This window comes from Vanellus vanellus, assembly GCF_965231255.1.
Source record: "Vanellus vanellus genome assembly, chromosome: 1".
NCBI classification, from domain to species: domain Eukaryota; kingdom Metazoa; phylum Chordata; class Aves; order Charadriiformes; family Charadriidae; genus Vanellus; species Vanellus vanellus.
Window position 1 is genome coordinate 207,584,397 of NC_138905.1, and position 144,179 is coordinate 207,728,575.

The following is a 144,179-nucleotide window of genomic DNA, read 5'->3' on the forward strand; positions in this document are numbered from 1 at the left end:
GTGGCGTGGGCTGGAGTACCTTTGTTAGTGCAATCTAACCAGCTCACATAACAAGACTTTGGCTAAACATGAGCAACTAAACGTCATTCTATGAATCCTTGAAAGTGTCCAGGATACAAGTACAGGCTGCTGTTTCCACTTCCTGTTATTCCTAAACAGGTTTAGATTAGTCTGCAAGTGAGCAATACAATTGCACCTATATTTTGCTGCATTGAGATAACCTTTACGTAAGTTATTCAGCGAGGCTGAATCATGGCACGGTGCTGTTCTGCATGGCTTCTTTTGCAGCTTTCATTGCCATGGTACCCAAGTGACTTCTAGTAGTGCATTAAGCAACATGCCTGTCACTCATCAGGTGAGTTCACTCCATCTCTCATCCTTTCCCCTGTACAGGGAATAGGAGCTTTCAGTTCCTGTTTTTCATCTTTCTGAGTGAAACATCTCAGTCACTATACTTGATTGAGTGAATGATGATGGAATAGTTTGTAACTTGCTGTGTGTAATAAAACCAATTAAGCCAGCTCTAAACTAACACTTCCATTTGACACTAAATACATCAGTTCTTTTTATCAGAGGAGACATGTATTTTCAGATCATCAAATAAAAAAGGTGCACATAAGGGAGATATTAAGCAGGGAAATATTGCAATTTTTGTATCATCAATCAGGGTTATAGATTTTTTATTTCAAAAGAACGAAAGGTTAATATGTGTACAAGTCAGATAAAAGCTCAGGAAAAAAATAGCTCTTTTGTCTACTTTTGTATTCACTCTGATTTAAAATATATATCTGGATGGGAAAGACTGCAGTGAAGATCTAGTAACTTTTTCCAGAACACGTACAGCAATTTCACTGTAATTCAATTTGCAATTTAAATGTCTAATGAAACACTGCATAAATATCGATAATGGGTAATTCATCAAAAAATAGCATATGTTGTTTATCTTTGCAACAGAAACACCTAGTCCTTAAAAAAGCCAGAATAAATATAAATTTCATTTTGGTATTGGAAGGACCTGTAAGAAGTGTAATGAATAGTTAAAGTCACACTCTCTGATAGGAATCTCTTTTTTTGTCTCTCACAGAAGGAAAGGACCACTCCTTGCTTCTTCATCCCAGCACCTTGCCATCCAAAGTAATTCTCTGTAACCTCACTAGCTTTCAGATAGTTACAGAATGGATCATCATCCCTAGACTAGGAAAAGGATGCAAGTTCACTCCTATATCCTGAACCATTCAGACACAAATTAATCCAAAGGACCATAACTGCAACAGGACACACTACCTTTGGACAGGATTTCCATCATCTTGTGACTGTTGGAACATCTGCTGACCTTAGAAGCTGTACACTTATCTAACCTCTAGTAGAAGTATGGCCACTTTCACAGTGCTGCGTGTTTTCACTCTGTAACCAGTCAGTGTAGACTAGAGAGTTGCTCCTGTACATTGAAAGAGACTCTTTTTTATTTAAATCAAGTTGTAAAGATTCAGAGTTTCAGCTCCACATCTTTTTCTCTTTCAAGGATGATGAACATTTTTTGTTTCTATGACTTGATCTGCCCAATGTTTCTGAAAATCACACAACTGTTTAACTTAGCAAGTCTTACCAGTCCTTGATGAAGTGAAACAAAACGGCACCATACTGAGGTGGTTCCTAGAGGTAATTTGTAATTGAAAAGCACTTAGGGACAGAAGAGCATAGATATTTTATTTATCACGGGAGTTAATACAAAAAGACAATATAAATACAAAGATTTTTTTGCTGTTTCCAAGATTATAGGTAATTTCTCCATTCTAGAGAAAATGTATTGTCCAGTGCCTATTCAGTTGTCTCCTGGTAAAAATTCCTTTTTATAGTTCATTTTGATAGCAGTGCTATGAAACACAAAGGGCCAAAACAACCAATCTGTATCACAGAAGTAATGACCACGACCATCACATGCTGTTAATCTGAAATCATCAAAAAGTTTGTATGGAGATGACCAAAACCTGGAAGACTTGACAATGCTACCATATTTCTGAGCTATCAAATATTCAGAAGCAGCTGTGCATTGTTAACTTTCAGTAAGCAGTCACTAAAAATACTGATGTAGGTTTCCCTGTTGAAGTCAGTTGATATTCTCATGTGATATCAGTTCTATAGCATGCACAAATAAAAACACCGTGTTGTTTTATCTCACTTTTCATTAGTGCCGCTGTTGCGATACAATCTGAAAGAAACCACAAGTCATCACTGCAACTTATGAGTGTGGCTTCAGAATTTGTGGAAGATTTGGGGTAGGTGAGAAAGAGTCCTTGGGGTGATACCAGAACTTATGAGGCTGAAATGAGAATGAAGACCAAGGAAGGCTTGGGATCTAGGAAGGGAAGCACCTGAGAAAATGAGAAATGTTACCTGGAAGCTGAAGTATCAGAAGTATCACGGGGAAGATGGGAATTAATCCTAGGGGCATTCAAACAGTAAGTAGAAGATTGAAGGAAGCAGCAGAAAAAAACAGAGACAGTGGCTGAGCAGGCTCTGAAATCAAAGGATCTGATAAGCCATCAGTAAAGTAGGACGGTATTAGTTTTAAAAAAGAAGTAAATACACTAGAGGGTGAGCAAGAAAGAACAGAGAAAAAAAATAAAGGGACCTAGAAGAGAGGATTTTGAGACACCAAGCTAGTATCAAACAGAGCAGCTGAAATAAAATGGAGAAATAAAAAATATCTGCAAATATTTTGGGAATACACTAAAAATACTAAGTGGAGAAGAACCACATCTTTATAACAGAGTAGGACAAGTGAAATTAAATGATTATGGACAAGAGCTGTAGAACACATTAAAATTCCCCCAACACAGAGTACTCTGTTATTGTCAAACAATTTTCTTACAATAAAAATGTGAGGTATTATCAGCAGCATATTTCTCAAATGCAAAACCTGCACATAACTTTATAATATCTGTTTTTACAGTAATATGAAATAAGAATTAGCATGAGAACTATAAAATACACATGGTAATGTTGCTACTAAGCCTCCTATTTAAAACAAAATATTCTTTAACAGAAAAAAATGTTTTGCAAAGAAAGGAAAATTTCTAAAACCCATTAGAGTCTAATTTTTAAGAGCCACAACTATGAGGACAAAAGAAATTTCAGAAGGTTTGAACAACTGTGGAATTACCTTTGACTGCAAGTATTTCTGAACCTCATCTAAAGACTAGGTAAATACCATCATAACTCCAATGGGCTGTGGATCTCTTTATATACCTCCTGCTCTTGCAGTTCAGTAGGTGAAATGAGTCTCTGTGGCTCAGGCACTCATTAAAACCACGGTGTGGCAAAGGCTGATGGAGAGCACCGGCAACGTCAGCCTGCCTGCACCCTGTGTAAAGGACTGTGATGGGGTTTGCCCAGTTAGTTTCTCAGCATATCACCAAATTAGGGGACGGTGTGCCTGCCTGAAGAGCAAAGGGCTGTGCACTATTCAAATACAAACACCGGCAATAGTTTCAATATGTGAACATGGCTGGGGATGAGGGAGAGATCTTATTTGGATGCACTCATTTTAACTGCACTTGTACAACATTTAGTTATAAATATTCCCTTATGAAATAGTATTCAACTATTATGTTGAATAATGTGAAAGATGCCTATAGGTCATATGGTATTTCTTCAGCACCTTACATTTTTTCCTGGAAAAGTTTGTTACTATTTTAGTATATTTAAGCTGTTACAGTCTACATAAGTAGAATATCATCAAAGTGCTATCCATGAAGCAGAACTGAGAAACACAAGTGGACTGACTTTTGGACTTTTGCTAAAGTGTTATTACTACAAAACTATTGGCTTTTTGGCTTTTTTTTTTTTTTTTTTTTTTTTTTTTTTGCTAAGAGGGGTGGTATTTTGCCCCGGTTCTTATCTGCAATTATCAGAGGGGCTACAGACAAGCCGTGCGGCGGCACGGACGAGCAGCGTTGGCGGCGGGCCACCAGCACAGCGCCCGCCGGGCTCCCCGGCCCGCACGGAGCGGGGAGCGCCGCTCCCGCCTCCCCACAGCGGCACAGCCCACCGCTGCCCCCGCCGTCCCGGGGGACACCTTTGCCCGAGTTTTTCCAGCCCACCGTGGGCTACGTTCTGTACGAAGCGGTTGAGGGTGCGCCCCGCCCCCGCCCGGGCTGCCTTTAGACCCTGACCTCTCTCTTTTTTTTTGGGGGGGAAGGGGGGGTTTGGAGCACACCGCTACTCGCGGGGCCGCCCCGCGGAAGCGCAGGTGCGGCGGTTGCCCCCGCAGCGGGCGAGTCACTGGGGCGGCCGCTGACCGCCGGTCCGGCGGCGGGGAGAGGATCGCCTCAGAACCGGCGGGACCGGGCGGGAGCCTTGAGGAAGAGGCGGCGGCGGGACGGCGAGGGCGGCGCGGAGGGGGCACTGCAGCCCCTCAGGGGAGGCGAGCGGAGCCCGCCGCCCTCCCACCTCCCGCCCCTTCCCGCCGGCCGGGGACAGCCGCGCCAGCTGACGCGCCGCAAACTTTACTGCCCCCGTTTCCAGCTTCGCCTGGCCTCCGGGGCGGCGGGCGGCGGCTCCCGGGGCGGCGGCACCGGTTGACATAGTAACCCCTCGGCGGGGCGCGGAGGGAGCCGTCCCTCCGCCGGGGCACACGGCGCCGTGAGGAGACAGAGCCGCAGTGCCGCGCTTCGGCGGGTTCCGCGCTGCTTCCGCGGCGCCCTGAAGGGAGCCGCTGCGCGTCCGGGCGCCTCAGCCGCGGGACAACATGAGCCAGGCGCAGCCCTACACCCCGCGGAAGAGTAGCTCCCCGGCGGCCGGCGCCCGGCGGAACGACAGCCAGGACTACCTGCTGCTCGACGCGGAGCCGTGTGAGGAGACTGCCCTGCCGCCCTACGCCTTCTACCCCGTGTGAGTCCCGCCGGCCGGGCCGGCCCAGGGGGGGTCCCTCACTGCGGGGCGCCGCGCTCTGCGCTGACTCCCTCTGGAGGGGGAGAGGCGGCGGCGGGACAGGTGCTGGCGGGCCGGGGTTGAAGGGGGGGGACCGGCGGCGAGGGGCCGGGCTCGCCGCCGCGGACGGCGGGAGGTGCCGGTGCCCGCCCGCTGCGCTGCGGCTGGGGCAGAGCCCGTGGCGGGAGCCGCTGGTGGGCGGCCGCGGTGGGGGGCTCGGTCGTCTTCCCTCGTCTTGCCCGGTGGAGGAGCGGGGTGGGTGTGTTGGGAGCGGCGCTGGCACCCCGCGCCCGCCTGGCGGAGGTCCCCGTGTCCCGTCCCCCCCTCCTCCCCCCGGGGCGCAGACGGTGATAGCGGCCCCGCTGTACGGGGAGGCGAAGGACGGAACCGCACAGCCTGCTGTGCAGAGGGGTGCGAGGGACGTCGCTTTCCTTAAACCCGGCGGGATCTCATGGGTTTAACGCAGTTACAGAAATTTTAACTCCTCCGATGAGTTGCTCCCGCGGAGAGAGCGCACGTTACAGGCCTGTGCGTAAACCCGTAGTCCTTTCATTTCTGCGTTTTGGCAAAGTCGTGTCACCGTGTGTAATTTAATTCTCCCAAGTTTTGCCGAGTAGTTAGCGTTTAAAGAAGTAGGGTGCAAGAACACACGCAATAAAAACTAAATGAAACGTAAATTATGAAGATTCCAGGCACCGCAGTTTTTTAACATCCAGGTCAATTGACATTCGGTGTTGACAGTGTCCCTCCGGTTATGTGTTGTCAGCATGACTTCTATAATTACCACTTGTTAATGCTTCTGAGGAGAAGCTATCCCACAGAGGGGGAAAATGGGTATTAAGCAATGCGAGATGAGTCCTAAAATCTCAGGTGATTATCAGATGTGCACTTTTTTTTGTACAAATTGTATTTTATTGCTTAACTGGTAAATTCCAGTTATCAGCCTCTCCTAATTTTTGCTGTTTTATCTATGCGGGGCTTAGGAAAAGAATAATAGTAAGGAAAGTGACAACACTCGCAGTGTTTGATTATTTATAAACTCAGTTAAGAACAACCAGAGTTTTCAGAATTCACTGCAGTATTGCTATTCCTGAGTGTCTTTGTAGAGTACTGATTCAATATGCTCATGTAGCTATAAGAGCATACGTTGTTGCACATTGGACTTAAACCCCAACTCAAAATATATGAATGCATCTGTCTAAAGAATGCCTTCCAAGGAAAAAACTCATGATGGTTAGTTCAGAGATTGGTTCTGACTAGCGGACTTCATCTGTGAGCTAATACGGCAATTCTGAAGTTCCTTTGCTGTGTGCTCATTCAGAATAGTTGTGCAGCTATGAGAGGATACATCTTGCATAAGGGATTCAAAGCATCTTTTAAAACAAAATCTGCAAGGTCTGTGGAGTGCTGATATTTTTACTTCAGCAGTATAAGCCTGTGCTAGTGGCTCTTGGTCCGGCACACAAGTGTGGAGATTGCCTCTCATCATCTCACAGTGGCAATAAGGAAAGCCTACAACTTAGTCAAGTTGCTTTGTAGAACTAGGGTAGCACTAAATGCAGGAATTTATGTCTAATTACGTCATGTCAAAACCTTAGATGACTGATTCTGTGGTACAGGTAGGTCCAGGACCCTGGAGTCCTTCCCTGATGGAGAGCGTTTCCATCAGTCTTTGGGAGAATAGACAGAAGCTACCTGATATGTGTGGTGGGTATAAATACGAGGAACGTGCCCTTCTCAAATTTATATAATCACTATTAAAAAGACTGCTTTAGCAGGCAGTGCTTGGTTTTTAGATGCATGTTAGGCGTGGGGAAGCTGTCATTTAGGGCTTCTCTCGTTGTGCAAAGGAGCCACTTTGCAGGCACCTGCAGACAATGTCTACGCGCAACTATTTCAAGGGCTTCTTTGTCTGGCGGGGATGAATGCAGAATATAGGCTCCTCCAGGGTATAGTGATTACTAAACACATGCTTTGAATTTTCCTGCCTAAATTCCACCTACATCATGTTTTAGGTACATTTTGCAGATCTGTCTTTTCAGCCCGAAGTCATGAGTTTTACTAGTAGCCTGCAAATGAACATAATCAGATGGCCTGTGTTTAGGATATACTGTTTCTAATCTTTGTCATCAACATGCAGTAAGAATACTTTTCTCTACTTTATTTAAAAATCCTCAAATGACCAGTATTTCCTGATGTTGTTATGGTAGAGAGTATTATATGAATCTTACACTGTATCTGTACAGTCATAAGGTCTCTGGAGATCCTGAGGATGTACTGATGAAAGGCGTGTATTACCCTGACAGATAAATTCTGTAAAATCAGTACTTAATGTGCTGTGAATCTGTTTGAACTCAGTGGGTGTGCCTTATCTGTCTGTCCATACATGATTTGTCAATGTTTATTCTTTAACTATTTCTCCAGGAATGTGGCAGCTCAGGGAGCTGGTCATGCTGCCATGTTTTTCTGTGAAAGTCCTTGTATGAATCTTTGGTGCCTGCTCGATTATGAGTCTGAAACATAGGGTCTGTGGGTCTGTCCATTGAGATACAGCTACACGTCCCTTGAGATCAAATGGTACATCTGCACTTAAATGCAAACACAAGAAAATAACCCTCCAGATTACATCAGTTGGTGTATTAAAATGTTTTAACTAAAGCTACTTATATTTCACTTAAAGAGTTTTTCTTGGTATATCCAATTGCTAGTCGTATTTTTTTCAAACTGACTGGAAAGTAATAGGTGTCATTTGCATGTGCAGAAATGCCCCAGGAACATCTTGTGTGATGGTGATTAATGCAGAACAGTAATGCGGTTTCCAGCTGATGTCCAAAAAAAGCTGAAGTGTACCTCCTTTTAAACATTACTGAGAGGGTGACACGCTTCCTGGTGTAATATAGCATGTGGCTGTTGCTTGAAAAGTAGTCTGATACCAAGGAACAGTTTTCCTCCAGTGGTGATTTAGTGCTAATGCTGACATCATGGCATGTGTTGTTTGTAGAACATGTTTTTCATGTGTTGTTTTGTAACTGCCTGTAAGTGCTGTAGTGGCTGGATTCTAAAACAACCATTTTAAGAGAACTATTTCTTGTATTTCTAGCTAAAGCCCTAATCCATCAAACTACTACTTTAGTTTAGCGGTGTTACTCCTAAGCCTTGATATACAGTCCCTTTATAACAGCAAATAATTGTCTGTTTAATAAAAGACACTGCCTTTTTTTTTTCCCCTGGATGATTTTTCAGGTGATTCATTAATTGTAAAACAGCATAGTTACATTAGAAATAATAATTGTCAGTGATCAAACCAGCTGGCTTGATGTTGTGTCAATGAATTCGGCAGCGCTGACTGGGTTATTCTGTTAAGGCTGAGGCAGTAAATTGGTTCTGGTTTACCTCAAACCAGGACAAGTATGCTTAAATGTTAAATTACCTGTAAATTGGAAAAATATTTGGAATACTGATCTGTCAGTGTTAACTGACTCTGTGAGTAGCAAGAGGCTTACTCATATATTTGAGGCTTCCTTTAAGCTTCAGTATTTGTGCTTAACAATAGCATCACATCAAATGAGTATGAATTCAGTACCACTCTTCCTGAAGAACAGCTTTACTGTGTCTGAAGTAGCTGCTACCTTTGCTGCAAACAAGACTTCAGCAAGACTTCACCTTGGGCTCAGCAGCCGTGCCAAGTAGGGTTGCACAGTCTTTTGGCAGTAAGTAGGTAGAAGACTCTCACTTTTATTTGTGGTATGGTGCAAAATGAAATTTTAATGGGATTTTGTGCTGAAAAATCTTGCTTTTCTGTTACATTCGAAACCTTTGGTAGGAAAAACATGCTTCAGGCTATTTGCAGAATTTGTAATTAAGTGGTTGCCAAAAGATGAGGACGCTTTTTAAGAATTTAATAATTGTATATTAGAAATAATATGCAAGTAAACACTTTCTTTCTAGTAGTCTCTTCCATCTAGTCATCAAGTCTCACCCCAAAGTATCAAAAAATACATTGCGACATTTGTGTTAGAAGATTGCCTCCTGAAATACAAAAATGTGGATACGTTTTTTGTTGCCTCTTGTGCAAGGATTTCATTGGCAAAGAGCCCAGTTTTGTAGTTTAAAACAGGATAGAAAGTGCATTCTAAGGTCTAACCCCAAATCTGAGTGCTGATGTGCAGTGGGATTCGAAAGTGATAGTACTTGTATATAAACTTTCCTGCTGAAAAAATGTTATTGAAGAACAGATTGTCAGCAAACTAAGCTAGAGAGAATACACTAATTCAGTCAGACAGCTGGTTATATTACTTATTTATACTTTGAAATATTTTGCACCGTGAAAAATAAATATATTTCCATATATATGTGAGTAAGGACAATTAGGCATTAAAATGTCAGTAGTAAAGTAAATGAGACAGACAAGTTATCAGCTGAAAACAGGGGAAAAAGTCTTCTGATGTGCATAACTGCCTTGAGGCGTAGATTATTCCTCAGCTTTTGTGGTTTTCAGATCAAGTGTTTCTCGGCACTATCAAACCCAATACATACTTTAAAACCCTTTCTTTGTTAAATAATATGTTTAATAATTTCCTTCCTGCCTACAATATAACAGTTTCTGCTATTGGCATAACATCATTTTTATCTCCAGCCTCAACTATCTTGCTTGAAATGACCTGTAAAATTATCTTCCAGACTCTTCATTAGACATAATCTCTTCAGGGAGTGCTGTGCAATGTGGCAGCTGTGTTTCAGATTGCTAGTCTCTTTGCTGAGATGCTATGTCCTCTGAAAATATGTTGCAATGGCTTTGTTGATAGGAAAAAGGTAGAAGAGTTAGTATGAAGGGGGATCATTTCCTTTTATAGCCTGGTGTATGGAACACTTTCCTATGAATTGGGACTAATGGATCTACTTCCTACTGGGTGCAGGAAAAAAAAGTCATGTCTAGATCTCTCATATTCTGGGTGACTGAATTTAATCCCCAAGTCTTGGGTAAAAGAACATCATCATTATTACCAAGCCCCAGAAAATCCAGCTTTTAGTTCCATTTGTATTTCCTACAGGTATTTAGAAGAGAATGCTTCACTTTGAACTAAAGATATGCTTAATGTTGAGTTCTGCTTTTTTTTTTGCTAAAAACATTTTTTTAATCTGAATGAAGAATAACAAAAAAATACTATTTTTTAAATCAAAAGGAAAGCTATTTATTTTGATATTTCAGCCTGACAGGTTAATTAGTAAAAAGATAATCAGTCACTGGTCTGATGTTTGATGTTTCCTGCCGCATCAGAAATGAGGAAGAAAACTCCTATAACCGTTTTTTTTTTGTTTGTTTGTTTTTTTTTGTTTTTTTTTTTTTTTGTAAGATATTCAATAAAGGTTTCTTTTAAAAGAGCGGCAAAGCAGACCGATGATATTTATTTCACCTTGGAGAGCTGAGGTTTGTTGCTAATGAGTACTGCTCTAGGTTATGGACTGAGCTGCACAGGTAAGGTGCGCGATAGTGGCTGGGTTTAGGGCCAGGTGGTCTCCAACATGCCCCATTCCGGCACATCCCTGGAGCAGACTCAGTATTCTGTAGATGGAGTTTTCTACCAGATCATTTTATGCCTTGAAGCTGTTTGAAAAAGCGGTCAGCTTATGCAGAAAATGGTACACAGCCTGAAAATTACCTCTCAAAGGTGAATCGAACTACATATATTCGTTTCTGGTGAAGATTTGTGGGATTTGTTGGGTTTAGTTGTTAGGGACTTCTGTATTCACTGCATATGCTCACTAATTTAACAGTGAACTTCCTTTGGTCAGCTGCATTACCTGAACAGTTTCCTATGCTAATACTTCATAACTGATTTTGCTTGACCCATTGCGGTATTTCTGGAGGGTTATTTATACCCATTCTTAAGAAAAGGGTGTATTTGTGGATCACTCTTACGCAGTTACCGAACAAATGAAAATCACCTCGCTGTGGGACATAATTTTATGAAACTTGAAGCTTTCCATGTAAATATAAGTCATTTGTTAAATTTGCATAAGGAAGGTGGAGTAGTGATTAAGAAATGTGTGGGATATATACAGCATGGTTTTCACTGCAAATGTTAATTATAAGCGTGCTCTTTGTCAAACATCTTCCCAGCAGTGTTTTCCACCACAGAAGCTGAAGGTTATAATAACTGGCTACTTGAAGAATTCCTGCCAAGTACCAGTATCCCCAAATAAAGGTGACTTGGCATGGTGGGTCTACCTCATCATGCTGCGTTTAAACTTTCCAGCTCTGCAAACATGCGCAAAAGAAAATTTTGGCAGTTAAGCTATATTCATCAAATTCTTTATAACTTGGTTTCATACCTCAAACTGTGATGCAGTGCAAGGCACTAACTTAGCAAATGACTTCAATCTTAAAGTGCATAAAATGAGCCTTACGTGCATATTTGCGCACACACTTGTGAGTGTAGGCACTTGCGCACAGAGCCTACTCAACAGGAGGCTTAAAGGATTTGCATTGATAAGCAGTATTTAAATGTAAGTTTTGATAATTAAATGTAGACAAAAAGCTTAGTGATAATTAAATTACATGCAGTTTTCTCTGGAATGGATTAACATTTTTATCTTGCAATAGAATGGTTATTATTTGTTTAGCAGTGACAACTTAAATACATAATCAGGTATAATATTTTTAGTGAAATAGAAGTTATGGAATATAGTGTGAAGATGACTAATTAAAGTCTAGATTTATTTTCTATATTCATTTCTACACAACTACACTTCTTCATACCATTACTACAATTGACAACACAGCCCTATTGTCCCCCTCAACCTAATATATGTAAATAAATGTTTGTCAATATTTAAAAAAAAAAAACAAATACAAGCTTTCGCACTAGGAATGAAATGTGAGATTAGGTACAAGAATCCCAAGTAAGTGGACTAGAAGAAGAACTGCATATCAAAATTTGTCATTTTAGGTGTGTTCTCAAAGCTATGTGGGAAGTTTGGATAGCTCATTTTCTGCAAGAGGTGAATGTAATTTCCTTTTGTTTAAAACAAGTTACTAATTTGAACAAAATGGTAAGTGCTGTGGATGTGGATTTGCTGTTTGAGAGCTTTGTTGTGGATGGGCCACTTTCTTTTAATGTGGAATAGTAGTGATGAAATAAAAATGATAGATAGTAATAATAGTAATCGTGAATCACCAAGAAGTAGATGTGACGCCCGCCTCTTCGCTCAAACATTCCTTCAGTAGTGCCCTTAGTCATACTGCTGATAATGTTCTCCCTTATACATCATTAATTAAAAACAAAACCAACCTTGCCCACTGCCAGCTCAGAACGTGACTGGAATTCTTTTTGTATACTGGTTTTGATATCAGTATTTACCTTAGTGAAGAGATTAAGTTACTGAGGGTTTTTAATTTTTTTTTTTTTTTAATTATTTGGTACCTGTGAGGCCTTCTCATCCTGATAGAAAGAAGGATCATGAACCAAAAGGTCATGGCTGATATAAATTGAATTAAAAAATACCCCAGAAAACAGAGTACAGATCACAAGGTCTGTATGGTGCAGTGCTAGCAATTTTACAGAATATTCCGACTGGAGAATTTCCGTGAACCTTTGCTGCTTTGTTACTAAATCTTGAATGAAACGGTGCGTCTCTTACAAATGGCACTTCATATTCTTTTGAGTTAAGTCCTGGTCTATTGAAGGTAGCAGGAGTTTTGCTGGAGAGCCCAAGTGGTTAGCAAGTTCATATTACAAATTCACCTTAGTTGTAAATGACCAGCAGCAGCAGCAGCCGCCCCTCCTGACCACATGCACTAATAGTTGTTCCAACAGACTTACGCTTGGCTTGGTTGAGGTGTGCTAATTGTTGTACATATGGCAGGTTATAATCCCTGAGCTGCACAGGAGACCTCATATATTTCTAATCAGGTGCTGGTGAATTGCTGCTAGTAAGGGGAAATTACTATGGAGTCAGTTACTTTGAAAAGAGAGGACCTTGGTTTCACCATGACATGTAGGGACCCACCATGTGCAAGCAGGCGGTGTCTGACTAGGAGCTGGACACCAACTAGCCTGAGACCGAGGAGGTGTTGAAAAGACTTGGCAGCCCAGCAGACTGACAGGGTGGATTACAGTGCTGGTCTGTTGCCTCCCATCGTCTTCTGTCAGCACTGATGTTAGTTCAAATGGTCCTGAGGGAACTGGCAGATGAAGTCGCTAAGCCACTAGCCATCATATATGAGAAGTCGTGGCTGTCTGGCGAGGTTCCTGCCGACTGGAAAGGGGAAAACATAACCCCTATTTTCAAAAAGGGAAATAAGGAAGACCCAGGGAACTACAGGCCAGTCAGTCTCATGTCTGTGCCTGGCAAGATCATGGAGCAGATCCTCCTGGAAACTCTGCTGAGGCACATAGAAAACAAGGAGGTGATTGGTGGCAGCCAGCATGGCTTCACCCAGGGCAAGTCATGCCTGACAAATTTGGTGGCCTTCTATGAAGGGGTTACAGCGGCAGTGGACAAGGGAAGATCAACTGATGTCATCTACCTGGACTTGTGCAAAGCATTTGACACTGTCCCACACAATATCCTGGTCTCTAAATTGAAGAGACGTGGATTTGACAAATGGACCACTTGGTGGATACAGAACTGGCTGGACAGTCGCACTCAAAGAGTTGCGGTCAATGGCTCGATGTCCAAGTGGAGAGCAGTGACGAGTGGCGTTCCTCAGGGTTCGATACTGGGACCTGTACTGTTCAACATCTTTGTCGGCGACATGGACAGTGGGGTCGAGTGCACCCTCAGCAATTTGCCGATGATACCAAGCTGTTTGGCGAGGTAGACACACTGGAGGGGAGGGATGCCGTCCAGAGGGACCTGGAGAGGCTGGAGAGGTGGGCCCAAGCCAACCTCATGCAGTTCAACAAGGCCAAGTGCAAGGTCCTACATCTGGGTCTGGGCAAGCCCAAGCACAAATACAGGCTCGGTGGGGAATGGCTGGAGAGCAGCCCTGAGGAGAAGGACCTGGGAGTGCTGACTGACGAGAAGCTCAAGATGAGCCACCAGTGTGTGATCGCAGCCCAGAAGGCCAACCGTATCCTGGGCTGCATCAAAAGAAGTGTGGCCAGCAGGTCAAAGGAGGTGATTCTGCCCCTCTACTCCACTCTCGTGAGACCCCACCTGGGGTACTGCATCCAGCTCTGGAGTCCCCAACATAAGAAGGACATGGACCTGCTGGAGCATGTCCAGAGGAGAGCCATGAGGCTGATCCGAGGGCTGGAGCACCTCTCCTATGAGGAGAGGCTGAAAAGAGTTGGGGCTGTTCAGCCTGGAGAAGAGAAGGCTCCAGGGAGATCTTATTGCGGCCTTCCAGTACCTAAAGGGGGCCTACAGGAGAGCTGGGGAAGGACTTTTTACTAGGGCATGTAGTGATAGGATGAGGGGGAATGGCTTTAAACTGGAAGAGGGCAGGTTTAGATTAAACATTAGGAAGAAGTTTTTCCCTTTGAGGGTGGTAAGGCACTGGAACAGGTTGTCCAGAGAGGTTGTTGAGGCCCCATCCCTGGAGGTGTTCAAGGCCAGGCTGGACATGGCCTTGGGCAACCTGGTCTAGTGGGAGGTGTCCCTTCCTTTGGCAGGAGGGTTGGAACTTGATGATCTTCAAGGTCCTTTCCAACCTAAACCATTCTATGATACTATTATCTGGTTGTGCTGATTTTCCTCCTGGCCCAGTCTGGGTTTCTCCTTTAGTGCATATTGACTGAATTTAGGAATGGTAACTGATTGCTTATAAGTCTTTCAAGAGGGAAGTTTCCCTCATTGTTGAGGAATGATTTATGTTTTCTTTCTCTTCTGTTGATTTTTGCTGGTGGTGTATGTGTTTCAGCTGTTTTAGACAGGATTTTTCTCCCCCGTTTTAGAACAGGTAGCCAGGGCAGACTGCTAAACTTTGTGAGTCCCATTCTGTGTACATGTCTGAAGCCTGCCAAGTGGTAATAATCCAATACTTGGCACTTTTTATAAGGCTCTTGAAGTGCATTGCAAACAGACACGTTGCACACAGTCCAGCTGTCAGCCTTCCAGCTGCTGGGCGCTTGGCAGCAGAAAGAGCAGTTCTTACAACAGTGGTGTTTTAAATCACGGATTGCGTCAATTAAACACCTCTACAGCAACCGGCACGTCACAGGAGAACGTAACAGTGGTACCACCAGCGTGAATCCTGGAAATACTTTTAACTGAGGTGCCGCTTGTGGGAGGTTGCTTTGGAAAGTGACATTGCAGAGCTTGGAAGGTCTGTGCCGTTGAGCATTGTGCCACAAATGCCACGATTACCGTTTCTCTGATAATCATGGTGTGGGAAAGTGCCCTCCCTTCCCCACGCACACGCTGAGTCACGTGGAGCAGAACCACACTTTTGAGTGGGGGCTTGTGATGGGGATTGTGTCTGATACGTCTGATCACTTAGCAGTGGGCTCCTGCATCCATCCCACACGAAACAGCTGAGCTTGAGAAAGCTGTGTATAGACTTCCAAACCGCACCACACAGAGAGCTTAGTACTGTGAAAGATCCAGATATTAGTTAAAATAATGGACTGTAGGGTTCTCTTTTTCTAAGCATTTGTGGTATGTGCCAATGTTTACGGTCACATTCTGTGAGTTTCTAACCATGTTTAGCGTTTTACGTAGGATCAGAACCATTATCAGAACCATTGTATTGATTTTTTTTTGTAACCTTTTCAGAAAACACAGTGTCTTTGAGAATTGTTCCTACCCAACTGTTTTTCATGATCGAAGACTATAATCCAATTTTCCTGTCTGTTTTGCAATGCAATAACTGTTTTTCTGTATTAGTTTAGTTCCACTCTGCTAATCTTTGTATCTTTGTTTTTATGTATTATTTCCTTAAGCTAATTTAAAATTACTTTCAATTTTCAAGTGTTTTTTTTTTTTTTTAATTTATTAATGAAATATCACATGTACTAGAAATTTCTAGTTTATTATCTGCACTTGCTAAGTTTGTTGGGTTATACATGAGTTGAAGATATATTTCTTTTTTTTTTTGCTGGATTTATTAAATTATAGTTAACTCCAGTAAACCTACTATGACCCAAATGTATTAAGTAGAGAAAGATTTTGACATGGTAATTTAAAGGTTACGGAAGTTTTATTTTGTGCTCTGAAATGAAGGACAAATGCATATGCTCATGGATCTGCGTGCACCATGCCCACTGCCTGGATTTTGCTTTCCTCTGTCCTGGACTAGGATGGTTGCTCAGAGGGTTCAGGCTCTGTATAGGATCAACATGCTCCACTGTACTAGGGAGATGAAATTAAATTAACTCCGGTGCAGTGGGATACTTGAGGATATTTGTAGTAGACATACAAGCATTTAAGTCCTGCTCTCTCTAAATGATCTGACAGATTAGATGCAAAGAGCAGGCTGCTGGATGGCAGCAATGACTCTTCCTCTCTGTAGCTCTTCTTTTCCTCTCCCTTAAAGATCTAGTTTCCTATTAATTTCTCAAGACAGTTTTTGACGACTACTGCTTTCATAGCTTTCTCAAGTGAGTCTTAGAATCTACTTCTCCCAGTACAATGTACTATTTTGTTTCTATCTCTCTCTGAAGTGTAGAAATCTGAACTGAAAAGTGCAGTGACCGTTAACAAAAATTGGATCAAAGTGTGGTAGTGCTAACAAAAGTTAGTTAATACAACTTCATTTTCAGGTAGTGGGGATGGGATGAATTTTCCAAGGATACTAGATATTTTGTATGGCCTCACATTAGCATTTCCACTTCAGGATCTTAAAAACTAAAACCACACGACATTGACATCACTGGAAAGTCTGGGGCACAGTGCGTGTTACTGTTCTGAGTCCCATGGATGTTGGTGGGGGAGAGCATCTGTGACAGCTTCTTGCTGGTCAAGAAAGGCTAAGGAGTTACAGCAATGTGGCAGATACTCTGGAGGAAGAATAGCTGTAGCTTGAACCAACAACTAAGCAAAAATTAGAGTGGGAGAGGAACATAAGATATGGTCTATTCTATTTGAACATTTTGTTGAGCACAGCTAACAGAAAAGTCAGCAATAGCAGTATCTCCAGAATGTCTGCAGAATGAACCACTGCCTACAGTATGAATTGGTAGAAGTTTTCTTTCTTCAGAAAAGAATTTTAGAGGATTAAGTCTGAAAGCTATTTAATCATTTAGCAACCTCTGATGTGAACACACTGGTAGGTAAACAGCAACTGATGTGATAGTGAAATTTCAGCACTGCTTTATATGATAAAATAATAATGATCTTACCTAACAAGTTAATATATAAAATATACTCTGGGATTTCTTACCCCACAGCCACTTCCAGCCTAAAATCAGCAACAGCATTTAATACATAACAGGAAGGGAAACTTAAAAAAGAATCTGGGCAGGGATTTACAGAGTCAGCAAGGCTAATGCCTCTGGTCTTACAAAGCTGTCTGAGGATCTTTAATGACCTGAGGTTTCTATGTTATTGATTGTTATATCAACTCTGAAAGACAGCAGAAATTTCCCTAGATATCAGGGAGAGCATTGATAACGCCTTAAAGGGTAAGACTAGCCTTTGTGGATTATCCGGCTTCAGTTCATGCAGGATTTGTGACATGTCTCTGTGAATCAATGAGGAAGGTGCTGGCACAGGGTAGCAGCACTGCTGGGTATCTGTGTGTCTTTTCTGACCTCTGTCTGTGACAAGTCTGACTTACTCCCAGCATGCAAATCGTGATACCTCCAGAGGGTCAGAAAAGGTGTGGAGGTACATAGCAAGGAGGAGGGCAAATGGTGGTCCTCACTGGGGGCAATGTGGTGCAGTTCCTGTCTGGATTTCCTTTTCATTGAAACTCAGGTAGGGGGTGGGAGAGGCTGGTGCATGTCCAGGTACCACCCCAAAGACAGCATACATTGCATGCAGGCAAGAAGGTGCAGGAACTTGGGAGGATTCCTAGTGTCGGTGATGTATGAAGAACTTCTGATTGCTTTGTGTTCTTGAGTTCATGAGTTCCTGATTTTGAGTCTTGAACTTCTAGGTCAGGTCCTAGGTATTGCATATTGTGGATCAAGCATAGTAGGATTGACAGAAACTCCACATCCATCCATGGTTTGTTTTCAAATCCTATATCACAGAATCACAGAATGGTCAGGGTTGGAAGGGACCTCTGGAAATCATCTAGTACAACTGCCCTGCCAGAGCAGGGTCACCTCCAGCAGGTTGCACACAGAATCGCAGAATGGACACAGAATCACAGAATGGTGATTCAGTAAAAATGTTAGGAACTTTACCTGACATTTCCTTTGCTTTTGATTTAGATGTGGGATTTGAGGTTTGACAGTGGAAATCATCCTGGTACCTGCTTTCATATCTGTGGTGGTCTTCAGGCTTTTCCCTTACTTGAACACTGCTGCTGGGGTGTCAGCAATGGCAAAAGATGTAGGAGAGGCTGAGGGGTTTGTCTGAAGTGAAGCATCCAGCCTGACCTCGTGGTCTGGGCTCCTTCTGTAGAGCGTGAAGGAGATAGAATCATAGAATCAGTGAGGTTGGAAGGGACCTTTAAGATGATCAAGTCCAACCATTAACCTACCCTGATAAAAACACCACCACTCCTAAACCATGTCCCTAAGCACCTCATCTACCCTTTTCTTAAACACCTCCATGGATGGTGAATCCACCACCTCTCTGGGCAGCTTATTCCAATGTTTAATAACCCTTTCAGTGAAAAAATGCTTCCTAATATCCAATCTAAACCTGCTCTGACATAACTTGAACCCATTTCCTCTTGTCCTATCACTTGTCGCCAGGGAGAAGAGGTCAGCTCCCATCTCTCTAAAACCTCCTTTCAGGTAGTTGTAGAGGGTGATAAGGTCTCCCCTCAGCCTCCTCTTCTCCAGGCTAAACAACCCCAGTTCCCTCAGTCGTTCCTCATAAGGTTTGTCCTCCAGACCCTTCACCAGCTTTGTAGCCCTTATGGGCCCCTTCAGGGGCTAGTTCATCAGATCTGTTTCAGAACTAGGTGAATCGTGCTGGTGACTAAAATATTGAGGAAGGATTGTTAATGAATAACAAATCTATATTCCACAACACTCAGAGGCACTGTTGCTAACTTCAGCAGGATTTGTGTTCATATGCCTGTGGAGAATATTGTCCTCAGTCTTCAATAGCCTTGAATGTATATTTAGGCCTGTGTTTCACTGTTTGTTTTGTAGTGTATATCAATAATTGATAATTTAAATATGGAAGATGATGTATTTCAGGAACAGACTATAGAAATGAGAAATAGGTGATATACAGTGAAAACCAGCATGTAATTCTTTGACTAAGGCTAAATTCTGCCGTGTGTGTATATATATGGATGGATTTTCTGACCTGTGGCTACTGAAATACACAAAATTTAGATCAACTGGATTTTTTTGAGAGAATCAGGATGGATATTTTGTGTGCTAATCATCTTCACTGCATTAGCAAACAGGCAGGAAGAAGAACATGATATATAGACCCTAACAGCCTTATCTTTTTACAAAAGGAATTTCATTTCAAATCTTAGATTAAAATTTCAGCCAAGCAATTACAATGTAATGCTTCATTTTCATTAAAATCTTCACTTACTATTTGCAAAAGTATTAAATCTGATTATTTTAAAAATAGATTGTAATTATAGATTCCATAAGCATTACAAAAGATTTTGCAGAATCTCAGTTCCTGTTTCCCCATTTTTTCTATTGGTCGACACTAAATTTTGTTAGTGGTGGTGTAACTTTGTCTCAAAATAGAATTTCTTACAAATAAGGCTGTTTATTAACATCAGATCATGTTCTCTTTTCTTGAGTTATATGCACAGCTCGCCGACATAACCTTTAATTAATTTAATGCTTCTGCAGTCTGCATGCAGGCTAGTACAGACTGAAGTTGAGAATGTACCTCAGTTGTAAAGGAGATTTTGCTGTGCAATTATTTAAAATTATAAAACATTAATTGCATAAGATTTGCATAAAGTTTACATAGAAAACAGAAACATTTTCTGGTCAAGAATGAGTGAAAGTCTTAATTTTCAATACCTTGATGAGCTGAATGTTCACCCAAAATTATTTTCTTCCATTCACAAATTATTTACACGTGTATAGGTTTTTGTTTCAAGTGGCTGGTAACCGTCCCTGGGGTTTAAGGAAGGATCCTGCCCACTACTAATCATAGGGTAGTGTGCCAATTTCTCCTCTATGCTGAAAGACACCAAAGATAAAAATCTCATTTAGAGACATGAGGACAGTTTTGGAGAATCAGAACTACGTGAGAGATGCAGCAGCAAAATGTCTCTTCTGAGTGAGAGGTAATTTCTGAGTATTTATTACTTTATCTGGAATAATTTTATTTTAAATTTATCAATATTATACTGTGAGAGGAGGAATGTTGTCCCAGATATGAACTACCAGCCATACAGCCCCTGGACAGAGGCACAGTATGGCTGGCTGCTTTTTGTTTTAAGAAATACGGAACCATATTTGGAACGTGGAATTCCACCTGAAAATTCAGGTGCATCCTTCTTGGCAGTCTCACAGCTGGAGTCGGCAGGAGGCTGCTGCTGCTCTTCAGCTCGTAAGGGATCCTGCCTTTGTATCTGCTGAGGTTGTACTGCCCTACTATGTGCTGACAGCAAACAGTCAAGATTGTTGCAACATTATCAGCATAATATCCCACCTGTTTGTACTCAGTAAGCATATTTTTCTGTGATGCTCCTTGGGCATGTTCACGCTTTGCTATACTTACAGTGTTTGTCCTGAATGTAGGCAATGGGTTGTTAGTAGAATGTGTTCAGTGATATCCACTGCGGTATATGCAATAATGGGATTATGCAATTCAGCAGTATAACCGACCAGACTTTGCTCTTAAGAATGATTTGAGTTGTGAGGCGTGGTGTTTTAAACTTCTGAACTGTTAGCATAAATGTACCAAGCTGTTATTTCATCACTAACTATCCAATGAGAAACTGAAAATTAGAGATCCCGTTGAAGTTCTGAATAAGTTAGCATGATCCTATTTGACACATCCTGGGAATTTCATTATAGTCTTGGCTGGAGAGTAGGGTTGCCTTACCTCTTGCTCTGCTTAGTAACCCCTGAGCCCAAGACTGAGACATGATGTGAAAGAGAACAAGAAAGCATCTATTGCTGCTATGTATTCCTGAAAGTATTAGTTCTGAGAGTGTAAAAGGCAATAAATACCAAATTATGACTGATAAATACCTTACAAAACGAAAGGCAAGGTGCTAAAAATGATGTAACTGGAAGGAGTGCTTCAAAGGAATGTAGAAAGTTAGGGATGTACTAAATAAGAATGACTTTTTTGCTACCTGTCTGAAATCATCACATCAATCAACATATTCCTAAAAATGGAAGGTCAATTCCAAAAAACAGCAAAGCCAACTGAAACTGCTGAATGTTCTCATGTCCCGGAACTGGACATTGCAGAGTAACGGTCCCTCTCTCCCAAACTACTTTAATGACACTTTTCATATGCAACATCTAGAGAAACAATATGTTGGCTAGACTAGCTTTATATCCTGGAGGTTATTTCTGCACGAGAGTGTGACTCTCTGTTCCACACTCTTCTATGCTTACTGCTACTCCAGTATAACCGGTCCAGTATAACTACTGCTGCGTAGTATAACACTTACAAGAGGATCATGGGGGAAACAAAAATTCTAAGTAAACAAAAATTGTAAATAAAACATGCCCCGCCCCTTCTCCTGTTCTGAGGTGTCACCTTGTAGACTTGGCAAAACAGAACAATTTCATTTTTCCAATAGAGAATATATATGAACACTGTGTTTCCATTTTCCCAAGTCCTGTGTAAAAGTGCAAGCTGAGTGAGTCTGGAATTTCTGTTCATGTGAAAAGTTACTGTTTTCATGTTTAAAAAAGTTACAATTTAAATTTTTTTTTACCAGGTAAGTCTTGACAACACTGTTCTCGTAAATATTCACCATTTGCTTTTTGATCCCAAGTGTTTCAATATGACTGAAATAAAAATGTTTGACTTTGGCTTGTTGAAACCGCCCTAAATCATACCTGAGTCAATGAAATATTAACTACTTTTGTTTTCCCTCCCTGGCTGACTATGTAGAGGACAGTTTCAGCTCTCTGCTGGACTCTCTTTCCCATAGTGCATACATGATGTGACTCCCTTGGCAGGCAGCAGCGTTCAGAGTGTATCTGCATATTTGTGTTCACCCGATGGCGTTTTCTTGGGAGACCAGCCCAGGCGAGACAATTGTGACCAAAACTAGAATTCTGTCTCCCTTCATTAGGAAAATTAGCTAATTGTTCTGTGGAGCTCATGCAAAGTGGTACTTTTCAGATGAGTTACAAAGCAACAATATGAATGCTTTCTTCTCTTGCTGGACCTGTTGGTCACCAGTACTAGTGAGCTAATTGGTGACATCAAGATTGGAGGCAGCCTGGGCTGCAGTGTTCGTGCACTGGTGGAGTTCACAGTCCTGAGGGATATGGGTCAGGTGAAGAGGAAAGTCAGGACCCTAAATTTTAGGAAAGCAAACTTCCAGCTCTTCAAGGGGTTGGTCAGTAGGCCCCCTGGGAAACTGCCCTCAGGGACAAGGGAGCAGAACAGAGCTGGCAGATGTCTAAGGATGCTTTCCGTAGAGCACAAGAGCTCTTGATCCCCAGGTGTAAGAAATCAGGAAAGGAAGGCAGGAGACCTGCATGGCTGAGTTGAGACCTGCTGGTCAAACTAAAGGGCAAGAAGGAAATGCAGAGGCAGTGGAAGCAGGGACAGCTGTCCTGGGAAGAGTATAGGGACACTGTCCGGTTGTGTAGGGATGGGGTCAGGAAGGCCAAGGAGCAGTCAAAGCAAGGGATGCAAAGAATAATAAGGGCTTCTATAGGTGTGTCAGCCAGGAAAGAAGGTCAAAGAAAGCATACCCCCCTTGATGAGCAAGACTGGCAGACTGGTAACAATGGATGAGGGGAAGGCTGAGGTATTCAGCAACTTTTTTCCCTTAGTCTTCACTGGCAACCTTTCTCCCCACACCTTTCACATGGATGGACCACAAGGCAGGGTCCCTTCCAATCCAAACTATACTATGATTCTCAATATTAAGGTTTGGATACAAGTTACACAATCTTCCTTTCTCCCCTTCAATTTAATGTATTTGGTTAAAATCTGGGAGTGAAGCTATACAGTAAACAAGCAAGAAAAATTCCTGTTGAAAGATTTTGCTTTTCAGAACTTGTATTTGCCACGGAATAAATGAAGAGGCCACTTTGACTCTCATTTCTCCTGGTGTAGTGTATTTCCCCAGCAGAAGAGTTTCCTTCCATTCCAAAGAACTGATGCTGTATGGATCTTAACTCTGCTAGTGTACATGTGATTTCACACTAAAAAATGCCTTATGTTCTGCTTTGATTCACCAAATTCTCTGCATCATAGAATCATAAAATGGTTAGAGTTGGCAGGGACCTTGAAGATCATCTAGTTTCAACCCCCCTGCCATGGGCAGGGACATCTTCCACTAGACCAGGTTGCTCAAAGCCCCCTCCAGCCTGGCCTTGAACATTTCCAGGGATGGGGCATCCACAGCTTCTCTGGGCAGCCTGTTCCAGTGTCTCACCATCCTCACAGTAAAGAGTTTCTTCCTAATATCTAATCTGAATCTACCCTCTTTCAGTTTAAAACCGTTACGCCTCATCCTGTCACTACACTCCCTGATAAAGAGTCCCAGCTCTCCTGTAGGCCCCCTTTAGGTACTGAAAGGCCACTAGAAGATCTCCATGGAGTCTTCTCCAGGCTGAACAACCCCAACTCTCTCAGCCTGTCTTCCTAGGAGAGGTGCTCCAGCCCTCTGATCATCTTTGTGGCCCTCCTCTGGACCCACTCCAACAGGTCCATGTCCTTCTTACGTTGAGGGCCCCAGAGCTGGATGCAGTACTCCAGGTGGGGTCTCATGAGAGTGGAGTAGAGGGGCAGAATCACCTCCCTCGACCTGCTGGCCACACTTCTTTTGATGCAGCCCAGGATGCGGATGTTAGTGTTATGTTATAAAGGATGATGTTTGTATGTAATTAAAGTTTTAATTAAATGATAGTTCTTCTCTAGAGTATGTTGCAAAACCAGTATAATTAGATAGTAAGTAGAACTAAATAAGAACTGGTTTTGGGGTTGGTATTTACCTCTGCACCACAATGTCAGTGCTCCAAAATCTGTGTTTATGTGTCAGTGTCAGTTTGAATAAATACCTCTTAGGAAGACTTGTTATTTCTTTATTTCAATATAGTGAATTATTTAGCTGTAAGGTATTTTTGTGGGGTGTCAAATACTGAGTTGCAAGACCTGTTTGAACTTGGGGAAAACAGAAATCTCAATCCACTGTTGCAACCTCCCAGAAAAATGTCAGCAAGTTGAAACTCTTTTTCCCTCTGTTCCTTGTGTTTCTTCTTGAAGATAAAGGTCTCGAGGTTTTCTCAGTATATTTTGAAACTTCATTTTTCCACTGTGAAAGCAAACCTCTTGACTTCCATTTAGATCTAATAACAGTCTTTGTCAAGTGGTTGTGAAAGCTTCCCGTTGTTATTCTATTATTATGATCACCTAACTGGACAGCTACAACAACTAATGATATTGTCAAATATAATAGCTCACAGATTCCTTCTGTTCTGTGGGATCGAAGGCAACACTGTTCAGTGGATATCAGGGCCTTTTACTCTCTTTTGAGGGGTGGAGGGGGCAGAAGGTGCTTAAAATTTTACAAATGTCACAGGAAAATATTCTGTAATTATGAAGTAACAGTAACTGTTAAAGGTCTTATTTTATGTCTTTGATCTGTCAAATCAGGTCCATATTTTACATTGTGCCGTGCATTGGAATTGTTATTAAATCTTAGGTTTGAGAAAAGCAAATGAACTTTTCCTGCTGGAATTGCATCTGTGACTTGCCACTAACTCTGTTTTCATTAAAAGTGTCCCTGAGGTCCTTCAGGTCAAGACAGCACATACTTTATTTGTGCATAGCAAGGAACAATAAACATCAGCATTGTTTCTTTATTCTTATAAAGTAATTACTTTTTAATAACAGTAATTACAGTTGTTACAAGTAAACCAATGTAAGTACTTTTTTTACATTGTTTTCCCTTTTTGTAAGCACACATTGAAATACTAAGAACTTCTGCAGTGACTCTTCTTTATCCTGAAGTTATATTATGCTGATTTTTGGTGGAATTCTCTTTTTTTCTCTTTTTTTTTTTATACAGAATGCATATTTCTTCAACCTACTTTGCAGCAGATAGTGGGTAACATCAACAGAAATAACTGCTCATTTTTTGTTTTCATGGAATTGTTTCATACTTTTTATCTGTTTTTAGTTTTCTTCTGGGTAACATCACTCAACTGTTCTCTCTGTTGAATACCACTTTGTTTTTTTAAACACATCTAAGGTAAATTGCATCATAGTGCCTTGCTGCTTCTTCGGTTTAATTATCTATACATAAGATTTGCTGGGCAGAGAAGAACCTAATGAGGTTCAACAAAACCAAGTGCAAGGTCCTGCACCTGGGGAGGAAGAATGCTAGGCACCAGTACAGGTTAGGGGCTGACCTGCTGGGAGATAGCTTGGAGGAGAAGGATCTGGGGGTTGTGGTAGACAGTAAATTATCCATGGCCCAGCAATGTGCCCTTGTCGCCAAAAAGGCCAATGGAATCCTGGGCTGCATAGGGAAGAGTGTGGCCAGTAGGTCGAGGGAGGTCATTCTCCCCCTCTACTCGGCACTGGTGAGGCCACAACTGGAATACTGTGTCCAGTTTTGGGCTCCCCAGTTCAAGAGGGACAGGGAACTGCTGGAGCGAGTCCAGCGAAGGGCAACTAAGATGATTAAGGGCTTGGAGCACCTCCCTTATGAGGAAAGGCTGAGAGAGCTGGGACTCTTTAGCCTGGAGAAGAGAAGGCTGAGGGGAGACCTTATTATGGCGTACAAGTATCTAAAGGGTGGGTTGAAGAAGGATGGAGCCAGGCTCTTTTCATTGGTTCCAAGTGACAGGACGAGGGGCAATGGGCACAAGTTAGAACACAGGAAGTTCCGTTCAAATACACGGAAACAGTTCTTTACGGTGAGGGTGACAGAGCACTGGCACAGGCTGCCCAGGGAGGGTGTGGAGTCCCCTTCTCTGGAGATTTTCAAGACCCGCCTGGATGCAGTCCTGAGTAATGTGCTGTAGGCAATCCTGCTTTAGCAGGGGAGTTGGACTAGATGATCTCTAGAGGTCCCTTCCAACTCTGATAATTCTGTGATTCTGTGATTTACATAATGAAAATGCTTCCTAACGTAGATGCAGGGAGAGTATAGACATTTATTCTTTTCCTACAAGCAGAAGAGGGTGGGGGAAAAGTGTCCTGTACTGGAACTAGAATTATTGCGGAAAATTTTATTTTATCCAAGAAGGAAAAATTGATTTAGATTTATTGTTTTCTCTGAACTTGTAAAAAAAAAAATAGTTGCTTGTTAGCTTTAGCATTTCATCATTGGTTAAGTTACAAACGAAGCTCTTCTGGGAAATTTTCATTTTGTAGAAATACTTGGTTAGACCAGCATTGATATTAGCTGATGAAGACATTTCATTGTGTTACAGACTATAATGAATGAACAAATGAATAAACATGTTAAGGTCCTTAATCAGGTCAGATGGGACTCCTAGAATGATCATACACACCACCTTTTTGGAATTCTATTTGTTGTATTTTTGCATGTCTGTTTTATGGGCAACACAGTGATCTCTAGGGTAATTGCTGTCATTAGTACAGTTATATCCTCTTCTGGTTTTTTTTGCCAAGCGTGGATGACTTATTATCTATTCTTCCTCAGGTGCTGAGTAGAATGCATATGTGCTGCTTGTGTAGAAAGAGAATTCGCTGTCACTGCACACTAGTCACTCATGTAATTCCAACAGGTTGTCCTGTTGCTATTTTATTTTAAGACATTTAAAAGAACTTTAGTGCTTTTTCCTTTAGTCTAAGTAGTCCCGAGGTTATCGGTTGTCATCTTCCTAATCAGTTCTTCTTCAATCACATGAGACTTTTTTTTTCAGTATGGAGGATCCATGATGTTAAAGTCCATATTTTTCTCCCATACTTCTTTTATTAGCAATTTTCTTCAGTTCAGAGCCCTCATCCATGACAGGTCAAGATCAGTGAGAGATACGAATGAAAGGTACTATATTTTTAGAAAAGGATAGGATCTGAATACTATTTCAGCATGAAGAACTGAATTTTGGGACAATACTTAGAAATTGATGCTAATTGGTAAGATTTTAGGATTGTTATATTTCATGTCTGCAGTTCTCTGGCAAAATCACTTATCATCAATGGTAGTGATGAGTGGGTTAGATTGATTTCAGCTACATTTGATGTTAATAGTCATATTTTCAAGAAATAAATAGAGACTGAATAGATCTCCTGAGGGTAAAAGACTTACTCAGTTTTTGGTTACAATCCAGAAGCTGACAAATATGATTAAAGCACAATTTACTCCTATGTTGGAGTGTGAGTTCAGTGCTGACTGGAGGGCATGCTGATCTGTCATATCGCTGTTACAGGCTCACTGGTTTGTATTGTACACTATAGGTTTTACAGGTAAACCATGCAGGTGTATCTCCCCTCATTCAATTAATGTTTTTTTTTTTTTAAATTTTCTTCCACTCTTTTCTATCTTTACCTTCATTACATGTGGAAATATTGGGGTGATTTTGGTTGCCACATTGTTTCCTGTCTAGAATTTGTACTTTGCAACTTGATGGGTTTTTTTGTTGTCAACTCTGTGCCCAGCAGTCTCAGTTTAGGACAAGCAATAAAAAGGTGTGAATAGCAAAAATTAATAAAGGTTTACAAAAATAAAATGGAAGTGTCTTATTTAGACTTCTTACCTGTGGCAGCATTTCTCTGACCAAATAGCACAGGAGGCAACTAGCTGAAATGCTGTATTGTTAAGGCATTTTACTTTACTTTTATCATGCTTTTTATAATCCTCTCCAGCTCTTCTGTTGGAGATGATCTTTTTTTATTTCTCTGACCTTTTTGCTGGTACTATACCCTATTGGCTGGACCTACAATTCTGTGCAATAAATAGTGCTAAAGGTAATGATGAAAAATGGGTTTGGCTCATGCCAGAAGTAATTCACTCCACTAGAACAGGGAAAAAGAAGAAAAGGCGACCTTGTGGGTTCGGTCTGAATTCTGTGCCAGTGTTTCACCCTATGCTTGAATCTCCCCATGCGTTTCTTGGGTTGCTGTATTACAATTGGATTTAGATACATTCAGCAACTGGGTGAGCTCATTAAACTGTACTGTGTGATATATGTTTGTTTTCTCTCCTTTTATAAACATATATATAATATAGGCATCCACTCATACATGTTCCATTTTGAACCTTTTTGAAAATAGATGGCATTAAATGGAATTAAGGGAAATTACCCCTTGTTGTTAAATAATCAAGGCAGTGAGAACTCAGCAGAGCTCTTGGCAGCACTGGCACAGGCTTGTGTTGTCCTGTCAGCGTAGTGTCACGTTCCTCCTCATCTGCTGCAGAGTTCTGTGAGCACATGGTTGCTGGACCTTACATAGGTATGAATTGTGTGAAGGCAGGCAGGAATTTCTTTTCCCTCCCCATCACACGGCACCCCCAAGGGGAATTGCAGCTTCTGAGCTAAGGAGCTGTAGGGCACTGCTGCCAGGATACCCTTTGGCAGGGTTACTGAAAGACACAGAGAGGGGCGGGGAGAAGATAGGATCATGTCTCTGCCCCACAAGTACATAAAAGGGGTGGCCAAGTTTGTGGGATGCAGAGCAAGGGCTATTTTGCACCTTGTCCATAAAGAACTGTTTTACCTGGGTTGGTTTTTGAAACGCGGTGTTAGCCAGCACATGCACATCGTTTAAAGGCTTGGACAGTTTGAGCATGAGCTTTGGGGTGGTTGACGTGTCCCAGCGTCACACCTTTTAAATATAAGCCTATGGGAGGTCTGAAGCAGAAAGTCTTCTCAGTGCCAGAGCAGCCCCTTGTTATTGCAGTCATATGACGAAGTGCCATGCTCTAGCATTTGGCAAGTGATTGCAAACGTAAGCAAAGCAGTTGAGTCAGAGTATGGCATTTTCAAACAAGGCCTACAGAGCTAACGACACAAATATTTACTGTTTGAGCTTAAATCCATTGTCTGGAACAAGAAGACTCTTGGGTTCTTATATTGAACGGTCATAAAGTTGGGAAGGGAAAAGCTAAGAGTCATAGCAAGCGTTGTCACAGATGGGTCTTGTGTGCAAGCCTGAAATCAGATTTACTTCCTCTGTTTCAGTATATACTGGCTAATATTTTTATACTTTGTTTGTGTTGCCAAACACAAGATGTCATCTGCACAGCTCCCCTGGTTAGGAAAATACTGTGCTGTGCAGAGCTCACCTACTGCTGGTAGGTCGTGATATTAATAGAGCAGGTAAATACTGTTTAAATATTGGAAAAGAAACATACGTTGAAGGGGTTGAAAACTGAAGCATAAGAGATGCAGATTGTGAACTTAATTTTAGGAGAAATGTGCTAAACCTGTAGCTGCAGTACTGAAGATGGATTTTATGGCATTCTGGGGGATTACAGTTTGACAAAAGCAACAGTAGCTTTATAATGCATGTTGAAATGGAGGGTGCCACAGTTGTCCATCTGGCTTGCCCCATTTCTGCGTTCTGCTTAATCAGAGGTGCCAGCCAGAGAGATTTTTGTGTCTAGGGAGGCAAAATCCCAGGCCTGGGGAGGAGACGGGCAGTGTTGCAGAAGCTGGTGACTCTGCTGAGGCTATCTGTGTATATGGGGGCTCCTTTCAAACAGAACAGTGATTAATTTCTGACCAGGAAAAATGTTGTTAGTAGTTTAAAAAAATGAGAGGACTATAAGACACTTGACAACTATTAGTTTGTTTTGACAAATGTGATTATATGTGTTTAAATCACAGCTCTGTCGAACCTTCTTTTGCTTTTGAATTCATTTGTACACAAAAGGTGTAGGGAACACTGGAAATAATATGAAAATGTAAATTATCTAAGCCTACCTGTAAGGTTGAACACATATTTAAGACTCCTCCAATTCAGAAAGCACTTGAGCTTGTGATTAGGTCTTAATGGTTTTAATGCAGCTAAAGTGTGTTCCTAAGTGAAAACCACAGAGCTTCTTTTATGAACTTAGACTTTAGCTACAGGCAAGGAAATGGAAAGAACCCATTCTAATATTTTACTACTCTTCTACTCCTACAAGAATATTTTTTTTCTGGTTTCACGTGTGGTATTTTCATTGTGCAGTGCTTAAAGAAAAAGATAGTTTAAAATATATTAAAACAACTTTTTTAGTTTTCTTAGTGTGTATTTTACATCACATTCCTGAACATGATTCTGGGATTCTGTGCTTGTAAGTCATTTCAATCATGCTCATACTTATTTTTCTTTTATGGTTTATTACATTGGGGAGCAATAAATTAAGTTTTCTGTAGTATTTATTTGAATGTCATTTCATCCAGTTGATAATAATATGAGTTAGAAATTTTGCAAGACAAATTAATTGAAGTTCTGGTATTTAATATTACTGAACAGTGTCTGTATGATATGTTAGGAAGATGGGTAGGCAAAGAGCTATTATACATATATTGAACTAACCTGTTGCTCTTTGTGAATTTTATAAAGCATGTTATAAAGCTTTAAAGAACTTGTCAGTTTTCAAAATTAAAAGGGTGTAGAAACACAAGTTAATTTGTATAAATAGAGATTGAACGATGATTTGGCATAGATGAGCCGTTGGACTTTATCTGCTAAGAGGTTCTGTTGACTGTAAGATATTAGAATGAGAATGAATTTAACACGGATGCTTTCTTTTTGCTACCTGAGACAATTTAAACATGTCAGCGCTGAGTACTAGTGTTAACTGACAGCAGAGTCAACGGAGAGAATCGCAGTGTTTCATGCGTAGTTGAAGAACGAGAATTTGAAAATTAGGACTGCCAACTACAGGAAACAAATTGGCTGCTCCTTTAATTTAGAAGAGCAAATGAGAGTTCTTAAGCACTAAAACCCAAACCTGAATACGTTTGAGGAAGTGTTTAAAAGCATAGATGTATCTTCGCTGTAGTCAAGTTGTTGAAGTATCTACTGCCAGAACGTACCTATTCTTACAGAAGACAGATAGTGAAGATGGGAACACCAGTGCTGTAGTTTTGTAGCTCTCCCGAAGTAGCCCTGAAATTTGTGTTTTGTATTACAGAGAAGTAAGTTTCAGCTTAATTTAGCCATCTGGCATCTCTTCAGTTTATTTATTGCAGGTGAACAGGATTTGACCAAGTATTGCTGTACTTACATAAGACTTTCTTTTCTGGTTATAAAACATGTGATATGTTTTCTGTGCTACTCCAGATATTTACCAGTTGGCTTGTCATTGCGTAGGCTGAAAGTCTGAGTAGATTCCTCATTACCTGGATGACTTTCATTCTTACTGATTAGACTGCCTTGTGTGTGTGTGTTGTGGGGGTTGTTTTGTTTTGATTTGAGAACCTTAACAATTTGCATTTTAGCAATTAAGTATGACTGGATGATTTGTAATTTGTGAAACTAAAAAAAAAAAACCAAAACTTTACTGTGATCCATTTTCTTTAATGACAGTTCAGACATCTTCATGGTTATCTTTACAGTTCCTATCAATTTACAGAAACAGTTCCTTAGGATAGTGCTACAGGCAATTAAGTGAGAAACCGATAAATATTATGGTGATAATCAGGGTTTTATGCATGTCAGAATAACTGGGGGAAAGATCAGTGGTTTTCTAACATCTTGTACCATTTGGAGATCACCCCTATTTGTGACATTGATTGGGGGAAAAGAGCAGTGTTTGAACAAATTTTGTATGGATGGACAATATTAAAAAATATTTAACCAATTGTTATGAACTTCGAAAAGCCATTTTTTCATACATGTAAAGCACCCAAATAGTATATTTGTTTTAAAATTAGAAAGATTAGTCTTTCTGGTTATGGATGTTTGTTTTGTAACATCACTTTTAGAATTTGGAACATATTGTATTGTATTGTATTGGCAGTTGTAACTACTGTAAGAATAAATGCCTTTGAAATTTGCATCTGACATCATTGGATTTATGAGATTTCCAATGTTGAGAATTACAGATGAATTTGCTAAAATGAGCCTCAAGGTTTGATAATGTTGCCTGTGTGTGATCATAGCAGTGTTTTTTTTTATATGCATTCTGTCAAAATTTGTACTGAATCTGAAAATTATATATACTGATGTGTCAGCAATTCAGTACTCAGCTATATTTTTTCAGTCACAAGTGTAATAACTTCAAGGAGAGTTACTGGTGACCTTCAAGTGTGAACAACACTGAAACATTCTCTATTTTGAAATTACATCTGAAGATGTATGGAACACTTACAAGCTGTGAGCTTTCATTAATGATTTCTATACTGTGAGTTGATCTAATTTTGATTTTGGGGGTTTCTGAACCAGATAGATGTTCTTTTTTTTTTTTTCTAGAGTAGGTGAAGTTTTTCAGCTCGGGGCAAATGGATATTCTTGACATCCTTATCTTAGGGCAAGTTTAATGTAGCAGATATTGTCTATGCTTTCTTTATTCTGAAATGTACATTTCAGTATGACCAAAATTCTTGTTTAGTCCCTGAAGGCATCATCTCACTTAACAGAATAATTAAAAATGGAACCGTTAATTATAAGCTGTGTGGAAGTGTTTTTCCACATACGGCACTTATTTAAAGTTTACAGTATTTACTGCACATTGCACAGAAACTGGGACAACTTTCAATTAAAATAGGTCCTACTTCTCATTTGCAAGACTGATTCTGTTCCTTTTGCTTGTGTTGGGAAGAACCAGACTCAGCATATAGCTCTAATCTATGTAATACTTGAGGAAAAAGTTTGTTCATTATTACCCAGTTAAGACGTCAGGTACAGTGTTTCTCATTGAGCTTCTTGTTAAGCAGCAGAAATACAAATGACATTTCGGGGACGTTGGGTTTGGAAGAAGCAGAGACCCCACAGACTTCTGAGGTCAGTGGCCCCATGGGCCACTGCCTGGGAGAGAAGCCTGAGAGTGGAGTCAAGGCATGAATGTCATGCTAAGGGTGTGAAATTTGACAGATCTGCAACAGTTGTCAAAAACTTGACTATGAATGAAGGTGAGAGAGAGTGAAGTGTATCTGGCAATGTTGATTATATCATTTGGTGAACTACTCAAAGATGCTGAAGTGCTACATTGAGAGGTCCCAGAAAATTCTTAGAAGAGTGACATGTATTCAGACTGAAAATATCAGACAGTTATAGTGGTTTAAATGGTAATACAGTAATAATTAGCAGAGCTTAGTTGTTATAAAACCAATCATGGGTGTCTTCAAAGAGCAGTTTCCTGATTTGAGCTTTCATCATCACTGGACATCACTTTTGTCGTCGCTTTCCTTAAAAAAGACAGCTTGTAGTGTGTTGCACATAATATACTTGATCATTGTTATAAGTAATTAGACCACTGGAGTTACCCTATGGTCCCATCATAATCAGTAGAGAGAAACAGTCATTTTTGGTGCATAGTTTACATCAACCTGAATGTAAAACTCTTAAGATGTGTAAAATAGTGTGAAATAGGGGAACTGTACCCCAGGGGTTTCTGGTTCTGTCAGTTACAGTGTGAGTGTGTGGTGAAGCTCATGTGCCCCATTTGACATTGTACTTACTATGTATATGTTATTTAGCTAATATGTTATTTAGATAACTGTATAGAAACGCAAAGCACAGCATATGTCAGTGGTAGTGTTAACACAAATGTATACATTAGATGTATTTATATAAATCTTTCAGGCAAATAAAATTGAATATTTGAACTTCTGTGAATTTGTTGCCGCTTCACAATAGAAAGGCTCTGTAACGCATTTTCACATGGGTATTGAAAAGTCAAAGGCTCATGTAGAACACCGAGCTAGGGAGCCCATTAAAATTAGAAGCTCTTTCATCTTGAAACAAGCTTGAACATCTTAAGTAGGTTCAACAAGTAGAATAAGACTTATGAGAGGCTCAACTCTGCCATTTTTTACTCCATTGTGTCAGTTGAAATAAGACACACTGAGCAGTGTCTGTTCCAAAATAAAGCCTTCATAGCCTTTTTCTTATCTATATCTTTGCATTTTGATTGTGAATCTTTGCTGAGTAATTTAGTCTTTTCTCTTTTTAATACTATTGATTGTGATAGGATCCCGTTATCTTTTTATCCCTTTATTATCTTTTCTAAATTAAAGGTCAGTGAAGACTGATGCCAGCAGTACATTAATTGCTTTGGGATTCTTAGACTCATCTACTCTAGCTCTCTCCCTTGTGGTGGAGTAGTGGACCAAGACTTGTCTTGGTTCCTTGATTTCTATTAATGTGTTTTTGGAATAATCTCCAACTACTCTTCAGACACCTCCAAACTGTTTGAATTTCATCCCCCCCCCTCCCCCCCCCTTCTGTTTCTATATTCTCTTACTGTGTTTGTATTCTTTGTTAGCAAGATGTCACTTTTGTTTGCAGTCCTTTCCCCTCATGTATACAGAAAGGCCTATGGTTTGGTCAAGATCATCTATTAACCTTTTTATCTTTCACGCCAGAAAAACATATATTTGTTCACATAATAATTTGCTTTATTTTTAATCATCTCCTAATTCTTGTTAACCCCTTTTCCTTTTAGAGATTTTTTCCAAGACCTTATTTACTGTTTCTTGAAATATATCCTGCTGTAATCTACTATTTTTGTTTTGCCATTCTACTTCCTTCTTATATTATAACCATTTCCCTTTCCATTTATTCACAAGGTTCTCATTTTCCCAACTCAGGCAATTTGATCTGAAATACATAACTTTAATTTCCTGTTGCTCTTCAAATGTTTTGTAAACAAAAAACTGGGTAGATGGTTGAAATGAAATTATGAAGTATGATCAATAAAATATAAACTACATTTCAGTCAGATAGAAGCTCAGAAGAATAATTATAAAACTGTTTCTTAAAATGAAATTTCACGTTGGTAGAATCAAAACATGTTATGAAAGGAATAGGGAAAATATTACAATCATTTTTTCCAAGGCTAACAGGAACTTCCAGTTTCTAATGGCAATCTTTCCTTTGCCATTTCAGTTTTTAATAGATCTATCAAATAGGAGTGATATTTCATGACTGGTGAATGACTGATGTACTAACCCTGTTTTAAGAATAGTGCACAAAGTTTTAGAAAAAAATTTGAGGGAAAGAATAACTAGACAAAATGAAATAAAATGCATTGCAGTCTAGTGCAAGACTCATTGTATATGAATAGGAAGGACAATGAAGTTCATTTACCAGAACTCAAGAAAGTATTTAATATAATATCATACAGGAAATTATTTGTTAAGTTGGAAAAGATTGTTGTAATTGAAGGAATTGGTTTAGCAGAAGGCAACAAGAGTGTTGAGTTCTGGTTTCCAAATGTTTAACTTTTAGTTTTTCTTGATGTACCTCCTTGGCTAATCCAAGCCAATAGTTATTCCTTTGCTCTTTGAAACATTACCTGCCTGAAAACTTTTTTGTATAGTGAGTCTTCCCAGATTGAGAATAAACAATCCAGTTCCTTCAGTCTTTTCTCAAGAGCTTTTTTCTTGACTTCTAATAATTTATTACCACAAATTTGCCTGTGATGACTGGGTCCCTAATTAATCATTTGCAAAAGAAGTTCCCTCTCAGAAACAGTTCCTGTTATGCTTCTGCACTTTCAAAATATACTTATTTATTCATTTTCTACGTGGAAAGGGAGGCGGCTACCTTTATAATGGTAAATTAAACAGCTTCTGGAAACTTTCCTGGTTACTGGAATGTGATAGCCTATACTATTAAATTGTTCATGGAGTCACCAAATCATAGAACAGTGTGGGCTGAAAGGGACCTGTGTAGGTCATTTAGATAAAACCCCTGCTTGGAGAAGGTCCAAGTAGATCATGTCGCTCATGGGATTGTTCAGCTGAGTTTGAACAGATTAAGTCTCCAGAAATCACGGAATCACGGAGTTTCAGAGTTGGAAGGGACCTCTAGAGATCATCTAGTCCAACTCCCCTGCCAAAGCAGGATTGCCTACAGCACATTACTCAGGACTGCATCCAGGCGGGTCTTGAAAATCTCCAGAGAAGGGGACTCCACACCCTCCCTGGGCAGCCTGTGCCAGTGCTCTGTCACCCAAACTGTGAAGAAGTTTTTTCCGTGTATTTGAACGGAACTTCCTGTGTTCTAACTTGTGCCCGTTACCCTTCGTCCTGTCACTGGGAACCATTGAAAAGAGCCTGGCTCCATCCTCCTTCAACCCACCCTTTAGATACTTGTAAGTATTAATAAGGTCTCCCTTCAGCCTTCTCTTCTCCAGGCTAAAGAGACCCAGCTCTCTCAGCCTTTCCTCATAAGGCAGATGCTCCAATCCCTTAATCATCTTAGTTGCCCTTTGCTGGACTCGCTCCAGCAGTTCCCTGTCCCTCTTGAACTGGGGAGCCCAAAACTGGACACAGTATTCCAGTTGTGGCCTCACCAGTGCAGAGTAAAGGGGGAGAATGACCTCCCTCGACCTACTGGCCACACTCTTCCCTATGCAGCCCAGGATTCCATTGGCCTTTTTGGCAACAAGAGCACATTGCTGGGTCATGGATAATTTACTGTCTACCACAACCCCCAGATCCTTCTCCTCTGAGCTACTTCCCAGCAGGTCCACCCCTAACCTATACTGGTGCTTTGCATTCTTCCTCCCCAGGTGCAGGACCTTGCACTTGCTTTTGTTGAACCTCATTAGGTTCTTCTCTGCCCAGCTCTCCAGCCTGTCCAGGTCACGCTGGATGGCAGCACGGCCCTCTGGGGTGTCAGCCACCCCACCCAGTTTGGTATCATCAGCAAACTTGCTGAGGATACACTCTGTCCCCTCATCCAGGTCATTAATGAATATATTAAACAAGATTGGACCAAGTATTGACCCCTGGGGGACACCACTGGTTACAGGCCTCCAACTAGACTCTGTGCCGCTGATCACAACCCTCTGACTTCTTTCCCGCAGCCAATCCACCTCACTGTCACCTCATCTAGCCCATACTTCCTCAGCTTCCTAATGAGGATGTTATGGGAGACAGTGTCAATGGAGATTCCACTAATTTTCTGGACAGTCTATGCCACAGGGAAGAATTCTGTCTTTATACCAAATCTGAACTTCCTGTGTTACAGCTTCTGCGTATTGCATATTGCCATTTCACTGTGCACTTCTGAGATGTGTCTGGCTCAGTTATCTTTATATCCTTCCAGTAGGTCTTTGTAGAAAGCAGTAAGATCTCCACCTCCACTTTCTCTTCTTCAAGCACTGTTTCCTCAATCTCTGCTTTCATTTCTTGTGCTCCAGCACCCTTCAGCACTTGCTGGACTTGGCCCATTATGTCCATGTCTTCTTTTTGTCCTGGTGAGACCAGAACTGGACATAGCACTCCAGATGTGCCCAACAGAGCCTCACCAGTGCCCAATGAAGGGGAAGGATCACTTCTGTTGACCTGCTGCTAGCACTTCTGCTGATACAGCGTTGTACATGGTTGATTGCCTTTGCCACAGGGGCGCATTGCTAAGTCGTCTTCACATTGAGGACCTTCAGACCCTTCCTGGAAAGCTGTTTTCTGTCCTGCTTGTTACATTGAGTTAATCTATCCCAGACATAAGGCTTTACAATTGACTTTGTTGAAGTTTACAATTGTCCAGTTGTCCCGTTTCCCTAGTCTACCCTCTGAATAGCAGCCCTAGCCTGCAGCGTATCAAACACTTCCATCATCTTGGCTAAAGGTGCACTCTGTCTCATCATCTGTGTCATACATTAGATGCCATTGGCACTAGCATCATTCCTGGAGGGATGCAGCGGTCACCAGCTGCAGTTTGACTTCACAGTGCTTATCGCTACCCTTTGAGCCCAAATGTCCTGGCATTTTGTCTGCTTACTGTGAGATCATGTGAAGGCCTCGCTAAAATCAAGGTAAGTGGCAGCCATTGCTCTACCTCAGTGCAGTGAGCCCATCATCTTGTCACAGAAAGCAATTAAATTGGTCAGATATGATTTGATGTTTAGTGAATTGATGCTGATGATTCCCAATCACCATGTTATTCTTCATGTACTGGAAATGTCTTCTGGGAGAATTTGCCACGTAGCCTTCCTGAGGAACTGAGATTGGGCTAATTCACCTACAGCTCTGCATATCCTACCTCTAGGGAAACCCTGCTTTGAAAATGGATGTGGCATTTGCCATTTTCTAGCCATCAAGAATCAGGAACCTTTCCGAATTGCCAGAATCTTTCCAAGATAGTAGAGGTCAACCTTGCAATGGTATTGGAGAGCTCCCTCAGCAACTTTGGATGTGTCTGATGTCCATTGGAATTATGTATATCAAATTAATCTTCTTGTAACGTAGATAATGCTTCACTCCCCCAGACTGATTATTGACTCAAGCATCTGAGGGGCTTCATGACAAACCTTGCCAGTAAAGACCAAGGCAAAGAAAACAGGGAGTACCTCAGACTTATTCATGCCACTAGGTTCACTGCCCCATTGAATAATGGACCCACGTTCTCTTTAGTCTTCTTTTTTCACCATTTTTCACCAAGCCTTTCTAGTTGCTTTTCACATCCTTTGCTAATTTTAATTTTACCTGAACTTTGGTTTACCTAACTCCATCCTTGTGTAGTTGGGCAGTAGCTTTGTATTGCACTCAAATAGCTTGCTCCTTCTTCCACTATCCCTGTGCTTCCTTTTTGCACCTGTGGTCAGTCAGGACTTTGTTGTTCATCCATGCTGGCTGTCTACCATGCTTGTTTGACTTTTGGTACATCACAAAGGACTGACTGTTCTCTTACTTTTGAGGAGGGTGTCCTGAAGATCAACAAGTTCTTCTTGACTTATTTGCCCTCCTTCAGGACACTACCAAGCAGATCTCTGAACAAGCTCATGTTTGCTCTCCTGAAGTCCCAGGCTCTTATTTTGCTGTTTGTCTTGCTGCCTCTCTCTGAGTTTTGAACTGCACAACCTCACAGTCCCTGCAGACAAGGCTGTCATTGACTTTCCTATCTTTAACCAATTCTTTGTTTGTGAGTAACAAGTTGGAAAGTTCCCTGGCGTGCTTTTTGCTTTAAGCCATCCACAGTCTCCCAAACAATTCCCTTCACAGTTTGGGAATTAAGAGTGTTGCTGGAACTGTTCCCAGTTGTTGGTTTTCATGCAGCCACTCTGTTTTTAATAGTGAGAGAGTTTACTGGAATTGAGAAGAGTGGTCATAGTTGTGGGCTACTAGATGCCAACTGGCATTAGTGACCTGAAATATTCATTGGCATTTTTACTAGTGTAGATGGAGCTGAGGATTAGTCTCACAGGCCTGCAATGCAAACAGTTGACAAAAATTGTGAAATACACTTTACCAGCTAGTGCTGATGCAAAAGCAGACTTTCCTTAGCTCTAAAAAGGGGAAGGATACAGAACAAATGATACAGAAATTTAATTGTTTAGAGAGTGTGTCTGTGTGTGTTCCCCCAAGCACTCAGCCAGTCCTGACCTTAGAAAGTTGTAAATAGAGAGTTCATTGCTGGTAAGAGACAAGCGATCTGTCTGATCCCCCAATACCTCTCTTGCTATACTGTTTTTTCTTCCTCCAAAAGTTTTCCACTGAAGTTTGCCCCATGCTGATTCTAGAAGAAAAGCCTGAAGAAGTAGCTGATGCTCTTTTACTCTCTCTGCACTGGTCAATGCGCACTTCAAAGCCCTGCATCTAAAACATGCCCTGGAAGCTTCCAGGATCACAGTGTCCTTTCCCCCTCTTCACCTTCCCCACACCCCTCCTGTCTTCATTTGGTTACATAGGAAAGAAACTCTCATATGCAAGTTGGGAGGGAGCCGTAACTCCCTGCAGTTTAGTCGATGCTGAGTTTTGACTTATTCTTAATAGATACATCTCCTATGACAGTTTAATTTAGCTGGATATTATAGCCACAATATAACCATTGAAAAAAATAATCTCTGACAATACACTGAAAGGGAATGTATTTATAGTTCTACGATAGAAGTATAAATGTGTTCTTGAGTCCTCCTAATAAAATATGTCACAGTAACAGAAAAGAGAAATTGGCCTGAGGAACACTTACGAATTTACGCTGTGATAGTTATTCACAGTGTTCTAGGTAGAATTTACAATTTTAAAAAATATTTTATTTTATTTTATTTTATTTTATTTTATTTTATTTTATTTTATTTTATTTTTTTACTATTTGCAGTATTTCCACTGAATGTTTTACTTCCATTAACTCCTTCATATGGCACTTCTTAAACAGTACCCTTCTATATGGTACCCTCTCTATAAGTTTATTAAAACTGCTTAGAAAGTTTTTGCTTTGTAGTGCTGAAGTTTAAATCTCTGTATTGATGTAGTTCTGCAATGATGGGCACCTCGGTGTGGATGAAGTTATCCTACTCTGCCATGGCTTGTAGTGAACTGGAGCTTGTAAGCCAGGACAGATCAAAGCTGGCTCCTGCAGAATGACTGTTTTGGCACCAGTCAGCGTTGCTGGAGAGACATAGTAGCTGGATACTGCATGATATGTATTTACTGGCCCATGTTTGCTCCATTGCTGGAGTAATTTCTCATGTATCCCAGGGTTCTGGAAAGTAGCTGGATACTGCATGATATGTATTTACTGGCCCATGTTTGCTCCATTGCTGGAGTAATTTCTCATGTATCCCAGGCTACTGGAACACTGCAGGAGTCCTGTGGACTCAATAACTTCAGTTATTGATCCAGAATGCTAGCTCTAGCTTGGCTTTGTGCAAGTGCAAACTATATGTTTCTGCAGCACACTCCCACTGTGCATTTTGTCACAGCTTTTTCGTTCTTTGTAGTCTCAGAGCCCTGATATGCTGCTAATGGGAGGTTGGCTGTATGAACTATGTAGAAATACTAGTTTGCAGAAGATGAAAATTGCTTCTGTGCAAAGGATCATGGAATGAGGTTTCCTGAAGATCTAAGTAGCAGCTGTATCATGACTGAAAGAACTATCATCCACAGGTCAAGACACATGTGAGGTTCATAAACTGTTTCTTTGTGCTACGCTTGGTAAACACAGATTGTCTTCTTATTGTTGTACATAGTACGGATACTCCTCTTGTTAAAAACAGGTACACCAGAAAATATTCTGAAAGGGGATGTTGAGACAGGTCGTAGCTAAAGTCTTCAAATAGTAACAGAAACAAGGCTCATCAGTCTAATATTTAGTTGATTGTGGAGGATAGAAAAACTTGGTAGATGGATAATGGTGAGTCTTGAAAAGCCCCTCAAAACCACCAAATTAAGTGAACTGAAACACAGAAGTTACACAGATTAAATAATCTGAAAAGCAGAGGGCTGATGGCTCTTGCTATAACCAGAAAAGAACAGCTGCAGTGAAAGTCATCAGCTTCCCAAATCACTGACTTCCCACATCGCTATCAAAATTCAGACCAGTAATAGAGGCATAAAAGAGAAAAAGAAAAACACAGAATTTAAATTGCAAACTTTTCTGAAGGAAACGGGAAGATAAATTGAAAATACGACAGTAATTGGTAATATATAGTAAAAGCTATGGAGTGGATAAACAGCATTCTATAAAGGAAGTAAAGAGCATGATGTGCCTCCAAGGCAACGTATGTATTCTTCTCAAGCTCCTTTTAAATGGGATCCCAGATAGAGCGGATGAAGCTCATTCATTTCTCTGCTTTCATATTGCTATACTGTTTTGTTCATTTATACTTCATGATCTCATATGCCAAGTGCAGTGAGTTGTTGGATCACAGGGAAGGTGAATGTGCTGCCTCTGGTATGCTCAGTCCTGGAGAGAAAGATAGTCTTCAAGTGCCTGCAATACAAGTAATTTGCCAAGAAGATACAGACTCTTACCTTCTAATACAGGAAACGAGCTGAAATAATTGTATTATGCTGAGAATGTGAAATCTGAAGAAAATTATGAGTTCTTGGGTCTTGATCTCATGTGGAGTTGTAGTATCAGTGGGATGCACATCTTGGAACTGGGAAGAGCTCTAAGTCTGTATCTACACTAAAAAATGAAGTATATTGGGGCCACTGATATGAGCTGATGCTGAACAGCCCATGACCTTCTATTAAACTCTGTTAGTTACCAAAACAGGGTGGCAGCATTCAGACTACCTAATGGAAATTTTCTTTGGCCTGGGTTAGCTCCTGAGCAGTGCGTGGGAATATTTGGGAGTGCTAGCTGCCTGAGCCCAAAAGCATACCAGGGACCATGTTAACAATTTAGCTGTACAGACGACGGAGTTCTGCTGCCCAGGAACGTTCCCTGGCACTTATTCATTTATTAGTACAGACATAGCCTTAGGACTGTAGTCATTGAGCAGGAACCCTTTGAGTTGCTGTCCAGACACATAAGCAAACGTGGTAACTTTGTGATCAACAGGTTTACAAGGGAGAAAAAAATAAAAATCTCATTTTGATTCCCAGTACCTACTGATTATGTTTGCAGGTGTTTTGTGAAACTCCTGGGTACTCACAAAAAATTGAAAAAGGCACATTGGGTCCTGAAAGAAAAATGTGGAGAGAGCAGATGCCCAAGAATAACCCTAATAAAGCTCCTGTGTTTCCAAAACAAATAACAAACCTTGCATATCCCAGGAAACATGGCTAGCTGAATGACAAGATTCCCCCTCCCATATTTCCAAAATCAAGCAATGGAACGAAACAAACAGGGGGAAAGAATACTGTGCTGTTATTGATGGATTTGAGAGGAGAGGGAGACAAAAAAGCCTGAGGTCTTACAGCCATTATGAATGTATAATGTCCCTAAAACAAAATAGTCCTTTCTACTAGAAGCAGCAGCAGCTTTTTTTCCAGTCATCTTTAATTCCTTTTTAATCAGTTCAGATTTACACCTATTAGAAAAAATTAGCCATCTGTTTTCTTCTGGACAAGCTGTTTGCAGTGTAAAAATGTAAATATTATTTTAGAATTAAAAGATAGTTTGTAACTTAATAAAAGAAGGGAGGGGTCTGCAGTAATGTATATGTGAAACTTGTAGATTCTGTAAACAGGAAGGAGTTTGAAGAATGGAAAATTAATGCAATTGAAAGAAATTGAAATTTCAGCCAAAAATATCTCTAAGTCTACAACTGTTAAATGATACGTTAAGATATTTTCTAGAAAATAAAACAGAAACTGAGGAAAAGTTATCCAAAAAGGACAGCACAGTAATTTCATCCTAACTAATGGCCATGTAAAGATCCTTTGGGTCATTTGAATCCTCCCGTGTAGGTAATTTGCAGTCTTCCACCTGTTCATGAAGGTAAGCACTGGTTGAGTGGAAAAATAGAGCAGTAAGAAGAAACAAAGGCTTTGAAAATGTTTTTAAATGTGAAATCAAAACAAAACTGTAAGGAAATGAGTATTTTGGTAGGGGCAAAAGATTGTAATCAGTATGTTATAGATAAGTAACAGTTCATTGCCTTTATTAAATTAAGGTAATGGTAGAAGAAGAGTAGAGCATACACCTTTAGTCACTGGAGATTCTCCTTTTTTCTCGTGTAGTAGAAACAGCCACATTGAAGTTCTTGGGCAGACACATTAATGGACATCAAAAATGATATTCTGGCATCTGTATAATCTTTGCCTGCAGGCGAGCATTAGTTCTGCTGACTTTCTGAGCTGGCCTGATGTGAACCTGCACAAACTGCAAAGCTGAGTAACCATGGCTAACCTAAAAGTTTACTCTGAGCCATCTGGCTTCCAGCTGAGCTTGTAACCCAAATGCTGCACCATACCAATGGCATTTATGAGCTAAAAGCAAGTTCAGGTCAAGCTGGCATCCACATGTGAAAGACTGTGTATACATACTCATAGAATCATAGAATCGTAGAATGGTTTAGGTTGGAAAAGACCTTGAAGATCATCAAGTTCCAATCCCTCTGCCATAGACAAGGTCACTTACCACTAGACCAGGTTGCCCAAGGCCATGTCCAGTTTGGCCTTGAACACCTCCAGGCATGGGGCCTCAATAACCTCTCTGGACAACCTGTTCCAGTGCCTTACCACCCTCAAAGGGAAAAACTTCTTCCTAATGCTTAATCGAAACCTGCCCTCTTCCAGTTTAAACCCATTCCCCCTCATCCTATCACTACATGCCCTAGTAAAAAGTCCTTCCCCAGCTCTCCTGTAGGCCCCCTTTAGGTACTGGAAGGCTGCAATAAGATCTCCCTGGAGCCTTCTCTTCTCCAGGCTGAACAGCCCCAACTCTTTTCAGCCTCTCCTCATAGGAGAGGTGCTCCAGCCCTCGGATCAGCCTCATGGCTCTCCTCTGGACATACTCCAGCAGGTCCATGTCCTTCTTATGTTGGGGACTCCAGAGCTGGATGCAGTACTCCAGGTGGGGTCTCACGAGAGTGGAGTAGAGGGGCAGAATCACCTCCTTTGACCTGCTGGCCACACTTCTTCTGATGCAGCCCAGGATAAAGTTGGCCTTCAGGGCTGCGATCGCGCACTGCTGGCTCATGTTGAGCTTCTCGTCAGTCAGCACTCCCAGGTCCTTCTCCTCAGGGCTGCTCTCCAGCCATTCCCCGCCGAGCCTGTATTTGTGCTTGGGATTACCCTGACCCAGATGTAGGACCTTGCACTTGGCCTTGTTGAACTGCATGAGGTTGGCTTGGGCCCACCTCTGCAGCCTGTCCAGGTCCCTCTGGATGGTATCCCTCCCCTCCAGTGTGTCTACCTCACCAAAGAGCTTGGTATCATCAGCAAACTTGCTGAGGGTGCACTCAACCCCACCGTCCACGTCACTGACAAAGATATTGAACAGTACAGGTCCCAGTACCACAACCCTTGAGGAACACCATTTGTCACTGCTGTCCACTTGGACATCGAGCGGTTGACTGCAACTCTTTGAGCAGCAAGGCATCGACACTATGCGTATGAAATACCTGATTTTGTAGACAGGCACAAACATTAAGGGCATGTATGCTAATAATACCTGCAGAATTAAAATGAGAATGACGAGTAATTTCTTATGAATACAGACCAAGAGGCTACTAATAATTGCGAAGTTAGATTCTTGAACTTCCACGAAGTACGACATTTTTAGCTAGGCAAGGATCTTTTCCACATTTTTTGATAGCATAGAGTGCTTCTGAATTGGTTGTACAGAAGTATAAATCCTTATATCTTGTTACCACAGAATCTGACTGGTGCTATGTAATCCTCAGGGAATGGTTTTGGGGAAGGTTCAAGAAACCTGCCTTCACTTTTCAGGTGTGAATGTACTGTGAATGTACTGTGGGAGTAAAAGAGTGTTAACTTTCTCATTGCCTCAGTCTCATACTTTATTACTTGTTGTTTATTGCTGCTTGTTCTTTGATTACCATGAAACACTGGATGTATTCAAATCCAGCCTCATGTAATAGAAGTTATTTGTATGAAAAGATGAATCTTAAAAACTTTCCAATTGTTCTTTGTACTTACCTGCTGAAGCCAGAGTCCTAACATGAAAATTGTAAACTAAAAAACCTGCTTTTGAAATCTCCAGTTTGAAATTAAAGAACATTTTAAAAACAGGATCAGAGTATTATATACTAGTTGATTGATTAATTGACAAAGTTTATACTCTTGCCAGTTTGTGTTGGTAATCACATTTTAAATTTTCTTTCAGGAATTCACTTAGAATTCATCAGTTGTCTTTATCTCCTGTAGAAGTCTAGTAAAATATACACCAGTAAGTTGTTACAAGTCAGTACAACTCTTAAAACTCCGGTTATCTGTGAACATTTATATCTTAATTACAGGGTTAAAATCAAGTACTCACCTCTACCAAAATTGCGTTATGCAATTTTTTTTCTAAATTAATAGAGATTGACTCATGTTTTACAAAGCGCAGCAAAGCAGAATACATTTAAGAGTTGTAATTTTGATCATCACCAATTCATACAGCAAAATCCCAGCCTCATTAAAGTAAGCGGCAAAACTTTTAAACTTTTGTCTCTGATGGAGTAAGAGTTTTATCCTTGTTGGGGTTTTTGGTTTGGTTTCTTTTGTGGTTGGCTGGTTGTGGGTGTTTTTTGTTGTTGTTGGTTTTTTTAGCATTGATGCATACACTAATACAGTGTGGTAACTAAAGTAAGATGGCTGATTATCTTAGTAGTGACTCATCTCTTCCGAACAGATAGTATTATTTCATCTCATCACGGGACTTTTCAGACTCTTTTTGACCATTAAAGGTCCAGACCAGTTCCCACACAATTCAAGAACACTTGGATCAGATCCAAAGAGATATTTGGCTTTATCTAGCTTATGCTGATATGGTACAAATGCAACTGCCTGGGGAATTTTCATGCCATTATTTGACCTTTTGCAAAAGCTTAGCTTGAATATCAGAAACTGTTTTTAAGAGGGCATTGGTTCTTATGTAAACCTCTGGAATCCGTGCTTTAAATCAGATTTCTGGTACGACTTCAAGCATAATTCTATGTATTCTACTTTATATATAGAGGCACAATTTGAAAAATGAGTATCCTTCAGGTTCCAGAGGCAACATTGTTATAGTCAGAATGATTTAAGGATGTTGGCAAGGTAAGGTTTGTGGATAGAGGTATTACCTTTCTTGGACTAATTAGTGTAAACCTGAGTCAGAACATGAAAAAGTCTTAATCTTGTGACATAACTTTAGTGAAGTATATGTAGGTATCTACATCTCAACTAGGCATGCTTAGCTTATTTTATAATCAATGGGGATAAACAGGCACTTCTAATGTGCAATTCAATTTAGACATTTACTTGGGGCGATGAATCATGCTGTGGAAGGGCTTATTTCTGTCCGTCAACTGTGGTGGAGGTTTGGGGTGCCTAGCTCAGTTGCAGATGTCTGCATTGTGTACATCTATATTTAGTCAAATCAATCCCATCTGATTGTGTCACACATAATGGGTATGATTAGACATTATCTCATTTTCCAAGTCAGTTCTGGTGTCAACATGAGTATACTCCATTAAAAGCCATCAGATTATTTTCTACTGTGCTGAATGACTAATGTTTAAATTTTTTTAAGAAAGCCACACCATAATGACATACAATATGTTTCTTACTAGTGAATTTCTTGTGCAGCTTAAGTCAGAAAGATCTAGTGTAGCAATGTAGACTGTGTGTGACAGGAGAGAGCGTGCTTGACAAAAGAGCTCTCTCCAGATCTCATTAGTAGTAGAAAAGTGAAAGAATCAGTTCTGAGTCCTTTCGGGGAGTATTTGGAAATGCCTGGGGCATTCTGCTCAGATGTGTTGAAAACTTCTATGTAACAGCATGAGGACCAAAGGCTAATTTGGTCCTTCTAGGCAGAGTTGCTGGCATCCAAACAGCCATTCAAAAATTCTGCAGCTATTCAAGGAAAAGTGATTAAAGATTAGTTTGAAAAGTTCTATTAAGAACATTTAACAAATAAAATCAAAACAAGAGGTGGTAAGGAACTTATTTTCTTTTAGTTGTAATTAAAAAATAAAGCATTAATTTAGAAATAAAATTTATAATGTTATATACTTAATCATACTAACCTCTGCTGAATCTATGATTTGAATTGGAGATATATTTAGATATTTCTCATAAGATATTGCCAAGTGTCTGGTCTTCAGCATTGGGAACAATTCCAGTGCTTGTTCCCTAGACATCAGTTTTCACATCCTGATTCCTGTGTACCTTGTTGACATCCAAATGCATATGTATCCATTCCTTGCTCATTAGCCCTATCTAAAAGTGGAAAGGTTCAAATATAGGTGTTAAAGGGATAAAATGGAATCCACTTGTGAACAGAAATTTCCTGTGGCCTAAAATATGTGTATACAGTAGATTTAGCAAGGAGCCTATAATGCCCTCTAAAGAACAGGTTGACGAGATACTTAGAGAAGTTTAAGCAGAGAGATACTTGTGGGGTTGCCTCGTGTTGCGTTGGCAGTTGCTCCAACATGAATGCACCTACACAGCCAGTTTGCGCTCTCTGAATTCAGAAGATACTAAGGACACCTGCCAGATAATAAAAGTAGGAGTATGCGATTAAAGGCAATTTCAGATCTGTAAAGAAGATTATGTCTCCCCTGTTCTGACTCACCCTGGGGCATTGCAGGGCCCGGGTAAGTGGCTGGTGCAGGAGGTCTTGGCGAGGCAGGTTGTCCCATCAGGGCCCAGGAGGAGCGGTCATGCGTAGGGCAGGTGGTTTGAATTTGGCCCATTGTGAGCTGAGCCAGAAATAGACCTGCTTACTTTGGAAACTGGGATGATTAAAGGTTATCATGGGAGAACATTCTGTAAAACCTCTCAAAATGAAGCCTATGGAGAGGCAAGGTAGTTAACGATCGTACGAGGCCTGTATTGGACAAATGGTAGTCATAAAGGTATAGGTGAGATTCCTCTCTTAAACTCTTCTGAGGCTTCCTGGGCATCTTTGGAGCAGCCAGTAAAATAAGAATTACAGGGCTTTAGATGCTACATCAGTAAATAATCACAAGGACAAAATCTTTCTTATAAAATGAGTGAAATTTATTTAGTTACGCATAGTATATTTCGTTACGCGTAGTATATTTCATTACACATAGTATTTTCAAATAACTTCTGTCACATCATTGAATTCAGTGCACATGGAATGGATGTGGGCTTTTATTCTGGCATCATGTCAAGAGGTTTCAGTGTTCAGTCATAACCAGATATGGGTGCCTCATGCAAATAGCTGTGGCTGCCCATCACAAAAGTAATTTCAGAAGCTCAGGAAATAGAACACGAAAAGTAATGTTTCACAAAACATGGGATGTTTATTAGTTCTTTACCAAGGACAGCATTTAGGACATACTTCTTTAAACCTAGCAAAACAGGTGATTTGGGAACATTATTTAGCTTCTGACAGTGTTCAACAAAAAAACACCCTAGACATAGGAACGCCTACTGCCACATAGATGTAAGAGGTTGCATTTTACTCCAGATTTATTTTATGATATTTATTATTTAGTCGCTCATAGTTTTGCTTTTCCAAAGCCTGAAGAAAAGCACACTGCTGCTTAGGGATCTGGTGGCACAATGATATTGTTTCCAGAAGCTAAAGCAGAGGTTGATTGTTACATCTCAGGGCTGCTAACACCAAGTATGAGATGCTAACACAAGACTTATTTTTCCTTTTAAGGCACAAAAATGGCAGTTTGGCAACTAGCTTGTGACCTTGAAGATCAGGATTAGAATGTGTCTTTTTGATGCTGAGCAAAGCACTTAAGACTTTTTAAAACTTTTGCACTGATGGGCCTGCAGAGAATCCCAAGTTAATATTCAGGTTTTGCTCCATGCTTGCAGTCACTGAAACCTTTCATTTCCTCACTAATGAACTTAAGGACTAAAAAGGAATTTCCCCTAGAAAATAAGCTGCTTTATCTGTTAAGTGCCTTTGGTCCTGTCCTTAATGCGTTAACATCGATGGGAATTTTTTCCTTTGTTGTCTGCAGATTTTGGATTTGAGTTGCTGCTGTTTTGAGGAAGCAGAATCAGCTTAGATTGTTACTTTTTTTGAGAAAAACAGAATCAGTTAATCAGATATAAAGCCAAATGGATTATGGATGTCCAGGTGAGTTCCCAGTTCCAGGTAGTGACATCTACAAGTTTCTTTCTTGCAATTTACTTACTTCCCCCCCTCCCCCCTCCCCGAAAGACTGGGAGGTCAGCTTGCAGGTTTTCAGTATTTTTGTGGAAATGATAATACAGGTAAGAAGACTTCCCTAGGTACACGGTAAAGTGAATTTTGGCAATCTAAGGAAACAGCATGTTCAGACTGCTTCCTTATATGTCATTGATGTTGCCCATGATTTCATGTGAAATTAATAACTGAAATGCTTCACCACCTGCTATTTCATTGACTTTTTCTGTGCTGCATACAGAGAGCCTGAATGGTAGCAGTACGGCTGTGAGTAGAACCGATGTAATCCTGTTACTCCAGAGAGGGACTGAAGCTTCAACCAGGAGGTGTACATTCATTCCTTCCCTTGCGGTCTGTTTATCCACAAGCATTCCTACATACAAGCTTGTGCAGCATGGCTATTGGGGAGTGGCTTTTCAAAGACACGTATCAGTGCCTTTCACTATTCTGCAGAAGCACATTTAGACCACCTCGCTCGTCTCTGTACTTCTGGGAATGGAGAATACAAAAGAGAATTTTATTTTTCTTTGTAGCTGTTTGGTGGTGTAGCGTGAGGATTCCCTGCTCTCTAAATATGCAGATGTGACAAGTTCGGGCAGTGAACTTTCACTGGCATTGAAATACAGCAAAATGTTTTGTAGGGCACAAGAATTCTTCAAGTAAAGCAAGAAACATAGTTTGAACAGAGCAGACCAGCATGTTTTTATTTCTTTCTTTTTTTTTTTCTTTCTGGAAAAATGTTGATTTAATGATGCAAAAGGAGAAGGGGGACATCCAGCCAGAAAGGGCCCCACAGTGCACTCTCCTGGAGTGTGTATGATCCAAATTCAGGCCTCTCTGACACCATGGACTTTCATTTTGCAGAGAAACATCCAAGATCATATACTCCTTCAGCAAACTGAGTTTGTATTCTCGAGTAATTTCCTGACCTGAGGTCCTGGTTGTTAACTTTTCCTTGAATTTTCTCATACTCTCCCCTATTTAAAGAACATTTTTCCCCTTTGGATCAACTGACTGCCATCTTGTCATTTTTTAAGTGCCTTAAATAATCCAGGTGCCAGCAGAAGAAGTATGTTTATAAGTCAAATTTCTTACATTATTTTCCTTCTTGTCAGCAGTACTTCGTGATACAGCTGTGGAATGATAACACAACCCTTTTGGGTCATGTAACCAATTTTTTATGGGCCAGTCCAGCAAGTCCTGCTCAGAAGACTCTCTCAGGCTTCATTCAGGTTTTTTTCTCTAAGAAAAAAATCTCCAATGAAGACTGATATTGTTGGTGTTGTTTCACTGATAATGTTTGATATTTGATATGATTTATTTTGATTATTTATTTCGGATTATAACTAATTTAAAAAGATTTTTCCCTTATCTGCCTTATTTTAATGTTTGCTTCTGGTATTTTGTTAATTGAAATGACTCAAAAACTTGAAAAATTCTGCCTCAGTGGCAGCAGAAGTGAAAGGAAGTATGTGGTCCCTGTCTTGGGGTTGTTTTTCTTCTCTAATCAGTTTGCAATAAGTTTAGCATCCTTTCAACAAGTTCATTATTGCTATTGTAAAGCTGTCATGATTGCTCCAGCAATTACAGTAAGCAACAATTTCAACAGGGCTACAGTATGCATGGAAAGTTATGCAAAGGAACGCTGAAGAGTTAGACCATGTTGAATAGACTGTTATGGTTGATGATGAAGAGAAAAGGAATGTAATGTATTAAACTTATTTTCTCCCTGCTCTAGCAATGAAAACACATTGATTTTCTTGGAAAAGATGATGTTGACACAGCCTATGAACATACTTTTGCCATTACTGACCTGTCTATAGAATGAAATAAACTAAAAAGAAATATAACAAATTCAATTAAAAACTCTGGCCTGATTTTCAGGAGGTTTATAGAAGTCATGGTTAGAAACTGGTGTAGAAACAGATGAATAGAGAACGGGAAGAAATAGTACAACTTGTATATGATGGCCTGAGAACAAGGTCCCTACATTTTGTATTTGTGCATAGTTCTGGGGCAATGTGCTGTTCTCCATACAAAATACATTAATCAGTAGGAAGGTGAAATTGAATGAGTTTTTATAAGGAACTTTGAGTAGTCATCTCTTTGTGTCTATTGTTTCTGCTCTTTCTACTCTATTTCATCTTTTCCTGTTATTGTCTTGAAGTTATTTTCAATTTGCTCTTAATTTTTTAACCGTTTGTGTAAATTTTCTCATAATGGATAATAGAAGTCTATTCTCTTCTGCATGATTCTTCTCAGACTCTCTCATAATGCCTGTCCTTTTACCCCAGTATTCTTTTCCAGTATTGTCTTATGTTTTGAGAAACAGAAAACACAATATCCAAAAGCATGCAGACCTCAAAAAGAAAGAGCTAAGTTCATTCACCTTATTTTTAACTTACTTCTGTTAGCGCCAGGAATTGCACAGCTTTAAGTGCATTCTGAAACTAAAGGTAGCATTAAATGAATCTATTCTCTTTTTTGGATAGCTGAGCTAGTTTTTGTACAGTGAACTTGGCCCAGATGCTTCATCTCACTATTACTTATTTATAGGTAAAATGTAAAGTATTTTTAGAAAAAGAAAAAGCTTATTCTTTGCTTACAAGAGTTCTTTATTTAGGTCACATGAAAAGAAGGAAGTGGGAAATTTTATACAATATACATGAAATGTGGATAAAGAAATGTAGTTCTGGCTGTGTTCCCAAATATTACCGCTCTAGGTTCAAGCTTCAATGAGATTTGTAGCAAGTTAAGGGGAGGGTAACAGTTACACCAAACACTAGCTTCTTTCAGCTAAATTCAGCAAATCTCGAGGTGATCTGAATTATTTTTTCTGCTTCCACAAATGAGATAATTTGATAATTTTTTTTCCCCTTTAGTATTAAGTACTGGAATGCTTTCACTTTGGTTTTCTGAGCAGAGATAATTTTCTGTTGTTTGCCTTGTATGTGGAGATATCGGGCATCTCTATAGAAAGGTTTTCTTTGAGCAGTGTGCAGGTAGCATGTAAAGATATTCTGATTTTTGGCTTAATAAACTAAAGTTTAGACCTTGGGATAGTTTGCTTTCTCTGCTTGCTGCTAGAAAAAGCAATTCAGGGTGAGCCTGGACTATTGAACAGCTTGACTAATGTTGAATAACCTGGGCAGTTGAATAGGTTGGTTGGATACATTCTAAAATTATCCAATAAGTTTGGTTAATATTCTTTATCAGTGTGGAATTGAAGCATTGCACAAACTCATAGAGTAACATGACAGCTTTTTTTTCTTATTCTCTCCTAGCTGATATTCCACTTTATTACTTACATATCAGACTATCCTGCATCCACTGATTTTCCTGTGTACAGAAACCAATTTACCAATGAACCAATGGCAGTGAAAGCTCAGCGCTTAGCAAGGAGGTGGAGTGGCCACTCCACTGGCTTCTGCTTCAGCAAAGTCTTCAGAGTGCAGTGGCCTAGACCTGTGATGCCCTCCTCCTTAACAGAAGGTTTCTAAATAATTGAAACCCTCTTTGATGACAGCTTTTGTCAACATAATTACCTTGCTTCATCCCAGTCTGTTATTTTTTTTTGTTTGTTTTTTTAAGTTTTGGGTTTTTTTCACCAAAAGTGGCCAAAGCATAAGTTCGCTTTATTGATTCCTGGAAGATCAAGACTCACATGGATTTTAGGTAAATTTATTGTTTGTACTCTGAGACAGATTTTTACTGTAATAGAGAGAAATCTCTTACTAAGCAGAACAGAGCTGGAGATAGACAGCAATGATCTAGTTGTTCTCAAATACAGTTTAACCTTGCACAGCCTGAAGTACTTTAGAGTGCCTTTTTCTTGCACAGGTGGTGTCAAATTGATTCTTCTCAGTCTCCATATATCTGCTTCATCCCTATATCAATTACAATTGCACGTTCATGATGATGGTAGGTAAAATCAGGAATTCGCATCAGGAAGATACAACTAGGGACCTGTCATGTTCTGATTCCTCTGCATCACCAGTAATCTGTGAAAGCTCAGTGAAAAAAAAAAAAAAAAAAGCAAGAAAATTGAATGCTTTAAAAGGAATAAATAGTGAATGTATTTTTTATAAGTTTAATTGAAAAGTCTTCAGAACTAATTGCTTGAGATGGTTAGTAAATCTAATGAAGAATAATGATTGTGGTTCTTTTTTACCCCTTTTTACTCTACAGAGAAAGTAATGATTGTCTGGACTCAATGTAATATCTGTGTTATTACTTTAGAAATGGTCAATAGCGCCACAAGATGACCTGCTCTTTGTACATGTTTAGCACTGCTTGCTATAAAATGTGTGAATGGAAATTTGGCATTCTTGGAAATGGAAGGTGAATCCAAGCTCTGTATGGCAAGTCCACCTAGACCTATAGTTTGTGTTCCTCCTGTGTTATTTCCAGTTCTTGCACTTCAGTGGCCCTCTTTCATTCTGCTGCTGGATTGTTCAAAGGGAAAGAATGGTTCGTGGAGAAGCAACTATATACACTATATACAAAAAATATTGTAATTGGATAAATGGTTTGCTATATGAATACTTTGAAGTTTCTATTGTTTGAGAAATCAGAGAATCATTGAAAACAGATGATTTATCTATCAATAGCCAGGAGAGTTTGAAAACAAGAGAGCATGGCTTGTTAAATTTTTCTGAAGTCCTTTTTAAGTACCATAAAAATGTTGCATCAGATAAGTGGTATTCCTTGGAGACAGTATATTTATTTTTTCTAAAATCACTTGACAAGATTCCTCGCTAGAGATTATGAGCTGTGGTAAAATGGTGTTGAGTGAAAGATGGAATAGGTTATTGGCTAATTCCCAGGAACCAAGGAACAGCCATAGATGGATCTTTTCATAATGGAAAGGAGCTAAGAATGGAGTAATCCAGCAGCCTATTCCTGTCAGAAGTGGGATTTTATTATACTGCTGGGCTTCTCCCTGTCTCAGAGGTGAAAGGCAGTTGAAAAGTGATAATAGCACAGAGAGGAGAGACAAATGCTGTACTACATCCTGAAAAAATCATGCTCTGGGAAAGTAAACATACCCTCCATATTTAAAAGTATCAGAAATGGAAATAGTAGATGGGCATTTTTTTCTGAAAATGTAATCTGGTTGGGACTGCTGGATTTTTAAAACCTTAAAACATTTTAAAACATTTATTTCTTACAGAGACAAGGCAAGAGAATTTCAGCCCTGATTACCTGGGTAGATAGTTGTCTGTCTGACAGAATCCAGTGTATCCCCATGCAAAGTTTGTGCAGCTTTTACCCTGTGTGTGTTCCCTGGGGAATTTCAAAGTAGGGTGCCTTTTCTGCGTGATCTGGTTTGGTAGATTGTTATTAACAGCTATCTTCTAGGCTCAAACCCTGTGAAGTGCAGCCCATCGCTGCCCCAAATAGCTTTCATTTTACACATAAAACCAGAGAACCCAGAGGGTTGGGAAGAATGGTACTTTGTTTTTCAATTTTTGTTCTAATATTTTAATTTTATTGTATGTTATTATTTCCAGGCAGTTTATTAATATCTGCTGGAAGGTTTTGAATATAGATAAAGCAGAGGACAATATTGTCTCTAATGAGTGTTGGTTTAAAAATAAATGAAGGAGTTAAGAAGGTGCTTGGGGAGACGCATTTCATAAATGAGGTTAATTATCATATATGTCAGTAAGCAGAGTTCTGTTTATGAAAAAAAAAACAAAAAAACCCAGCAGAGTGAATAAGGACTGTGGTAAAAGGTGGAAAGGTACAATTAAAATAAACTGAAGAGGAGCAAGAGTGTGAGGTTTCTCTGCTTTTAAAATGTCTTCCCGAATGTGGCAGCTTTACAAGCTGAAGTGAAATTAATCTTTAAACATGCAACTCCACTGTTATCGGAAGACTAATGCCTCAGAACCATAATAGGACATCTCTTCATATCTGAGACATAACTTAAATATATCTTTCCACAGCATTGCTCGAGTTTCCTTTCTCCTTTCCATTTTTTTTTCAACAATATTTGATCAGGACTTTTTCTTGTCCCTCTGTGCAGTCTCCCACAGATCTGCCTATTCTAGCAAGCAAAACAGAATATGCCATGAGATGCTGCTACTAAAGGCTGCTAAATTAGGTTTACTCATCATTTCACAGATTTAGGCAGTCTTTTACATGCTGCAGTTACCTAAGGTGTTCGGCTGTGGTCAGCTGGAGTCACAGCCCCTGCAGTTCCACAGCTGGGATTTTGCTGGAGCTCATAAATGCGTAACTGCACTGGAGTCCTACCTATTCAGCCCTTACTCTCTGCTTTGGGGGTATGAGCTAGTGACTACTGATGGTGTCACTTCCCTGACTGCAAACAGCCTGAAACTGCAGCTCCACGAAGCATGAACTGCACAGTTATTCCGGATTACATACCTGAGGTTTCCTGCCTGATTTCAAGGTCGCCTGGGCCCAGCAGCGTTCAGCCTTACAAGTAGTAAAGCGCGATTAAGCGGGATTAAGTGTACCTCACTGAAACTCCATGTAGTTGCATCTTGTGTTTTTTTTTTTCTCTAAAGGCCAAGATATGCTATGCAAAGTATGTTTCATACATTATTGTGTGTTCTATTCAGAAGAGGGTAACTGCTTTTAGAAAAAGGTTCTGAGCTGTGCTGTCAGATACTTTAAAGGACTTGAATTTCAAACTGGGGTTGGAAAACACAGGGGAAAAATTTCCTCAGCTGTATTTTTTACAGTTAATTACTCTTGTAGGTAGATGTTCACCATCGGAATCATGAGGCTTACATCAGTGTTCTTTCGCTGTGAGCCATAGTTGTATAAGGCTTTGCAGAGGCGAGAGGGGTTGGATGTAGAGTATGATGGATGACGGTATAGTAAATCAGTGTTGCTGCAGAGTTTGTAGGCTGTTGCTGCAGCATGAAGAGCTCATGCCATTGAACTTTGACATTTCGACTCTGGAGTTTGCTAATGAAGAATGGGCTGCGGCAGAAGTAATAAATTAATGGTTGATCTCCCTGTCATTCTGATACATTGTACTCAGATGTTAGTGTTGTTTAATTTCATACATTGATATTTATTAGAAAGGAACTTAAATCAAGATCAGCTGTCTGAACAATTGAGTTCTTCAAATTCTAAAGAAAAATTGTAACTCAGGCCAGTTTCTAATCCTTACACTTATTTGCACTAATCTCTTTAGTGTATTTTTCTCTTAGGCGTGAAGTAATTTTATAAACATGAATCCATTAACTGTAAATTACCACTATACTAAATCAGATTCCGTGTCTCTCTGATAGATTGTGGCTTTACTCAGAGGAGCAATGCAAATGTAATTTTGTCTCTAGTTTATAGACATACTTTCCTGTTGCTTAATTTAATAATCGTTATCCATACTTAAGTTTATGTAACAAAATGCTCATACAGAAATGAATTTTTGTTAAGCTACATTGTTACAGCATGCACACATCTATGTGATACTTAGAAATATTAAAATTATTGGCCTAAATCCAAAGCTATTCTAAGTCCTGGTCAGAGAATGAGAAAAGAAACAGTCCTTTGAAGAGGTTCCTGTGTTTTTCTTGTTTATGAGGCAACCAAAGGAAAGCTGTACACCTCTCAGGGTATGCTGAACAGCCCCAAAACCCTAGAGAATATGCCACTGCGATGTGCTCTTTACGGCTGTGGGCATCACAACAGATTATAACAGAAGCTGTTGGAATCTGCTGTGGGCTATGCAAACAGCTACAGAGAGGGGAGTACCTTTACTGAATCTTTCTACCCAGTGTAAAGGATTCAAAAGACAAGCTGGTACCTCTCCTCAGTTCTACCTGTGATTCAAGAAAACCTTTTGAGTCAGGCACCTATATACAATTATATATATGATTACGCATGTAGACGATTTTATATATAAAAATATATATGAGGGGTAAATTACAGGCCTCACGATAGCCTGTCTCCAACAGGGGCCAAAAGCAATATCTAAAAAAGATTATGAGACTACTGAAGACAAGAAGCCATACTTTCCTAGCTTCCTGCAGTCTACTACTCAGAGACTTCAAATACTTTCTATTTAATACCAGCAGTAGATTTCTGTTTGCTGAATTTGTCTGGTTTCCCTTGAACATATAAACTTTTAGTACCCGTACCATTGTGTGGCGGGTTCCACATACTAACTGCATAGTATAAAGGAGCACCTCCTTTTGCTTGTTTTGGAGCAGTTGTTTGCTGATGTACTTACTGCTCTGTTTTCTTCAATTTCCTTTGTAGGGAAAAGTTACAGGCTCGGCTTGTACTTGTTCTTGGGAAAAAAAAAAGGGAGAACAGGCAGTATAAGTCATCAGCTCTCCCTCCAAGTGCTATTTAAAAACATGCCTATGTGTGGTCAAAATCAAAGAGACACAATGGAAGGAAAATACATACTATGGAAGCGCAATGTTGAGTTGCCAGATAATTTTAAATATGTTGTTCTGTCAGTTCATTGGCATATGCTCTCTAGTGTCTCTAGGTGTCTGTGTGAATGTATGTCTGTAAATGGGGCTTTGCTCTTTCTAGGCTCACGGTTCTCTTGGATTCTCAGTAGCAGAAGTTCGGTAGTTGCCTTGTGATGACTCGGACATTTGAGCATGAGAGCTGTGCGTGAGCTGTCCTGGGGGCAGGAAATCAGATAAGGAGCCCACAAGCTTCTGCATTTATGAACTGTAGACACTGAGCAGATAGTAAAGCATTAAATGCTCAGAAAATATCCTGGCCCTTCTGGGCCCATAGGCTTCAACCTGTTTTCTGTTTAGTATTCGCTAAAACTGGAGATGTAGTTGCTTTCAGGTTTGATGCAGATCAGCTGAAGGACCACTATTACTGATTTAAATATGAATAATATGCCCGGGTTCTGTTTACGCAGTTGTGGTATGGGCATCCCCAACACAGAGCTTGACAGAGAAAGTCCACGAGTTTACATTGTCTGTTCTGCTTTTCACTTGTCTTCCAGATCATCTATCTATTCACTTGATCATCATCATAGATAGATCATCTATCTATTCACTCGATGAGTGAATGCAACATGTTGATTAAAAAAAATAGTATGTTTTGCATTATAGCCTATAGTTCCGACTAACAGAGCTCACAATATAAATATAATATGAAACAAAACAGGGTGGTGCAATGGACAGAAGGGAGAGCACAAGGAAACAACGAAGTCGTATGAAGCTCTAGGTGTTTGTTAAGTAGCATTAGTCTATAGATTTCCATAAAATTCAGGGTTACTCTGACAACCACGGTCACCACAAGAATCCAGTCTCCCTCTCTCCTCACTCCCTGCCACTGATTCCTGTCTTCACGTTACCTCCTACCATGGGCCAGCACAGGTTTTTGTATCTGTTGGGGAGCTCTAAGCATTTTTTTTTATTTGTTTGTTTTTTCAGAAGTTTTGATTTTCATTTAGATAAGCTCCTTGATTGGGATCAACCTGGAGATGCCCCAGTACTTATGTCAGAATAACAAATGGCATAGTGCGGGAGTAGCAATGAGCAGTCAAAGCAGAGCAGAGGGTTGGGAGAGTTTCTGCAAGAATGCACATGAAACAACATCCTGACCTAATTTACTAAGCAGTTAGCAAAATTGCTGCACCATATAAATTATGACAGTATAGGAATTAACCTGTTTAGTTTGCTAGAAACCAAATTTAATCCTTTTCAAGCTAAACAAATTGTGTTCCTCTATCTCTACGGGACCAGCATTTTGTGTTACCGAATTTGATTTGGAGAGATGAAACACTGAACTTGTCTGTAATTTATAGTCTGAAAGACAGTTTCTCTTTAAGAATCTTAGAGTTTCCAACAAGGGATTATCAAGATAAAGTTGCTTGTATATAATAGAAGTTTGCTTTGTTTGTATCCAGTTTTAGCATTGGTACAAGTATCCACGGTCTATTTTAAGTGCTTTTATTTATAACTAGTGGAACACAGCACTAAAGCACATACTACACGGTAGCATAACATTCCAGAGATCTATATGAGAAGTGGGTTTTGCTTTTACTTGAACTTCTTGTCACTTTGTTCCTAAGGAACTCTGAGAAAATAACAAGGGCTATCTTGTTGACATCTGCTGCTTCATTACTAATGCAATGTTCTGTTTATAGAGGCGTGTTTGTCATAGACAGCCAGCTGTGTTTGTGTTACAGCCATTATATTGATTGTGATCCTTCTAACTGGACAAGGTTTTACCTTCATTTTAAAAAACCCATGACCCGCTAGCTTTAGCGGTTTAGTCTACAATGCATCAAGAATAGTCTTATGTGAGTAATAATGAAAGAATAGTAATAGAAAGAAGTGATGTTAGGAGAGTTATGAAAATTTCAGTGGTGGATCTAATATGAACTGGATAGACCTTTTCAGTGGGCTCATACCTAGGTAAACAAATGGATTCTAAATTGCCATCTCAGATAAAGACAGACCTTGAATTTTCACATTGCCAACTACAGTAGCTTATTAACACAGAAACCCCAGTGATAATAAATGGAAAGGAGAAACTTTCTTGAGGTAGTCAGTCACCTAGCAGTTGTTACCTACAGTAGTCTTTGTGATAGCACCATCTACTGATAGTCGTCTCGTAATGAGTTGAGTAACGAAAGCCAATAACTCACAAGGGATTATGAGCACAGCAGACTGCTTGCATAGCACATATACTGTACAGTGTTAAAAGTTTTGTAAAAGATGTGGCTTGAACTGGATAGCAAGCACTTGACCAGAAGACTGAATTTCTGAAAGAGGCAACAGTTTCCAGCGCTAGCAGAAGGAACCTCAAAAAGAACCATCAATTGCAGTGACAAAGTTAGACACTGCCTGGTAACTGAGGAGTGAACAAGGCACAGGACATTCAGTTTTGCAAAACGTACAAGTTCAGATAAACCTTTAAAAATAGTTTAAGCCCCAACTCCAAAGGCATATAGATATCTCCAGAATTGCAGAATGATTACTTCATCTCAAAATGGCTATGCATAAGACTGTAGGAGTAGATACAGAATTTAGCATCTCCCTTGGAATATGCTGGAAGTGGGATATCTCTATAAACACATGGCAACGAAGGCTGTGATGTACTTCAGCTATTCCATATAAGAAACACAAATTAGCAAAGTAGCCAGCTGTTAAATTTATGCTAAAGTCCAACTTTTTATTTCATTTACTTCTAACTTTTCTTTTTTTCCGGTCTTGTAGCTAAAATGCTAGCTTTAATTTGAATTATTAAGACTTTCTGATGTTTGTTTTACTTTGCTGAAACCAATAAACTTTGGACAGTCTGTCTCAAGAATGGTAGAGGATGTAACAAAATTATGCAGTGGGCACCAAAAGGTACTTCCTAGAAAACACGTAAGGAACATGCAGCTGTACGTTTTTTATGGAGAAGCTGGGTATAGAGGGGAATACTGGTGTTATCAAGTGCCAGTCTTAGTAAGGAGTTCCCTCTGGTGGGCGCACACCGGTATTCTTTCCCACCTTCTGCAAGAAACAGCCCCCCGACACAAAATAAGTACTTCCCAGCTTTAAGGAACCTCAGAGTAGTATATTGATTAAATAACCTGTGAAACTGGGCAATTACACTTAAAGGGTAAAAAGGTGTTTTAAAGGGTAAATGCATTCAGCATTTTTTTATAGTTGAGGAAGAAATGTTTTAGCGGGTATGTATTAGATGTAAAGGAACTAGTTTTGCAGACATAGCTAGACACCATTCTGAGCAAGATCAAGTACTGGAAAATGACAATTCAGGTTTTCAATAATGACCCTAAAATTAGACTTCAAAGCTTATATTTAAGGCTTATTGTCAAAAGTTTTCAGCAGCCAGCATGAAATTGTGCAGGTGCTCAGGTACAACAGGATCTTCAGACCTACAAAACCCAGTTCCATAATAGTCTTCTAAAGCTTAAAATTACACTAATCCCCAAAGAAAAGGATGACAAAAATAAAAAGCTATCTTTTGACACTCCATACTGAGCAGTCTCAGCCCATTTCTTAGTGTAATCTGCCCTGCCTTACCACGCCATGCTGTTCAGTCTGCTCTGTTTTCTTTGCTTTACAAGTATGGTATATAACAGGTTCTGGGCTGGTAAAGCACTCTCTTCTTTCCTTTTTTATTCTTAGGGAAGAATTTGAATCCCATTTCTCTGTTTAAAAGCTTCAAGCAATCAGAGTCCTCCAAAGTTTTATTTGTTGTTTCTGACAGATCTCCTCTAACCAGACTTGGTTACACTTTTCCAGTTGCCTTTCCTCCTTGGACCATTTTTCTCCAGACACTATTTTCTTAATCATTTCCCTAAACTTTTTTATTTACTTGTCATTCCCGTTTCAGTGGTGGGCAGCTGCTTCATCAATAATAAGCCACTGGTTTCATTGCTGGAGTGAAAGAGCAGGTAAAAAGGTAGGAAGAATGACAAATGAAATGGGGAGCCTGGGAAATGGTTGTTTGCCCTATGTTGTGTGCTTTCTCTCCATCAACCATTAAACAGCTACTGAACTACTTTCCAGGCGAGAAAGAAAAATCTTTTGCCGTTTCATGAAGAAAATGTTTGTCACACCACTACCCTTCCAGGTTCACGTGTGTGAAGATGTGAACTTTTCACCAAGCTGTGGATGAGGAAATCCTCTTTAAAATGAAATTGTTTTTAACTGCTTCTGTACAAAAGCATTTGCACACCATAATAAATTAGCTTGGAGAAAACACTTCTCAGCAGTATGTAAACAAAAAGCTATGACAGTCCAGGTCTCAGAAGTGCCTCCAGGGCAGTCCCAGAAGGCACACCAGTTTCCATCATAATTTCAAGTAACAGTCTTAAGGATGACATATTTCGTGCTTGGTGTTAGATGTGTATCTTCTGATAAAAAACCCATACAGACAGAAATACTTTTATTTGTACCTTTCAAGTGCTGCAAAATGAAATACTTAAGGGATGTTCATTAAGGGCTTTTCTCACTTCTAGTGCAGCTACTCATTGGTTATTTCAAAATTTTATTGTAAACATCCACGGCTGGTTTTGGCTTGTTATTTACAGAGTGCTTCAGCTCCAGCCCACTTACTTTTTAGCACCAACTTCTAAGGGTTATGGAGAAACTGTGAGCCTTTATACCAAAGTCGATGTTCTTAAGAGGCCTTTCCCATTATTATTAAATAGATCAAAGAATGAGCAAAGATCATTTCAGTTAGAAAACACCAGAAGAACAAGCCATCTTGCTACTTGTAAAAGATAAACATCTCTCTGATGCTGTATGGATGGTGGCCCCACAAGCTCTCCCAGCCGCTCTGTGCTGAGCTCAGACCTGGAGACAGTAATAACCAGCACCCTGACTCGGTGTCTAGGCCTGTGAAACGGGCCTTTATCAACACGCAAATACTTTGCATACCTTCAGTTTGTACAAGCTCCAACTCCGATGGTCAGACAGAAGCCAGGGAGTTGTCATGGTCTGTAGTTTGTTACTAGTTTCCCAAGAGAGACATATCTTGTGAGAGCGGCATGCATGTGCTTTGTAATAGTAAAGGATGTGGGACCGGCATCAGCTTTAGTGACTGACTGGTGATGGAGAACTGCAGAAGCAGCATGAGTACTGAATGACATGGTCTCAGGGGTTTGTCTTCTCTCATAAGACAGATATGTCCCTGTTAATGATTTGCAGCATCAAATAATAGACAGTAGGGCTAGAAGAGACACGCGCATCTTAGCCAATTCTTCTCCACCAAGCAAGGTCAGCTGTCCCATAGCCATTCCTACAGTGTTTGTCTCAGCTGTCCTTCAAGATGTCTGGTGATGGAAAATCCAAGTGAAGAGCTGTTCACTGTCTTTACATTTAGAATTGTAGCCTACTTTTCCTTTCTACAGCCTGTCACTTTCACCCTGTAGTGTGGCATCGCATAGAGGTTCAGACCATGTGTCTGTCTAAGCTCTCATCTTATCTCTGATTGAACTAAGTATATATTATTTAATTTTATACATGTTACTATATATTTTATATATATCAATACATTATTTTATAAAGTATGTCTTGCAAATTATATATTATTATGGTATATACTATGTATATTTTTAATATATATATGATAAAGAAGAGTAGAAGAACAGAACATCCAAATGATCCTCTTTCCTCTGAAATATTTTCTCACAATCAGGTTTTAGGGACTTTGTAGCTACAGGTTGCCTACTAATCACAGACCTGACTAGAGACAAATTATTCCCTTCTTTTTACACCATTGCTTTGAATCTTCCTTCAGTCTTCTCTAGATTAACCAAAACCTGCTTGTACTTTATTTCATGTCTTCCAGACCTTTGGTCAGCTCTGTAGTCATCTTCGAGACTAATTCCAGTTGGTCTGTGTTGTTCTCAAAATGCAGGGCCTGTGTCACCACAAGTTTGTCTAACACTGATATTATTTCATACCTATCCCTTCCAAGATAACCTAGGCCAGTCCCATCTTTAATGTGTGTTTCCTTATTCTTACTTAGGTGCAAAACCTTTTACTTTTTTTCAAATTGCACAGCATTCATTTCACATCACTTCTTGTCAGGCGTGTTCAAAATGCTAGCCTTGCCTTCCTCCCATTTTCAGTTCCCCTCAGACTAAGTTCCTTTGCAAATATAAAACATGGAGTTTCTATTCCATCATCCATCACATTTAATGAATATATTAAATAATACCAGATCTAAGTCAGGTTTTCTGATCAAATTGTCTTTATAACCTTGGATTGATAACTACAGTTTTCCAACCAACTGTGCTCCCTCTTCATAACTTAATTCAGCCTCTTTCTCTAGTTTGCTTGTTAGAATGTCACGTGTGACAGCAGCAAGAGCCTTACTAAAGACCTGTAACATATATGTGGGTCCTGCCTGGTTCACGCAGCTTCTTATTTTGTCATAGAAGGCAATTAGATTGTTTCAAGGTAATTTATTCTTGGGTGTTTGGAGTTGATGATCTTATTTGGTATTACTTCTTGTCTGATCTCCTAGCTAATTGCTAATTATTGAAAGTTTACCAACGACATAGGAGAATTAAATTTGGAAATTATTTATATAGTTTACATTGGCTTTTTTCTGTTGTGTGTTTTTTTTTTTTTTAATTTAAAAAAAGATCTGTGGCCTTTCGTGTTTTCTGGAAGCTCACCTACAGAGGTGATTGAGAGGTGATTACTAATGGTTTCAACATTGTTTCAGATAGTTACTTGAGTTTCAGCAAGCGGTGGATACTGTTGTTATGTTTAGTAATTAGCCAGTTTTCAAAATTCTTGGGCTTCAGGAGATTGAGAAGCTTGTGATTAAGCCAGTGTGGCAACATAACTCTACTTTGTCCATTTACTTTACTCTGAGAATTTCTCTCTAGGACTTCAAAATTTTTCTTTGCCAGCGGTCTCAGCCCCCTTTTTTTCTTTGCTGTGCTTTCATCCTGTAGATCTGCATTGCTGGCAGTATACATCAGTACACATTTATTTTCTCTTCATGAGAACTACAGGCATTATGTCTGTTTTTGCATTAATACACGCAAGTAAGGGACTTCAGTGTGGTGTCTCAACTAAAGAATGGTCATGAAAACAGAAGCAGAATTGGATTTTGTGAGTTTATATGTTCTAATTTCCTAAGAAGTTGTATAGTCTTCTTCCAGAGGTAATAAACTTTTGAAGGTAAGCCAAACCTCAAGTTTAAATGAGTTGACAGAGTACTCTTGCACAGTGAGTTTAGAGTATGATAAACCTTTTTACATGAGGAGGCTATCCTGTCACTATGTGAGCTTGTTCAGCCTCTAGTGGCTGTTGCAGACTCTCCTAAAAAGCTTTTTACTTTCGATTATAATCCTGTGGATGCTCACAATTGTTTCCCACGCCCAAACTTTCCCAACTCTACAATTCTTCATAATGAAAGTCTGTGTCAAAGGGAGTTGAGGGTCGAAATCAGATCTTTCAGTGCAGTTCTTTCGGTTCATAAATCAGAGACTCACTCTGACACCTGATTAAAGAAAGACAGCAAAAGCAGCAAAAGCCAGACTTATCTCTGGCTCACAGAGGAATCCTTAATGCCTGAATGATCTCCTGGATGTAAATGCACCAGAGAGATAGCCAAAGATGTACATTTTAACACAAAACGGTTGCTAATCATTTTACTGGAAATACATGGGATTACTGTATGTTTCAGGAAGGTGTACTTGAGTGGGTTTTTGTTCTGTGGCGGATTTAACTGCATGAACATAGCAGGAAATGAGATGAGCTTGATTTAGCTCAGCAAAATAAAGCTTGAGAGGGGTTATGATTTCTATGTGTTTGTGTTTTGCAGGTAACCATTGTCAGGAGAAAGATCTACTCAATTTGAATTGTATTCAATTCTGGTTCCTAAGCAAAAACAAATAGATACAAATTTTCCATTATTAAATTGATGCTGAAAATTAGGTGAATGTTTCTAACTGCTAGAACAATGAAATTCTGGGTTAGTCTTTCAGTGGGATTAGTGAGAGAAAAGACGTCAATTTCCTTTAAGGCAGAGTCTGATATTTTAATGGGATTTGTTTGAGATGGTATCTGTACTTGTAAGGGACTTAACTCCGTCATCCTTCTGTCGTCTATGTTCCTACTAAATTATATATGTTAAAGGAGGCCATAATCTCACCTAATCAGCTAGGATTCTTTTTTAAAAAATGGAAAAATGTAGGTTCTCCACATGAAAATTTATGCTATCCTACAAAACATATTGAAGGCAGACAGGAAAATTATCTCCTTTATCTACAGAGCAGATCGAGATGACTAATTTCTACTAGCATCCTACTGTTCCTGTGGTAGAAGTGAGATGAGTGGAATACCACCCTACATAATTCACAAAATCAACCTTATTATGCTTAAAGTGGAAAATACGGTAGAGACTATGTGAATGCTGCAGCTCTCTTGCATTCAATATATTTTGTTGAAATCCTTCCTGTAATACGGTATCCAGAAAGATGGCGGTATTTCAGGCTTGGCCATTCTGGCTCTTAAACAGTAAGTATTATTAAGTACGGTCATTTAGGCCGCATTTCCTCCAAAGTGCATTAATAATTTGTTGCAACCAACTGTTATTCAGTATTCTGGGAAGGCTGAGGTTTCAAGTGGCTTTAAGATTTATGTGGTCAGAATCCGTGACAATAGGTGCTAATACGGGCATCTTTTTGATAAAAACATGGACTGAAAAGACCTTAGGAATGGTGAAGTAAATGTAAGAACATCAGAACATAACAGGACTGAACATACTCTTCTGGATCATCAAATTCCTTTTCCTGCTCTTGGAGGCAATGAAATATCTTATACTCTTCTTAACAAACTCCTGAATTAATATTTACTGTGTGTATCTATCTAATTAAGCAGAAATAATAAAGTAGAACAATTTGCTTTCTCTGTTACAATTAAGCATATTTATAGTCATGGTGGAAGAACCAGTTTTAATTACAGACTCTTAACTTTAATTAACTGTAATTGCAAACGGGCAAAACAGGAAATTTATTTCATACAGATAAAATATATTGATGCAGGGGAAATAGATTACACTGAGATTCTAGAGATCTGCATCAGACGTGCTACAGTCCAGCAAACAATGCAAAAATCTTCTATTTCGTTCTGTAATAAGTTCTACTCCAGAAGATGAACTACTGTCTAGGGAACGTATGTACTTAATCTCCCATTTAAGCAATGATTTACTTCTAAATACAGGCAAGGAAAGAGGAAACACTACTGGACAAACAAGCCAATTGTAAGTATTCTTCACTAGCAATGGTTGCTCTTTGTTTTGATAAATCATACTGAATATATTGCTGGAATAGAAATACAATTGGCTTCTGTTATTTGAAAAACGATAGAGAAAGTGTTTTATGAACTGCAGTTTTTGGCTGGTTAACTGAATTTGTTAACATTTCAGGAAAAAATAATGACCATGATCCTGTTGAAGGGTTTGTTTCCTTGTTTAGGGATCAAACGCTAGCAAAATAATTTTAGACTGGATTAGTTTTGCAGCCCACATAAAGATATATATTTTAAATCAATGATATTGTTACTGTGTCCTGATTTCAGCTGCGATAGAGTTAATTTTATTCCTCGTAGCTGGTATAGTACTGTGTTTTGGATTTAGGATGAGAATAATGTTGATAACACAGGGATGTTTTAGTTATTGCTGAGCAGTGCTTACACTAAGTCAAGGCCTTTTCAGCTCCTCACACCGCCCCGTCAGCGAGTAGGCTGGGGGTGCACAAGGAGCTGGGAGAGGACACAGCCGGGACAGCTGACCCCAGCTGACCAAAGGGGTATTCCATACCGTAGGACATCATGCTCAGCAGATAAAGCTGGGGGGAGTTGGCCAGGGAGTGACAGCTGCTGCTTGGGGACCGGCTGGGCGTTGGTCAGCAGGTGATGAGCAATTGCACTGTGCATCACTTGTTTTCTATATTCCTTTATCATTATTATTATTTTCCCTTCATTTTCTGTCCTGTTAAACTATCTTTATTTCAACCTACAAGTCTTAACCTCTTCTGATTCTCTCCCCTATTCCACTAGTGTGTAGTGAGCTAACGGCTGGGTGCTGTTTAGCTGCCTGCTGGGTTAAACCATAGCGTATTGTCGTTTGGTTTAAATAAGATCTGAATCTACACTGAATGCATCTTTATTTTTTTGAAGGAGTTTTTAAAAAATATTATGACGTTTTTATGGGCTGAATTTATTGTCTGTTCAAATAATTTCAGTATAAATTATTTAAATGATGTTTAGCAGTAAATGATTGCTGTACAGATCATGAAGGAAGAAGCAGTTCAAGACAGAGATGGAATTTGCCAGCATGCTGCTCAAGAGGATGGTTTCTGTGTTTCTGTGTTCTGCTCCTGCAATTCAGTGATTAGTTTGTTCAAAACTGAGAAGCCAATGGGTAGCCGAGAAAGTTGGAAAACCTGTTTCCTATGAGAAGAATTTCTCCAGTCACTATGCGCTTTGGAAGGTGGTAGAGAGCAGCCTTGCAATGACATCTGCCAGCTCTCTCTGTACCCTTGGGTGCAAGGTTTCAGGATTGTGTGTCTGGTTGGCTTAATTGGAGCCCAGCTCAGTCTTCCTTGAATGTAGGTAATGCTTCACTCTGCTGGGGACCTTTGAGGTCTGGGAACAGACCTTACTGGTGAAAACTTGGGCAAAAAAAGCATTGAATACCTCAGTCTCACCTGTGTCCTTGGTCACTGGGTCCACCAGTCTGTTGAACAGTGGACCCACATGAATTTCCTTAGTCTTCCTTTTGCTTCTGGTGTACTTTCAGAAGACATTTTTTGCTGATCTTCCCATCCTTCTCTACTTTTAACTCCAGCTGAACTTTAGCTTTCCTAACTCCATCTTTGCATGCATAGGTATTGCCTCAATGTTTCTGCCAAAAGGGAGAATCAGAAGGATAAGGATAAGTAGTAGAGGTGTGTTATTATGAGCTGAGCAGATGTAGGGAATTCAGGCTATTTATCTTAGGCTAACAGAAACATAACATAGCTAATTTTATGTTAAAGATGCTAACCATCCTATACGTGGTACATAATTTACAAAGAGATGGAGTTCCTGCTCTGAATCCTGGTCTCATCATATCTATTTGCCTTTACTGACTGTAGGAGTTGGAGAGAGTAACCTCATTAAACTGCAGTTAAGTCTTTGTGAACACTTGCCATGCTATGTAGGAGTTGCAGCGTGGCTTTTTGGATAGTAGATATTAGCATGAAGAGCTTTCATGTACACAGTGGCAGCACATATGGAAAGAATGGGAGAGAAACTGATGGAGTAAGGATTGACGGAGATAGACCCTTATAGTCTAATGAGGAGCGGCTGAGGGAACTGGGATTGTTTAGTCTGGAGAAAAGGAGCCTTAAGAGAGACCTCATCGCTCTCTACAACTGTGAAAGGAGGTTGTAGAGAGGTGGGGGTTGGTCTCTTCTCCCAAGTAACAGGTTGAGAGGAAACGGCCTCCAGTTGTGCTGGGGGAAGTTTAGGTTGGATATTAGGAAAAATTTCTTCACAGAAAGTGTTGTCAAGCATTGGAACAGGCTGCCCAGGGAAGTGGTTGAGTCACCATCTCTGGAGGTATTTAAAAGGCATGTAGATGTGGTGCTGGAGGACATGGTTTAGTGGTGGTCTTGGTAGTGTTCGGTTTACGGTTGATGATCTTAAAGGTGTTTTCCAACCTAAATGATGCTATGATTCTATGATCCATGGTACTAGTTGGATTAGAAACAACAAATATTTCTTAAAACATGGTGGTTTGGGTCCTTAGAATGAATTGGGATGAAATAAGGTGGAAGGAGCATGGATACTATGGGGATTTCTGAGGTAGTGACTTTTTTTGGAAGATGGTCATCATATCTTAAAGTCTGAAGAGGCCGTGGAGAGGGAAATTGCAGTAGCCATGATGAGAGTCAGTAGAAGTACAGATAAGGACATTTGTAGCAGCTGATATGCCGATGTATGCTTGTGTTAATCTTTCAAAGCCTTTCCCTTGCTAAATATAAGAAATAAAGATCAGTACATGATAGATACGGGTTACTTGACTCATTGCCTGCTTCTGCTGCCAGTTGAATCAGCTGCAAAACTTACACTGAGAAAATATTAGCCCCTATAATGGCTTTTATTGAGCAGAGTAAAGAACTATGGAAGGGTTTTAATACTGCAGAGCTTCAGAACCGATCAGGATATAATAGAATTTTGTACTTTAATTCCATTAATTGGATGGGGAACTTGAACTCAGGTGACATGTGATTAACCGGCTGTAGAACGTGTCCTGCCATTGCATTTCAGTTGGAGTTCTCTGACTCCTTAGCAAACATTGAAAAGATGTGCCATTTGTTTGAATAATAAAACTTGCATTTTGTTATTGTGATAGTACTTACATTTGACATAAAAAAATTTTAGAGAAACTGAGCAACTGATACTCTGAAAAAATCTGATTGTAACAGTTTATTCAAGTCAAGAGCTAAATCGCAGTGGCTTCTCAGATAGAAGGAATCTTTTAAGCTTGCTATATTTTTATGAACTGAAAAAAATGCCCCCAAAGTATTCCTTTTTATAGTAAACACTTTAAATGTCAGCTTTCTTATCTATGTTTCATCTGCGAATGCTGTTTCTGACCAAAACATGCTGTATTCTTCCTACTTGTTTAGAGCTGCCTTCTATGATGTTCTAGAACCATACTAGGTTCTTGCATTTATACACTCAGCTATAGAACAGAAAAAATGCAAAGCAGTATGCATCAAAGAAACAATATGATAGTTCATTAGAAGTGCAGAAGAAAAGAATAATTAAAAAAAAATATATCTTACTGATAACTGTCCAACCCAGATATACTTGTTTTTCTAAGTATCTCCTAAGAAAGGGTAGCAATTGAGTAGCAATTCATAATTCAGTGCACTCCCATGACAGCACATTTGTAGAAAATCTTAAAAGCAGTGAAGTCAAAGTTTTTGAGTCCAATTTTTATAAATTTATTCTTTTACATTAGAGAAACTTTAATTTTTATTAGTTAAGATCTAAAACCAAACCATCTTTAATTAAATTTGGTAGAAGATGCATAAATACACTATGTATTATTTGTTTTTACTTTAGCTCTAGTTCATTTCATTATAAAAATGTATTTTTTTTCCAGCATTGTCCAATTTGGATATGCAAAGGCAATGGTGAATGAAAATCAGTTCTGATCAGTTGGTCAGAATCAACTAAGCATTTTTTTCTCAAAATGTTATGATTAGTACACTGAGCCTCTTTTTTTCCTGGAAACTCTAAAACTCAAGAGACATATAGCCTGATTAAAACCCTTGTCTGTAGGATTGACTTAATTGGGGTATTTAAGTCCTTTATTTTTTGAGAACTAACTCTGTTGTGTAAGTTAGGGAACTTATCTCCTTATGCTGTTGCTATGGTCATCTCTTAAGAGTTATTCAGTGCATAAATCTTAAAACTCAGCAGGTTTTAAAATTTCCCCTTACATTCTTTTCTTTCTCATTTTTTCCCCTCATCTTGTCTTTAACTTCCTTCTCTTTCCTGTCTCCCAGTTGTTTTTCACCTTACCAAAACACTCTCGTATTCCATGTTTGAAGAAACTTTTCAGAACCACGTTAAGGTACAACTTTCAAACCTGGGGAGTCTGGTGTCTGCTTTCTCTGCTGGGATCTCTCCTTTCTACTATTTCATCCCTGTTCCAATTTAGCACACACATTTCCGGTAAAACACTTGTAGATATATCAAAAGACTGGCCTCTATTTAATGAATTTCAGGTTTTGGCACCAATATTGTCACCAATACCAGTAACATTTTCATTCTTTCAGTTTTCATATTTTGTATGAAACCTCTCCAAAGGCTATCTTTTCAACAAATACAAATATTTTTTATTTTAAAATATCTAGAAATAAGCATGGAAAAATTTCAATTTCATGCCATATAGCATATTCACCTATAAGACACTAGTATATGTCCATGCTCTCCCATATGCTTTGAACCCACAGTCACTGAGACAGCCTTTGTAGAGATCTTGAGGAGTAGAAGAAGATGGGATCTAACTTTCTACCATATCATGAAATGATATACATAGTCTGAACTAAGGCTGTAAACGTGCCATTCTAGCAAGGTATTAGTACTGTCTGTGTATTGAACAATGTTATAGTTATCAATTTTGACATATTCCACATTCCACACCTGTGATTATCTTGCAAAAAACCTGCCCTTTTAGATTTAAGACTTTGGCAATTTGAAGCGTTTCCAAGCATGCAGAGGACTATATCTCTGGAACTGTGAAGGCAAAAGGCAAAACGGAAACTTATACTAAAGTTAAATATAAATAATCTAGAATAAATAATATCTTGTAATGTTACTTTTTGTGAAGACATTTTGAGTCACAAAGGACTGATTTTTTTTACTGTCATTTCAATACTTAAATTCATATTCATTAGTAAGTATTTAATGAATAAAATGATGCTCGTGGTTATTATTTTGTGGGAAATACTGAAAATAGTGAAGTGTATTTGAGCATATGTATGTAAAGAATCATTAAGCGACTATTCAAAAAGAAAAAAGATGAAGTTGTAGTGAATATTATGTAGTTTAGCAGACTAATTCTAGGAGAGGAAGTTATTTGCAATTGAATTTCTATTGAAGATTGGGATCTTGGTTGACTGAAAGTCATGAATTAGATTTTTTTCTTGTTAAAGAGAATGTAGCATATTTTTTAGCATTCCTCAGCAAACTTAGCATTGATATGGTTCACTTTATGTTTTAAAGATTAATTAATTATTAATAAAATAATTAATAATTAATATAAGAGGTAAGGAATGGCTGAGGTTTTCAATAGTAGAAATAGAAAAGTGGACATTTCACAGCTATCATGAAGCAAGAATTGGCAGGATTTGTTGGCAAGCTACTGAGTGGAGGAATAAATAGGATATCAAGGTTATAAACTGTAATAATGAAAAGGATGGTGGAGATGGGGAGTAACAGATGTCATACAATGTAGTCAATATGCTTTTAGCTTGTACGGATTCAATTTATGGCTGAGCATTCAATTAGAGATGTCAGAAAAACGTCAGCAGGGCAAAGAGGAGAAAGCTGATCCAAAATGTAATTTATATAGTTGCTGAGGTAGTGGTGCGGGTAAGAATAATAAAAGCATGTGAAGTCAGCCTGCCTGCTTTTCTGAGGCAGAAGGGAATTTAGAGAATTTCCATACTTATGTGCCCTGCTGTCCTGTGCGATCCCTCATCCCACAACTGCTGACTCCTTTCATGCTGTGACTTGTCTTCACTTTGAGCTGTGACTTGGCACCAACATAGACCAAGCAAAGTGCTTTGGGTGAAAGGCATCCTGAGGGGATGGTGGCTTTCAGAAGGACCACCTGAGGGCACCTAGAGTCATGTGGTGTCACTGGGACTCCTCCTATCAGCTGAGCAGATGTGGGCTATTCTCGCTGCCTTGTGCTGTTGATACTGGCTGTCTCTGGACTAAGTATTCTTGTAACCAGAAAGTGAAATTTTATCACATAAAAATGTTATAATGCTGTCTTCTTTTCTAGAGTAAAATAGGAAGCACTTTTTTTATGAATCATAGAATCATAGAGTACCAGGTTGGAAGGAACCTCAAGAATCATCAACCTTGGTAAAAGCACAGTCTAGACAAGATGGCCCAGCACCCTGTCCAGACAAATCTTAAAAGTATCCAATGATGGGGAATCCACCACTTCCCTGAGGAGTTTATTCCAGTGGCTGATTGTTCTCATTGTGAAAAATTTTCCTCAAATGTCCGATCCAAACCTCCCCAGGAGTAACTTGTACCCATCACCCCTCATCTTTTGCATGTGACTTCTTGTAAAAAGGGAGTCTCTGTCTTCTTTGTAGCCACCTTTGAATCCTGGAATGTGGTGATAAGGTCTCCCCTAAGTCATCTTTTCTCAAGGCTGAACAAACCCAGTTCTCTCAGCCTTTCCTCGTAAGGCAGGCTTCCCAGTCCTTTGATCATCTTTGTGGCTGTTCTCTGGACCTCTCCAGCCTGTCCACATCTTTTTTGCATAGCAGGGACCAAAACTGAACACAGTATTCCAGGTGTGGCCTGACGAGCACTGAGTAGAGTGGGATAATGACTTCTTTATCTCTGCTGGTGATGCCCTTGTGGATGTAATCCAGCATCCTGTTGGCTTTCTTTGCCGCAGAAGCACACTGTTCACTCATATTGAGCTTGTTGTCCACCAGGACCCCCAGGTCCCTTTCCACAGAGCTGCTCCCCAGCCGGGTAGATCCCATCCTGTGCTGCACTCACGGATTATGTTTTCCCAGGTGCAAGACCTTACAGTTGTCCTTGTTGAACTTGATAAGGTTCTTGTTAACCCACTTTCCAGCCTATCCAGGTCTTCCTGCAGGGTGGCTCTCCCTTCTAAAGTGTACACTTCCCTGCTCAGTTTGGTATCATCATCAAACTTCATCAAGGTAGACTTTATCCCATCATCCAGATCACTTATGAAGATATTAAACACCATTGGGCACAGTATTGATGCCTGGGGGACCCCACTTGTGACAAGTTCCTGGTTTGAAAAGGAGCTATTTACCACCATCCTCTGGGTGCAGCCTGTCAGCCAGTTCCCCACCCACTCACTGCACAGACCACTTTTCTAGACCGTAATGCATCAGTTTCTCTAGGAGAAGGCTGTTGGAAACCGTGTCAAAAAGCTTGGAGAAATCCAGGTAGACAGTACCCACTACTTGCCCCTCATCAACCGAGCAGGTTACTTTGACATAGAAGGCAATCGGGTTTGTCAAGTGACCATGTTGTGAAGTGATGGTATGTATCAGAGGGATGTGTGGGATACCGAATGATGATGAGGAGTTCGGATAGAAGAGTGTGAGAAAAATAGAGAGGGGTTTCTGTGTAAACCTGAGAAAGAACCTTACCTTTAAGACTGTTATTACAGGATCACGGAATCACAGAATGGTCAGGGTTAGAAGGGACCTCTGGAGATCATCTAGTCCAGCCTCCCTGCCAGAGAAGGGTCACCTACAGCAGGTTGCACAGGACGGCGTCCAGGCGGGTTTTGAATGTCTCCAGAGTGGGAGGCTCCACAACCTCTCTGGGCAGCCTGTGCCAGTGCTCTGCCACCCTCAAAGTGAAGAAGTCCCTCCTCATGTTAAGATGGAACTTCCTATGTTCAAGTTTGTGCCCGTTACCTCTTGTCCTATCACTGGGCACCACTGAAAAAAGACTGTTCCCATCCCCCTGGCCCCCTCCCTTTAAGTATTTATAAGCATTGATAAGATCCCCCCTCAGTCTTCTTTTCTCTAGACTAAAAGACCTCAGCCTTATTCTACCTATTTAACATGAAGCACAATCCAGCTTCACTCAAAATTATGCAAAACCTGTGGAGGACGAAACAGGGAAAAAAGCATAGTCTTACTTATGATGGTCGACTAGGGCTTTTTCTTTTTGTCGAAATAAAATGTAGCTGGCTGATGATTCCAGGGCTGTGTAGCGACAGTGGTTACAAAGTGCATTGAAGTCAGGGTTTCTGGTCTCCCAGCTGCATTAAAAATATGCAGCAGATAAATCATTAAAATATTTTTATTAATTATTATTTAAAATGGATATGTCCTTGCATACAAGAGAACTAATCATTTCTCTATTTCCACGCAGCCGAGGCAACGAGAATAGACTAGCGCTACGACGACAGACCATTCTCCGGGAGAAGGGGCGGAGGCAGGCCAGTCGAGGACCAGCGTATATGTTTAATGACCACTCAACAAGTCTTTCTCTTGAGGAGGAGCGCTTTTTGGATGCAGCAGAATATGGAAATATTCCAGTGATTCGCAAAATGCTGGAAGAATGTCCCTCACTCAATGTGAACTGTGTGGACTATATGGGGCAGAACGCCTTGCAACTGGCGGTTGCCAATGAGCACCTGGAGATCACAGAACTTCTGCTGAAGAAAGAGAACCTTTCTCGGGTTGGGGATGCCTTGCTTTTGGCTATTAGCAAAGGTTACGTTCGGATAGTGGAAGCCATCCTAAACCATCCCGCATTTGCTGAAGGCAAGAGGCTTGCATTGAGTCCTAGCCAGTCGGAGCTCCAGCATGATGACTTCTATGCATACGATGAAGATGGCACACGGTTTTCCCATGATGTTACACCGATCATTCTGGCTGCTCACTGCCATGAGTATGAGATTGTCCACACTCTGCTGAGAAAAGGAGCTCGGATCGATAGGCCACATGACTATTTCTGCAAGTGCAGTGAATGCAATCAGAAACAGAAGCATGACTCTTTCAGCCATTCTAGGTCTAGAATCAATGCCTACAAAGGTCTGGCCAGCCCTGCTTATCTGTCTTTGTCCAGTGAAGACCCTGTAATGACTGCCTTAGAGCTCAGCAATGAGTTGGCCGTGCTTGCCAACATTGAAAAAGAGTTTAAGGTGAGTAGAGGGATACCGATTCTGACAGACAGAACTGCAAAGTTCAGGCAAAGGTTTTTCTCCCATTCCTTGAACAGTAATAGATCATCATCGCTTTCACAAGTCAGCAGGACAACATGGGAAAATGTATAATTGTTTAATGAATGGGCGATTTAAATCTTTGGGAATGTCTTACTGCTCTGTGCTAATGTAATTCATGCTGCTTATGTAGAAGGTGACAGTGAACTAATTTTCCACTCCCTATCAGGCAGCATAGTTAGGGAGTCCCTTCAAACTCATGAGTGAAGTGGGCTTAGGACAGGGGAAAGAGGAGACTGTAGTGGGACAGTTTGGTCACTTACGCAAGCCAAATTGCATGCTTCTACTAAACCCTCATACATTCTCATTATTTTCTCATACTTGGATTGAAAGCTTTTTCACTTATCACAATGTTTTACAGTTATTTACTAAAAGAACTCTAAATAATGACCTTCTTGCTCTTTTTTCATTTGTTGCTTTTTTTCCTGGTGTTTCTACTAACCTCTTCCTCTTTTTTACTTATTTATATCTACTTATATATGAACTCTGTGAAGTTAAAGACTTCTTCGGTGTTATATAGAATTTTTAATGTTACAAAAATGCATGATTTTGAAAAAAAAAAAAAAAAGTTGAGACTCAGGGATTCAAGGCCCCTAGATCCTTGAAGCATAAATATTCTTTGGGATTTTTTTTATTATCTAGATAGAATGGTGCACAACCTACAAAAAATTTTACCACAGTTTATTTGTGTTAAGACAGTAAGAATATGAGCTTTTTGCTCTCAGTAAATGCAAAGTCAGACCTTATGCAAACATAGGCAGTGTTAATTATGACTTAGATTAGCTAAAATCACTTGGACTGGGTTTACCTTATGGGACCTTGTTGAAAGCAGATGCTAGTGTATGATAGTGCTGTGATGGAACAAGATATCTAGACTGCACTAGTGGGAGATCAAACCCCCTCCAAAGAAGTAAGAGAATCATTTCCAACATTGTGTTAGGAAGAGTTTGAAGTTGCCATGATCAATATTTGATGTTAATTTTCTGAGCAGTGGCACAGTTCTCAAAGCCATGAACCCATCTTTGCTCAGCCAACCTGAGCTCAGATGCTGCAATTCTGAATTAATTACTCCCGACTTATTCTCATAGGTGTACCTTTGTGGCACCAATCTGTTGTAAGAAGCTGAAATATTTCTTAGAGGGGGAATGTGCAAAGGGTTCTTAAAACCAGCAGCTAAACAGCTGGAATAGGAGCAGAGGAGAATTTTTATTTTATATCAATAAGACCAAATTCTGGGAAGAGCATTTCAACTTAAAGCAGAGGATGAAAGTCTGCCTCATGAAATCCCTGGCAGAAATCCTTAGGACCTCAGTGGACTGAGATTTCATTCAGTGCTTTCATGTACAGTTCAGAAAAGGGTATTTAAACCACATACTCTTGTTTCTTTCTCTGTAGCAGCTGCTGAAGATGTGAACAAAAGGAGTTGATTAACTTAAAGGGGAGTAAATTTAGAACAGAACAGAAAAACATTTTTCATACACCATAAATGCAGCCTGTTAAGTTCACAGCTATGTAGAGATAAATGGCATGTCTGATTTGTAGGGACTGTATAGCTCCGTTTACCACAATTGGAGCGACACAAGCTAAGATTATTATAAAGATAAATAAAATCATCATCTGGAACTGTCAGCAAGAAGTGTCCTTCAAATGTATGCTGCAGTACACAACTGGCAAGATGAACTGGAGGCGCAGGATTTCTCCCTGGTGCCAGCGGGGCAGGGGATGGAGCACAGGGGTGAGAAAAGGTGGGCTGGTTCAGAATGCACACTTCTGCAGCCTGCCCTGAAGTGCTGTGAGGACGTCCTTCCGCGGCATGACCTGGCTCATCCCTGAATGACGTTTGGGTTTTTAGTTCATCTTTTGCTTCGGTTGCCTTCTCTAAAATTAGAGCTTTGTTCTAGGCTAGTGTTGTATACAGAATTGCAACAGAGGTTTTGAGGTGCTGTCCCTCGGCAGAAACAGAGCAGCTCCGTGCTCTGTTTATAACGCTTGCCGAGCGTTAATCAGCCAAGTTCTGCTGGGACGTACATAGAGCAGAGTGAAGGTGAATAGGAGCAACGAGGAGCAGGAGCACAAGACAACATGAAAATTTAATTCTCCCTTAATTTAAGGTTTCACCAAGAGCAAGCGGCTGGCAACATAAGGTCTTCTGGGAACACTTTTGTAGGTACTAAAATCACATGGTGGTTCTGGATAAATATTAAAGACAAAGGAGTACATTTATACATGCATTGACGCGAGTTAACATTTACACTATTGATAAGTGATAACATTTACAATATCTAGACAGGCTGGAGGCTTGACTGAGAAATACCCGGCTTAGATTCAGTGAAGGCAGTACAAAGGTTGCTTGTACCAGCTGCAGGAAATGGATGCTGTTGTTTTTACCGAGTCTGGACTTGTTTCTGCTCCTGCAAGCTCATATCTCTGCTTGCAGCAATTTATCTAAACATTTTTGCCCTTACTTTATTTCAGGAGTTTGCTACAATTATCTGGATAGTGTAGTCCCTGCATAAAAACACGTTTTTCATTAAAATGTGTTACACATGTTAACGTAATCAAAACAAGTATATTTTTAGTGCATAGATTACTTGGACGTGGCAAATCTTCAGCTCCATCTAGGGTTTGCCTGAGCCATTTAAAGTATGTAAAACCTTGCCTGAATGAAAATTGAAATTTCTGGTGATACACTGTTTCAGAAGTCACCTATTTTATAGTGCTGATGGGATATTGTTGCAGGGGAGCTTCCTAGTGGGTGCCTATGGTAGCCAGTGGCACAGACAATTCCCAGGTCTTCCTTGGAGGCAATGAAAGGGGTTGATGCTGAGCTGTGATGCCGGTTGCTTTGTGACTGTCTTCTAATTTACTTCTCTCTCTCCTGTCTTACACCATCAGTTAAGGTTAGAGATAACACTGACCATGAAACTTGTGATTCACAAAAAATAGGAAATGCCATAATCAGTGGAAACTGCTATTCTCTCGAATAAACTACTTTATTTGCTTCAAACCTTTGTAGCAGTGTTATCTAGCATTACATGGCTGTTGCATTTGGTTGCAGGTGTTGCTTTTACAAGTGTTTGGGAGGATAATTCTTTCCTAGGAGTAAAACCAGAAGAAGGTAGGAGATGAAACCTGAAGGAAGACTAACTGGACAGATCTGTCAAGCACAGTGTAGGAATATTTCTGCACCAAGCAAACAGCTAATTCAGGCTTCCTGAGTAATTCTGAGGACTTCAGGATTTTCTGTACGCCACTAAATTTAGCTTTTTATGGCATGGCTAAGTGTGCAGCTTTACAAGGTTTGATACTATATAGAATATTTTTATTTTGGGGGATTGTCCTTATATTTTCTGTCATCTAAACTGTTTTCCCACCCTAGAGCTAATATCTCTACTATGTCCATAAGGATGCAGATGATATCTGACAAATGTTATCCTGCAGAGATGTGGCCTGGAGTTTTGAGAGGGACAGCTGTGGCCCAGTGCCATTCAAAATGGATAAGTTTTGCATTTAGTACAAAGTCCTCTGCAGCTATAATGGCAAAAGACTGGTTTATAGTTTAAAGTGATGGAGTGGAAAAATGTATTTTTAAAATAAACGTGGATATGTTACTGTTTGTTGTAAGTTAATACCCCTAATAAGGCCATCTGAGTTTGCTTTTCTGATTAGAAGCAAAATTCAATTTATCATCTCAAAGACTTATTTTCTGTTTGTTTTCATTTATACAACCCCACTATAGAATCAGGTCCCAGTCTTCATTATGGGCACTTTCAGCTCTCAGAGGAAAGTTAAGATCACCTTTTAGAGAAGAACTGAGGCACCGAAGGAGTAGGGGACACCTTTGTAAGGGGAATAATGTGTTTATCTACCTATTTAGATGCCTAAATCCAACATTCAGGTCCCCCTTACATTCACAAGGCACTTTGAAATCCTGAATCCTCATATAGCAGTACCTCTGTTTCTGCTCTTGGCCTCTACAGTTCACTAAGCAGGACCAGGACCTGGTCTGGAGCGCTGCTCCATCTTAACTGTGGGGCTCAGTGTCAGCCTGTGCCCCGGGAGTGTTTTCGTCCCGGGCACAGTATGAGGGACAGCAGGAGCCTGTGACCGGTCACAGGAGGCCATGTGGGGAAGGCCAGTTTATTCTGGGAGAAATGGCTGTGGTGATGCTCTCCTGGCCATGCTCTGCTGCTGACATGGTCAGAGGTCAGGCAAGTCATGGTCAGCTGAGTTTTTCAGAGTGACCATGGCCTGCTTCCTCCCTTACCTGGAGCATCAAGACAGTCTGCGGCTGCTCCTGCCATGAAGGGCAGGACCCCCCTTTCTGCAGCAGCCACTGTCACCCCCACCCCTCCTGTCTTTCCTCCGCCACCAGCATCTTGTTCCCCTGGTTCCTCATCCCCTGCAGCGCTCACCCCAAATCATCACCTTCCTTTTGCTGGGTGGGAGCAGCCAGCACTGTCCCCTCAACCTTGGTGTGGAAAAATTTGGCAAAATTGGGTTTTTCCTAAGCTGCTGAGGAGCCCTCAACCAACGTTGTGACACGTGTAAAATAAACCACACACGTACTTTATTGCAGAATTAAGGATTGCTTTTTTAATTCATTACGTTTACAATTTGCAGTAAAGGAGAACTTGTGGAATTATCCATGTGCCTGTGGCCATTTTCAAAAATAAGTTAAGCCAAAAAAATTGCCGCATTCCCTTGGCTCCCATTAATGGTGAGAGACATGTGAGACTCAGGGGAGGGCGAAGTTTCTGTGCACGTGTGATGACACTGAGATGGCAAGAAAAGTGTATTAGTCGTTTTTGCTGTCACTACACATTTTAGTGGACCAAGGAGACGAGGGGCAAAAGATGGCCCATGCAGTAGTCTCTGCAAGTGAACACACTCGATTTCTTAGAAACAAAGTTCCCCAGCTAGCGTTACCTTCTCTGTGTTCAGACCCTGACAAATATTCCCATAGCAGTTTAAAACATTATCATCCCATCTGGCCTTCATAACCGTCCCTAAGAGGATAAAATCTTCATGAGGGAAGCCAACAAACTGTGAACTCGGGCAGGGAGGTGCGTTGCCCACAGCTGTCTGTGCTGTGTTACAGCCGCCCCGTGCTGGGGCGGAGGCGGTGATGCTGGGCACCGCGCGATTCCCCGTAGCTCGTTCACTGTAACCTGACCGCGGAGGAGACGTCAGCTCAGCTACCACCACTGATCACAGCTGCAGCGGTGGTTCACAGGAGGGGAAGCTGTTTTATTGCATTTGCAAATGAGAAAATAAACTGATGCAGTTTATACGTGAATTTACTGGGTGCTAATATATATTGTGATATCATGTACAAACCTAAATTCAGAAGGGATAATTCTGCAAAGTGTGAATGGGGGTATCTGGCTAGTTTTAAAAGTACTCATTCAGTATTCATTTTGGTAAATAGGACTGCACTCAGAAAAAAAAATAATTCTTCATTAGAATAAGTCATTGTATGATTTTTGTTTTGAGACTACCCAAAGGCATTTGACTCCACCATGGAATAATGGTATCCTCACACTCTGTTTTGAAAATCCATGTCATGTCTCAGTCACCAGAGCTGGAAAATACTGATGAAGAATGTGTTTGAGTGTGCATGTGTGTATATATATATATGTGTATATGTCCCACCGGAAAATATGCACGTACCAATGTATTACAAATAGATTAAAATATTTTGTAATAGTTCTTTATGAAGGCCAAATTATTTTGTCCTAAATTTATTGAAAAATACTCCTTTTTTCATTTGATGTTCAAGGGTCAGATATCAGTTTGGAACAGTTCATGGTACCTAATTGTACAAGGGTTCGTAGCCTCTATGATTTCGCTTTGTCTGAATCTCAATTGGCTCCTCTTCCTTTAATTCCGAAGAGGACATTTATGGATTAAAATGATAGAATGCTGAATCTTATCTTAACTGCTGCTACAAAAGTGAAAGCCAAACAGAAGGTGATTTATTACTCTTAAAAATGTCTTTCTGTAGTGCCAAGAAGTCAGGATTTTGGTTAATCTCTATTGTTATTCCTCTGAAAAGAGGGAAAATAAATAATACAATAATAAAATACAGCATGTCATGAAATGGTTAGTTTTAGTATTTCGCTTCTGTTGTCTTTGTAGAGAAATTATATTAAAGTTCCTTTCTCTTTTATGACAGATCTGAGCTATCTGGCTTACATTACATTATTAAAAAATAAATCACTGGCAGTTTTATGTAGACATACAATAGTGTCTATAACTATGTGTATATGAATGTTTGCATCCATCTAAGTACTATGAAATGTAAAACTTGGATGCAGTCTTTTAATGTATCCAAGTAATAAACTGGTATTGTGGTGGTGTGGGTAGTAAAGAACAAACATGCATGAAGTACACCCTTGGCAAACAAATTAGGGTATTCTGTATACGCAAAATAATGGTTTCTCTTCCAGGGTGTGTGTTAGATGGCAATTAGTGTGAAGGAAGTAATTAAAAAGAAGGAACTCAACAGAGACTAAGAGTGGGAGGAGGGGGAATGCTATGAAGAACAGACCAGAAGAAGGGGAAATGTGTCACTGTAATAAAAGCATTCATAGAAAGTTACTATGAACATGAAATAGAGACTACGTGAGCAATACTGCATGGTGTTGGACGGTTGAATTTTATTCATTCTTTTGTTTGGGAAAAAATCTACAGTAATTTCATCTTTTAAAGACATTAAAATTAGCAGAGATCACAAAAATATCAGAAGTTGTTGACATGTGTATGAGTAAATGTCTTGTAAGATGTAGGCCAGGGGCAACATACCTATATGTGTTTTTTAGCTTTACATATACATCTATATATCCATCTAACTCCCTATCTGTGTAGTCATATTCATCTTTTATGACCCAAACACAGCTGGAAGTAAGGAGTGTGGTTTGCAATGATAAAAATTATTGTTTTCTGTTTTGACTTGTGCCTTTTGGGTAACAGTGACTGAGAAGAATATTTGGTAGATAAAACAGTAAGCAACTGAACCTGCAGTTGTAGAGCAACATTTTGGCTTACACGGTGAAGTCCCTCATGAGATATTTGAGCTAGAGAGCACTGAGTCGAAGTTAGAGATGTGGCATCACCATGCTATCTGTAGCACCACTGACACTGTTGCTGGAAAACAGCAATCAAATCTTGTGTTTGCAAGCTAAAAGCGATGTTGGAAAATGAGAAAAATAAGATTTACAAGAATAATTCAAAGCCTGAGAAAATTCAATGTATTTATATAATTCTCAGGAAGGTTGGGAAGGTTTTTAGATGTGTTCTCTGTAGGATACTCATCTTGTCCAATTGAGGTCTCTACAGTGTAACTTTCTATATCTGAACTAGTTATCTAGACTTCTGTGACAGTCAGTGAATAGAAAAATTTTCCCTGTGCTATTCATCTCAACTTGAAATATTCATTAAAATGTGTCATACAATATTTCTGAAAGTGGGTTTTTTTTTCACTTTTGGTTGGCTTTAAAGGAAATCTAGAGAAGGAACTTACCTATAAAAATTGATAATGTAGAAGTCCAAGGTAACCAAGGTGAGACAAATCCTACTCTTTGAACATTCAGGGGAAGTAGATGCCTGATAACAAAGTTAATCATCTACCAGAAAAAAAAAAAGATGACAAGATGCAAACAAACTGTTGATGCTCACAGATGTGCAGCTGGGATGTAGAACTATTTCTCTCGTATTAGGTCTAAACAGTGAGGTGTCTTCTTTCTTCTTTTCTTTTCTAGAATGATTACAAGAAATTGTCTATGCAATGCAAAGATTTTGTAGTGGGACTCCTTGATTTGTGCAGAAATACAGAAGAAGTGGAAGCTATTTTGAATGGTGATGTAGAGATGAGCCATAATAATGGAGAACATGGTCGCCCCAGCCTTAGCCGCTTAAAACTCGCCATTAAGTATGAAGTCAAAAAAGTAAGCAGTTATGTTGGTCAAACAGACATGTCATGATAGTGGTATTAAATTGTGCTATTATTAAATGTTTATGTTTTTGTAGGCTATGACACTTAAATGAACATTTGAACCCTTCTGCACAATGTATTTTACTAACAGAAGAATCTTGCCTCACGTAGCTTGCAATATAAACAAGGAGCAGATATTCAGGGTCGATGCTCGTCACAGTGAGTATGAGAGCAAATGGCACTAAAACGTGTGTAGCTATGTGCAAAATTTGTAGTATTTACTTGGTTTTAGTTTTAATCTGTTTTAAAAAAAAGGATGGAAGAAATTTGCACTGCTTCTGCAGCCTGGAAAAATAAAAGATTTAATAAAAAGCAGAGGATAGCACAGCAGTCCTGTGCACCGCTTGGTAACAAATACTGATAGACATTTTTGTCAAGCTGTTGTGTCTTACTCAGAAAGGTGAGAAAACTTAGTGAAATTGTGTGTCTCTCAAAAAACATGTATTTGTCTCTATAGAGGATCAGAGACACAAGCTAGGAGTAATAGTACCGTGGTTCTCACTTATGAAGAACAGCAGACGCCAGGCAGTGTCGCATACAGGAGTTATCGTCCCTTCTTTGGCTTACCTTCATGTCTACTGTCAGTTTAATACACTGGTCTGCAGCTGAAGAGTACTCAGTGAAACCAGCTGAGTTAGTAGCCGCACCAAGACCCCTGAATTACCCAGAAAACTTCGCTTGGATAATATACATTGTGAAGTTCTAGGTGATGTGTGTGTGAACCAGGATGAAATGATTTGTGTGATGAAGTTTGTACAGCCGAAGATCAAGAAGATACAGCTCAGGAGTATGCTTCGAAAGCAGGTTACCCTAACATAGAGCTATCTCCTGACTGAGCAGCAGTGCCTTTGATAAAACTGTAATGAAATGCATCAGATCACCGCTGTGAAAATAAACAATATCTTATTTTAACAAAATTAAAATAGATAGGGAATTGGGACTCTTAAAAATCCAATATGGACTGAATATACAGATCTAATTTATCAGGGCAGCGTTGCAGATTTTTTACAAAAATTGAATTCACATCTCTGGGGAACACCCAAAATATTTATATGTGTCGTGGTTTAACCCCAGCTGGCAACCAGGAGCCGCTCGCTCACTCCCCCCACGGCAGGACGGGAAGAGAATCAGAAGAGTAAAAGCGAGGAAAAACTTGTGGGTTGAGATAAAGACAATTTAATAAGTAAAGCAAAAGCCACACAGGTAAGCAAAGGAAAATAAGGAATTCATTCACTCCTCCCCATGGGCAGGCAGGTGTTCAGCCATCTCCAGGAACGCAGGGCTCCATCACGTGTAATGGTTTCTTGGGAAGACAAATGACATAACTCCAAACATCCCCTCCTTCCTCCTTCTTCTCCCAGCTTTATATGCTGAGCATGACATTGTATGGTATGGAATATCCCTTTGGTTGGTTGGGGTCAGCTGTCCCGGCTGTGGCTCCTCCCAGTCTTTTGTGCACTCCCAGTCTACTCACTGGTGTGGCAGTGTGAGGAGCAGAAAAGGTCTCGACTGCTGAGCAAGAACCAAAAACATTAGCGCGCTATCAACAGTATTCCCATTCCAAACCCAAAACGTAGCACTATGACAGCTACTAGTAAGAAAGTCAACTCCATCCCAGCTGAAACCATGATAATATGTGAGGAGTATTTATATGTTCATGAAGGGAAGAAAAGAATAAAACAATTTTGACTGAAGACCACCTACTGGCATATGAACACAAACCTGCAAAACACTTGGCAAGGTACGCTTTAGTAAAGAGAGCTGAAACAACTCTTGAAGAGAAGACATCACATTGACCCTGTCCTTCGTAGCATTTGAGCCTTAATCCTTCCTTGAATCTGAACTTTCTTTCAACACTTTCTCTTGCCCGAATAAAGACCTTTCTTGCACCTTCAGCCAGTCATCCTTTAAATATAGAGACCTATTTGAGAAAAAAAACACCAGATTAGGTTAATTTTTTAATTGTATTTCCAGGTCCAGACTTAAAAATTTATGGTACACAAGAATCTGCTGTTTATTAATACCTTCCTTTGTAAGAAGCTTCTTATGCTTCCCAGAAGTTTTGACGGAAAAGTGGGTTATTATAGGTGAAACTTCTCAGTTTTGCAGTTTGTCCAAAAGATTCCAGAACTAAATATTCCTTAGCTGATTTCCTGCAAAAGTGACAGCTGTTTGCTTGTACCAGCTGAAAAAAAAATGGTGGTTTCAATGTTAGCATGTGAAAATATGGCATATTCTTTCTTTCAAAACTAAAGACTACCTAGCATCCTTGGCAGAGCAAAAAGACCTAAAGTTTTGGAATTTCTGAAGTGGTAACATGAAAATTATAGATGTCAGAAACAAGGAGAGTTTGCCCAGGTAAAGTTTATGTTTGATTACCCTTAGATGGAATTTAATAGTTTATGATGGAACACAATGTCAATAAAATAACATTTTTTTTTTAATTAAAGGATTTATTGTTGCTGATAACAACATGCCTGCATGCTGGGAGATTATGCTCATCAAAAAACCTTTTTTTATACCCTTGTTTTTGCTCCTTTGAATATGAGCTCAGTAGTTGCTATTCCAGCATTCTTAATGCGCTTCATGTAGGTGTTATTTTAATAAAAGATACTCTGATAGCGATATTAATTTTGTGCTCCTTTTCTTTGTTACAGTTTGTAGCACATCCAAACTGCCAGCAACAACTTCTCTCGATCTGGTATGAGAATTTGTCGGGTTTACGGCAGCAGACCATGGCAGTGAAGTTTCTGGTTGTTCTTGCTGTTGCAGTAGGACTGCCGTTCCTTTCAATGGCTTACTGGATTGCTCCTTGCAGTAAGGTCAGTCTGTGAAATCTTGTATTGGCCTTTTATGAACTCCTGTAACATCTGTATGTAGATTCCTGTCTGGCAAAGATGAAGTATGAGTATAAATTACTGACATGCTTAAATAATACTTCAGAAACGTGTTATTTTGAAGCTGAGTTAGAATGGAATGGCTGCAAGATTGCCAGTTCTGACAAATGTAATTAAGACAGATGTATGTATTGTGTTAAATGCAATGTATATTAAATTAAATTACAATGGTTGAGCAAGAGTTGCCTTGTAGAAATTGTATTTTAGAAACAATGAGTCAAACTATTCCTCATTTAGTTGTTGCCTCAGTAGGCAGATGCAGAGGATCCTCATTTCCCATTGATTCAGAGCTAGACTAAGTCCAAGCCATGGGTTGATTCCGATTACTTCAAAGGCAATTTTATTTTTCATGATTAAAAATTAATAGATAAAAGTTGCTGAAATATGAATGCCAGAAATTAAATCAATCGTCAGTTTTCTAGAAGTCAAAGTGAACTGTATTGGCTTGTCAAGACAGTGCTAATACTCATTATATTTCATGGGGGTTTTACAGCAGTCACGCAGCCTCCCCTGCATCCATTTATAATGCACTGTCTGGATTTGGGTGCTACCACTCTATCTCTTTTGGATGATCTATAGTGTGGAAAGCCTTTCCACTGAACATGGGTTAAAATATCTAACCTCTCTGTGTTGTTCTCAACTTTGTGTTGAATCTCTATTTTAGTTGAGCACTATCCATTTTAAATGAACACAGGTGGAAAATCTCCCTTGACAGTATGCGAAAGGGAACAAGTGGAGTGCTATAAGGATTATTCAACAGGTTACAGTATAACATCCGTGATTTTAGCAGGTTGAATCCTGTGCACATACAATGATTCCAGGGGAAGAGGAAGGTTGAAAGAGAGGACTGAGGTCTTTGTGGATTTTTTTTTTATATTGTTCTCTGAGAGGAAAAAGATGGGACTATTTTGTTTTGCCCTATTTTTCATTTCTTTCATTCTGGACAATAAAAATCAGTTATATCATTTTCACTTTTCTGTATAGTGACTAGGATTTTTATGAATACTTTTGTCTTAAAACACGCCTTGAGATTCAACATACTTCAGTAATTGGTTTTCAACTATAGCAGTGACATATCTATTTGTCATTTTCCTTTTTCAGTGATTTATTGGATCTTAAAGTAATTTTGAACCATTGTACATTCTGAAAAAGCTATTTCAGAGTAGCTTTTTAAAGTCAAGGTTCGAGGGACAACATCCTTTAAGGTTTCACTTCCTCTGTCACTATGTCACTATTTAATCATCTCAACGTGTGATTTATACGTTTTTGTTTCATTATATTCTGCAAAAGTAAAACCTAATCCACCTTTTTCACCAGTTGCCATTTCTTACCTTGTGCTCATACTTCAAAATTTGATTATTCTGTCTTTTGAAGACAAAATTGTTCACTGTTTAATTTCAGGATAGGATGGCTCCAATACAGAACATGATCTGTATCAACAGAGTCCGATCTGTGTATGAATTGATGGAATTTTATAAATCTCTTCTCCTTCTGTGGAGATAAAGAACCCATTCTTTTTCCAGGTTTGGCATGATAGGGCACAGTCACAGAAGAGCAAGAAAATACTCAGAGTATTTGTGGTAAAAATAACAGCTTGCAGTGCAGTTATTCTGCTGCACATATCATAAAGACACATACCTTTATATTCTCTTGCCACAGCTCTGAGAAAGGCAAAAATGTCTTTATGATATTTGCAACATCTCAGTCAGTTACCAGTATAGTCAGGAAAAAGTTAATTTGATCTTGGACCAGAGGTACTGAATTGAGAGTTTCGGATCTGGAAGAAATTCCATAGCAATATGTGGACAAAGTCCTATGGATTTGGCAGAATTCACTAGTTCCAGATGCTGAAAGGAATTAGATTGCCTCTTATTTGAGTTTCAGCCAGCAATCCACATAGAGGCTCTTCAAAGTTTTGTGAACTGTTTGCTCTGCATTTCTAATTGGTAATTCAGTGTTAAATACTGACATAATTAACCCAAAACTTCTAGAATGCTATTTTATTGCATGACAGAAGCTCAACATGACTTGGCAATGTGTGCTCGCAGCCCAGAAGGCCAACTGTATCTGGGGCAGCATCAAAAGAAGTGTGGCCAGCAGGTCGAGGGAGGTGATTCTGCCCCTCTGCTCTGGCGAGAACTCACCTGGAGTACTGCATCCAGCTCTGGAGCCCTCAGCACAGGAAAGATATGGACCTGTTGGAGCGGGTCCAGAGGAGACAAAAACGATCAGAGGGCGGGAGCACGTCTCCTATGAAGACAGGCTGAGAGAGCTGGGGTTGAGGAGACCTTATAGCAGCCTTTCAGTATCTGAAGGGCACCTGCAAGAAAGCTGGAGAGGGACTTTTACAAGGGCATGTAGTGATAGGACAAAGGGTAATGGCTTCAAACTGGAAGAGGGGAGATTTAGATGAGATATTAGGAAGAAATTTTCATATGAGGTTGGTGAGACACTGGAACGCATTGCCCAGGGAAGTTGTGGAGGCCCATCTGTGGAAGTGGAAGGCCAGGTTGGATGGGGCCAGGTTGGATGGGGCATTGAGTAACCTGGTCTAATGGGAGGTGTCCCTGCCCATGGCAGGGGGGTTGGAACTAGATGATCTTCAAGGTCCCTTCCAATTCTAACCATTCTATGATTCTATTTTTTACGTATATATAGTAAAATTTCCCTGGAAGCAGGGACTGACTACTGTTGACCTTACTACACAAATGCTGAAAGTTATTATGACATTTCCATATAACTGTGATACAATAAATCTTGAAATTACACTTTTAAAATTCAAAATCTCTTTATGGAGAAGATATAGACCGGGTCATGTTGAGCTTCTCAGCAACCAACACCCCCAAGTCCTTCTCCTCAGGGCTGCTCTCAATCCATTCCCTACCCAGCCAGTATTTCTGCTTGGGATCGCCCCGACTTTTTTGCAGACTTTTCTGTCTCTTTTAATACTTTAATACTCAAAATACTTTTCTGTCTCTTTTGAATGGGTGGGAGAGGGGGCACTAGTAGGTTAGTCGTTTACATTTTCTATCTTTTGATCAAGGGATATATTAACATTACCTCCTTCAGTATTTTTTCTTATTTTCTGTCTATGTTTCTTTCTGGCATCTGTCTCCTAACCCATCATCATTTGTGAACAGAAGGATAATGCATTTAAAAGGACACTGTCAAGGTGCTTTATTAAGCTCTGCTTTATTGTCTGTCGTTTATGACCGTTCTTTCCTAGCTTGAAATAAAATCTTTTCCCATGACGATTACCTGTTCTCTGTAGTTCATGCAAAATAATTGGTTGTTGAACTTCATCTCATGAGGCTGACAGAATATTTGGTTTACTAAAAGATAAATTAATTTTATTGAAAATCATTAATGAATGGCATGTATTCGCAAAATAATATAAAGGAGGAAGAAGATCAAATTTTGTGCCTGCTAACATTGACAGTGTTCCTTTAACAAGGAATAAAAATTTTATTTTTATATTTTTCTAGTTTTCTTAATGTTATCTGTCTTTGAGACCTTACCATCACATCCTCAGCTGCATCCTCTTATTCTATGTGTAAAAGCTGACTGTAAGGACAGCAAAATTCTGAATTTGATAATTGAAACAAGCATAGCAAAAATACCAATACAAATAACGTCTCTTTCTGCTTTCCCCTCCCTTTCCAGACCCCAGATTGTGATATGTTTCAGCTGAGATCCCTGACACTTGCTTTCAATTCTTTCCAAGGGATTTTTGTCAGATACAGATACTTCATCTAAAATAAAAAAATATTTTTCTGCAGCTGCCGACTAAGTGAACAAGCTGAGACTTTTACTATTAACACAGGCATTCTCAAAAATAAAGTAAATAATTGCTAAAAGCTCAGCCTTGTGTGAGTTAGTGTGGAACTTTTAGGTTTTTTTAGTGTTGCACTAAACCATTTTAAAGTTGTTCTTAATCATGACAAAATTGAGGAAATTTGCATTAAAGGAGTCAGGAAGGAAATTGAGACATTACAGAACTCTATAACCTTTATAACTTTATAACTCATTTTCTTTCTAAAATAAAGTTATAGAGTTTTCCCAACTTATTTTCTTTCTAAAATAAAGTTATAAAGTTGGGAAAACTGCACAACAACTGTGCTAAATTGAGTATCACATCAGTCAGGAAACAGAATTCTTTAGTCATAATTCACTCCTGGTGATCAATTAATGCTTTTAGTAAGTGTCAAAATTTTGTTTTCTTTGTTGCCTCATAAAGATGACTAGCATGTACGAAATTCAACAACTATAACAAATTTTTCTCTTGATTACCCATAATAGACATAGATGCCACCCAAAAGTTACAGAATTATTTCAAAACACTGAGTTAGAAATACATATATGGTGAAACTGATAGATTATCCCTCTGAAAATAGCAAATAAGTAGAAACTTTTAAAGGTGACTGTCAGAGTGGTGACATAGTATTCAACTTTTTCCAAATATTTGTTCCTGTGTGTTATATATTTCTCTGTGTTGCTGTTCTTTTTATACATTTTCATTTTGCAAAAAGGCAATGCAATGTCCTTGTGCTTCATATCCTCTGTTGCAGCTGGGGAGGATAATGCGTGGACCATTTATGAAGTTTGTAGCCCATGCAGCCTCTTTCACCATTTTTCTTGGTCTACTTGTCATGAATGCAGCTGACAGATTTGATGGCACCAAACTCCGACCTAATGAAACAACAGGCAATGTAAAACAGCTATTTAGGATGAAAACATCCTGTTTCTCATGGATGGAGATGCTCATTATTTCTTGGGTAATAGGTAAAGATTAATTTTCGTTTAAATTTGCCTTGCTATGATTTCAGTGAAGCTGGACCCAATTTAATCCTTTGTTATAAATGTTATGTGAAATTGCAACAAAGGGAGTTTATTCAACTGACTGCATTCCCACATTGGCCTCATGTTGCTTATTTGATGTCAGCAGGATTCACATGTTCCTGGTTAATCACAAACATTCTGGTTAAGGACTTAGGTGAAATCTGCATCATCTGAATATGAATAAATTCAGTTTTATGAATATCAAAGGAAAATGCCTACCAGTTTTCTGGGTTGTGTTTGAGTCAGGCTGTGTTAACTCCCAAGGGGAAGAATTTCATCATTGTGGGCCAAGTTTTTTTGTGTCCGATTGTCTTTTTCAGCTAAGATTCTCTTATTTTGCAAGTATGCCTGCAGAATTAATAGTGTATAGCTGAATGCATTCTTGATGAAAGAGAAGAAGGATATGGAACCCTGAACATTTTTATATCAAACCGGCCGTTTGCAGAAGGTTGACGGGAGATGGAAGAAGGGAGGATTATTATTATTTTTTTAAGGTTTTTAGGATTTTTGGAATTTTTTTGGCTTTTTTTATATTTTTAGTAATAAATGGTGCGGCGGGGCCGGGCCGGCATGTCCGGGTGTCCGGAGCACACGCACTGCGCACACAGCTCTGATGGCGGCCGGGGGACAACATAGGGATGAAGTGAACACTATGAATAGTACTCTGAGCTGACCCATTCAATTCAGTGATGCAGTACTATTCAGCATCAGAACTTGAGCACACACCCTCAAAAATATTTTAGCTGTCCGATTCTTATTTGCAAGTCTAATACCATTTATTCCAATGGGGGTAAGATGCCCAGATATTTTAAGGATCTGGGTTCTGGTTGTTAGTTAGTCAGTAATACGGGAGAGTTAAATTCAAGCTAAGTAAAATCTGTTTCCATTCAAGGGTTTGTGCCTTTAAAATATTTTTGGTTTATGAGCTCTCTGGGATTGAAATTGGAGCCATTTGTACACCAAATGATTCTTATAGCTTTGAAAGACATTGACAATCTTAATTTATTTCATCATAAAGATGTTTATAAATTAATATAATTGTGTATTATAGGAATAACATGGCATATAGATTTCTAAATATTCTGTAAATATCAGTGTTTTCATCTGATAATAAAGGAGTTTATTAAAAGTAATAATTTCCCAATTTAAAGTTATAGTTTGCTATTTTAATCTATTTTTATTTATTGTAGTGTCATTCATAAGACGGTTTATGAAAAAATGCTTCAGTGCATACAGATGTAGCATTGAATTTAATTATTATAATCAACATTATATTTGTCATCTCAAAATCATGAAAAGTTCCTTCAGACAATTTGATAAGTGCAAAAAGTAGTGACATTATTCCAATTTAGTTTTTTATTAACTCTCTTTAGATTCCTAAAAATGCAGTTCATGATTAAATAAATTTTCTCTTGAAAAGCAAAAGGATTTGCTCAATAAAAAGGTGGCATAAACGAATACTGTACTGCTTTATTTTATTATTAAGGGAGAATAATTAGGAATCAGATACTTTTGCCCTATTGAAGAAGCATTAGATCTGATTCTTACTTTCATGCTTATTTGTCACATATATTTGCAATTTCAGTAAAAGTGACTGTACCCAGGGTAATCTGCAAATAAGAAAATGTGAGTTCTGCTATTAGTTCTGCCACTGCTGTATGATCACGCTAGAGCATTTCTGCTCTTTCTGTCTCTTCCTGTGTCTATAACAGATGGTAATAGTCACATCCCATTCTTCTCTTTGAAAGCTTTTGTAGTTGTACAGGAAGAAGCAGTATGAAAGATTGTTATTATTACTCACATGAGAAAGAAATACTGGAATGTATATGAATTGGCAGGTTCAAGAATTTTAGTTTGTGTTCGAACTCCCGCTGACCAAAATTGTTTTAAGTTTGACTGCAAAGAAGAGTGTATCCTATACATAATAAAACATCAAATAAAACAAATATGAAGATAAAAGAACACACTGTTTTCTCTGATCTGTCTTCTACAGGCATGATATGGTCTGAATGTAAAGAAATTTGGTCTCAAGGTCCAAAGGAATACCTTTTTGAGTTATGGAATATGCTTGATTTTGGCATGTTAGCAATTTTTGCAGCATCATTCATAGCAAGGTTTATGGCCTTTTGGCATGCGTCCAGAGCCCAGAACTTTGTTGATGCAAATATGAAAGATCTGACAAGTCCAACACTGGAGCCCAACATAAAATACTACACCTTGGGTGAGTTGATTGTACACGATTAAGATTTACTTCTTGGGCCAAGATGAACTGATTTTCTGTTAATATGTCTCCAATACTTTAGTTCCACAACGTACTGCTTAAGAAATTCCCACCCCTTCTTCTTTTTCTCATCCCTTCTAGTTGATCATAGCTCCCTTGGCTATGCTCATACATCTCTGGGGACTGTTCTAGACATCGGGCACTGAAATGATCTGAGATGAAAATAACCCCACTGTCACCCCACCCCTTTTCAAGGTTATTTTGATCCAGGTCATTTTGTCTGTTCAGTTACACAGTGCTATCCTGCAAACACTTGTGTTGGCGCAACCGCGAATGTGATGCACTGTAATGCAGGGGCAGAACTAAGCCATGAGATGCAGGAACTTCTTAAACCTGCTTTGCCAACGTAACCAGTATATCTTTTATATATTCTTTGCTCAGAGACTCTGTTATATTATTTTAATATTTCTTAATCCACTGTCTTTAACAGTAGGGAGATAAAAATGTTAATAAACTTGCTTGGCATAGATGAGAAGTGACTAGAAGCTTTTTTGCTCAAATGAGAAAAAATTAAGCTCTGTTTACTTGTGTTCACTCTCAACGCCACCACATCTCTCTTCCCTTTATTAGATATTTTTCTCTAGATACCGAATGACGTCAGTTTCTATCTCTATTCTATGCCTCAAATACTATTTCTGATAAGGTTGCATTTCTTCATTATCCAGGCTGTAGAAAAAGCAGAGCAATTAATATATATATTCTGAAACCCATTAAATTGTAGTCGTATAAGTTTTACTGGAAAGTTACAAATTTCACATAAGCTATAAAAGCAGCTAGTTAAGTATTCAGTTTTCAGTAACACCCACTTGAAGAATTAGCAAACAGGGACTGTTTATGTTCACAGTTTCTGGCTATGACAAGCACAAGTCTTGTTTGTGCTGTATAATACTGTATCATCTAGCAAGGCAATTACAGTTGACATCAATCAAGAGTTGTGGCTTTGTTATGCACTTAAGCAGGGTTGAGCCTTGTACGCTGAAGTCTGCTTGGAGAACATCTATGTATGATAGTGCTAACACGGATAATAGTAGTGGTGAATATTTAATGCCACAGGTTTTATCACAGGCTAGCAAACATACCTTGGTGGACACCAGGTTGAACGTGAGCCAGTATTGTCCCTTGTGGCAAAGAAGGCAAACGGTATCCTGGGCTGCATTAGGTAAAGTGTTGCCAGCAGGTCGAGGGAGATGATCCTTCCCTCCTTCCTTCTACTCAGCACTGGTGAGGCCACACCTGGAGGACTTTGTCCAGTTCTGGGTTTCCCAGCACAAGACAGGCAGGAACAGCCCAGCTTTATAATCAACAGAGATCTAATCAATGCAGTCAGTGGAGCTGTGAAATAGTTTTAGCGCTACCCGGCTCAATTCAGTTGGCCAAACATAAGTGATTAGTGCCACTTGAATTGCTAAGGTGCTGCTCCAAAAGAACCTCCTGCAGATCTGTACAAATACTTTGGATACCCTGGACATCTCGAATGGCAATGGATGTCTTTGTTCAGGTGTCTGAATCAAGCCCCAGGCGCTCACTAGGCTGCACTGACTATACCTCCCAGTTGGATAGCTATCTGCAGACATCTTAATTTCATAGTGAATCCCACTCATGTTTCTTCTAATTAAAAATTACACTTCTGATGAAGATGTAAAAAGAAGAGAGTGAAAAATAAGTAAAAAACTAAAATGCTTCCACATCCCTAGCGTAGTAGATGGAATAGTATCCCACTTCTGTTTCAGCTTTAACCAAGTATGTTCTTTCCTTTCACTTTTATTTCTAGCAGCATCTTCGTGTAAGACATTTGCTGAGCACTGTGAAGTAGTGGGCAACCAGTACTGCCAGCATTTGAGTAGTCACACTTGGAAGTATTCACAGCTCCCAGTGAGGAAGTCAGTTTTCTGTGTGTCTTTAAGTTCAAAAGGGTAAAAATTAGCTGCTTCTTACTTTTAGATAACAAAGTCTTAGAATTTTTCTCTGAGTAAAAATTGCTGAAAATTCATTATGCAAGGGACAATAAAGAAAAAAAAACACCTAAACCCATGAAGGTTGCATCTTATCTGTTCCAAATTTGCATAGCACCATTACATTCAGTTCCAGTTTACACTGACTGGTTCATTGTTAATAACCAAAAGAGAGTACTTCAGTGAACAACCTAAGGTGGACTTTGAAATACTGACCAAAATTCTCATCTTTTGTTTCTAGCCAGAATAAACTGGGATCCGTCTGATCCTCAGATCATATCTGAAGGCCTGTATGCAATTGCAGTAGTATTAAGTTTCTCCAGAATAGCCTACATCTTACCAGCTAATGAAAGCTTTGGACCGCTGCAGATATCGCTCGGCAGAACTGTGAAAGATATCTTCAAGTTCATGGTGATATTTATTATGGTGTTTGTGGCTTTCATGATAGGCATGTTTAATCTCTATTCCTACTATCTGGGGGCAAAACAAAATGAAGCATTCACAACGTAAGTAAAGCTGATTAAACCGTAATGATTGTGGGCTAATTTTATGGAAAGTCGGTTGTTTGCATTGCATATATTAAGTTTACTAATTGTTTAATAAGGTTTATATCTCTTAAAAATTTCTTCATCTTGGATTAAGTAGTAAAGTTCTCTTGTTCTGGTGCTTAAAGGATGTATTTGAAATCAGAGGATGAACTCTTGATCCCAACAATGCTATGACAAATCAGGAAAGACAAGCTGGGAAGGTGAGCTGTAGTTGCCCTTTACTTGAGAGAGCAGCAGGAATGCCTGTACCTCTGCCTAGGGATAGATGATGAGCCAGGGAGAGCTTACCGGACTAGATTAGAGAGCAGACCAACATGGGTCATGTTGTAGTGGATATCTGCTATGGAATGCCTGATCAGGAAGATAAAGTAGATGATACCTTCTTCAGACAACTGGAAGAAGCTTCACGCTTGCAGGCCCTGGTCCTCATGGGGGTTTTTAACCCCCCTGATATCTGCTGCTTCCAGCAGGGCACAAGCAATCCAGGAGGTTTCTGGAAGGCATTGACAATAACTTCCTGACACAGGTGATCAAGGAGCTGATGCGGAGAGGAGCTTTGTGACACCTGACTTTCACAAACAAGGAAGAACTGGTCGGGTATATGAAGGTTAGGAGCAGCCTTGGCTGACCACAAGAGGGTGGAGTTTGGGTTCCTGAGAAGAGAGAACACGGCAAATAGCAGGACCGCAACCCCAGACTTCAGGAGAGCAGACTTTGAGCTGTTTGGGAAGAATCTCCTGGGATAAGGCCCTGAAGAGAAGGGAAGTCCAGAGAAGTTGATTGATTTTCAAGAATTGCCTTTTCAGCACTCAAGATTGGTCCATCTCAAAGGGCAAGAAATCAAGCAAAGGTCAGGAGGCCTGTATAGATCAAAAATAGTGACTGATAAGCCAGCTGGTTGTGATGCTGCTCAAGGGGACCACAACAGGTTGGAGAAGTGGGCCAACAGGAACCTCGTGAAGTTCAAACACCATGTACTGCCCCCTGGGAAGAAGAACCCCAGGCACCAGGACAGGCTGAGGCTGATCGGCTGGAAAGAAGCTTGACAGAAATGGAGCTAGGTGTCCTGATGGACACCAGGTTGACCACGAGCCAGTAATGTACCCTTGTGGCAAAGTGGACCAACAGACTCCTGGGCTGCATTAGGTGGAGGAGGCTTATGAAAAAACAGAAGTTCCTCAGACCCCTTACACAGCACTGTATGTATGTCTGGTGACATGGCAGTGCAGTCTGTAATAGCAGTCCATGCACAGGGCTTGTTCCCGGGGTTCTTCAGGGATTTTGGGACATAATCTGGGTCAGACCCTGGGCCAGCAGGACAGCATTCTGCCTGCCAGGGTGGTCAGCACCGGCACTTCAGAGCGCAGCGTAGCAGCTCCCTGCAGCGTGTGCGAGCAAGGCTGGTTCCTCCATCAAGTGCCACTGTCATCTGTAATTGAAGCAGGCTAATCACTGCAGTGTGATATACATTATAAAATATTTGTAATTTAATTCAGACAACTCTGTATATTCTTACTAGTAAAAAAAAAATATCTAATCCGTCTTTGAAGCTCTGGCTTTCCATAGTTTCCAATGGCAATAACACGTTCCATCTTGAGAGGAGAAATTATATTCCTCTTTTTTTTTTTTTGACTCTATTTCCTTGGCTGTTCTTTTTTTCTTCTCCCACCATAAGAACAGAAATTCTGAATTTACTCTGTCTGTCAGGAGTTATTTGGTATCAGTTTCTCATGCCTCTCATTTCTAGCTGTGATTTTAAGATAAATCACTTGAGTGGGTACTCGTTCTTTCCCATGCTCTGCAGCCCTTGCCCACTTAATTTCTGGCTGTCATGATATTCCAACTATAGCCGTTATGAAGTATACTCATCCAGGAAGCAAATTTGGTCAAGAGGGAAAAATTTGTTACTACATTCTTGGTATTATTAATTCACACAACAGATAAAGTACCTAAAACTACAGCTCACAGGTGGAATACTGATAAAATATTGTAAGCAGAGAAGTAAATTCAGAACTACAAATTAAAAGTTTCATTTAACCTTTTTTTCTTAGCAATAACACAATAGAATCCAAAATGTGCTTTGCAATGCTACAGCATTTTTGGAGATGGGGAACTGAGGTCTCTTGATCAAAGCAAGAGAAAATATGTCTTCAAACAGGTGGAGATAGCTAGGAGAAGGTACCTTAGAGTTTTCAACTTACATTTATGTGTGTGTATATATATATAAACTGATAAAAAGGAAATACATGTATTTAAATGAACTAACCTGAAAAAAAAAAGTCAGTATCCCCATACCATGGCTTCTTATCTTTACAGTGGATTTGTGGAATGGTGAAAACTCAACTAATTTTTGCAAAAATGCTGATTTGCAGTCAGACATCCTGTCTTCTTCACAGTTTCAGAATGTTAGTCATATTAATGGTGAAATAATTCATACTAAGTGAACTAATGGTGCAATTAAAACAAAGTATTTACAGGTTAATGATTTTTGCTATTTACATTCACAGTACCAGCAAGCATGTAGCGTGTAGATTAAAGTAGTTAACAAGTGAATCATTGTAATATTCTTTCGAGAATGTATATATAATTCCTAAACTGAATCAAGTGGTTTTATCATCAGTCCTAAATCTTATATTATGAAACAGCCTGTACCCGTGAAATTAGATAGTCTGCTTGTTCTGCATAATGTCACTGTGGTAGAGTTCTACATTATAATAATGGAAAAATTTGTATACTGTATATGGTAACTGGCAATTTATACAATAAGAATATACAGCCTTTCTTCAGTAACATGTGCATGTGTTCAATTTCTCCTTTTAGTGTTGAAGAAAGTTTCAAGACATTGTTCTGGGCTATATTTGGACTCTCAGAAGTTAAATCAGTTGTCATCAATTACAAACATAAATTTATTGAAAATATTGGTTATGTCCTTTATGGAGTCTATAATGTTACCATGGTCATTGTCTTACTGAACATGCTTATCGCAATGATCAACAGTTCATTCCAGGAAATTGAGGTAAAAATTCCATTTATGATGAAACATTTGCTGTTACAGCTAATTGTCTAAATCGCCTGGAAAATTTTCTTGTTCACATCTTATTTAAGAAAAATAACACATAGGCTTTTGGAATATATTAGGAGAAGATATTAATTCCACTGTACATTTTTATTATAAAACACCAGGAAATTACCCAGCTGCATGTGCTTGCAATAGTAAGAACTAGATTGAACTAAGAAACTGCTGTTGAATTGTGTTATGTTCATGAAGAGGATAGGCTACATTGTGTGACTTTGTGAATCTTTCATTTGCCTCATTTGTAGTTATTATTTGAGTAGTGTCCCTCTTGCTGCAAGGAATTTCTTGTTCCTATGCCTTGACCTTGCAAGCAATTCTATAGCATGTTCTTTTCTTCTTTTATTTAAAGAACTGTTGCTCTAGTGCTCTGCAGTGAACAAAGCTTTTTGACAAAGTAATCAGCAGCACTACTAAAAATCAGCATGGACTTTTGCATGCCATAGAAAACAAAGGGCTAAATCATTGTCATTGGCTAGAAATAAAGGAAGCAGATCTCCAGGAGCCAGGCCATCCCAGCCTTGCCCAGGTGACGCCCTTGCCACAAGGCAGCAGACTTGGGTTTGACACCTCTCTGGTTCCAGGTTCTGGGCTCTGGTTTGGAGCTGTAGCGTTGTCCAGGTTGAGCAAGAGCAACACACATTCTCCAGGGAAGTTCAGATTCTTCTGACCCAGGAGGCCACAGAACAAGCTATCAGGTTCAGAGCAATAAAAATCAGGACATTATCCAAAAATATAGTGACTGGATACAAAGAGCTTCTAAAAACAGCTACAGCAATATCGAGTCATGTCCTTGAAAATGACATCAGTCCTTTGCAGAAAAACCTCTTGAACTTTACAGGGAGGAATAAAATGAATGTTTTGGCTATCGTAAACGTTAAACATAAACTACGGTGATGATAGCATACCTGATTTAATCATATATTCCAGCAAGTGGAATGAATTAGGCAAGAATCACCTAATCTTTTTTAACTTCCTGTTTAAAGTAATAGAGTAAAATATTAATTTAAAATTCTGGTACTATGTCTTCTTCACAAAAAAAGGTAATAGACTAATTGCTACAGAAGAGACCAATAAAATAAGTAATCAGAGCTGATAGTCGCATTGAGACATTTACATTTTTATTATGTTAACATAGGATTTTTCCATTTTGTTTACCGAGCATGACAGTGTTTTAAGCAAGCGGCTACTCAGTCAAGCCCTAGCAGATGAATTTGAATGTTGCCATGAAGCTTTAACTTGGGCATTGTATTGTGTGCTTTTAAATCAGAGCTTTCATTCTTATCTGTGTGTTTACAAAGAGCACCAAACAAAAAGGTCTGTCGTTGTGATCCTGTATTGCAGGCTATTAGCACTCCCTCTGGAGCAACCAATGTTTAAATCAAATCCACTTTGTTCTTCTGTAATTGCGTTATTTTAAATGGATTAATAAGAGCAGTTACATTAATTGAAATTTGGTTTTCACAGATTATAAACAAGCTCTTGGTCTGTCTGAGATTAACTTCAGCCAATTATATTCAAAACACGCGTAAAGTTTAGCTATAGCATCTTGAATAGTCAAGGTGGTATTAACAGTGTATTAACAGCTGTGTTTCTGTTTTACAGGATGATGCTGATGTAGAATGGAAATTTGCAAGGGCTAAACTTTGGTTTTCTTACTTTGAAGAAGGGAGAACTCTTCCAGTACCCTTCAACTTAGTGCCAAGTCCAAAATCTTTGCTGTATCTCCTACTCAGAATCAAAAAATGTATTTCTAAACCATTTCTGTGCCAAAAGAAAAGCTTTCAGGAAGATGCAGAGATGAACAAGGTAATCTTATAATTTGTATACTGACTACTAATTTTAAAAGATAAAGCCAGTTTTAATTTCATTTTTGTTGACTTGTTTTTCTCATGAATTTCCCAGCATACTTAGTCCATACTGAGGTCAGTCACTACGTACAGGCTGAAATTCTTATTTTGTTTTTTAATATAAATATTTGTCTACAGTTAAGTCCAAAAATACCATTGTAAATTTACAGTTCTTCCTGCTTCTTGTCACAGAATCAGAGAATGTTTCAGGCTGGGAGGGACTTTGGGAGGCCTGTAGTCCAACCTCCTGCTCACAGCAGGGTCAACTCTGAGGTCAGGCCAGGTTGCTCAGGGCTTCATCCAGTCAGGTCTTGAAAACATCCAACGATGGAGACTGCACAATCTCCCTGGGCAGGATGTGCCTGACTGTCCTCACGGGGAAAAAGTGTCTCTTCACAGGGTAAATGCTCAGCTCCAAACATCTTGGTGACTCTCTGCTGAACTTGCTGCAGTTTTTTAACATCTTTCTCACTGTCCCCCAAGTCCCCCAGGTTCTTTTCTGCAGAGCTGCTCCCCAGCCAGCCAGTCCCCAGCCTGTGTTGTTGAAAGAGTTATTCCTTCCCATTTGTCTTTATTGAAATTCACAGGGTTTCTGTCAGCCCTGTCCTCCTGGATGGCATCCCTGCCCTCAAGCCTATCAGCTGCTCTCCCTGCCTCCCCAAATTTGGCTTTGTCTGCAAACTTGACAGGAGTGTGCTCCAACACCTCAGACCCCTGGTTGTTGATAAAAGTGTTTAAAAGGGCATGTCCCAGGACAAGACCCCTGTGCTACCCTCTAAGCACAACCATCCAGTCGGGATTTTGCCCATTTAGTTGTCCACCCATACAAGCAGTAACATCCTAATGCAGGTACAATAATATTCCAGGATAAAGAAATTCTAGGTTAAAACCCTTGCTGAAGTCAAGGTTGTTGACTTTCCCAACTCTCCCCTCATCTGCAAATCCAGACATTTTATCTCAGAAGGCGATCTGGATTAGTTGAACAGGTTTTACTCTTCTTAAATCCACACTTACTGTTCCCAGTCACCATCTGCCATTCCACGTGCCCAGAAATGTGCTCCAAGAGGACTCAATCCATTATTTTGCCAGTTAACTGAAATGAGATTGAGTGGCCTGTGTTTACCCAAATCTTCATTTTGAAGATGGGTTTGACACTCGTTTTTCTCCAGCCTTTGGGGGCCTCTACCAATATCCACGATCTTTCAAAGATGACAGCATGGTTGCAAGGACTTCATCTGAATATGAGCCCGCAGTATGCCAAGGTGGCCAAGAAGGCCAGTAGCATCCTGGTTTGTGTCACAAATGGTGTAGCTAGCAGAACTAGGGAAGTGGTTGTCCCCCTGTACTCGGCACTGGTGGGGCTGCACCTCAAATACTGTGTTTGACTTTGGGCCCCTCACTACAAGAAGGACATTGAGGTGCTGGAGCATGTCCAGAGAAGGGCAACGAAGCTGGTGAAGGATCTGGAGCACAAGTCTTATGAGGAGCAGCTGAGGGAACTGGGGTTGTTTAGTCTGGAGAAAAGGAGGCTGAAGGGAGATCTTATTGCTCTCTACAACTACCTGAAAGGAGGTCGTAGAGAGGTGGGGGCTGGTCTCTCCTCCCAAGTAACATGTGATAGTACAAGAGGAAATGGGCTCAAGTTGTGCCGGGGGCAGGGGGGGTTAGATTGGATATTAGGAAAAAGTTCTTCACCAAAAGTGTTGTCAAGCATTGGAACAGGCTTCCCAGGGAAGCGGTGGAGCCACTGTCCCTGGAGTTATTTAAAAGACGTGGGGGTGCAGTGCTGAGGGACATGATTTAGTGGTGGGTTTGGCAGTGCTAGGTTAATGGTTGGATTTGATGATCTTAAAGCTATTTTCCAACCTAAACAGTTCTATGATTCTATGATCCACTCTCTCAGCACCTGTGAATGAAGCTCATTGCATCCAGTGAACTTGCCTGGGTCAAGTTCTCTCAAATAACCTCTGACTTGATCCTTCTCCACAGCTGGTCATTCTTCTCCTCCTCAAACCCCTTCATTAAGCACAGAGGCCTTGTAAACTGTTGGCTAAGTCCCTCAGCCTTACCTCTGTCACTAAATCCCCTGCCCCACTGAGCAACAGGCCCACATTTTCCTAGTTCAGCCTTATACTGCTATTGTAGTAGTAGAGGCTCTTCTTACTGCCCTTGCAAACATCACCTTAAGGTGAGCTTTGTCTTTCCTACCACCACCCTCACATGCCTGGGCAGAGTTTCTAAATTCCCCCTTTGTAGCCTGTCTCTGCTTCCACCGAGAATGCAGCCTGCTTTTATTGTAAAGCACTCTGTTACCTGTTTTATTTACACAAGTGCAGTAAAAAGCACTTCACTTGATACTTTGCTGTATTTCATGGGCATATTTAAAGAGTTTATAGTCAGTCGATTTTTTTTGCAGTGTCTTGGTATAAATCAAATTAATTGCTTTAGGAGAACATGGGGCATAGCACACGGTGTTAGGTGGTACTGGACGTGTAAAGACTCGCACTGTTGTTTCACGTTAGGGAAGAAGAGGTTTACAAGGCAACCGATCAGACTTAGTGAGTAGAAAGGTGAGCATATGGTAACATTCACACCAAAAAAAAATAATACAGGTTTGTCATAGTGACAGGATCAGATGTCTCATTTATGGAACTTTTTAATGTGGAAGGATCTTTGTTAAAATAGGCAGTAGTCTGAGAAGAGGCCTTCAGGGATAAGAGTTCTTGAGTCTCTAGTCAAGAGTCAATAGACTGGGGGTCAGTACAGAAGTTACATGCATCTGTCAGCTCTCTGTCACCAATGTGACAAGCACTTTTTCCGTCACACTTATCAGTTGAAGAGTAAAAGAGAAAAGAAACTGCTTGCAACCCTAGAATGAAAAAATGGAGCTATAGGGAAAAATACCGTGCATCTGACAAGCCTCTGCCTCTGGTTAACTTCGTAACAGTTTATAAAAACAAACACAGACATTACAAACACTGTCAACAAAGTCAGGATTGTTATTAACTTCAGATGTCTCATGTGTGCTATGGGTAATTTTTCTAGCATTTCACATGTCTCACTTTATTTTATTTGGGAAATCTAATCCTAATGTATTTAAGACCTTCTTGATACAAATTGGTTTCACAACTTCCATGAGTGATAAGGTCATCCCTGAAAAATCATGACTTTAAGGAGGTGCATATAAACTTGAAATTAGGCGGTGGTGAGAAACAACAAATCAAAGGATCTTTGTTTTTCTAATTCACCTCATTTGTGACTTTGAAAAGCATGTTAGTTAGAACCTTATTTTTAATGTTTCTTTAAAATGAAATTTATGTTCCCACAAGACAGGTTCTCTTAAAAATCCCATTCCTGCACCCTAAGGAAAGAAGCTGGATTTTTGTCATTTCTTTCCAAAATTATATTCAAACCTAGCAATTTAGATGGCTAGAAAGGTGCAAATTGTAATAATTACCAATTCTAGATAAAACAATAACAGCTGTATCTGCTTTTACTGCAGTCCCTCTGAAAGAAAGCTGAGAGGATGTAACCATGGTTTATCAAATTTTTTTCTAACCCTGAATTAATTTTTAGTCTTCAAATATTAATGCTTTCCACTCGCTGCAGATTCTAACTAACGCTAAGTGAAATGTGCTTACTCCCCAGCCAAAGAAGCTGTAAAACTGCAAATCAAATTAAAAAAAAAAAAGCTTTTACATTGAAAAACATAAAACAGCAGAGTCACGTCTATTCATTCCTCAGCTTTTCCAGCAGGGTGGCTGACATCACCAGATGATTACATTTTTACTTACCTTTAGGACCATCACGTACTGCGGAGCTTACTTTATCTGAATCTATCAGATACTGCCATCCTTCGCGCTTCTAAAACGTAACTAAAATGTTTTTGTGTCACATTTTGACCCACTGTTGATGATTCATTATTGTTGAGGCTGTTTTATGGCGTCTTCTCAAAGTCATTCTCAAGCTTTTGGGGTTTTGACTTTCAGGACTCATCCTGTGCTGAGCAAGGAGCTCCTTGGGCAAGGAGCTACTTTAAACACAGTGAGCTGTGCTAAGATAAGAAAAGATTTGGCAAGACCAGACCCAGGACTTGGTGGCTGTGGCTGTGGTAGTAAATTAAATGTGACAGAGAGCTTACCTGGGCACCAAGACCAATTCAGGAATGACTTCTCCCTATTCAAGTAGTTTTCCTCCCAAAGTAGAGTTGCTGCAAGCTGTTGTCCCCAGACTGTTCCAGTTGTCGAAGTGTGCCTCGGGAGAGAGCCAGTTGCTCCGGTGTAAGTCCTACTTGGGAGGACACTAGAAATTTACTGATAGAAGACATTGCACTGCAGTACCCAGAAATGTTAGCACACGCTCGAGTTCACTGATTCAGACCCAGCCTGTGGGTCTTTCTCCTGCAGAGCCTGCGTCCTCTCGGTGCAAAAGTGGCAGCAGCACCAGGGGGAGTGTAAAGACAAGAATTAACATGGGAATGAGGGAAATTCTGCCCCTACAGCCAGCTCTGCCCTGGTTACCATTGGCAGAAAACAAAGGCAATGCTAAATGGAGAGTGATTTATATAGCTGTGTTCAGTGTAGCATGCCAGAAACTTAATTTCTTCAGACATATCTACATGTAATAATAAAAGCTGGGAGGATGTTTACTTTCAGGCTGTTGATTAAAACCTGCAGATTTCTTCTATTTCAGGCTAGAATTGGGGTTTCAAACATCAAGTGAATGAGAAACTCAAACCAAAAAAGGGGAGAAATAAATGAAGAAAAAAGGAGAGGTTTAAAGAAACCTACTTGGAGTTTTAGTCTAAATTGAAAAATTGGCTTGTGAAGGAGAAGTTTTATGGTTTAAGAGTCACAGACCTTGTTCATCTTCCAGACCTTAAAACCAGTACTGGCAGATAACCTATATAAGCTATTTTCTTAAAACATGGCCCTTCAGAAAAGAAATAAGGAACAACTAATTACTGAAATAGCTTTAAACCCTCACTCAAACAACAAAAAACCTTTTACTTTCTTACTATAAAACAATGTTTCTAAGATTTTCACAAGTGACCTCTGGTTCTGGGAGCACAAACCGAGTCATTTTGTGGGATCCCACACCTCTGGTCAAAGCACGTGCAATTTATTGGAATTCCATCAGCCGCTTCTGAAAACTGGGATTTAAAGTGTTAACAAAGCGCTACACAAAACAGCTAGGGTAATTATGTTATTATTCTGATTGCACTGAATTTTAAGTAATGCTAGAGAACAACAGAATGCAAAGCAAGTTTAAAAAAGAACATTTTTTTTTCTAAAAGCAATGGTCCATGTATGCTACATGTCTTCTTTCACACAAGACTCCTGGGGGAGAATTATTTTTTGTTAGGGTTTATAGCATTGTTTTATTTAAATTTCCCTTTTGTTTTTTTTTGTTCCTCCAGAGGATTTTCAATAGATATTAACTTAAAAATAGGAACTCTAGTTCAGTCATTAATGTGACAGGCTGAGTTTACCCTAATAGTAATTTTTGGGAGAGGAAAAACCCATAGGTGTGAAGCTTGAAGAGAGTTTACAAATTTTGTGTAAAAATGAAGTTATAATGAAATCTTGGCAATCTCTGCCACCAAGTGGTCATTCAGCAACGTACAATAGATGTTCTGTCCTGTTGCTGTTACACAGAAGCAGACTTCATGAAGTTACACACTTCTGATTTGCCTGCCAACTTTCAGGGTGCAGTTTCTAGTTAATTAAAAGGACATTATTCTGTTCAAAAAATGCAGAGTGCTGAAGGGTCAAAGTTCAGTTAAAGATGTTATGGTATGTCTGGTTTTACAAATTTGCAGTGTCTCATGTAACTGATTTCACTACATATTACCAATTTTGCTATTTCAAGTGAAAATCAATTTTTAGTTAAGCATTGGATTAACTTTTGAAGTGAACCAATGTTACATAAATTTAAAACTGGTAACCGGCATGACAGATTACATTTAAAATACATAATAAATATTAAAAAATACATAATACAATTAAATGCATTTGTAGATTGTATGTAAACTGGTAAGTAACAGGATCATGAATGGTTGCCACAGCTGCAGAATGGTTATCTGCCGCTGCAGAGGAAGCATACTTTTCCTCTTATTCTACTACATTATTGCCAAAAATTGTGCATTAGGAAACCAGGAGCTGAGAAACAGGAAGATTGTTTTTCTCTTTTAATCTAGTAATAAAGGTGAGGCCCAAGAGAGTATTGTTAGTTCTAAAATCCTGAAAGACATAGTGATTACACAGTCGCTTAAACTCACTAGCGACTACTTTTTATTATAAATCAGATATATAGTTTAAGTTAAAACATTTAGATAAATTTATGGTTTTTAATATAAATTCAAAAAATTTAAGGTAGCTTTATTCAAGCAAGAAAAGGCAACCATAACTTGCTCTTTTTATACATCTGTAATTCAATTTACATCCAAATTCAGGTTAATATGTTAGAGATAGTTATTAATTATTTATATATCTATTTATATATTACTGTGTATCTTTTATCATTACTTTTGCTTAGTCAAATAAACATAGTCTGAATAGATATATAATGTTTTTAAAAGTAGGTGTATATAGATATTGTGAGTCTTTCTAAAGAACAAAAAGAAAATCCAAATTCAGTGTAATCTTAATGTTAATTGCAAATTAATATATTTTACCAGTAAGTGTAATCTTTTCTTCAGGAAAAGTTATCAAAGTACAAACCTGATCTAACGAAAGATGTCCCTGCCCACGACAGGGGCGTTGTACATGATCTTTAAAGGTCCCTTCCAACACAAACCATTCTGTGATTCTGTGAAATGCTAAACAAAAACTAAAAATATTTAAATTATTCCCTGTATGCAGATTCATGAAGACTTATTTGCTTTACTCTTAAAGTGAATATAAAGTCATTTGGAATTCTAGAAAACTAAAAGACTTCTAAGGAGCAAGCTCTGCAGCAACTGGGAGAATCGAGAATTTTAGTTGATGTCCTCATTGCTGGTTACACAACTAAATCTGATGCCTCATTAAGACTTTTTCTACATATACAATTCCCACATTTTTGATTTTAGCCTTTGTGTTAGTACACATAAGTTACAAGAAAGCCCCAGTAAAGCTTTCTGATGAGATATTTTTATCATTTTCTAATTGATATTTGGTGAATATTTGTCACATATTCCATATTCCTACTTCCATTTATAATCAAAGTTCAGCCATGAGACGTTCCCGTTATAACTCAAGAGGTTATAATGATTTCGGTTGCAGGAGAAATGGCTACATGAGGGCTTTAGCCTTCATTAACGTCAGGCATTGTGTTCTGGGCCCCCTTGGTGTGTGACATGCCTGTACCGCTGCATAAGCATCTAACCCTCCCCTGCTTTCCTCCCCATCAAACCGTATCCCAGCATATCCCACATATTACTTACCGGGCTTCAAAGTGCACCAGTTTGCTTATCTGTAGGTGCTCGATGCATACAGACACAGACATAACCACCACAGGGAACCTCACTGGAAGTGCAACGCGATCCCACAGGACCTGAAGAAGTGCAATGATAGCTCCGTGCTTTAAAACAGTAAAAATTTTATTGGGCCACGTATAATTACAGAGAACTGACTTCTAGTGGCAATCCCACTTATTCATCATTCAGATCAATCATGATTTATATTTCACATTTTTTCATTTCTTGCACTACTACTCATTAAACTGGCCCCATCATCAGTCTTAAGTAATATCATTCGTTTCGTTTTGACAGTTGCTGTTCACTCTTACTGCAGCCTAGTCATTCAGCTTGAGTCTCAGTTCACCATTTTCTGATGCTTTAGCCCTTCTCAAAGACGTAAATCGGCAATGAAGCCTGCAAATTGCATCCTCGGTGTTCCATCAGGGAGTGATGTCCTTTCTTTTCAGCACATGTAGTAAAGATGCTACTCAGAAATGTCAGCTGATAATTTTGTGGTCCCTGGCATGAACTGCATAACTAATTAGATTCAGCCATTAGTGCAAGTGAGGGGAGAAGCAAACTCCTCGTGTATTTTGTTGTAGTGGAGATCACATTAGTTATGTGCAAGTGCTGTGAAAGAAAGAAAAGGAATAATGCTGCCACCTCTCCTTCCTTGGCTTCTCCCACACCCTGCCCTGACTCTCCCTCATCCGTTGGCTACAAAGCTCTGCCGCACCAATGTTCCCCTTCCTCCTGATGTGGATCCCCCTCCTGTGCACCTGAGCAGCAAGGGAAAGCCCACAGCAAGATGGCTACTCTGCTCTGGTCCCTTGGGCATAGAATCATAGAATAGTTTGGGTAGGAAGGAACCTTTAAAGGTCATCTAGTCCAACCCCATTGCAATGAGCAGGGACATCTTCAGCTAGATCATGTTTAGAGAAACTGTTTGCTTATGGATTGGATGGGCATGCTCTTCACTGGGTAAAAAACTGGATGGCCGGGCCCAAAGAGTGGTAGTGAATGGAGTTAAATCCAGTTGTCGGCGAGTCACAAGTGGTGTTCCCCAGGGCTCGGTACTGGGGCCGGTTCTCTTTAATATCTTTATCAATGATCTGGACAAGGGGATCGAGTGCACCCCCGGTAAGTTTGCAGACAACACCAAGTTGGGCAGGAGTGTTGATCTGCTTGAGGGTGGGATGGCTCTACAGAGGGAACTGGATCCAGAGGCTGGATCAATGGGCCAAGGCCAATGGTATGAGGTTCAACAAGGCCAAGTGCCAGGTCCTGCACTTGGGTCACAACAACCCCATGCAGCGCTACAGGCTTGGGGAAGAGTGGCTCGAAAGCTGCCCAGCAGAAAAGGACCTGGGGATGTTGGTGGACAGCCAGCTAAATATGCACCAGCAGTGTGCCCAGGTGGTCAAGAAGGCCAATGGCATCCTGGCTTGTATCAGGAATAGTGTGCTGAGCAGGACTAGGGAAGTGATTGTCCCCCTGTACTCGGCAGTGGTGAGACCCCACCTCAAGTACTGTGTTCAGTTTTGGGCCCCTCACTACAAGAAAGACATTGAGGTGCTGGAACGTGTCCAGAGAAGGGCAATGAAGCTGGTGAGGAGTCTAGAGAACAAGTCTTATGAGGAGCAGCTGGTGGAACAGGGGTTGTTTAGCCTGGAGAAGAGGAGGCTGAGGGGAGACCTTGTTGCTCTCTACAACTACCTGAAAGGAGGTTGTAGTGAGGTAGGTGTAGATCTCTTCTCCTGAGTAACAAGCAATAGGACAAGAGGCAATGGCCTCAAGATACACCAGGGGAGGTTTAGATTGGATATTAGGAAAAATTTCTTCACAGAAAGTGTTGTCAAGCATTGGAACAGGCTGCCCAGGGAGGTGGTAGAATCACCATCTCTGGAGGTATTTAAAGGATGGGCAGAAGTGGTGCTTAGAGACATGTTTTAGTGGTGGTTTTGGCCGTGTTAGGTTGATGGTTGGACTCGATGATCTTAAAGGTCCCTTCCAACCTAGACAATTCTATGACATCTTCAACTAGATCAATTTGCTCACATCCCCATCCAACCCGACCTTGAATGTTTCCAGGGATGGGACATCTACCCCCTCTCTGGGCAACCTGGTCCAGTGTTTCACCTCATAGTGAAAAATTTCTTCCTAATATCTAGTCTAAATCTACCTTCTTCCAGTTTGAAGCCATTCCCCCTCATCCTATTGCAACAGGTCCTGCTAAAATGTTTGTCCCCATCTTTCCTGTAGGCCCCCTTTAAGTACTGGAAGGCCACAATAAGGTCTCCCTGGAATCTTCTCTTCTCCAGGCTGAACAACCCCAACTCTCTCAGCCTGTCCTCATAGGAGGGGTGCTCCAGGCCTCTGATCATTTTTGTGGCCCTCCTCTGGACCCGCTCCAACAGATCCATGTCTTTCCTGTGCTGAGGGCTCCAGAGCTGAACGCCGTACTCCAGGTGGGGTCTCACCAGAGCAGGTGTTAGGAGCTGGTAAGAGGCAGAGTAAAGGGAGAAAACCTCCCAGTTCTCACTTTCCTACATCACAGTGTGAAAGGGTTTGTTTCAACTCTTGTGATGAAATTCTACACAGGTGTGAAGACTTTACCACAGTAATTTAATAATCCCCAAATTGATCTTTACAGTTAATGTTCTGTCATACGATATATGCATGAGGTAATTTAACCTATTGTTCTATTTATTTTGTACTATAAATGGTGTTTCCATTTCAGCTTGGTCAAAGGAAGCAATCAAGTATAAGAAGCTCAGATGAAATCCACTTAAACAGTTTAAACAATCCTCCAAGGCAATACCAGGTAAAAAAAAAAAAAACAGATTATTTTTAAAGAAAATCAAGAAGAAGTAGAACTGGCAGATCAGTCTGACAGCATAAGGACAGTTTTGAATTTATGTTAAACAACATGAATTAAGAATTAATCCACAGACCTTGTATATATCAGAAATAATACAATGGTTTAGAAATTTGCAGTACAATCTGAGGGTGGTTTCATCTCCTCTTTGTTTCTTAAATGCTGCCCTTATAGTGCAGTATTTTAAAGGGGTTGAAAAATGTTTTTTATTTTAGAGACAGGTTGAGTTCTCAAGTGCACAGTGTGAATTAAGAAAACCAAAAAGAAATGCAAAATCTTCCTGTTCCACCTGCTGAAGCAGTTTAGCATATTGTGCCACACCTCTGTATCCTAATACCTCAAGCACTGCAAATATCTTTCAGCCTTTATGCTCTCAATACTGTCTGTTTATTCTTTGCCTCCTAAACAACTGCAATGAGCCTTTGTGCACTTAAGCATAATGAGATCCAGCAGAGTCCACGTAAAGCCCAGCTGATCTGGTCCAGAGGCTGATCCTTTCCTTCCTCTAAATCTACAAAGCAGGTGGAAAGGAACAGGCAAGAGCTGCTTGGGCAGTAGAGTAAGATCATCTGAATGCAAAAAGATAGAGAAAACAGTGTGGAATTAAGTATACCTTTTTTAAACATAAGACAGAAAAAAGTTTTTCCCCTTGGGCAGGCTTTCTTTGCTCCACTCTTCGATTATGCAGTGTTTGTACAAGTCTGTTCCAAAAACTCTGACTTTTTCACAGACGATTTCATTATGATGCAGTGATACATATTAAGATTACAATTATAGTCCATAAACGTGAGGATGTGTGGCTTTGTATTTGAAACATTCTCAGATTATTAGAATAAAGAGTACAGCTGCTGACCTTGCAAGCATGACTAGCGATGGTCTGGAACCACTAATCTGGGATGATTCGCCTCACAGGCACCTCTGGTCAGGTCTATTACTGTGGAGACAAAAGCAGACACAAAAATATATGCATATATTCTATCTTGTAGTGAAAAACAGTAAATATTGTGTTGTCGTGGGTTACACCATATAAAAATATTAAAGCCAAAGATAGATTCTCAAAGGTAACTAGACACCTTGTTCTTATTCAAGTAATTTGAACTAATGGGAGAATTGGGGGCAGAATTAATTTTTCCTGGAAAAGTTAAAATTTGCATCTAAATTTGCTGGCCTGAGTTCCCTTTATTTTTAGCAGAGAGGGTGGTCATTCTAATGATGTGTTTTGTTTGATCAATTTGAGCAGTCTGAGGTGAACTGTCCTCTCAGGTTTGCTTTTTGTCTCCACAGAGGGAGTTAAAGGTGACTGCCACAGACATGTACATTTGCATTATGAACTATCTGTATTTGGTTAGATGAATCCCAGCGAGGTGCTTAAATGACTCATAGGATACGGGTTCCATTTTCTCTAAGCCTTACATTGGGAAAAGATAACTTATCAGATAAAATGTAAAAATAGATTAAAATAACCTGATTGCAAAAGGGTTTAGCAATTAGCATTGCTAATCAGGTTCATTATCATCTTCTGGTAGCAATGAAGGCTAGATGATTTCACCTACGTGGAGATCAAAGCTGCAGCTGTATCAATCATTCTCGTAGACCCCAGTAGTAGATTAAGCTACATGAATGATAACACTCATAAGACGTGTTTAGTTTTCTAACTTTCATGTACATACATGTGCAGAATTATAAAGTCTAAATATCTACTGCAGGTGAAATCGGAGATTTTTACATTATATTCCTTTAACCTGGCAGGTCCTACGCTGAAATGTCTGAGTGCAACAGAAGATAATAGAGCTGGTATGTTGAAAAGTCATAGCAATATGAGAAAGTCCAACTAAGAAAACTCTTTTTTTCTTCTTTCTTCTCTGCAGAAAATAATGAAGCGTCTCATTAAAAGATATGTACTGAAAGCTCAAATAGATAAGGAAAGTGATGAAGTCAATGAGGGTGAGTATGTTGATGAATTGTATGTTGATATCTACTCAGAGAATCAAAACAAACTAATTAAAGTGGTTACATATGCCACTTGAAAAATGTTTCCAAAATACTTAATCCACTCAACATGTTTACAGGTGCAAGATGTAAAAACAATATGAAATTGAAGTTAAGGAAGAGATCATAGAGTCATAGATGTAACTCTCTGTCTCTGCTCTCCCATCAGAAACTATCACTGATCTGACCCCTTCTTGTGAGGAATGTTGCCATTTCTAGTCATGCCCGTGCATTTCCCGCAGGGAGGCTGCATTTAATGCAGTGGCTGGTTTGGGGCACTCCGGTAGGAATTCTGCCTTGTGTGGGAGATGCATACATGGTGACACACATGCTTCAGCCTGTTTTTCTTGGTGTGGCTTAGTAGCTGGAAACAGATGGTGAATGCACTTCACAGAAATGTCTCCTGTTTGCAGCAGGAAAAGGAGAGGACCGCTCTCTTACGTTCAGCGAGAGGCCTTGTTGCTGGCCAGGAGGACTCAGGCACCCTCCGTGTGCATGATCTCTCTTCCATCTAACAGATCTTTTGGGTTTTGTGAATTGATGTGTTCCCTCACACTTTTGCCTTCAGATTTGTTTGTTTCCTGAACTGCGTCTTTGTAATCCTGTCCATAAGCCACCATTCACCAACGGGCCCCAGAACATCCACTTTTTCTGCTTCAACAAAGAAATTCAGAGAAATCCCATGATAACTGTGAGATATTTGGGTATGCTGGTTTTTTCCTTTGTTTTGTTTTGGTTTTTTTTTTTAATAGTGTGATCTTCTAATGTCTCTTACAGGTGAACTGAAGGAAATTAAACAGGACATCTCTAGTCTCCGATATGAACTCCTTGAGGAAAAATCTCAGAATTCTGAAGATCTGGCAGAACTTATAAGGAAACTTGGGGAAAAACTCTCAATTGACTCTAAGGAAGAAGAAAGCAAGAGATAACCTAAACATTTAAGGAATGCAACAGAATGATAACAATTCACTTAAAGCCATAATTCTGTTTTTCTCAAGTCTAGCTCACATTTCTACAACAGATTCAGAAAATAAATCATTCCACTTCTTTATTGAAAAACCACAGTGGCTAATCCTCTGTGTCTATGGTAAAGAGGAAATACCACTTGAGTAAAGATGTTTATTTATTCTTTACCTGCTGAAGATGAGTTCATTTTAGATCATTTTAATATTCAATTTACCTCTTTTAGAATTCCAGTGGAATCTTGATAAGCCTGGTCATGAAAGATTAAAAGCATAAATCTAAACTTTTCCTACATTAACTGGTTATTTTTGCAAATTTTCTTTTGTAGACATTCTTAACATATATTTTAGGGAAGCAAAAGAGGAGAATTCCAGTCTTTTACATATTTATATCAAAAGCTATTTAATTTTTCAAGCATTCCCAACTAGCAAAAAAGAAAAAAAAAAAAAGAAAAGCTAACTGCCTTTCTTAAAAACGTGCAGGATATTGAAGTATTTTATTTGATTGTTTCCTTGAAGAGGTAGAGAGCAGAATACTCAGAGCACTGTGTTATACTCTTCCCTACTTATCCCTGTCACCACTGAACAAACTGTCCCGAGAGATACCTGGGTTCTAACAGGATTTAGTGCATTAAGAAAGAAATGTTTTTATCAAGTTTGTTGAAAAGCTATTGCTGTGGCCTGAAGAAAAATCTTTAATGCAAAATAATTAATCCTTGAAGTTCTAATCTGTTCCAAAATTCCCAAGTTCTCCAGCTTTTATGTCTTGAAGTAAAACCCACAAACTGCAGGGTAGGTGTTTGAATGTAAAGCTGGTAACATGTTTATTTATTATGGAAGATAGTAAAATGTCAGGTGCAAACCTCTCTGAATTCTGGGTATGTCATGCATTGGGGACCGTGTTTCCCCACAGTTAAACTTGTTTAAATTGCTGAATTTGGTTCAGATCTATCCTTAGCAAAGGAAAACATATTGTTCCAAAAGTTCATGAAATCTCATATATGGATTTGCATCCCTTGTCCTTTTTTCCACTGGAGAAGGCTCAGCTCCTGTGCTGTATTCCCTAGGACTCCTTCAGTGAAGAATCTTCACTTCATGCCATCAGCAGCAGTCTCCAACACTCCCACCCTGCTTTCTGCAATATGTCTCCTGTGTCTCCTTCTGTTTAGCTGGACGAGAAGTATCCCATGCCGTGTCCGGCTGATAGTTGCGTGACTGGCCAGCTGAGATGTACATACAGGACAGTCAGCTGGTTTCTGTCTCTCCAGGTAGATACAGGTGAAATTCCATCTGATTTTTCCCTCAGTTGATTTGGGTTTCTCTCTTCTGACAGTGACCAATTCTGGGACTGTTAGAAGCATTCTGGGACTGTTAGAGCATTGAGGGTCTCTGCTGCTCTTTAAGCTTGGTTGAATTTAGCAAAAGGGCTGTGAAAATTGTAACAGGAACATCAAGATGTATAACTCACCCGTAAAAGCCTTGTATGTTTAGGAAACAAGGCTGAAAATGGCTTGTCAGTAATTGCTTTTGAATTAGCTCTGTGAAACTTATTTATTGTGGAATGTATCAGAATGTTTCCGCCTCTCCCTTTTAGGCTGGAGGTTATTTTTTAATGGGTTTAGATTAGTTTCTAGCTGAATTTACTGATAGTCCTTTTTTTAAAAAAAAAAAATTGTTGGTGAAAACACTGTGTATTTTCAGGGGGGAAAAAAAAGGGTATCAGAGCAGGTTTTGAAATCACGTGGAGACAGGTGGAGGCGAGGGGCTCTGTGCTGCCTGGAGAGCAATGGAAGCTGCTGTGGAGGTCGCCCTGCCCCGAGGGTGTTTGTCATGGTTCAAGGGAACTGCTCAGCCTTCTGCTTGGCCCATCAGTATAGCCACAAACGGAGCGTGTGGGACAATCCGTGTCCTGTGGGCCTCAGGCATAACGATCTCAGGGTTTAGAACTTTTAAGGCTTCTTCCTTTGAGGGAGGAGAAGGAAAGTGAGATTTTCAAAAGTAGTAGAGCAGTCTGTATTAAAAATCACAGTGTGCTGGCCTGAAAACCTATGAGCTACAGAAGAGCCAGTTTCATAACTTGCCTTTGATCATGAAAAAGCATTATCTTATAACCTGCAGTGTTTCCTGCAGTAATCAGCAGGGGGTACTGCAGACTCGGAGATGGCTGCTCTTTGGCAGAAACGCTCTGGTTTCTGTGTCAGATGTGTGGAAAAGGAAAACAGTTGGGCTGATCTCGGTCTCGAAGGCTAACTTCACTGCCTCTCAGCTCCGGAATGGTGCCTGCCCATCTCCCTCGGCCAGGACATCTTGAGTTTTGAGTTCCCGCTTGAGTATTTTGGGCCTGGTTTTCTGAAGCAGCGAGCGCTTACTACAGCTCCATTGAATGACCGCATTAGAGACCATACAGCTCAAAGCAGATCTTCCACCTTTGACAAGCTCTTCAGAACATCGCTTGGTCAAAACTTGAGGTAACAGGGACAGTCAAAGTTTGCTTTCAGTAATCAAAAGTCTTTATTTTTGGTCTTTGTAATGTACTATTTGGATCTGCGGTCTAGTGCTAGATGATGGTAAAACCTTTGGTCTCCTTAAACCCAGTGTAAGGAAATAGGTAAACACAGGCGCTTTTAAAGTGAAGGTTTTTATTACAGGGGTAAAATGGACACTGTGAATTTGTTTAAGCCCAAATTTTGACTTACCTTAAAACTATAAGATCGTAATGTATATATTGTATTTCATGAAGAGAATACATATGGATTTTTTTAATTCAATGAAGATATTTTATATGTAGTTATTACTCATGGAACAATTTGTTAAATATATTTGAAGAGGTTATTGCCAAATGTAGTGTGACAAGCAATGTAGTATTTAAAATGAGCACAATACCAAATATATTATTCTGATAAAAAAATTAAATGTACCAGACTGAAAATACCTTTGTGATGCGTTGTATGAACACGTTGGTCCTTCACTGTGAGCCTTTGACTGCTCTTGCTTGGAAGACAACAGCAAGACAAATAAAATAAAATACTTGAATTTCCTACCAACACTACTACAAAAAAAAGTTTCACAGAAGGAACAAAGGTCCTGTCGTACTTGGTTAGACTCAGGGTCAAGTATTTTGTCTGCTATGACTAACTGTGACTGATGCTAGATGTTTCAGAAGAACACGGTAGTAGGTAACACATAATTTGCATCCTAGATAGTTCTCTGATTTCTAATAAGGAAAGGTTGATGTAACTTTGATGAAGTGTTTCCAGAATTTTTTGTGAATTATTAGAATAACAGGATAGCCTTGCTTAGTTATTTCTTTAAATCTTGTTAATTTTTTGAGCTCAGCGATTTACAGTTTCTGCAGCAGCAGCTTCCACATCTAAACCGGACCTACTATGAAGATATATTGGCTTTTGTATTTTTTTTTCCCTGATTACTTCTTAAGCTTGAATTATGAGACATGGTGAGCATAATCTGTCATCTCTTAGATGCTCTTCTCTCTGTTTATTCAAACATATTTCACTAAAAATATAGGAGGGCTTAAAAAATTCTGAACAGAAGAAAGTGCAGTAAGAAAATCCCCAAATCCACAGAGCTTTGCCCAAGGGTTTCCCTCACTATTCTGTATGAAACTGAATCATGCCTAGCTATTGGGAAAAAGCCTTATATGTCATGGAGGACTGCAGATATTAGGGAGTAATACTTCACTGGCACTGCAAGCTTAAGGTACTCAAGATTTACAGTGACAGGTCCTGACTAAGAGCTACAGGGTTGCACATACAGATTCAGATATTCCAGGTTAAAATTTGCTGTATTTCACCCTATTTTAAAGCACTGCCAAGCCAAGCCAATGAATCCGACTGGTTTTACAAGTGAGGTCTACAGGTTGATCAGATTTTAGATCCCAGCCATGAAAACTTCTGCATCAGAGCTCATCTAAACTTTATATTCAGTGGATAGAAATGGCCAGAGACCTATCTTAAGGTAGACAAGTATCCCAGGTAAGTCATACAGTAAAAGCGACCGTTTCTCTCCAGTTACTCTAAAGAAGCCACTGCATCTGTTACCACTGTTTAGAATGAAGTGTGAGAAGTCCCACCTTGGCAGAGATGAGAACTGCAGTACCCTGCAGAGCCATGAACCATCACAAATGCCCATCTGGTTGGGAGCGCTTGAACCAATGAGGCCAGTCATGGAGAAGTGCAGGATGTAACCTGTCTCCAGAAGAATCCAGTATGGTTCTTCTTTACTCTGCAGCAATATTATATTTTTTCCTTCTTCATTAATGTAACTGTGGGTAGGCATAAATGAAAATACCCATTAACGGCATCTACCCCAGACATGAGAAAAACTAACTTACTGTGCACATGGCAACTAAATTCTTGTTGATGAACCAGGAGCTTTATGATAAAGTTCATATCCTGTGTTTTAGTACATTGTGGTGACCATGTATTTTCAATATTATGTCTTTACCATATACAGTTTGATCTTGGCAGTACTTCAGCCATAGCAGCTGTATCATGTAATTTACTAAGAGCATGTTCTCATCACTGCAGTGTCCCAAAATACAGTTTAGTCCAATGAAATCGTGCTTTTGCCTCTCAGAGATTTCCCTCAAGCTTGAAATTTGTAGCTGAACATTATAATTAATACATTATAGACCGCATAATGTGCAACTGTACTCATTTGCAGAACAGTAGAAATCGTCCTTATGTTGAAAATTGCTCATTTTTCATGCAAATACTTAATGCTTTTTTTAATTCATTAGAAAGTGCCTGGTGTGAATAATATTTCTTATTTCTAAGCACTTATGTTCCTGCTTAAATTTTAATTTGGCCTGTGGAAAATGGAACTCGTAAATTATAAAGTTTCTGCTTGGAAAAATACTTTGTGCTTCAGGAGCTCATATCAGAAGAGAAGTTAGGTGAGGCTGAGGAGTAACTTAAACTTAAACTCCATGTGCTTAGAAGGCCAGGGAATCCCACACGATACACCACTCTTCCCTGGTGTATATGACCTTGAGCAGCTCCAAATATTTCGTTTTTTCTCTTGTTTCCATTGTGGCAAAACCCAACAGTCACCTGTTCCTCTTTCTGTTTTTGTCACCATCCTTAATGTGACAGTGCAGAAGAGATCACAGGGTACAATCCTTCAGTGCTTTCTGTGTCCAAGCGACTGTATTTTAGTAGCATCTGGTTTTGTTTTAACCCTTTCAATATTCTGTGATTCAGTTCATTGACATTTACTCTTTGCTCCTTTAATCGATGGACCTCAAATCAAGGTAATTGGAAAAGATCAGACTGTATAGTATGCAAAGTACCGTTCAGCAGATAAATCATTATCAATTAACAACAATATTTTTGTTCACTTTTATGTATAAACTTCTATATAATTTTGATATTTCATTGTGCTTTTATAAACAACAAGGAGTATATTCTGGTAGGTTTGCACAGTCTGTCAAAAAAAGGACAAATAAAATTACCACCAGTCCAAAAACCTTTTGATTGTAGGCAAAACCTACTCACTCTCAGCTAGTGAATGGATTTCTACAAATAAATTTATTTTCCCATGACCTTTGTCAAGCCAGTTCAACTCTCTGTTCCTCAGCTTCTTCATTTATGCCAGGCAAGAATGATACTAACTGATGTGAACATCCTCAAATAGGTAGTTTGAGGAATTTATAAAAGAGAAAACTTCAATTCTTTCTCAAAGGCAGTATTTCCTTGCTTCCAGAAAAGTATTTTAGTAACTATAGCAGAACTTCAGTGGTGTGATCCACTTCGATAGAGAAAAAGCACAGGATTTCATGAGATTAATGTTGTCACAGCAAAAGGCATTGCTATAGGATTGTTCTTGAGAACTGCAGTTCTGAAAATTCCAGTTAAGACGCTCACTGAGCCTGTCCTGTCTGTAGCCCAATTGCTCAGTCCCCATCTCCTCACGGTCAACTGGCGCTCTGCAGCTGGCTCATAATGTACTCACTTTTGAACCGAGAAAAATCACTGACACAGTACATTGTTTAAAAAACACGTCACGAACAAGTCTTTCTGGCGAACAGAAAATAAGGTGCAATATGAGGTTGCTATGAAATCATGTTGGTAGTGAAAGATTCAAGACTACTTTGGGTGGCTGTGCTAGAGCACCCATGATCTCTCCCGAGGTGGTGGTGCTCTTTTTCAAAAGAAAATGTTTCTCCTAGAAATGACCTTGTGCTTAAATTTGTCAGCAACATTTAAGAATGCTGTGAGTTTCTTCTCCCTGAAGCAGACCTTACACTTTGCTTTGCACTTTATTTGAGGAAACTAAACTGCCCGATACAGCCACATCCCTCAGCAGAGACTTCTCTCTGACCCTACAGGAGGCCATTGACTGTAGTACCATCATGAGTGTTAAAGCCAAGCCCTGGCTGGACCAAGAAAGATTTCTTAGTATCAGAGTGGGAAGAAATAAAGAGAAAATCATTCCCAAAGAGCCTATGGTTCTTCTACTGTCTGAAGTTTGCCTGTAACCACCCATGAATGTTCCATGCGTCTGGTGATTTTGTCTCTTCTGGTTTAGATATCGACAACACAGATAACTCGGCAAGCCACCTAGGCTCCTCGTCTAGGCTCTGAAAACACACAGAAGACTCTAGGGCACAATGCCAAATGTCTAAAATACGCCAGCAATTTCAACATACCTCCTTTCCTCCACTGCTCAGGTAAGTCCCATCCACTGTCACAAAACCCTGGTTGTGCACGTCTGTGAAAGCAAGCGCAGGTCACCAGCACCTTCTGCTTCGGGGCCTTCACTCAGCACAGACTTTTATTGCCTGAATGGTGCTTCAGGGGTAAATCTTGGCTTTGAGCAGAGGCTCAGCCTTGACCCAATCTATTTGTAGTACAAGATCTTGAGAAAATGGGAATCCCTTACTGGGTCACCAGCGAGGTCTGCATGGAAGTAGTGAGCTAACAAGAACTGGTGACAGTGTCACATAAAAATATGGAATGCTCTTCTGTGCAGATGGTTTCACAGCTTCAAACAATGTACTTTAGTAAGATTCAGATTTTAGGTAATTTATTTGTGTCTGTTACAAATTAATCCCCATTACACTTGGCTTTACACTATAAAATCCAGCAGTTCCAATTGATCTAGTAGCTGATTACTCAACCTCGAATTATCCAATCGTTGCATTAATCAAGCACCGAGATGTTTTTTCATGCAGGTAAATTTTCTAGTCACCAGCTGAAACTTAATCTGAAGGAAAGTGTGGTGGGGAGAGGATGTGTGTTGATCCCAGTGAGGTATCCCCACCTCCCTGCCCCAACAGTATCTCCTAGGATGATGGCATGTCATGGTCCTCATGAGTTTCCCCGAAGCTCAGTAGGCGAGAAGACAGCCACAATTTAGAAGAATTAGAATTATTTTTAACAAATGCTCTTGTTAGGCTTGCTTGAAATTACTTCAAACACATGTATTTATTTCAGTTTATTTTATAGAGAGCGCAGTTCCTGAGCCACAGGACTGCAGTCAGTGTACTGCGGTAGCTCTGGAAAAAATAATCCCAGTTCTTCCTTAACTTTATCAAATGGAAGACTCAAAAAATTGTGAAGCAGTCTTGGTTACTGCAAAGTTGACATACACATGCCTCTCCAGTAAACTGCTTCTGCTAAACTTATCCTAACACTTCTTTTGAAAAGTAAATTACTAAGCTTACCCAATTATTTTTAGGTTTATTGGTTTACATACTTGGTTTAGGCAGGAATTCCACTCTGATTGAAATAAATGTCATCATTTTAAATGTCTATAAATTTTACGGTGTTGTCATAGCACAGTCAGCAGCTGCTAGCCAACAGTTCGTCGCACTAAGCTCCTTCCATGCACAATAAATAACATCAGTTCCTGCGGTGGTAGGTGAAGCCCTCTGCGTACCTGCGGACCACAGGACGCATGCCAGAAGGTGGCAGATGGTGGTAGAGATCCATCGGATTTAACAGGCTGTGGCAAAGACAGCCTGGACTGTCTGGCGGGTAAATTGTGTTTGGATTCACAGGGCACATTGTAGCAGAGCTGCTACTTCAGACTTTGCAGTCAAATTAATCCATCCCAGTGACTTCAACAGCGATATACAAAGACCGAATTTGCCTCCCTGTGTAACCAGACAATTTAAATGAACTTTATAATGGGACTGAAAATTATCTATATGCATGCTGTTCTGTGTGATACACACCTGTAGTTGTTTGTCCAAAGTACATTCAGTTTAATAGCAACAACCTGGAGAAACTGGTCTTCAAATGCAATATCTCAGGCGTTTCTCAGTTCAGGTGACTCGGTGGGTAGGAGGGAACTGGAGTGAACTATTACAAAGGGGACTGGGTTACCATAATGTCCCAGCAGGGCTGTGGGTAGGCTCCCAGAGCCCAGCAAGGACCATCCTGGGATCTCCAATCACGTAGTTCACTAACAATTGTAAATGTCTAGTCCTAAAAATTGCAAAGCAAAAGCGAAGGATAGTTCCAGTATAACTGAAGTAGAAGTGACTGGGTGAAAGACAGCTTCTAGCAGCTTCTGAGGTGTATGATCCACCAGACATCTCAGGAGAGTTAGATGCATAATTACTTCTTTGCAAAAAACCATATGGTTTTGGGTGTCCGCATGTGGACAACAGCCAAAGAAACCATTGACAGCTCATCATCAACTTAACTGAGTCACAAGAACACTTTTTTTTTTGTAGTGCTATCCAAAATAAGTATAATTACTGTCTGGACCAAAGAGAGGATTTGACGTAGCATGGAAGCATATCACATTTTCTCCCGTTTACGAGAATTACATTCCCTCTTATTACACTGACACTGCCTACATGAGTCCCACTAAACCCTATCTTCTGCTAAGCCCATCCCTGTAAATGTCTTAACTGGGTATGTAAATACATGAAGTATCATTCTCTTTCCGATAAAACAAATAGTTTAACAATTTTATTTCCAACCGGCATTTCCATGTTCCTTGATCTACCCTTTTCCTAAATAACAATGAGCTTGAAAACTATAATTTCCCGCAGCAGTGCCATGGCCCTGCCAATATAAACTCATTGTACCGTGGCCAGAAGTTTGAATTAACAAGTGCAGTTAGGAAATAGATGTATTGATTCAGTAATGATTATAATATAACCTACTTATCTTTGTGCAGTACATTTATCAAGGCCATGACTAATTGCATTAAGCGCATCAGCTTTACAGAAATCTTGCTATAAAAAAGGGGGGGGGGGGGGGGAGAGAAAAACACTTGTCTGAGCAAACTCATTTCTGGAGATCAGAACCACTGTCCTCATTCTCATTTCTTCTTGTTTACAGTGTAAAAGGATTTGAGTAGTACAAACAGGCCCTTAAAAGTCCAGTTTCTGCTGAGAGAAGTTATCCTTTGCACTACAAGCGGCTGTAAGTCCCCTTCGGCAGGCTGCACCCCTATAGAATTCAAACCTTATAGCCTGGTTCATATTTAACCCGCACCCTCGGGCTGTAGCAGCAGTGAATGCAATGGATGTCCTGGCTGGGCATCCCTGCAAATAAAACCCATCAGCCCCTGATGGTCTGGTGGCTCTCTCTCTCTATTCCTACACTCGTGATCCCTATTTTCCCAGGAGCGTGCACGTAACCTGCCTGCCAGGCGCGAGCACAAGCCTTAAGGCAAGCTAAAACCTGCCTTCCATTTAGGTTACTTGGTTGAAGGTGTTAAGAACAAGCCAGGCACAGAAACTGAGCCCAACGGGGACCTTCAAAGTAGGTTCAAGAGTAATCCCAGCTAAAGTGTGTATGGAGCTGACGTAGGAATCTGATGTTTGCCTGGCCTGAGGTCACTGTCGTAACGCTCACAATGCCATCATTTGACTCTATATGGCTCATTGAGAACAGATAAATCGGCCTGAAGTCCTATCAATCAGGTACAATAAGGCCTTACTGGTGACACGGGTGCAAGAATTACCACCGCCTGAGGGCAGCAGTGATGCACAGAGCGTTATCAGTGCACGTGTTTTGGGTGATAAGGACCTGCGGCAGCACTTTTCTACCCAGGAGTAAAAAACATGGGAAAATGCAGCGTGCCCGGAGTTAGTGGCTCCGTGAGGTCTCTCAGGCACAGGGTGACTGACTGACCAAACCGTGGGAAATCACGAGCACAGACATCACTGCCACCAAATGTTCTAAACAATCGTGTTGAACTGTTTATATGCGTTTGCAGTACGTTGTTTTGTTGTTTGTTTGTTTTTGATTGGGGTTTTGTGTTTGGTTTTTTTTTTTTTTGTGGCTGACTTCTTAAACAAAAAGCAAAGCATGGTACTGTCGGAGCTGCCTAATTAAAAAGCAAACCTATAATTTGAGGTTCAGGCAAACCGCCGGTGCAAAGTAAACCAAAAATCTGCTTGACTCTGCATCGACGTGGCAAAGCTTTAAGGCCGAAAGTGAGAAAACGTTCAGCGAATTCCAGACGTGCGGTTCTGAAGGCGCATGCAGGAGCGCAGCCCACCGCGCCGGGGCGGCAACTGCCTGTTCCTGCCTAAAGAGCGGGGGATGGATTGGCTCCCGCAGCCCTGCCAAAGCCCCCGACTCGGCTGCGAGAAACACGCTCACGTTGGCAACGCACACACACAAACACAGCTTGGTTTATACATATACATATACATATACATATACATATACATATACATATACATATACATATACATATACATACACATATACATATACATACACATATACATACACACACATACACATATACATATACATATACATACACATATACATACACGTACACATACACATACACATATACATACACGTACACATACACATACACATATACATACACATACGCATATGCATACACATGGTTGTATATAAAAATTTACACATTACATATATACACATCGATATACTACACATATGTACATGGCATAGCTATACACACATACACACTCCAAATTTTCTTATTTGATTTTTATGCTGCCTTGGCTATTCAAATACAATATTTTCTATGAAGCAGACTGTCAAGTGAGACCGGTCGAACCACTCAAAGGCACAGCAAATGCTGTGGAAAACGTTTCAGACTTTGCAAGATCACAGTTAGGCATCTCAGCCACACGAGGAGAATAAGACACTGGCGGCAAGAAGGTAAATCTGGGTTAGATATAAGGAAATGTGCTTTTCCACTGGCTATGCTCAAACACTGGCACAGGCTGCTCACAAAGGTTGTGTAGTCTTAATCTTTGTTGAAAAAATTGACCCGCTCTCTAAAACTACCTTTGCAACCTGCTGTAGGTGACCTTGCTCTGGCGGGGGGGGTGGACTAGATGATCTCCAGAGGTCCCTTCCAACCCTGACCATTCGGTGGTTCTGGAAAAGGAGGCTGTAGAGAGGTAGGGGTCGGTCTCTTCTCCCAAGTAACAAGTGATAAGACAAGAGGAAATAGCCTCAAGTTGTGCCAGGGGAGGTTTAGATTGGGTATTAGGAAAAAGTTCTTCACAGAAAAGGTTGCTAAGCATTGGAACAGGCTGCCCAGGGCCGTGGTGGAATCACCATCCCTGGAGTTATTTAAAAGGCGGGTAGATGTGGTGCTCAGGGGCATGGTTTAGTGGTGGTTTTGGCAGTGTTATGTTGAAGATTGGACTGGATGATCTTAAAGGTCCCTTCCAACCCAGAAAATTCTATCATTCTATGACTGGATAAAGCCTTGGGCCAATTTATCAGGGTTGGGTCTATTTTGACCAAGAGGCCGGTCTGGGTGATGTATTGAGCTTCCTTCAAAACTAAATTCTGTAACTCTCTGATCATATTATGGGTACCTTTATATGCATTTGCAAGCCTCAGTGATTGAAAGTGCTCTCTGTATTTACCCAAAGCAACTATTTGGAATCCTGGACCAGCCACATTTGTAAAGCCTCTGGTTTGTGTTCTAGTAATGGAAGGGATACAAGAAATCTTCTGAGATTTCAACCTTTTGCTTTTCCCTTGGTGGGTTTGGGAAATTTATTCATTTTTATGCATGGCTTCTAGATCTATGATTAATCACTTCCCTCTCATCTAAACACAGCAGTTTTCCAGTATTTGTTTATTTTATTTTCCCGGCCAAGGAAAACAGCCAAGGAACAAGCAGCCAAGCAAAAGCCCCAAGCAGACAAACCACTAGAGGCAAACAAACATGGGCCCATCCCTGCTTGGGAAGGCTGGAGACTGCAGAATGTAACATTTTTATGTAGCAGAAAAAATTATTATTATAGCCTGATGCAGCAGAGTTAAGAAGTTGCCGAGAAAATTGTCTAACAATTCTTTAGAAAGATATTATATCAATTCTCTATAGTAGCGTCAAAATGAAGCTCTATAAAAGAAGTTGCACCTCAAGTATAACTCAATATAAATGTTTTAAATCCCTGAACATGAAAACTTTTAAGCCTCAAAATACACCTGCTGTCATTCTTAAGGCAAACACTCCAAGCACGAAATGGGTTGTGCTTAATCTACTTCAGCTATTTTCATGTTACCACGTTTCTAGAAACATGAATCCAAATTCTTTTTCTCTCGTTTCCTATCTTGCACCATTTTTTTGCCAACAAATCCTTGTTCAACCATGTTTGATGTGGATTTTGGAATAGCTGTTTTGGAATAGCTGACAGAGCTCCTTTGGGGTGGGAGAAGCCAAGAGAGAGGGAAACAGAAAACCTACTCTGGAATTCCAGCAGAATGTCAAATGAGTTAGATTATTATTATTATTATTATTATTATTATTATTATTATTATTATTATTATTATTTTAATTGCCATGGATCAGCTTTAATAGGTTATAGGTAATTATGAGAAATGTTTTGATTTCTTCTTTCCTTTGTTCCCGAAGTTGTACTAGATTTATTCATAGAATCATAGAATTGTCTAGGTTGGAAGGGACCTTTAAGATCATCAAGTCCAACCATAAAGATTTTTCAGATTTTGTAAAAAGTAGAGAGGACTTTATGACCTCTATTTTCATTCATTACTTCGTCATTAACACAAATATTTCCCAATGCCAACAGCCAGCCAGTGCTGCAGCTTTGCACAGGGCTTGCGCTGTAGTTTCCTCATCAGGAAGGATGGAACCAGAAGTTTATGATAGATGCCCCGGAGTAAATGGCCTCTTTGGGCACGTATGAGCTTGGAAAACCAGCAGGGAATGTGCCCCAGCAGCCCTGGAGTTCAGACCCGGCTGGGGGCTGGGACGCAGCCCTGGCCTCTGCCCCAGGCGGGCAGCACACCCGGGTTGCCCGGAGGGGAGAGGGGACGAGCACTGGGGCCGGCTCTGCTCACACCAGGTGGCTGCCCCTCCTCACCCCGCTTCCCAGCTGCTCTGGTTTTACAGGGATTGAGCCTGCAGAGACGTGAGAATATAACCCTCAGCTCCCTCGGTTTTGGCTCTCCCATATTAGACCTCTTTATTGGCTCCCAAATGGCTCTCATTTCAGAATGGTCTGAAGACTGTTTTGGTTTTACCCATAAAAAACAAACAAACAAACAAACAAACATTCCAGCCACCTGTCCCACCGTCTTGAAGCATCACAGCGAGGCACAGCGGTGGCACACCTCGACCAGCCTGCATGATTTGGGGCTGGGCGTATTTTCTTGGGTCATGCTGCAATCGGGAACACTGAAAACTGCAGCTCTGTTGGGCTGTATTGTTATATCTCTTGTCCCTCCAATTCCACATCTGCTAATTGGCTGCCCATTGCCTCATTTACAAATATGAAATCTCATCTTAATGTTTGCTGTCCGTGTGACTTACATTTATGGGCCTGACGTCTAGTTTCTTCTTTTGGGGCTGGCACAACTCCAATCCTGGCAGGGTCATGAGGGTCGAATTACTTCAGTGGCGGGGTATTATTCTGCAGAAAAGTGATTAGGTGACACGGCCTTGTGCCTGTTCACTTCCTTCCCCGGCTCTTGAGCCTTGACAGGCTGAAGAGTGATGTGAGTAAATTGACCACAAGTTTTCTGTGCCTGCTAGAAGCTAAGCTGAAACTGCTCGCTACCTGGAAAAAACACAGCGATTTATTGCTGGGTTACGTTTTAACTTTTTTTTTTTTTTTTTTCATAAGTAATTTTCGTTCGAGCCAGTGCTGTAATTTGCACACTGCGGCTCAGAAAGGAACAGGAACTTTTCAGAGTTTTAGTGATAATTCTTCAACCAAGTAGGTGGCCTGTTGGCAAACTTTGTGAGTTGTTGTTCCCCAGAGGTTTTGGGAGGTTTCTGAAATTGTATGGGATCTAAGGAGGACTCAGAATAATGGAGTAAATACGTTGCCCTGTTTATGGTTGGGAACTGTTCTTGTTTTTACTGGGTTTTGTGGAGGACAGGTAGGAGATAATGTTGTCCAAAAAGTCTGCGCAGCTGCTTTCCAAGTCCTAAGGGAAGGGCGTTGTGTGCAACAAATGTATGCTAAAGGACATGTCCTCCCACCAAAGAAATGACCAAACCAGTTTGCCTGATTGACTTTTGGCAAAAAAAAAAAAGGTCTTTAATCTACATCAGGTAGATCAAGGCATGAAAGTCTCATCACTGCGTGTTCTGCACAACACTGGTGCTCAGTGAGAAAACACTAAACCGCCCCCCAGCTATAAACAGCAAAGCTGTGGCCTCTCTTAACCCAAAGATAGATAGGGCTGACGTGTGTATTTGATGCTAGTACTTTGGGATGAGCAAAATAAGGGATGTTAGGAGGCTTTCATTACCGGGGCAGAAAAGGTATCTTTCTACTGTCAAACAAAAGAGTAAGCTCTGCTTACCTGGAGTTTAGCCCTAGGTACGGTGCTGCCACCAGCTTCTACTGTCATTAGTGCTTGCCCGGCTGCCTGATTTCTAGCATCCAAAAGCGTGCCTTTTGGATTGGGAATGCATTGGGAAGGGGTCTGGGTGTCCATACTTCCAGAGAAGTCTACGCCTGTGGGAATCCACCCGGCACTATCTGCCCCAGAGCTCCTGTTGCCCCTTTGTGGGCTGCCCCCAAACACTTCACATTTCCCAGTCTGGAGGTCCACGCCAAACTTTCTTCGTCTAGACTTATTTATTGGATATGAGGGCAAAAAAATAGTAGATTTTCATAAAAAAACAGTATTACTTCCATTCACTTATTATTACTCACTACACGGTGATTTACTGCACTTTTACATAAAGTTCCTGGAGTTTGATCTCAGAAACCATCAAAATGACAAGCAAGGGATTGGATTGGAGTTAAACCTGCCAGTGCTCTAGAAGTGCTCAGTTTTTTTTTTACCCTGAACACAGGTAAAGTAGGCTGAAACGGGAGAGTGGAGGTTTCTTATGTCTCTTTTTCACCAGAACAAAACTTCTTTTTTCTCTTCTTGACCAGCACCATTTCCTATTGCTTCTGTATAGGAAAGGACAGAAACTTACTGTCTTATAAGTAAATTTATAGCTACGCTAGATCAAAGTCCCTATAAGGAGAAATCCATTTTTTTCTGAACTTCCTTCTTAACCTTCTCATATCTTCACATTGTTTGCATATTTAGAAACATGTATATGTAATAAATATACAGTATATTGTGAATATGCAAAATATCCTATATATAGGCTCTGCAAATATGTATTTATACAATGTATTTTTGTATATGTACATTTGTATTTCTATAAAGGCAATATATAAAATATGTGCAATTTTATATAAATATACATGCTTGCAGGCATGCACATACAAACACGCTCTTTTAATTTGATCAAATGTCAGCACTTAGAGTATTAGGGTATAACAGTCTGATTAAAAATCACTGTATGTGCCTCAATTGTTTTCAATATCCAACTAACAGAATTTTCACTTCATGGTTAATCCAGAGCCAGGAGAAGGCGGCATTTTCCACTTTTAGTATGAACTAAATGAACTATGAATTCAGTCTCCTGTGAGTAAAGGGTTTGGCAAAATGTATGTGTCTTCTAGACCTGAAATGTCACCAAGACATTTGGCTCACAGGATTCTGGCGCTCCTAAGCCTGGGCTGCCACTGCTGCACAGACTTCATCCACAGTCATGTACTACTGATATAGGTTAAAACTCAAAAACCAGATTTCTAACTTTTATTTTTTTTCCCAATCCATCACTATAAATCACAAATCCCGGGCCAAATTCCAAGAGCAAAATAAATCTTCAGTCAAATCCTTCTTTTTTTTCCTTCTGGTTGGATATGTTATTAAAACTGACTGAGACCCAGAGGATACGAAATGGTTGAAGTTTTCAGAAAACCTGTCATTAACTTTTCAAAACCAGCCACATTTTCTATATTTTGGGTAATAAAATAGGTTAGACTTTGAGCTTACTCTAACAGAACTGCGAGATGTAGTGTGACTGAAAAATCAAGTGGGAGCAGCTTTCTTCTGGGCTGAAACTCAAATCCTGTAATTTCTTAAAATGTCTTAAAAAGTTTTCCTCAATCAGCTCCCAGTGACACCAATGGCATCATTTTGCCATGCCCAAAGAAATTCTGTGGGTGGCCCTCGGCGTTGTCAGTGTTTAGGGAAAAAATATGCAGGGAGTTCACTCTTCCCAACGCAGGGTAAAAAATGTATTTAAGGATTAAGCTACCTGTAGTGGGTTTCATGGAAAAAGTTTCAAAACTTTGTTTCCAAAACAGAAAAACAGCAGAGATGGCTGATCTGCTAATATTTGCAAAGAAAATAGATTGAACAGGAAAGACATTTCAGTTGCTTAAGCTCTTTGAGGGTCTTTCAGATAGCCTGGCAAACGCATACTATATTCAGTATAACTTTCAAGTACACGTAAATTTATAGGACAGCAAAGGCAAAAATAAAAAAGGCAGCGACGCTCTTACACAGCACGCCGCGGAGGAGAGAAAGCTGACTTTGATTCCAGCTCTGGCGCAGACCTCCCACCTCCCGTTAGACCGTGTCTACATTGCGAACTTTTGGTTGTACAGCTCAGGTTTAGGGTTTTGCGCTCACCCAGCTAAAATAAATACGAGTTTCAAGGCAGACGGGTTCCCGCAGGCGCCAGGGTGGACTGGTGCCCTGAGCGTGTCTGTGGATGGGCGCTACAGGCCATGACAGCTAATCATGGTCTCCAAACTAGGGAGGGTAAAGCTAAAGTTTGTTCCCCTGCGGGTGTAGGTACTGATGCATCTCACAGCAGCTGCCAACACCTGGGTACCACAACCAGCTCTACATGAAGGCACCACCGTCCCCCCACCCCCACCCCCCCCGCCTGCTGCAGTTTGCCTGCTCGCTGGAAAGCACGAGCGGGGTTTCACGTGGAAAACTGCAGAGACTTGATGTTTCTGTGCCTGTTTCTTGTCGGCATGAGGGAAACAATAGCTTGTTTTTCACTCCCATCTTCCCTCTTATAAATTCTCCAGCGACGGTTTTATTTTGTGCTTTCTTACGCCTCTCACAAGTGGAAGTCTATAGGGCTGAATAACACAAGCAACAACCACAAAAATAGGAATAAATAATGAAGTGCAATGCTGTTACAAGTCAACCATCTGGCCAAAAAGGCTTCTTCGATGTTTTTTCCGTTCTTGTCATTTTGATGCTCCAAGCTGTTCGCCGGGGCGAGGATGAGGGAATCGCTGGCAGCTGCACCAGCAGTCCCTGTCAAGACCTGGTCAAAGAAGTCATAAGCCAGAAGGAGGGAGGTTTGTTTTCTCGGTCTGTAATTTGTTTTCTGTTCATATATTTCCTTTGGGCTTTACAGGAGGAGATGTGAATGCGAGTGTTTAAAGTGAAACGTTGTTTTCCAGTGTTCCAGACCTCCTCTAGGATCTTTACCGGTTCTTGCTTCTCTCTGGAAGAATATAAGCATTGTCTTTTTTGCGAAATCTGTAAGGGCACCCACAGCTTCCTGCGGAGTTCAGTGGGAATATGACGGGGAAAAAACTTTGAAAACTACTAAAAAACCTGCTCCCGTGGGGTCAGGCTCCTAACCATTTTTTACATACTGTGTTGCTGATCAGCTTTGCCTTAAAATAGTGCATTCTGGCAGTATTTTAAAATATTATGGCCCTTGATGGGTCAACAAAAGCAGCCAGGAGTCAGCCTGGTCTTTTAGAAACCCATAGACTCAGAAGTCCACCCCTCACGCTGAGATGGGATCAGCTTTATAGATATCTGCTTTAAAACCTCAGATGCCGGTGACTCCACAGCAACCATAACCCCTACACGTGCTTTACTGCCCCTAAAGGTAGTTTTTTTCTTTCTCTCTTTTTGTGACCTGAAGTTTTCTTGCTCTATCTTCAGGCCATACCGTCCCAGCACAGCGCGTTCAAACAGATTATTCTCTTCCTCTTTGCTGCAGCCTCCTATGCATTTGAGGACTACTGTCATTTCAGTCATTTCTTTCAGACTACGCACCAATTCTTTCAATCCTTTTCCTCAAAAATTCTGGGTTTTGGACTCTTCTCGTTGAAGGTTTTTTCTTCTGAATTTATTTTTTTTTATGTCCCATACTAAAAGTGGCTGTCCAGCTGAGACCCTGCCAAAGCAAAACAGACCTGCAACATGACTTTCTCTTGCAAGCTCACCTTCAGCTTATGCTGGTCTTCTTCTTGAGAGCGTGTCACAGGTGACTTTCATTTCATTCCTGAATTACCATTACCCCTGGATCCCTTTTTTTTTTTTTTTTGGCAGAATTCCTACCTGGTCTGTTGCTTCCCAGCATGAATCTGAAGATAAATGCAGGTTTCTGCTCACATTTTAATTGAATTACACTCTATTTAGCGTTTTGGCCAGATCATTACTCTGATTTGTTCACATGATCTTGCATTTAGTTTGCTTCCCAGCGCCTCCGCAGTCCCTGCCAACTCTGGCAAAGGGCCGTCTTGAATCGAATGTTCTGCTTTTTTGCAGAATTGATGCCTGAGGACCTTCCTGAGCCTGGGCAAAGCTCCTCCTTGGTAGAACACCATCGACTTCAGCTGAGGTCTGCTGTTCCTCACATTGTCAGGCTCAGAGCTTGCTGCATATAAATCACATTTTGTGAGCGCTCTTCTGGCGCCGCCGTCCAGCTTGACCAAGGAACTCCGCTCTTCCCTTACAAGGCTGGAGCGAGCCACCACTGCTGCTCCCGCTGCCTGAGGGAGGATCTGCCACTGGCCACGCTCCTATTCCGGCACCTGAGATGGACAAGCTGTTCGGTGCAAAGTTAAAGGGACAGCGGCACCTCATACGTATTTACGGAATGATTTTGCATGGTGTTGAATGCTGATACCTGCTGCTTGAGGTTTTTCAGAACTTCTTCTTGGCTTTTAAAGTTCATGTTTCCCTGCCTTTTTTTGCTGTGTAGGAAATGCAATCCAGTTCCTGGGGAGACCGACTGAAGTCCTGGGCTGGATTGTGAACCCCTTATCTCATTGACATGTAGTTAGTTATACATGGAGTAGCTCCAGTAAAATGAAAAGAATATTTTTTTGTGACTAATTCCACCTTGATTGGAGCAAGGTCTGACTATTGCTGAATATCTAAACAAACAAAAAATCAAAAAGGTTTTGCCTTCATCCTCCCCATATGTTTTAATTCTAGTTATTTTATTCTAGTCTACCCCATCCCTGGAAGTGTTCCCCATCCCTGGAGGTGTTCAAGGCCAGGCTGGAGGGGGCTTTGAGCAACCTGGTCTAGTGGGAGGTGTCCCTGCCCGTGGCAGGGGAGTTGGAACTAGGTGGTCTTTAAGATATCTTCCAACCCAAACCATTCTATGATTCTAGGGATCACTTGTAATACCAATGTATGAAAAAAACCCAAAAGACCAGATCTTATTTTCTTCAGGTTCTGTTACAGCAGCCGCCACCTCCCCCAGTTCCTGCTTTTGAGGCACTGTTAATAACTGCGTGGTTAATTCCCCATGTTTCTCATGAGAAGCCTCCTGGTGGTTGCTTTGTTGTGGGAATGCATCATGGATTTTGAATTCTTTCAAGGCTGCTCTTTAGAAAGTAGCTTGAATTCACATTTCCAGCAGCACAGTGTAAATGGAGGGGCAAACTTTTCTCATCACCCTCCAACTGAGCCTTTCTCATTTGTCAAACTGATCTAGCTCTACTTTCCTGAATGAATTTGCTCTTCTACAGGTCTCTTAGCCCACCAGAAAAGTCATAAGAGGCTTAAATACTAAACCAGGATTAAGATGAAGTATCGGTGCTTAAATCCCAAACTGTTATCAGAAATCCTTTCTCAGCTGCTGCCTGAGCTCACCAGGTGTCTAAAGTTGCTGGGTCAGCCCTTTGCTTTTCTATCAGCTGCTAAGCTCCCTGTGAAATTCATACTTGATAGCAGCAGCAACGCAGCATTTCATGCAGTTTCTAGTGCAGCCTCATGCTTGAATTGGAGTATTGGCTGCCTGGGCAAAGAGGGGAAAGACTGTCTCCACTCCACGATTTTAGTGGTGGAGTGCAGACGACCTTCTGTGTTTGCCTTCTCCTTGGGGTGATGAGGAATATGGAGATGCAGAAACAGTGTGGGAGCCACAACCAGCTGCCACTGAGCCTTCTTGCAGGCAGTATTGGTGACCACAAGAAGGACTGATGGAGATTTCCCTCGTAATGATGTTGCCAGTTAACTTCATACATTGTCTTTCTCGATCTTCTTGCAGTTTCTGGGACAGACCATTTTCTTGTACAGCGAGCAGACAAAAAAAAATGCAATACTCTCTCCCCTTTCACCACTGGGGAAACATGGAATACAAGATAGTTTGCTGATGAAGTAATGATGAACAGGAAATGATGGTATCAATGTCAGTATAACATTTTCCCCACTAGAAGCTGTGTGAGCTGGGAACGTATTTGTCATGCTGTGCGTAGTATCCTCCATCCCATCTTCTGTGGTCCTCATTGCTTTTCTGCAGGGTAACAGCTGTATTTTTCAGGATGGGCACCACTGACTGCCCCATCTTCACCTGCCTAACTCTCCGCAGGGGGCTGCAGAGCCTGTTGTGTGCATCGCTCCGTCTCTGGGACGTTCACTCTGAGCTGCTTTCTTCCTCCAAACACATTTTGTAATCTCCTGCAGTTTAGCCCAGCCTCGCCTTGAAGCTATATTTAGAGCTATTATTCCATCATGTTCTACACTATTTCTCTGTGCCCTCCATTCAACTTGACTTGAAGGGAACTAGCACAAGATACTTGTCCCTACCAATACTTCCGAACCGCTTTGCCCTTCTGTGCACCCTGAATTGAGGCCAGAAGCTCTATTAAGTTGTTACAGCTCTATCCTGGTTAGCTTTTTACAAATCCAGGTAATTTACTGGCAGAACGCACTACACAAGTATTGCTACAGAAAAGAAAAAGTTAATTTAAGGCATGAGATCACTCAAAGAAGAGCTAAATATAGCGCACTGATATATTTTTTGAGGAAAAATCTTTGCAGCAAATCTGATGCTTATTCTCCTGTGACCCATCTCTGAGGATTCCTGATTTGGCAGCAGACAGTGATCTATGTGAGAATCGTCTTTTGTCTTTCTCTGAGTGTCATGCACTGATTTCTTGACGAAATGTTTATAATCATCCTGATGACGTGAGGAAGTGTTTTCCTCACATTCCCTCATATTTTGGGGGCAAAACCCACCAAAAGTAGTTTTCTTAGTTCACTGTTTCTGTTACCTGGGTGCACAGATGTTCTGTAACAGATTTATGCTGCTTTAATATTTACCTTTTTCCAGCTGTAATGCAGAGCAGTATCTCAGAAGTCTTTCAGGACTTTAATCTTTTATTGTGATGGGAACTGGCTATAGTAGCAGTGTGGAGGCCCGACCCTGGCCTCTGTGGTCCTCTGCTTTAGTCGGTTGGCTTGGCACGGCCCCTCACGAGATTTGTGTTATTTTTGGTGCGGATTTTGTGTGGTAGTGTCAGCTAGCTAGGTGTAGCTTGGTGTAGCACTACATGTTCTACATTTTTTTCTCCACTTATTTTTATGAATTACAAGCAATTCAACTTCAACTGACTCCCTGTTTGCAAAGGACAAACCCTTTTGTAAATGTCCAGCTTGTGAGCTTGTGTCTAAATTTCCCATAACTATTACCAGTAATAAGTTCTGGCTATAACACATCCCAACTATTACTGAATTATTTGTTTAAAGGGCTTGATTAGCAATTCCTCCAGTAAATCATGATATTGATCTTTGAGTTCAGGGGTTAATTTAATTTTCTTAGAAACAAGCCAGCCAGATAAAGATAAAGTGTTTGTGGCTGATGCCAGGTGAAGCTGTAGAGGGAATGAATGGGAAAAGTACAATATTGGAGTTATCTGGGAAATGTGAGGGGTCGTACTGTCACGTTTTACTGCTCATAAGGAACACACCTGAGAACTATCAGGGAGTGAAATGTCATGAATATATATGTAAACGTCTATTCTCATGTGAAAGCTGTATATTTTGCAGAAAAGGAAAGCTGATGCAACTATCTGCCTGTGTTTCCACGCTCATTCATACCCTGGCTGACTTCAAAGAAACTAGAGAAAACTGCTGGCCACGTGCCCTTAAAGAAAGCATAATTCTTTATGGTGTTTTGCTGACAGGGCTATAACCAGGAGATGATTCGGTTATACTCTGCTTGATCTTTAATACTGGTGAATCCCAAAGCACTGACTCTCTAGGATCAATGCGTATTTAGCAGCTTCCTTGAGAGCGTCTGGATTCCTCTGTGTTTCTGGGCTTGTTGCTCGCGTGTCACGTCGGTGCCAGAGCACCTTGAGAGCTGGCTGGAGGTGTTGCTCGGGTTCTGGCCAAACCCCCTGAGGACAACAGGATGCTCCCCTCTAACTGTCCTAAAATAGTTGTTAAACTTGCTGTTAAAGGAAGGAACTTGCTGTAGGATGACTCAAATGGTGATTAACAAACCTGAAGTTTCTTGTACAACTTTGCTTGCACATTTTAAGTTAGTCTTGAAAAAAAAAAAATAAAAAAAATTCCAGGTTATAGTTGGTGTCACATCAAGTTTTAACACTGCTACAACAGTATGCACATATGCACATGGAAACTCCTTAAGTCACGCACAGAGAATAACAAGCTACCTGAGCCAAATAAGAAAGGGATTTACCCACGTTTTTTTTGTTTTTTTTTTTTTTCCAGGATATCTCACAGTTACTACTGACAAAGGTAAGACTTCAAACTTCTGTTCTTAATTATATATTCTAAATGCTGTGTCCCCTAGTAACAGTCGTTTTTAATTTTTTTCCTCATCTTCTCTTAATTTTCACCCTCTTTCCTATTCTGCTCCTGCACGCATTGAACCCGCTGTTCCCTTCACTCCATTTTTCAGTATCTTCCTTGCAGCGTCAGCCTGTCCTCTGTGTCAGGACCTGTGCCAGTACCATCCGCCGTGCTGCCTCCTGGCCCTGTCCTGCTCTTGTCACCTCCTTCCAGAAAATCACTGTTTTCTTATCCTTCACTTACTTTTGGCAAAGTCAGAAGGAACTGAAGGTAAGTGTGCGGAGGATCTGGCAGCTTAGGCACCATCACTCGTGCCAGCTGTTACGTACCGATTTTCAGATGCTCTGCTCCTTGGACTCCATGGCCCTTTTCCACCAGCTGCATTACTTCTAGGAAATGCTTCCCCCCCCATGCATGCCCCCTCCACGTGATGGATCGTTTCAGAAAACTTCTCTTGGGAACTCTTAGGATACAACTTCCCTGTGACATGGAGTGAAAATGTTTTATTCCCGGGGGTTTGGAAATAACATGTTTATAGATGGATATGCTCCTGTTAGTGTAAAAACACATTCTATAGAAGGTATGAGAGCTCTGGCTGCTATCCAGCCTCCGACTGAGGAGGGGTCATGAGGAAGTTTCACATCCAGGCCTTCCATTACTTGTCGTGTGTCAGATGTTTCTCATGTCACTCCTCTCTGATATCCACTTGTTGGTCCTGGCTGTCTTCCTGGCAGTCGCACTATGTCATTTACATTCTTTGGAAACAAAGGTACCTTTCCCAAGACAAAATCCATCTCAGAGATATTTCATCTCGGACAATATTTGGTGTACAATAATGCCTGTACACCAATGCACGCAGCATGGGGAATAAGCAGGAAGAGTTAGAAACTCTTGTTCGGTCAGGAGATTATGATCTGGTGGCAATTACAGAGACATGGGACAGCTCACATGACTGGAATGTGGTCATGGGTGGCTATGTCCTTTTCAGGAAAGACAGGCCAGCCAGGCGAGGTGGTGGAGTTGCCCTTTACGTGAGAGAGCAACTACAATGTACCAAGTACTGTCCACGTGCAGTTGAGGAGCAAGTTGAGAGTCTGTGGGTGAGGATTAAGGGACAGGCTGGCAGGGGTGACACTGTTGTGGGTGTCTATTACAGGCCACCAGATCAGGGGGAGGAAGTTGATGAGGCCTTCTATGGGCAGCTGAGAGTGGCCTCACAGTCACAGGCCCTGGTTGTCGTGGGGGATTTTAACTTTCCGGATGTTTGCTGGAAGGACTACACAGCCAGCCAGCCTCAGTCTAGGAGGTTCCTCCAATGCATTGATGACAACTTTCTGATGCAAATGGTGGAGGAGCCGACTAGGAGAGGTGCACTGCTGGATCTCGTCCTCACTAACAAGGAGGGTCTGGTGCAAGGAGTAAAGGTTGAAGGCTGCCTTGGCTGCAGCGACCATGAGATGGTGGAGTTCATGATCTCGACTGGTGGAAGCAGAATAGCAAGCAGAATTGCAACCCTGGACTTCAGCAGGGCAAACTTAGGCCTTTTCAAACAATTACTAGGGGAAATCCCGTGGACAAAGCTGTTTGAAGGTAAAGGTGCCCAGGATAGCTGGTCAGCATTCAGGGACTGCTTCTACCAAGCTCAAGATCAGAGCATCCCGACATGTAGGAAGTCAAGGAAGGGAGCCAGGAGACCTGTGTGGCTAAACAGGGAACTGCTTGGCAAGCTCAAGTGGAAGAAGAGAGTTTATAGATCATGGAAGGAGGGGCTGACCGCTTGGGAGGAGTACAGGCCTGCTGTCAGGGGATGTAGAGAGGCAACTAGGAAAGTTAAGGCCTCCTTAGAGTTAAACCTGGCAAGAGGGGTCAAGGACAACAGGAAGAGCTTTTTCAAATACATGGCAGATAAAACTAACACCAGAGGCAATGTAGGCCCACTACTGAATGAGGTGGGTGCCCTGGTGACAGAAGATACAGAGAAGGCAGAACTACTGAATGCCTTCTTTGTCTCTGTCTACTCTGTCGGGGGCTGTCCTGAGGAGTCCTGTTCCGCTGAGACCCCAGATGAAGATGAAGTCAAGTCAATGGATGAGTTTGCCTTAGTTGATGAGGACTGGGTCAGAGACCAGTTAAGCAACCTGGACATCCATAAATCCATGGGTCCAGATGGGATGCACCCGCGGGTGCTGAAGGAGCTGTCTGAAGTCATTGCTGGACCACTCTCCACCATCTTTACCAAGTCTTGGGAAACGGGCGAGGTGCCTGAGGACTGGAGGAAAGCAAATGTCACTCCAGTCTTCAAAAAGGGCAAGAAGGAGGACCCGGGTAACTATAGACCGGTCAGCCTCACCTCCTCCCTGGGAAACTGATGGAACAGCTTATCCTTGGTGCCCTCTCAAGGCATATCAAGGATAAGAGGGTTATTAGGGGCAGTCAGCATGGCTTTTCCAAGGGGAAGTCATGCTTGACCAACCTCATAGCCTTTTATGAGGAAATAACGAGGTGGATGGATGATGGCAGAGCGGTAGATGTGGTCTACCTTGACTTCAGTAAAGCATTTGACACGGTCTCCCACAGCATCCTCATGGCTAAACTGAGGAAGTGTGGACTGGATGACCGGATAATTAGGTGGACTGCGAACTGGCTGAAGGAGAGATGCCAGAGAGTCGTAGTCAATGGGGCAGAGTCCAGTTGGAGGCCGGTAACCAGTGCCCTCAAGGGTTGGGAATGGGGCCCATATTATTCAATATATTCATCAATGATTTAGATGAGGGAATTGAGTGTACTATCAGCAAGTTTGCTGATGACACTAAGCTAGGAGGAGTGGCTGACACGCCAGAGGGCTGTGCTGCCATCCAGAGAGACTTGGACAGGCTGGAGATTTGGGCAGGGAGTAACTTAATGAAATACAACAAGGGAAAGTGTAGGGTCCTACATCTGGGCAGAAACAACCCCAGGTTCCAGTATAGGATGGGGAGTTACCTGTTAGAGAGCAGTGTAGAGGAAAGGGACCTGGGGGTCCTGGTGGACAGCAGGATGACCATGAGCCAGCACTGTGCCCTTGTGGCCAAGACGGCCAATGGCATCCTGGGCTGTATTAGAAGGGGGTTGGTTAGTAGATCGAGAGAGGTCCTCCTTCCCCTCTACTCTGCCCTGGTGAGACCGCATCTGGAATATTGTGTCCAGTTCTGGGCCCCTCAGTTCAAGAGGGACGGAGAGCTGCTGGAGAGAGTCCAGCGTAGGGCAACTAAGATGATTAAGGGAGTGGAGCATCTCCCTTATGAGGAAAGACTGAGGGAGCTGGGTCTCTTTAGTTTGGAGAAGAGGAGACTGAGGGGTGATCTTATTAGCGTTTATAAATATATAAAGGGGGAATGTCATGAGGATGGAGCCAGGCTCTTCTCAGTAGCAACCAATGATAGGACATGGGGTAATGGATTCAAACTGGAACACAAGAGGTTCCACTTAAATTTGAGAAGAAACTTCTTCTCAGTGAGGGTGACAGAGCACTGGAACAGGCTGCCCAGGGAGGTTGTGGAGTCTCCTTCTCTGGAGACATTCAAAACTCGCCTGGACGCCTTCCTGTGCAACCTCATCTAGGTGTTCCTGCTCCGACAGGGGGATTGAACTAGATGATCTTTTGAGGTCCCTTCCAATCCCTAGCATACTGTGATACTGTGTGATACTGTAATATTTCAATGCACAACAACTGTAATTATCTTCTGTGGCTAAATTAGACTTGTTCTGTTTAGATGGGAAAAAGTTTGAAGGATTTGTAGGTATCCTTCTGTGTCTGGTGGATTCTGCCTTTTCTTATAAGAGTGAGGGTAAGACATATTAAATGCTCTCTTTGATTCAGAAATATCTCATCACTCCTCATTGCCCTTTACCATGGGTGGACATAATCCCGGCAAGGAAATGAATATAAGAGTTGGAATTTGCTCTAGAAATGCTGACTTGTGATATGATGTACTTCCTAGATCTGAACAGCAAAAGTGCTTTTCCAGAGGATGCATGGAATGAATAGACAGTGTTTATTTCAGCTGCTGTTTCTGTCTTGTTTAAAAGGTCATTGCCACACGACAGAGAAAACCTAAACACAGTTTTTGGTCTCTTTTTTAACAGCTTTTTTCCTGGCGAAATTATATGTATCAACCTCAACTTATAGGTGGAGCAAATTAAGGAAGCAAATTTAGATAGCTCTCTGAGTAAGCAAAACTTCACGAAATATTAAGTTTTAAATCAGTTTTATTAAACATAGAGCCTGGGAACTTTACTGTGTTAAAAGAAAGAAAAAAAAAACCACCCCCAAACAAATAAAACCAGCAACCTTAGTAGATATTTCTTTAGGTCTCACAAATATTATAAGAGTTTTTTCCTAAAGAGCCTGCTCTCACTCCAGGATCATTTCCCATTTGTACTTTTATGCCGGCTTCATCAATAATGCAGATCAGCAAAAGGGCTGTTGTAAAGTGTGCAATATGGTAAAGGGAACATTCCTCACTGTTAGGTGTAGCAGTCACCTGTGCATTGTGACATGTTAGAAAACAGGGAGCATCCAGCTGGTGCTTCCACACACCCAGACACAGATGGTACAGGTGACAGACAAAATAACATAAGAGTCCCAACACAGTCATACTATCTTCCACTGTATACACCCATTTGAGAAAGAGGGCAAGTAGAAAATTTAACAGGATTTTTCTTTTAAATAACAATACTTTTTAAATGGTTGAAAATGCTAATAAAGATACTCGTGAAGGAAGGGTATTATATAAAAATATGACAATTAGGGAGAAATACTAGCCAAGTGATCCTCCCACTATCACTCTAACTGCTTAAGGTCCCTGAGCACTGGTTTAGCAGTATCGTCCGGAACACTGCCGGATGTCTCTAGGGCAGAAGGCTAACAAGACATTATGGTATCTGTTTGCTGACTGCAGTCTCAGCCCTTCCAGCTGTTATTCCTTCTTGGCCAGTTGGATGCTAGATTCTACACAGCGCTACTTCAGTTAATTTAATCTTAGCATCAACAGGTTCTCTCCACTATAACAGTCTACAGATATTTTTACCAGGAGGAGAAAATGGAAAGAAAATGGCTCTCTGTAGCAACATTAACTTGAGTATGTGACATGGCAATGATGATATGTTCAGAAGTGTTTACCGAAAAAAAGACAGCTTTGGAAGTCATCCTTTCATAGAGCATATACAAAATAATTTGACTTGGACGGCACATTATGACTACTGAAAACCAGCAAACATGCCACCGAAAGCAGCGTGAATAACTTGCAAACAATTCATAGTGTCAAATGTATAGGTGAAAATTAATTTAAAAAAAATATCTCTAAACCCATCTTCTTTCATGATTAGGGGAAATTATTTTTAGCTGAAGGCTATGGAGCATGTAGAAATAGGTGGTTTATGGGGAGGAAGCAATATTAACTTGTTCTTAGCTTTCTATCCTAAATTTTAATGAAGAAACACCCAACTGGCGGTCATAGCTCCACCAGTTCACACCAAATAATACTGAGAAAGATAATCAGAAGTTCAAGGAAAACTGTATCCTCCTTTTCATGATCTCTACTGGCACAGATAATTACATAAATGTTCTCAGGGGTAAGG

At 40.3% G+C, this 144,179-nt stretch overlaps 1 protein-coding gene across 1 annotated transcript; it reads left to right on the forward strand.

The window, feature by feature from the left end:
* The first annotated feature begins 4,676 nt into the window (after window positions 1–4,676).
* TRPC6 (transient receptor potential cation channel subfamily C member 6) lies at window positions 4,677–116,296 on the forward strand. The gene is made up of 12 exons (XM_082481999.1): window positions 4,677–4,893; window positions 75,861–76,635; window positions 84,477–84,662; window positions 87,367–87,531; window positions 92,175–92,388; window positions 94,439–94,666; window positions 96,920–97,184; window positions 100,047–100,242; window positions 101,905–102,108; window positions 112,331–112,414; window positions 114,337–114,412; window positions 115,235–116,296. Exons 1-12 carry the CDS (start codon window positions 4,751–4,753, stop codon window positions 115,384–115,386), a joined length of 2,688 nt encoding a protein of 895 aa, XP_082338125.1. The 5' UTR covers window positions 4,677–4,750; the 3' UTR covers window positions 115,387–116,296.
* The last annotated feature ends 27,883 nt before the right edge of the window (window positions 116,297–144,179 follow it).

Bases quoted from the DNA above. Each gene is read 5' to 3' on its own strand.
- TRPC6 (XM_082481999.1), top strand. From the start codon at position 4,751: ATGAGCCAGGCGCAGCCCTACACCCCGCGGAAGAGTAGCTCCCCGGCG. The intron at 102,109-112,330 runs GTAATCTTATAA...TTTCCATTTCAG, and splicing joins AAGATGCAGAGATGAACAAG to CTTGGTCAAAGGAAGCAATC. The intron at 112,415-114,336 runs GTAAAAAAAAAA...TCTTCTCTGCAG, and splicing joins ATCCTCCAAGGCAATACCAG to AAAATAATGAAGCGTCTCAT.